The sequence below is a fragment of the Salvelinus namaycush genome, chromosome 19 (assembly GCF_016432855.1).
Source record: "Salvelinus namaycush isolate Seneca chromosome 19, SaNama_1.0, whole genome shotgun sequence".
NCBI classification, from domain to species: Eukaryota; Metazoa; Chordata; class Actinopteri; order Salmoniformes; family Salmonidae; genus Salvelinus; species Salvelinus namaycush.
The window spans coordinates 12593594-12701093 of record NC_052325.1 but is presented as its reverse complement, the minus strand read 5'-3'; the positions used below and the strand labels follow the sequence as shown (position 1 = coordinate 12701093).

The following is a 107500-nucleotide window of genomic DNA, read 5'->3' as shown; positions in this document are numbered from 1 at the left end:
CAACTAAACACATACAAAAACAAGGAAAACAGGTCAGGAACGTGACAGTGTGTCCAAACTTTTGACTGGTACTGTATATGGTACTGTATGAGTCCATATATTGTATACAACATTTACATATATATGTATATATTGATAGGAAAGCATAATTTTTAGCAGGTCCCCTCTCTTAACTCACTTAAGGCCTAGTCCCTCCTATCTGAAGGGGTTCAGCTGCACTGTGTGTTTTCTTCCCAGCATATTGTACCGGCGTCATAGCCAAGGCCACACTGCCCTCATAAACACAACCAGAAGGGAGTGATTATTTCTCAAGATGTGGAGATCTGGGACTTGCCAGTTCATGAGTGTTTTGGCACAATGGCCTGTTTTGCCTCACAATGCTTTTGTTTCGTATCACCGGGGAGAGTCTTGTCGCACGTATTCAGCAGCAGTGTGTCTTTGTCACCTCAAGCATGCGGAGAGGGGCAGGGGCCCTCACTGTGGGCAGCCCTGTTTGTCTCTAAGCTAATGAAATGCACCATATCTTCTTAGTGCCAGGCGGAAACCCTCGACAACATTCCGCTGAAAAGGCAGCGCGGGAAATTCAAAAATATTTTTGTGAAATAAGTAACTTTCACCCATTAACAAGTGCAATACACCAAATGAAAGATAAACTTCTTGTTAATCTACCTATCGTGTCCGATTTCAAAAAGGCTTTACAGTGAAAGCACAACATATGATTATGTTAGGTCAGAGCCAAGTCACAAAAACACACGCAGACATTTTTCCAGACAAAGATAGGAGTCACAAAAAGCAGAAATATAGATAAAATGAATCACTAACCTTTGATGATCTTCATCAGATGACACTCATAGGACATCATGTTACACAATACATGTACAGTATGTTTTGTTCGATAAAGTGCATATTTATATCCAAAAATCTCAGTTTACATTGTCGCGTTACGTTCAGTAATGTTTTGCTTCCAAAAGATCCGGTGATTTTGCAGAGAGCCACATCAATTCACAGAAATACTCATAATAAACATTGATAAAAGATACAAGTATTATACATGGAACTTTAGATAAACTTCTCCTTAATGCAACCGCTGTGTCAGATTTCAAAAAAAACTTTACGGAAAAAGCACACCATGCAATAATCTGAGTACAGAGCTCTGACGACAAAATCAGCCAAAGAAATATCCGCCATGTTGGAGTCAACATTAGTCAGAAATAGCATTATAAATATTCACTTACCTTTGATGATCTTCTTCAGAATGCACTCCCAGGAATCCAAGTTCCACAATAAATGTTTGATTTGTTCGATAAAGTTAATTTATGTCCAAATTCCTCCTTGTTGTTAGCGCGTTCAGCCCAGTAATCCATCTTCATGAGGCGCGAGCACTACGTCCAGACAAAGTCCAAAAGTTCAGTTACAGACCGTAGAAACATTTCAAACGATGTATAGAATCAATCTTTAGGATGTTTTTAACATAAATCTTCAATAATGTTACAACCGGAGAAATCCTTTGTCTGTAGAAAAGCCATGGAACAAGAGCTACCACTCACGTGAACGAGCGTCAGAGTTTGTGACACTCTGCCAGACCACTCACTCAAAGAGCACTTATGAGCCCCTCCTTTACAGTAGAAGCCTCAAGCAAGTTTCTAAAGACGGTTGACATCTAGTGGAAGCCTTAGGAACTGCAAAATGACCCCATAGACACTGTGTATTCGATAGGCGAAGCTTTCAAAAACTACAAACCTCAAATTTCCCACTTCCTGGTTGGATTTTTCTCAGGTTTTTGCCTGCCATATGAGTTCTGTTATACTCACAGACATCATTCAAACAGTTTTAGAAACTTCAGAGTGTTTTATATCCAATACTACTAATAATGTGCATATATTAGCATCTGGGACTGAGTAGGAGGCAGTTTACTCTGGGCACGCTTTTCATCCAAAAGTGAAAATGCTGCACCCTATCCCAAACAGGAAATCAAAGGAACAGTATTGCGGGTCATAATAAATGTAATCTAGCCTAATCTGAAATGGCACAGTGATGCCCACATTCCGACAGTCGGCAACATCATGAATTGATTTTCATCTAAAGCATTTTTGAGGAGGACAATTTGTCCCCAGATCATGAAACTTGAAGAAGTAATAAATCAGGACATTGTACAGCAGATTATGATCGGTTAGACCATTATTTTAGGGGGGGGGGGGGGGGGGGGGTCTTCAGTAACTGTCCCAAAGTGATCTTTTGCTGTGGAGTGCACTGATTATACAAACTACAGAGATGGTTCTATTCTGTCATTTCATATACAGTGCCTAGTGAAAATCTACACACCCCTTGCACAGTCTTCACATTTTGCAGCCTTAAAATAACATTTATATTTAAATGTAGTTTGACACCCCTGTTTTAGGGCAACATATTGTGAGAGCTCCGAAATATGTCTGAACCATCTGTGTGTCCCCTCCTGATGCTGTGTTTCCCTTTTAATTTCCCATTAAATTGCTAGCATCAGCTGCACAAATAGGGAAAGTATGCATTGTAGCCTTGTTGCAAGATCAACAAGAATCGGATCCACTCATTTCTATTGTTGGACCCGCCTATGCATCTCCGTTGGTTTCTGCTTTTCTCTGTGGCCTTTCTCTGCCGGAGACCTGTTGGCGGATTGGATTGACGACTGACTAACTGACTTAACAACTTTTCCTAAGCAGTATTTCATTTTTTTTTTGTGATCTACTCAGTGTTGGGTTGGTTTGTGTTAAATTGTTGGGGAAAAGCAATGTGAGTCCTGATAATCTTTATTTGTTGTGTGGAAAGGGAGATTTGAGTGATCTGAATGCATAATGAGACCGGTTTAACGCCTCCCTTCATGAACGAACATGAACATTGCGTAAGGTCACTTGAACCATTTACCGGGCCGGATTATTTTGTATAATACAAAAAATGCAAAACAACCATTGTTTTGAAGTGGTTTCTAATGTTTTGAAGGGTTTATGAAAAGTTTATTTTCTATTCTGAGTTTTTCATGAGTCATTTCTAGCCTATTGGTGTAGACTTGATGGGCCAGACGGGACTCATTCCTTCACAAATAAAAAGGAGAAAACATTTTTTGCCCGCGATGATTTTTCAGCACCCTCAGCACCCGTACTTCCTGCGTCTATGGGCCTAACCAGTCACTCTCTTATTGACATGGACCTGTGTGGAAGTTCTGAGCTAGCCCTCCCTCTGAGCTAGCTCTCTCTCCCCCAACCTTCCTTCATCTTCTGTCACCCAAGCCAAAGCATCAACCACAGCCAGAGCCTCCAGCCAAAACCCCTCAGATGTTCTATTGGAGATGTAGCAAAGAGGGACAATCTCCAGCCACATGTCCAAATCAGTATCAAGCAAACTACTCCAGAAAACCACAAGCCATACAACAATCCACAACAGGTCAACACACCTAACTCCCATCACAAGAACGACCATCCTACTCTGGGGGCTTTGACCAAAGCTGAAACCCCAAGAGTCACTGCCTACTACCCATCGACATCCCATTCCTTTCAGCCAATACCATACCAGCTGGTGTTACTTCTGTCCATAGGCCCTTGGACAGGAAGAGCCATCCTGGACACTGGGTCATCCTACACTCTGCTCAATGAGAAGCTATGGAAGGAGGTGAAAGGTCCACAAGACAACAAGAAACCTTGGACAGAAGGTCCATTGTATCTCGCTGACGGTAAGGCTAAATGATCACTTGGATGTAACCTCCTATATGATTCCTTCAGTTATTTTGCCTTCCAAAACCCTTGCTTTTTCTGTCATTCTGGGATTTCATTTTGTGTACTTCAGTGGTGTCAAGATTGACATCACAGACAATTGCTACTGGTTTACACACAATCAGAGCGAAAAGCATTACTTCCAAGCAGAAGCTACTAAGTTACATGATTGTGTTCCAAGTGAGGCAGTTTTCTCTGCCATTGGTCCGGTACAGCTAACCCCTGGTAATCCTGCTGATGATCTCCTTTTACAGGCTGTTAGAAGAGCTTAGCTGGAACAGCCAGAGGAGTTAAGACTGTTGGAACAGCTGCAGAATAACTCAAATGTCTGTACATCGAAGCTGGGACGCACCGGTCTCCTGAAGAACAAGATATTCCATACACAGGAAAGGCATATCAAGCAGAAGCCCTATCGGTTGTCACCAGCAAAGCTCATCATCCAAAAGGGACTCATTAATGATATGTTGACACAAGATATAATTGAACGTTCCTCCTCTCCCTGGGCTGCTCCTGTTGTCCTCATCCCCAAATAGACCGGAGGTATTAGATTTGTTGTAGACTACAGGAAGACCAGAAATGTCTCCCAGACTGATGTCTATCCTCTTCCCACCATCCAAGAGATCATGGAGTCATTGTCTGGCGCTGTGCTGTTCACCACCGACAACCTCAATAGTGGCTATTGGCAGGTTGAGATGGACCAGGACAGCAAGGACAATAATTATTTGGTCTGTGCTGAGGGACTGTTTTCCTTTAAGATGACGCCTTTTGGATTAAAGAACGAGCCTGCCACCTTCCAAAGACTCATGTGTTAGGTGAGCTCAAAGAGAAGATATGTTTAGTCTATCTGGACGATATAATAATTTCTCCCAGACGAGAGAACCACACTTTCAAGATCTTCAGGTAGTGTTGGACAAGCTAAGAGTAGCCGGTCTGACAGTAGACATGAAGAAGAGCATCTTCTTCCAAACCTCCCTGACGTTTATTGGTCATATTGTATCCTATTACGGCATTCCCTATTAAGACTTCCCTGTGCCAACCACCCTCATGGCCCTTCAACGGTTCCTTTGGACAAACCATCGGTTTGTGTCAAACTTCTACCTGGTGGCAGAACCACTCAATGCATTGGAGCGTAAAGGAGCGAAGTTCCAATGGACGATAGAGTGCCAGACCTCTTTTGAAACCTTGAAACGACACCTTGTCACACCTCCCATTTTGGGTCATCCCAACTTTGACTGTCCTTTTGTTGTTTACACTGATGCAAGTGAAGTTGGACTTGGTGCTGTCCTAGTCCAACGGACTGGGCTTGGTACTGAAGAAGTGCTGGTGTTGGCCAGTCAGACATTGAATGGGGCAGAACAGAACTACTCCACAATCGAGCAAAAGTGCCTTGCAGTTGTCTGGGCTTTGGAAAGGCTATTTCCTCAACTGCTACAACATTTCCATGAGGACCTGTTAGCTGGTCATTTGGGCAGGTTCAAACCTACAAGCACTACTGTACGGCCAAATCTGAGCCTCGATGTAAAGTCACACATCCGAAACTGTCAGGTTTGTCAAATGTAAAAACCAGAAGAACGGAAGACTGCTGGCAAGTTGCCGCAAACCGTGGTTACCCAATCTTGGTAAATGTTTGGAGTGGATTTGATGGTTCCATTTCCTAGAAGCTCAAATCAGAATGTATGGGAATTCCTGATCACATCCTGTCTGACCGAGGTTCCAAATTAATCTCTTTGAGGAGACCTGCCAAAGATGGAACCTGAGACAGAAGATGACCACGGCCTATCACCCACAGACCAACCTCACGAGAGGGTGAATCGAACCTTGAAGACGATGTTTGCTTCCTATGCAGGGACCCAGCACAAAGACTGGGACAAGCACCTTCACAAGTTGAATTTTCCCCTAAATTCTGCTCTGTAAGAGTCCACTGGAGTCAGCCCTACAGAGATTAACCTGAGTTGTCCTGATCAAGGCCCATCTCAATAAGAAGAGGAACTATCATAAGAAGAGACAAGACATGCAGTTCCAGGTCAGTGATCGGGTGTGGCTACGCTCCCATCTGTATTCAAAAGCTGAAAGATTTCTCGTCCAAGTTCGCTCCTAAATGGCAAGGACCATATAGGATTGTGGAGCAGATGGGCCCTCTGAACTACAGAGTGGTGAAAGAGGACATGGGTGAAGTTATGCACGTTGTCCATGTCTCACGCCATAAGGCCTCTTACCCCTCGTCTAAGGAATGGGAGGAGAGTGAGCACTGCAAAGTCCTGAATGTCTTTGAAGAGTAGGGTAGGAGACTTCTCTCAGTTTCCCAGAACAAGATTTGCCTTCCGTGGCAATGGTCGGCCTTTTTCAGGGGAAGGGGCGTGTGACATCCCCAAATTATGTCTGAACTGTCTCAGTGCGTCTCCTCCAGGTGCTGCGCTTCCTCTTTAATTTCCCATTATATAGCCAGCATCAGCTGCATAAACAGGGTGACATGATGCTCGAGAGTGGAAGTTCAATTGTTCAGTTCCAAAGCACCTTTACTCTATTTTGTTTTTGTTGTATTTAAAAGTGTGCACTGAAGCTGTGCCGCAAGATCAAAAAGGATTGGATCCACTAATTTCCATTGTTGGACTACACATCTCTGTTGGTCTCCGTTGTTCTCTGTGATGTTTCTATGCCAGAGATCTGTTGGCGGATTGGATTGACAACTAACCAACTGACTAACAACTTTTCCTAAGCGGTATTTCATTTATTTTCTTGTGATCTACGAGACCTTTCCCCCCTGCTCCAAAATCATTACCCCTCTGCTGTTTGTCCTCTGTTGCCCCGTATACTTCCTACTTTTCATGTGTCTAGATGTAAACCCATGTCTCACAGCCCCATGTCTCCACCCCCCTCCAGGTGTCACCCATCTTCCCCATTATTCCCTGGGTACTTATACCTGTGTTCTCTGTTTGTCTGTGCCAGTTCGTCTTGTTTGTCAAGTCAACCAGCGTTTTGTCTCAGCTCCTGCTTTTCCCCAGCCTCTCTTTTTCTCGCCCTCCTGGTTTTGACCCTTGCCTGTCCTGACTCTGAGCCTGTCTGCCTGACCACTCTGCCTGCCCCTGTCCCTGAACCTGCCTGCTCCTACTCTGGATTACCGACCTCTGTCTGACCTGACCCTGAGCCTGCCTGCTGTCCTCTACCTTTGCTCCACTACTCTGGTTTATCGACCCCAGCCTGCCTTGACCTGTCGTTTGCCTGCCCCTGTTACTGTAATAAACATGGTTACTTCAACACAATCTGCATTTGGGTCTTACCTGAAACGTGATAGTGTTAAATTTTTTAGGAAAAGCAATGTGAGTCCTGATAATCTTTATTTGTTGTGTGGAAAGGGAGATTTGAGTGATCTGAATGCATAATGAGACCGGTTTTACGCCTCCCTTCATGAACGAACAAGAACATTGCGTGACTGAGGTCACTTGAACCATTTACCGGGCCGGACTGTTTTTAGGCCCGAGGTACTGGACTTCCCCTGAGTAACTTATATTATTATTTAGTGATTATTGTTTGTGTGATAATTTTTTCTGTATAATACAACAAATGCAAAATAACAATAGTTTTAAAGTTGTTTCTAAGTGACCTTTCTAATTTCCATTGTTGGACTACACATCTCTGTTGGTCTTCTCTGTTCTCCGTGGTGTTTCTATGCCAGAGATCTGTTGGCGGATTGGATTGATTACTAACCGACTGACTAACAACTTTTCCTAAGTGGTATTTCATTTATTTTCTTGTAATCTACTCCGTGTTGTGTTGGTTTTGTAATTGTATTTATTATGGATCCCAATTAGTTGCTGCCAAGGCAGCAGATACTCTTCAGCAATATTAAGGCAGTTTGTGTTAAATTGTTGGGGAAGAATACTGTGAGTTCTTATCATCTTTATTTGTTGTGTGGAATGGGAGATTTGAGTGATTTGAATGTATAATGACACCAGTTTTACACCTCACTTTATGAACGAACATTATGTGACTGAGATCACTTGGGTTCACTTGAACCATTTACCGGGCCAGACTATTTTTAAGCCCGAGGTACGGGACTTTCCTGAGTAACATATTATTTTTGACTATTGTTTGTGTGATAATTTATTTTGTATAACACAAAAAATTTAAAAGAACCATTGTTTTGAAGTTAATGGGGTTTATGTTCCATTCAGACTTTTTAATGAGTCCTTTGTATTGGTATAGACTTGAAGGACCAGACGGGACTCATTCCCTTACAGACAAAAGGGATAAATCATGCCATTTCTCTGGTAGCCCGACCTACCTGGCACCCCTAATAACCTAAGTCAAAACCGTTACAGTATATCCATTGTTTTTTATCAAAATTGCTCAAGCTCAGTAAATTTGGTTTGGAATCATTGATGGACAGCCATTCTGGATGGCCCCTGCGGTGATTCAGGAGATTTGTTATAACTGTGAGGCAGACATTTGGTCCCTGGGCATCACAACCATAGAAATGGCAGAGGGAAAGCCTCCCTATGCAGACATCCACCATATGAGGGCCATATTGTATCTGATTTTCAAGCACATTTAGGTCAGGACTGAGACTGGACCACTCAGGCATACTCAACACTTATTCGAAAGCCATTAGGTGAGCCTTCAGCATAAAAATGTGTGTAACTGTCCCACTGAAAAATAAAATCTATCCCAGAGTTAGGTATTCAGAAGACTGAGGCTGGGTTTCCTCTACCTTTTTACCAGAGCTTTTCTTCTTCACATTTATTTTGATCCGAACAAACTCCCCAGTACCTGCTGGTGACAAGCATACCCATAACATGATGATGCCACCACAATGAATGAAAATACAGAGGATCAACAACATTGCATTCACTCCACATTACTAGCCTGAAAAGAAGAAAGCCTGAAAATCCACTCCAAATGATCTATTCTGTTTGCAACAAGGTGGTTAAGTAATAATGGCAAAGAAATACACTTTTTGGGCTAAGTAAAAAAACTACAGGTTTGGGTCAAATGCAATCCAACACAACACTGAGTGAAACCCTCTGTATTTTCAAGTATTGTAGTTGCAGCATCATGTTATGGGTATGCTTGATTGTCAAAGACTCCAGCCACCAAGTCACATACAGTTCTCTCTTCGACTGCACGGCAAGCGATACCAATGCACCAAATCTGGATCCAACAGAACCCTTAACAGCTTCTACCCACAAGCCATAAGACTACTAAATAGTTAACCAAATAGCTACCCGGAATATCTGCATTGACCCTCTTTGCACTAACTCTTTTGACTCATCACATACGCTGCTGTTACTGTTTATTATCTATCCTGTTGCCTAGTCACTTTATCTCTACCTATATGTACATATCTATCTCAATTTCCTCGTACCCCTGCATATCGACTCGCCACTGTGTATGTAGCCAAGTTATGGTTACTCATTGTGTATTTATTCCTCATGTTTTATTTTTTATATATTTTTCTCTCTGCATTGTTGGGAAGGGCCCGTAAGCATGTCACTGTTGTTTACGAAGCATGTCACAAGTACGTCACAAATAAATGTAATTACATTTGACATCGGCAGGATCTGGGGAGTTTGTCAGAATCAAAAGAAAGATCACAGGAGTAGTTGGTAAAATCTTATTTTAAATTATTCACAGCTGTAATGGCAGCCAAAGATGCCTCCACCAAGTAGCTCAGTTGGTAGAGCATGGTGCTTGCAACGCCAGGGTTTTGGGTGCGATTCTCACGGGGGACCAGTACGAAAATACATGCACTCACTACTGTAATTTGCTCTGGATAAGAGTGTCTGCTAAAATGAAAATATATTAACATGGGGTTTAACTATTCCTGAACAAAAATATAAATGCAACATGTAAGGTGTTGGTCCCATGTTTCATGAGCTGAAATAAGATTCCAGAAATGTCCCATATGCAAAAAAAGCTTATTAAATTTTGTGCACAAATTTGTTTACATCCCTGTTAGTGAGCATTTTATCCTTTGTCAAGATAATCCATCCACCTGACAGGTGTGGAATATCAAGAAGCTAATTAAACAGCATGATCATTACACAGGTACACCTTGTGCTGGGGACAATAAAAGGCCACTCTAAAATGTGCAGTTTTGTCACACAACACAGTTTTGAGAGAGCGTGGAATTGGCATGCTGACTGCAGGAATGTCCACCAGAGCTGTTACCAGAGAATTGAAGGACCTCCACATCTGGCTTCTTCACCTGCGGGATCATCAGAGGAAAAACGAATTCTGATTGACTGGGCCTGGCTCCCCAGTGGGTGGACCTATGCCCTCCCAGGCCCAACAATGGCTGCACCCCTATCCAGTCATGTGAAATCCATAGATTAGGGCCTAATGAATTAATTTCAATTGACCGATTTCCTTATATAAACTGTAACTTAGCAAAATCTTTGACATTGTTGCATGATGTATTCATATTTTTGTTCAGTATATTTTTAAGGCATCAAAATGTGAAGACTGTACAAGGGGTGTGTAGACTTTCACTTGGCACTGAAACTGAGCCAGACCATGTAATATGTCAATAATACAGTATTATGTATGTGATTTCCTCTTGGCATTCAAGCTTTCATCAAAACACAACATTCAGTGAGTGAGAAACTCTAAAAGATTTTGGAGTAGCTGCTTGAAGTGAAATGATCCATGTACATACAGTACACACTGTGCATCTTTTTGTACCCACCAGTATCTTTAACCTGATCCTCAGTGTACCCAGACTGGGTTACGCAATATGAATTACACCACTCCACAACGAGATCATCTCTAAATACCTAGCATTTTAATTATGTTGTAGAAATACCACTGACACTGTTCCCAGACTTCTATATTCACAATCAGTCACACAAGATCAGGCTTGGCTGACAACTGTTTATTTTCCCAAATACTAAATGGGAGCCTGAGGATATTATGATTCATCCCAATTTATCTCTGACTTCAAAGGCTCTGCTGGGAATCGATTGTGTAATATTTCCACCGTTCCTATTTAGAAATAGAGCCTTGCTTATCAGAGAGAGAAGCTATTCCTCACACAGAGAGACAAAGAGACACGTTGATGCATAACAATGGAACTTCTTTTCCCACTGGGCAAAAACTGATTAAATCAATGTTTTTTCCACAAAAAATCTATGTGATGACGTTGAATCAACGTGGAAAACTGAGTGGATTTGAAAAAAGTAATCAATGCAAGGGAATGTTGTCTTTTACACCCAACTTATAACCTAAATCAACATACATGGTCATTTGTTGTTGTTGATTTCACGTTGAATTCATGTTAGTTGACAACTCAACCAAATGTAAATCAAAACTAGACATTGAACTGGCATCTGTGCCCAGTGGGTTATCAGTTTGTCAGTCGCCTCATAAAGAAAAGAACCGCAAAATAGCCGGATATGTAATGCAATATGGTAGAGAGCAATGATTCAAACCATTTTGTGGTTTGAGGTTTCAGGAATTATTTCTAATCACATTGTGTCAAATGATCTTAAAGAAAGATGGCGCCGGAGGGGATGGCTACCGTCTTATTGGCTCTTAACCACCCATGCTATTTTGTTTGTTTTATTGCGTTGTTCTTAACTTGTTTTGTACATAATGTTGCTGCTACTGTCTCTTATGACCGTAAAGAGCTTCTGGACATTAGAACTGCGATTACTCACCTCAGATTAGACAAATAGTTTTTCTTCAATGAGCTGGATGGGATAGATATACTACAGACACCCGACCAGGCCTGGATACCCGTCATTCGCTGGAGAAGGAAACGGAGATATCGCAGAAAAAGATAAGGGTGCCTTGTGAGGATCAGGCGACGACCTGCTAATCTGCCTTTGCCTTCTGTCCTGCTAGCTAACGTTCAATCGCTGGAAAATAAATGGGACGAATTGAAAGCACGCATATCCCACCAACGGGACATTAAAAACTGTAATATTTTATGTTTCACAGAGTCGTGGCTGAACGACGACATTAAGAACGTACAGCTGGCAGGATACACTCTATCGACAGGACAGAACAGCAGCCTCTGGTAAGACATAGGGCGGGGGCCTATGCATATATGTAAACAACAGCTGGTGCACAATATCTAAGGAAGTCTCAAGGTTTTGCTCATCTGAGGTAGAGTATCTCATGATAAGCTGTAGACCACACTATCTACCTCGAGAGTTTTCATCTGTATTTTTTGTAGCTGTCTACATACCACCACACTCCGATGCTGGCACTTAAACCACAGTCAATGAGCTGTATACCACCATAAGCAAACAGGAAAATGTTCATCCAAAGGTGACGCTCCTAGTGGCCGGGGACTTTAATGCAGGGAAACTTAAATCAGTTTTTCCTCATTTCTATCAGCATGTTAAATGTGCAACCAGAGACCACCTTTACTCCACACACAGAGACGCGTACAAAGCTCTCCTTTGCCCTCCATTTGGCAAATCTGACCATAATTCTATCCTCCTGATTCCTGCTTGCAAGCAAAAAACCTCTCTGGGATAGGCGTCCCGCCAGCGGGACACCTGTCGACAACTTCCGGTGAAATTGGAGGGCGCGCAATTCAAATAAATAATCATACAAATTATGGATATTAAACATTTAGGTACATACTGTACAAGTGTCTTATATCAGGTAAAAGCTTAAAGTCTTGTTCATCTAACTGCATTGTTCGATTTACAATAGGCTTTACAGCGAAATGCATGCCATGCGATTGTTTGAGGACGGCTCCCCACATCAAAATATTTTTCAACCAGCACAGGCTTCGTAAAATCACAAATAGCGATTAAATATTCAATAACTTTTTGAAAATTTTTCTATGATTTGCAATCCCAAAGGTCCCAGCTACTACATGCATGGTAGTTTTGTTCGATAAAATCCTTCTTTATATCCCAAAAACTCTGTTTAGTTGGCACCATTGATTTGAGTAATCCACTCGTTCAACAGGCAGAGAAAGGAATCCAAAAATCTACCGCTAAACTTTGTTTAAGCAAGTCAAAATACATTTCTATTTAATCCTCAGGTACCCTAAAATGTAATTAAACTATAATATTTAATACAGAAAGAAGTATGTTCAATAGAAAAGCAAAATGAACAAGTGCCCATCCTCTTTGTCGCGCAGACTGATTTCCAACTCTGACTGTCACGTTCCTGACCTGTTGTCTGTTATTTTTGTATGTGTTTAGTTGGTCAGGGCGTGAGTTGGGGTGGGCATTCTATGTTTTGTGTTTCTATGTTTAGGTCGTTGGTAATTAGCCTTATATGGTTCTCAATCAGGGACAGGTGTTTGACGTTTCCTCTGATTGAGAACCATATAAAGGGAGGCTGTTCACACTGTTTGTTTGTGGGTGGTTGTCTTCCGTGTCTGTATGTCTGTTCGTACCACACGGGACTGTAGCGTTTTGTTTTTAGTCTGTACCTGTTCGTGCGTTCTTCGTGTTATTATGTAAGTTCTCTAGGTCTGGTCTGTTTACGTTCGTTTTGTTATTTTGTAATCTTTCCAAGTGTTGTTACGTGTTCGTCTTCTTCGTTTAATAAATCATTATGTTTTCAAAACCCGCTGCATTTTGGTCTGATCCCTACTCCTCCTCTTCAGACGAAGAGGAGGAGAGAAACCGTTACACTGACTCCCAGTACCAAAACTCTAAATACTTCCTCGTTTGGGAAGAAACAAGCCTGAAACCTTGAACAAAGACTGTTGACATCTAGTGGAAGCCATAGGAATTGCAATCTGGGAGCTGGAATTGCATATGACCCATAGATTTCCATTGAAAGAGCATTGGCTCTCTCTCTCAAAAGAATTCCAGTTGGTTTTTCTTTGGATTTTCTCCTACCATATCAATTGTGTTTTAGTCTCATACATTATTTTAACATTTCTACTAACTTAAAAGTGTTTTCCATCCAATGGTACCAATTATATGCATATCCTGACTTCTGGGCCTGAGTAACAGGCAGTTTACTTTGGGCACGTCAGTCAGACAGGAAGTGGAGAAAAATAGACCCTAGCCTGAAGAAGCCCAGTAACTCGGTCTTTAAAAAGTGGTCAGATGAAGCAGAAGCTAAACTACAGGACTGCTTTGCTAGCACAGACTGGAATATGTTCTGGGATTCTTCTGATGGCATTGAGGAGTACACCACATCAGTACGTACATACCCCAACCAGAAGCCATGGATTACAGGCAACATTCGCACTGAGCTAAAGGGTAGAGCTGCCGCTTTCAAGGAGCGGGACTCTAACTCGGAAGCTTATAAGAAATCCCTCTATGCCCTCCGACGAACCATCAAACAGGCAACGCGTCAATGCAGGACTAAAATCAAATCGTACTACACCGGCTCCAACGCTTGTCAGATGTGGCAGGGCTTGCAAACTATTATAGACTACAAAGGGAAGCACAGTCGAGAGCTGCCCAGTGACACGAGCCTACCATACGAGCTAAATAACTTCTATGCTCCCTTTGAGCAAGTAACACTGAGAACATGAGAGCATCAGCTGTTCCGGATGACTGTGTGATCACACTCTCCGCAGCCGATGTGAGTAAGACCTTTAAACAGGTCAACATTCACAAAGCCGCAGGGCCAGACGGATTAACAGGATGTGTACTCCAAGCATGCGCCCTGTGCCCAAGAACACTAAGGTAACCTGCCTAAATGACTACCGACCCGTATCACTTACGTCTGTAGCCATGAAAGGCTTTGAAAGGCTTGTCATGGATCACATTAACACCATTATCCCAGAAACCCTAGACCCACTCTAACTTGCATACCGCACCAAAAGATCCACAGATGATGCAATCTCTACTGCAATCTCTATTGCACTCCACACTGCCCTTTCACACCTGGACAAGAGGAACACCTATGTGAGAATGCTATTCATTGATTATAGCTCAGAGTTCAACACCATAGTGCCCTCAAAGCTCATCACCTAGCTAAGGACCCTGGGACTAAACATCTTCCTCTACAACTGGATCCTGGACTTCCTGACGGGCCGCCCCGAGGTGGTAAGGGTAGGTAACTACACAACCGCCACGCTAAATCTCAACACGGGGGCCCCTCAGGGGTACGTGCTCAGTCCCCTCCTGTACTCCCTGTTCACTCATGACTGCATGGCCAGGCACGACTCCAACACCCTCATTAAGTTTGCTGATGACACAACAATGAGACAGCCTATAGGGAGGAGGTCAGAGACCTGACCGTGTGGTGCCAGGACAACAACCTCTCCCTCAACGTGATCAAGACAAAAGAGATGATTGTGAACTACAGGAAAAGGAGGACAGAGCATGCCCCCATTCTCATCGACGGGTCTGTAGTGGAGCAGGTTGAGAGCTTCAAGTTCCTTGGCGTCCACATCACCAACAAACTAACATGGTCCAAGCACACCAAGACAAAACCTATTCCTCCTCAGGAAACTGAAAAGATTTGGCATTGGTCCTCGGATCCTCAAAAGGTTTTACAGCTGCACCATCGAGAGCATCCTGGCGGGTTGCATCACTGCCTGGTATGGCAACTGCTCGGCCTCCGACCGCAAGGCACTACAGAGGGTAGTGCGTACGGCCCAGTACATCACCAGGGCCAAGATTCCTGCCATCCAGGACCTCTATACCAGGGGGTGTCAGATGAAGGCCCTACATTTTTTTTAAAGACTTCAGCCACCCTAGTCATAGACTGTTCTCTCTGCTACCGCACGGCAAGCGGTACCGGAGCGCCAAGTCTAGGTCCAAGAGGCTTCTAAACAGCTTCTACCCCCAAGCCATAAGACTCCTTTACAGCTAATCAAATGGCTACCCAGACAATTTACATTGCCCCCCCTTCTACACTGCTGCTACTCTCTGTTATTATCTATGCATAGTCACTTTAATAACTCTACCTACATGGACATATTACCTCAATTACCTTGACACCGGTAGCCTCTGTATATAGCCCCGCTATTGTTATTTACTGCTGCTCTTTAATTATTTGTTACTCTTATCTCTTGCTTTTTTGCAGGTATTTTCTTAAAACTGCAGGGCTTGTAAGTAAGCATTTCACTGTTGTATTCGGCACATGTGACAAATACAATTTGATTTGATTTGATATTTTATGTATTTTCACAACGACCACAAAATACCACACCTAACGTAATTTCCAAGAATTTAAATATTCAAACCATGCACAAACGTTATGGTAATGGGAGCACAACTCTTGAATCTTGACGGTTTTTAAGTATAGGAAAAAGTATTGGATGATGATGTGTTTTTGTTTATGTTTTATATTAGAGTGATTCTTCCTGCTATTGGCCAAGCCTTGTTGCTTTGCATCAACATCAGAAAGGAATGCTCTGGCCACGTACCTACACACTTCATAAATAAAGATGTGTAGACAAATTATGCATGATGGCAAACATGACCGAAATGTGAGCTGTGTATTTAATAGCATGCTGTTTTGACTCTCTGGCAGGATAACAGAGGTAGTAATATCGTGCTGCCTGCCCAGTCTCCCCAAACAAACTCACACTCGCTTAATTAAATCCTCCATTCAAAACATGTTTATGGACATAAAGAAGATCTCAGGTCCTTTCAGACTGCTTTATCACTGCATCAGGGGATAAAAGAGGGGGGGGAAACATCACAAAACGAGTAATGAGTGTGTTTGCAACACTGCCTGTTGTGTCAAAAGCTGAGCGGAGTGCGTTTAGTACTATTTTACAGTTACAAGCTGACAGACAAATATAATTAATGTTTATTGTCCTAATAAAAATTGTTTGGCATTCAGTGTTGCACGTCCCAAATTTTGTGGTGGGATTTGGAGAAGCTGAGGAGAAGGAGGAAGCCTCCTTACTAACCGTGACACGTCAGGGATGAGGGTTATGGTGGTTGTCCTGTTGCTTGTTCTCACCACTCAATATTATTAATGGAGTCTTTGTTTTGGGTATCAGAATAAACATCCAATAAGCCTTTGGATTTTTCCATTGACTTTCCATTGTGTGAGTCAATGTATGAGATATATGGTATGAAGCATCTTGAAGGAATCTGCATTGTGTTGGATTTTGTCCTTGTATAAGAATTCAGTTCCTACCAATGACAAGATGTTGCATGTTACACCTTCCACACACTACCCTCTGGTAAACCTGTTTTGATTTTATCATACCAGTACATTGAGTGAGCCAGTTCCAAATGGTAGTTAACACTTACATTGTCAACTTACCACTTGCTGTTACTGTGGACCAAATAAGTGGAGGAAACTTCTAGTGTGCACTTGTAACACATCCATCACAGCATTATTCATATTTGGCATGAAGGGGCCTTCGTAAGTGTGAACAGCTATGGCATGCTGGCTAAATCCTGCCTAAATGCTATTCAGCTTTTTGTTTTATTCCACACCATTAATGATGTGATATATGGGCTATGCCAGAAGGGTGCCTGCACCAGAGAGGCTCTGTGTTGTAGTGAACTGACAGGCCTGCTTCAATGGACAACTTTAAAGTGGAGCTTGATGTGGAATAAGGACTCTGATTGGATGACGATTGGAGACATGCTGCCCTAGGCGACACCTGTAATATGTTTCAAATGCCATGCCATTACTACAGCAATCAATCTCAGTCTGTCTATAGGACTGGTTGTGGAACGAGCTGAATAAAACAAATGCATATTCTCTCTCGAAGAAGCATTTCCACTATCCACAGAAAGCATATTCAATACTGCAGCATCCGATTGTCAGTAGTTTCCCATGACAATAGGAAAACCAGCTATTACATCCACTTAGGTTTGGCTCCAGACACCACATATCTTCCCATTTAGTGGCGTCCATCTTGAAGGGGGAGAGGGGTAATGGAATGCAGGGAAGGATGGTAGCCCTGAGAATGTCTGTAATGAGAAGCAGACTATGGAGGGGGGGGGGTCTGCTGATATTGTTGTCCACAGGTTTGCTTTAACTTATCTCTTCTCGCGTCCCCCCCTGCAGGCCCAGAAGTCCATGAATATTTAAATAGGAAAGTAACTTCCTTAAAACATCAATCAGAATCCATCTATTAAATTACTGGATCTAGATGTGAGATCTGAGGTCCACCCATACGTCGTCAGCAGCTCCTGATGAGAAGAAAAACTAGCAGCGCCCATGGCAAAATCTTATGAATATTCCAACCATGTGGACAATGAGTCAATACAAAACAGGCTTTCTAAATGTTTGGCAGACCTTCAAGAGAACGATATTGGACATAATTGTGTGTAGGTCTATATTGAAAGAGAATCAGAATACCATTAAGGTATAACCTAAGACTCAAAAGAAAGACATTGGCAGAAAGTCAGAGTAATCCCTTTGATTGAGGAGAACCTCAGTATCCATGCATGAAAATGAGACTAAATTAAATCTTCTCCCATAACTCTGACTTGGCTGAATACAGAGGCCATCTTAAACTATTACCTTTTATTGAATGGATTCAATCTTTGACAGAATAATCCCTGAAGCAAGAATTTGTGTCCAGAAAAGTGGAGCACATAAATCGTAAGAGAACGGAATCTAGTGAAGATATGGTGTATCTCTGCTCAGAGTTTCCAGTAATATGAGGTCGCCAGAATCTTTTCTCTGGTGATGTAATCAGGTGGAAGATAGACAGTGAGAGTGTGAGAAAGATGAAGATAGATATATCGAGAAAAAAGAGAGGTGTGTGTGTGAGAGAGACATGAGATAAGCAACAAAGACTACTTTATGACACCTGTTCAAAAGCATTCTACGGGGACCCTCCAAATGAAATAAATAAATATGACTCACATTAACTCCCATTGGCAAGGCATCAGTTGATAGGAGGTGTGTTATTTAGTGGTTCTGACATCTGTCAGTGAGTGATCGCGCACAATAGGACGCGATCCACACAACCACAACAACACACACAGCCTGAGGAAAGTCTTCTTTTGAATAGTTGTTTCTGAGAGGAACCTATCTGCTGTTAACAAGAGCCAGACACATCAGCTAGAGTGCTATTCTTGGCGGCCAGGACTGGTTCCTCTATGAAAGACAGATCCTGCAGCAAGACTAGACGTCTACCATGACCACTGGAGTGGTTGGTTAATAAAATGTTTGGCTTTCCTATTATATATACGTATTATGGCACCTTGGTTCTGATTTGGCCTTGCTAATTAAGTGAATCAGTCTCTAGACAGATGTAGTGTATGGTGTATGTAGCGTGATGGGCTTGGGTAATGCAATCCTATGAAATACCATAACCACAGTGGGGATTGGAATAGGGACCCAGAGGAGGGAGTGCAGGGCTGAGGGAACGGCAACATTCAGCTATCCCATTGCTTTTATTATCTACATGGAATGATTTGTTTGTGTTGGATCTTTGGTCCTGCATGCTACCAAAAACTTCACCCATAAGCCCCTCAAACCAAACTGCTGTGTTCAGGAACTACTACTACTACTCCATTTCAAGAGCAGTGAGAGAAAGTTTAGACAGATTTAAGTAGTTTTAGGACTAATATCACTCATCTCCTTTAATTTCTGTCACGCCCTGGCCTTAGTATTCTTTGTTTTCTTTATGTTTTTTAGTTAGGTCAGGGTGTGACATGGGGAATGTATGTGTTTTGTAGTGTCTATGGGGTGTTGTATGTGTATGGGGCAGAGTAGAGTATAGTTGTCTAGTTATGTCTATGGCTGCCTAGATTGGTTCTCAATCAGAGACAGCTGTCATTCATTGTCTCTGATTGGGAGCCATATTTAAGGCAGCCATAGGCAGTAGGCTTTTGTGGGTAGTTGTCTATGTATGTTCTATGTTGCATGTGTGCACTTAGTTCTGTTTAGCTTCACGATCGTTTGTTTTGTTCATTTTGTAAGTGGTTGTTTTTTCCTTCATTGAAGATGTATTTTTCACGCGCTGCGCCTTGGTCCTCTCTTTCTCAAGAAGACGATCGTGACAATTTCGTGGAAAATATATAACAATTAATGTCACTGAAGATGTTCAGAAATGTAATGTGATGTAAGCTACATGACAGTAAAATCACCAAATTAAGATTAACCTGATCGACCACACCAGTTAGTTGTGGGTGCTCAACAGCTGTGGGAATGTCTCATGTATGACTACAGAGTCATATGTAAGCACTAAAGTACAGTGAACTTTACTTCTGATACTCTATGGCTAACTTGGATTTCAAAGGGTGTAGGAGGGTTGTAACAAAGTAGTGTACTGTATGTCTGACATTCTCTGCCAAAAACTAGACTGACTTTCATAGAAGTACAGAGAGTAGTGACTTTGCTTTAAAGTATCATTAAGATTAATAATATACAGCTCATTCCAAACAACCAGAAAGTGATGATGGTGAAATATTGTGAGAGTTGAAAAGGATCTGTGATGTATTAAGACTTGTGTTTCAAGTTAAAACAACTAGCTATCGGGAGGTGAAGGATTCCCCCTCAGGAGTAATCAAAAACATTATCTTTCCACTGCCAGCCATGCTGACATCAACTCAGTGTGTTGTCAATCCATTTTAATCCAATTACGGAGCTATTTTAAACAGTCTGTTTTGAAACGTGAAATGACATGTCTGAAAGACCTCAAGGTTCGCATCAGGGGAGCTGGTTTCAATCAGCTCCTCAAACCGTACAATATTTTAAGTTGTCTTTGGAGCGTTGCTGCTTTAAAAGCCTTTCCACCCAACGAGGTGGAGATGAGCTGAGGGGGGGGGGGGGGGGGGGCATGGCAACATCATAACAACATGATACACTCGTTAACGTGAGGGAAGCCAACATTGCCAATACACTATGAAATAGTTAATCAAATCTGAATCAAATGGGGAAAATATTCATTTGCTCGTCTCATGTGAATCTGAAGTCATAATGTGGATCAAACGCCTTGTATTGGTTGATATCTGATCCAACTCTATCCTCCCTGATGAACACACTAAGCTATGGGGACTCTACCTCCTTCCCTGATGACTCAGTGATTCATGAGCCATCCCTTGAAGCCTAGAATTGGCATGCTGTTTTAAAGTCAAGATATGAGAAATCTGACATGAAGCTCCCCCTAATATCAGCACATGGTATGAATTAGTCATCCATGTATTGTTACTTGTTTGATTGCGCCTGTATGAATCTCTTGATAAGATAACTCAGAAAGTAACCCAATGTAAAATGTGCTTACACATTGAAGTGATCAGTGTCCAGTGATTCTTACATAAGACCTGACAGATGATGTCATGACAATACAGAGATTAACAACCACTAAATGTTGACCTAGCATTATATCAATGTCATTGAGAGCCAGTTGGTCCTGAAAAGTATTAGCTAGGTTAGTAGTTAGTAATGACATCCATCCCAGGTGCATACGTGGCTAATGGTCACCTATCATCAAAGTGTGGAAACAGAGGGATCATTTCCCCTCCTAGCTGTGCAGTGTAAAGCTCCTTAACACATATCCCATATGTTCCGGTCCTGTGTGTGTCATAAACGTGTTACAAGCAGCGCAGCCACAGTCGCCCATCCTGACACACAATCACAGCGCTCCCACGACTCACCTAAATCTGGGGCGCTCTCAGCACCTCTACACAATCGGAACGGTTTATGTTGTTGTGAGCAGCCTCCAGGAAATGAAGCATTAAAAACAGTGATATATGTTCAAAATGTCCGTAGCTGTTATGCTTCTGATTTATTTCGAACCAAGGTTGAGAGTCATTGTCCAGGTATATTCACAATTGAAATGTCAAAAACAGTGTTCCTATGTTGCTAATGCTGCTTTGGCATGTTGGCCTAGTGCCAATGTTTTCTTATTAATCATTTACAGTAATATAGGTGAAATGAAATATTAAATGGTTGTGTGGTTTGGATCTTTGACTTTGCAATAACAGCTGGGATACAGATGATGATGGGAGATGAGGAGAGCAGCACACATGGGCTCCCCTTCTGAAGACTGTACTCTACTCACTGTGAGTTAAAGCAATGTGCTACTCTCTCCAAGCCTTCTGGGACAAACACAAGCCCTGTCTGCCTCATAGCACACCAAGAGCCACATGATACACTGCTTGATTTTACCACAGTGGACCCAAATTGACTGATATCATGAGGCAAAATCAAGTTGGAGAAATATCAGATTAGAAAACTCACACTGGGCGGCATTCCTTCGGTTTATTTTCTAACAACACTGGATTAGGAAAAGACCGAAATAGTAATCATCATCAGCGCTACTGACTTCTACTTAATCAATTGAATGTTTCTCTAAAAATGTATGTTAAATTGTGTATCTCAGGGACCAGTGGAGGCTCCTCAGAGGAGGACCATCCTCCTTGGTGAATTTCATAAAAATAAAAATATTGAAACATAAAATGTGTTATTTTTAGATAAAACTGTACTAAATATATTCACGTCACCGAATAATTTATTAAAACACACTGTTTTGTAATGAAGGTCTACAGTGGATTCAACAGCACACTGTAGGGTAGCATCATGGTGTAGCTGGAGGACAGCTAGCTTCCGTCCTCCTCTGGGTACATTGACTTCAATACTTTCATAGACTTACACAGTAATTATGACAATTTCTGGAGGACGTCCTCCAACCTATCAGAGCTCTTGCAGCATAAACTGACATGTTGTCCACCAAATCAAAGGATCAGAGAATGTATCTAGTACTGAAAGTATAAGCTACAGCTATCTAGCACTGCAGTGCATAAAATGTGGTGAGTAGTGGACTCAAAGAGAGAGAAAGACAATAGTTGAACAGTTTTGAACAAATACATTTCTTAAAAAATTAAAGAGAAGCAAGGGTGAAAGAGAAAGCTAGCTATATTTCTTCTTTTTTTCACGTTCACTTGCTTAGCTAGCTAATGCTGCTAGCTAGTTTAGCCTACTCAAACACCCGGCTCTAACAGAGAGGGATGTTACGCCAAGTCTAGGTCCAAAAGGCTCCTTAACAGCTTCTACCCCAAAGCCAAAAGACTGCAGAACAATTAATCAAATGTCCACCTGCACTATTTGCATTGACACCCTCCCCCCTGTTTTTACACTGCTGTTGCTCGCTGTTTATTATCTACGCATAGTCACTTTACCTCTACCTACATGTACAATTTACCTCGACTAACCTGTACCCCCGCACATACCCTCTGTATATAGCCTCATTATTGTTATTTTGTGTTACTTTTTAAATGTTTTATTTTTTACTTTAGTTGATTTAGTAAATCTTTTCTTAACTCTATTTTCTTAAAACTACATTGTTGGTTAAGGCTTGTAAGTAAGCATTTCACAGTAAGTTCTACACCTGTTGTATTCGGAGCAAGTGACAAATAAAATTTGATTTGATTTGATATTAGCTAGCTGGCTATAGCTATCCAATAATGGAATTCTTCCAAGTCAAGGTAAGCTTTTGGTTTTATTAGTTTATGTTTCTCTCGATCTGTGCACCTACTTTGTAAACTTTCATTCATAGGCTAGGTTGTAGCAACCTCATGACGTAGGGAAAAATGTAGTATCATGTAGTAGTCGTAACCTATCGATGTTACATTGAGCTGGGTGAATGGAATATTAATGACAGTCATCCACTATTTTGTAATAGAAAATAAGGCCACGCTCATTAAAAAAATGATCGCCCTCCCTCATCTAGAATGGCACCGACCGCCACTGTCAGGGACCCAATAAGGTTTTATTAAGCACATTGTGATGCATTAATGTGACAGTCTGAAAGTATGGCAGTTGGCAGGATAATGTCAGAGGCAATGCCAGATTCCAATAACTCACTTCAATTGGCTTCAGATCCTGCAGGGTCTGGATCAGTATCACTTACATGCTGTGATAGATTGTTATTACTGTCATTTGAATAATTTCCTTACCATTGTAGTCTAGGCAGAGAACCAGTAAAGACAGAAATCATTTGCATTAAACCCTGGAAAAACATGTTAATTGGCAGTAATGGGAACACATTAATTTACTATTACCAACAGCAGCTGTAAACAAACGGCAAGCAAAAAGACAAAATTCACTAAATGAAAATGAGAGTAGTGCAACAGAGAGACAACCAAACCCTAGGGATTAATAGTACCCAACGGTGTCCTGCAGTTTCTACCTTTTTATGTTCTCACCATCCAGCACAGAGAGGCTTATCATAGGCGTATGAAAGGCTTATCAAAGGCTTATCATACATGTATACAGTACAGAGAGTGGGGGTCTTCACTACTGGACCATAAAGAGAGAGCAGCTCTCATCCACTCTCCAGCCCGTCCCCTTGTTTGACATCATGTATTGTTAATGAGAGCCAGCTGCCGACAACATTATAACTTAACTTCATATAAGTATAAAAAAACATAAAAGTTAGTGCTTTAAACACGTCCAGATTCCTTTGTGTGCCACGGGGCAGAACAGCCTGCTCGTTGTGATTACAATCAATGGTGCCTGTGATCATCAGGGTGGAAATTAGCTCTCAGCCCAGGAGCACAAACACACACGTGCACACACACACACATGCTTGGATGTGCACCCCCTGGCCTAGGAACACACACACGATCATTCGCTATAGCATACATATACACACACGCAAATGGGGCAGGACTCAGACTGGGGATTCATTTTATAAACACTGTGGTTTTCCAGAGCCATGTGTTGGCTGCAGCCTGTCTTATATTTAGAAGCAGCAGCGTATGGGTACAATATAAAACACGTAAAATTACCCTGATGATGTTTTATTAGTGAAGTCAATCATTTCAGAGTGCCCCCTCCCTGTTTCCAATGACTTAATAGTTTAAGTGCGGAATAGTTTTGACATCCACGCTATTCTTTTACAGTGTAATCAATTTCATGCACCTTCTCTGTTCCTGCCTCCTGTTGGGTTCTCAGAAGGGAAAATGGCTTTAGCAGAGGTATAAAGCACAACAAAGGCTATAATTACAATATTATGAGTAATATCAACTTCTGTAGACCTCTTAATACACATAAACAAGTGACATTAATTTGTCTGGTTTTGAACCAGATGTGACCTGATCCTTAGCAGACCTTACATAAGGAACACCCAATTCCAAGCAGTGCAGACATGTGGATTGTATATTCTGATAGGCAGACTGTTCCTGACTGGAACAATCAGAACTAAATAGAACAGCTTTTCTTTCTCTCTGTTACTTAGCAGAAACACAATGCTCTTTGAACCAACTAGATGTTATCACGGTGTATTACCTGTTTCCAGTTGCATGAAACAGATGCCAGATAAACAGATGCCAGGTTGCCCAATTCATTAGTTTATCAAAAGAAAAACAGGGAAGAAAGAGATGAACAGATGTTGTTGAATTGTCAATCATCTTTCCAAGCATTTGAAAGTATTTTCCATACAATCTTAGGACCAAATCCCTCCTCTTACAAGACAACCTCTCACGTAACAACAATCTGTTTGATATGATCACTTTGTGATTCAGGTGGAACTAAGGAGGTTGATCTTCTATCCATTCTAACATCCTGTGAGTGGATTCCCAACTTCTGAAGTCGACGACTGACCCGGCTCCTTGTCCCCCAGCCCAGGTCCTGCCCTGCCCCTTGAGCCTCCCACGGGCCCCGGCTGCAGTGTCTGTCCTCTGGGGGGACGGTGACCTCTGACCTGCCTTTGAGGCTCCTCTACCGTCCAGCTCTGTGACCCGGGGTCCTGCCACTGACTTCAGAGGACAGAGAGGAAACACTAGATCTAAAGTTGACTCCCTGGCCACCGGTCACTCCTAAAGCTTTAGGCAACTGTGACATGATGACAAGGGGAAATTATTCCATGACTAGTGGCTGTAACATGAGTTCAAATCAAATCACAGTTCCCTTTATCTAAACTTTCACTTAGCTTTACGGTACACATAATCTTACCTTTCACCTAGTACTACAGTACACAGAATTGTGTATTGACATTTACAGTATGTATTTTACTATCAATATCTGAATGTAACTGTGCTGAATCTTTGAGGAAGTGAGCATGCAAAGATAGATGGAATAGGCCAATAGGGCCTATTCCTAACCTCCTAAAGTTCTAACCTTCTAACCTTCAACATCCTAACCTCCTAACCTCCTAACGTCCTAACCTTCTAACCTTCAACATCCTAACCTCCTAACCTCTTAATATCCTAACCTCCTAACCATCTAACCTACAACATCCTAACCTCTTAACCTCCTAACGTCCTAACCTTCTAACGTCCTAACCTTCAACATCCTAACCTCTTAACATCCTAACCTCCTAACGTCCTAACCTTCAACATCCTAACCTCCTAACATCCTAACCTCTTAACGTCCTAACCTTCAACATCCTAACCTCTTAACATCCTAACATCATTCATTATGAGCAGGTCACGTTGGTCAATATTTTTTCTTTCACAGGAAGGACCATTAAAAGTCCAAGTGCAATTCTGAGAAGATTATAAACCGCTATTATTCGTCTGGATGACTGATCTCAAACTGATCTCTCTCCACTATGTATGCCTGTTAGTTGAGAAGGATGGTTGGTTAGGAGAGAGGGATCTGGATAATGATTTCTCAGGGGAGGCTTTCTTAGTAAACACTTCTCAATGGACCTCTTGTTTACCTTTGACCCGAAGCTCGAGGAACTCAATGGCAGGTCCTCCTAACATTTCGTGTTTGTAATTCAACACATTAGGCTAGTGGGTGAAAAGTGAGAAGTGTTGCTCCCACAAAGAGGAGGATCACCTGTGTGATTAGAGAACAATATATAATTTATAAATGTAGAATTGATATAAGACCATAAACAGAGGGGTAAACAATGACTACTTTTTGTCATTTGAAATTTGTGTCAAATATAGGCTCAATAAAAACCTCTACCCTTCTCCACAAGTGTGCTGAGTTCTGAATATAGAGCTATCCAAATAAAGGGAATTCAGAAAGACATATATTAATATTATTTTTGTCTCTTTATGGGACCTTGAGGATCCATACACTATTATGTGTATAACAGAGTTATGTTCTGTGTGTGTCTGCAGTGAAAGTGTACCTTACAGAAATATAAACTCTTGAAATTGGAAGGTCATCGAATCCGGCATGACCACAATACATGTGTAAAGTTACTTCCTAAGCCCAAGTAGAACTCCTAGTATATGTGCTAATCCTCCCCTCAGAAATATGATTTTGTATGTGTCATATAGTTGTATAATGTGCGCCATGCAGGTCTACCTACATCCATACATGTTCTGGTCTTCATTAGATTATGGCTGAACATCCTCCCGGCCTGACAGAGGTCTTTCATCTGCACCTCCCCAGCCTGGTCCTGCTCAACCAGAGTATAACTAGTAACACCCCACAGCCCCAGGCAAGGTCAGAGTTTGCACCAGCACACAACATTACAGCAACATTGCCTGCTCTAATGGAAAAATAACATTCAAGTTACCTTGCATCAATCTCATAGACAATGTATTCCAGTCCAACCATTCATATAAGTCCCAATGGAAATGGAATAGTTCCAGGTGGTTGTGATCTAAAAAGAATTAACAACGTACTCCGTCAATGGCAATGGAACTGATCTGGAACTCACATGGGAATAAACGTGTGAGCATTCAAATCATTAAGGTTACCAATCATAACTGGTAACGTCACGAATGACAATGAATGGGAAATTACTGTTTAGTGAGATGTCCTTTTAAGTTTGCCTAATGAAATGTAAATACTATATTAGGAGGGCCCCAACCCCAATACAGCAGGGCATGAAAACCATCTGAAATCCATTGATTTCTTATGAGGTACGGCTGATATTGTTTGGGCAGTAGGGTGTGTGCATGCGTTAGGACGTGGCGAGTCCATTGTAAGTGAAAAGGGGAGACAGAACTAGCGTGCAAGGTTTGATAAATGGCGAAGCACGGCTCAGTGCTATTGCTAATCTGCAGAACGGGTGCTGAGGGGTCAGAGGAAATGTGTGGGAAACAGACTATCGTTGTTGCTGTCCACTGAAAGGAGTTAGTGTTTTACATACCCCATTTTAATCAAAAAGACAAATGTCATCGAACAGAAGGGTAAATATTTGACTGATCGTGATTATGAGGGCCTAAAGGACAATAATTGTTTACCAAAATATGTTTCAATTGGAAAACAATATCCCCTAGCCTGGAACAATGAGCTTGTAATGTCACGCAAAATGAATAAATGCTATCTGGGCTTGTAGAGTCTGAGACAAGCTTTGTGCCCAACAACGAGCCTTTTATTTAGTTGCAGTTTTTCTTTCATTTTATGTCCTCAGAGACTTGGACTTAGTGCAGCGTGGCTCAAAGGAGGATGGAGGCCTTTGTTTTTACATTTTCACACTTGAGGGCTGTGGTATTTGGTGTGTGTGTGTAGAGAGGACTGTGACAGGCTGAAAGGGAGAGGGGCTGGCTCACAGAGAAAGGAGGCCTTGGCTAAACACTGGCCATGGTCCTGGAGCACAGAGCAGCACAGGGAAGGATTAGTGTGCATGGACTGAGATGAACTAATCTCTTGTGACATAATAGAACTGTACATAAACAACATCCTGAGAGGAGAGTGGCCTGCCACTTCCATAGTCTCAGCCACATCCAAAGACAGCCTCTGACTGACTGGAGAGGAGAGGGCCTGAGTGGGTGAAAAGCAGGATTCTGAATAATTAGCTAGCTGCCGACTGGAAAGACCGGATTGGTTCTTGACCACTTGGAAATTTGGACGTCCTTAGAGGCCCAGCAGCCAATCGTCTACAGTCTAGACTTCTAGGGTCTCGGTTGTCACAGAGAAAGTTGTTCAAGCACAGTGCGCACACACACACACGGAAAAGCATACACGCGCACATGGCAACTGGGATTGAAGACTTGGCAATATACAGTACACTAATCCAATAATCTTGAACATGAATCTTGATATACCACAAAACAGTGCAATCATCATACTTTTCACAGATTCATGATATTGCACTAATAAACAGTAATAGATCCCATAATAGCTTGAGACCATACCATTGTATAAAACCCATATGCAGAGAACACTTAGCGGTCTGTGGGAGAGCTACAGTAAATCGGCTGTCTGTCAGTTGAGTATATGAAAAGCAAACCAGAATTTGAGGTCTAAAACAGCACTGTAGACATTACAAGGGACATAAGGGCTAACCAAGTGTAACATGCTGCGTCGTCCAAAACAAATGTCAGGATGTCCAGACTATGTAAAACTACATCAGTCAACAGACTTGGCCAGCGCTGATGGGTGTTGTATGGGTGTTACTGGCACAACAAGCGTAGAAGGTATGAGTCAGCCGCAGACAGCTGACTAACTCGTCACAGCCAACAAATAACCATTAAGTAGCGCTAGCATCTGTGAGGTATGATTAATATCAAAACTCAAGGAAAACACCTCAAACCTCTGGCCTATCCCAATTTTAGTCGATTTCACACAGTTTACTGTATTCTCTCTCATACCAGAATAATTTAAGTACTCACAAAAATGTCAACATTCCACAGCGTATTGAAAAAGTGAAGGGATTGAGACAAAAAGGATTTAAAGCTGTTCAAATACAAACAGCACACTTTACGCAACTGGCAGGGCACAATACTGTAGTCTAAAGGAGAGTATTATGTCCAGGGCACCCAACTCCAGCCATGGCTTGCTGGTAAGCTCTGAATGACCTGTTTATCTGGGGAGATCAGTGAATATGTTGTGTTGGAGTCTGGCGTTATGGACTACACAGCCAACATAAGCACCAGTATCTGCCAAATAGTCCAATGTTTAGACAATATACACTATTTGATATTGACTCCTCACAGCAATTTTAATTAAGCGGATAAAGCATAAGGAATAGGTTAAGGATTATTTTATTACTTACCAGTTTGTACAGTTTCTACCATGGAAAAATAACATGTAACATGAGACTATATTTACAATTCCATTTTTACAAAATGTCTTTACAAGATGTTTTGCCGGTTCAAAAACACTAGACTAAAACACAACACAAACACAAATCAAACTTTGTAATACACACACAAATAAATAGACATTCACTGACTGTTCCACAACAAATATTTCTACAGTCAAGAACATAAAATTCCATAATTTCCACATAAAAGTTATAATTTCATTAATAAACATGACATATTATTCCCCATATAATTATCTGTTAATGAAACATTGCTAACATATCCAAAAGAGGTAACAGACATGTTCATGCCTACAGAACACTAACGTTTGACATGCAAAACCATTACAAGCATTCAATTTGAAGCTTGTAATTTATTTACAGTTTAAATTCAAATGTACTTCTACATGCAACATACTATGAGAAATATTCTGGGTTAAACTACACTGGTTTTAGTTACATTATTCATCAGTACATAGCGTATGTCTAAGCGACATCTTTTTACTTGGTAAAACAAAATAAATAGGTGAACACGCGCCTTCCTCAATGAATACATGATTGTGTTTTACAATTGTATGCCGTTCTCTCCACTGTTATTAACGTGTCTTCAGTTTAGTTACCATGATATTCAAACAAAATGTGATTTACTTTTTTCTTGTCCTTTTATAATCTAACAATCTTTGAGTTCTAGATATACAAAGATATACAATTGGAATTGATAATATACTGTTGCTTTGTTATTGTTTCTATTGGAAGAAACAGTTTGAGAATTCCTAAACTCCTTAACCAACTTAGTCTTAGTGTCCCATAAATAACAGGAGAATGAACCAACCAGACCTAAAGAAAAGAGTCCTACATATCAGTATGCATCTAACCGTATGGTGCAGAGAGTCCAGTCAGTGGATGGAATCAGGAAGGACTGAGGGAAAGCATATGCTGTGCAGCCTGAAGATGAACCCATTTCACATAGGTTGGGGTCAGATTTCATGGTCTGCTGTGTTGCTGTTTGGTTCCACACTGTATTCCCTCCCTGGGTGAAGGTGCTGAGAGACATTGGTTCCTGTCCCACTGGGTCTGATGGGTCAGGGGTCTCAATGTCTCTCCGCTGAGGACTTCTGGTGATGTGGATGGTGCTGCCTGAGTCTGGGTCCTACAACACACAAAATACATGTCAATTTCAGTTCCTAATGGTACTACAGAATAATGATCAAAATAGAGTAATGTGTGGTCATGCAAGAAATATACTGGTCATTGATGACCTCAGAAGATGTCACTGGAGAGTCACAGATTTGCTCAAATGAGCTATGGTATCTCTGTTTAAATCTAGCTGGACACAGTCATGTGGCTCACTAGAGGAGAGCAACAGTTGTAGTCAGTGGTCAGTGAGTTGGTACTTACGGTGTTGAAGGACTGGTAACACACTTGGGGTCTGGAAGGTCTTAATGGTGGCAGGACCCTCACCTCCTGACGTTATCACCTGGACCTCCAGTCTGTAGTACGTGGCTGGCCGCAGGTTAGACACCACCAGCAGACTATGGTCCTGAAAGGGTTAACAGCACAAGAGAAGACCATTAACCCTCGTTGGTGCCACTGTAGAAAACATTATTTGACATACCAAATGTTGTATGTAAGAAGCATTCAGACAAGGATAAATCAAAGTTGATCTACTTTTTGGGGTCAAGAACTCACACTAATGACATTTTCTATCAGCTTCCATTTTCTTTTGTGAAACATATTCTACAACTGTAAAGGATTTGAGCAGCAATGTTGTATCAACTTTTAATTGTCCTCCAAGACTGGCTGAATACCTTTCTCACAGGCAGACAGTTGTTTAAAGCTTTAATCTTGGTTGGACTTCAGGGCTAGTATCACTTTCTGGTACCTGTATAACTTTTTTCACATAGAAGTCTAGAGTTTTTGTCCGTTCTGATGTTAACATGTTGAATTATCTGTTAGGTAAACCTGGGCTATATCCCATCCACCATCTGCTCTCTATTCAGCCACAGAGATAAATAAACACATCTTCTGTTTTCTCTCTTTCCCTGCCTGATAAACTGAGTGTAGTGATGAGTGTTTTTATTTTTAGAGCTGCGAGCGGCTCACTGGGTGGCGCAGACAGGCGGAACGTGTTGTTGATCGATTAGATTATGTAAAACAGTGGGTTTTTCAGCACGCTCATACAGGATGAAAGAGGAAGCAGGGAAGGTAGATGAAACACAGGAGGAGGAGAACTTCTAACGGGACCCCTCCCTCAGATCTCTGTGTATGATTGCACACCACTGCTTATCTAGTTCTTCATGTAAAGAGGGCAATGCAGTGTATCCTTAAAATACCTCCACTCCTGGCAAGCATTGTATAATGAAATGCTGAAGATCACACTTATTTTTTCAGCACACAGAGGGCAGTGTCCCTGGGAAAAGTACAATATATTCTTGATAACATTTTCCTTCAAATTCTTGCGAAGCTTTTGTGTCCTACAGCAAAAGCAAATACATTACAATAGCCACTTCCTGGTATAACCAATTCTAAAGTGAATGACTGCATGTACCTTTCCAAACAAGAATTATCGCTACAGGAATAATAGTTATTTGAATATAACGGAGTTGAATAGACTTACTGGAGGCAGGATCTGGGACTGGGAGATGATGCTGTTGGGCAGGCTGTTTTGTCGGCTCTCAGTGGTGACCTCGGCCCAGGTGACCTGGAAGCCTGTGATTCGTTGATGGGCCAGGATCTGTGACACCCGCCACAGAAAGTTGCCCGTGACGTTTCCCTCGTGGATGGAGAAGGACGCCGTCAGATTCTCCGACTTAGCCAACACTTTGGGAAGTGGGGCTGCAGAGAGAGATCGGAATAACTATGTTGAAAAACACTCGTCTGATGGACATGTATTCTTGGCATAATGTAAACTGTAAGTGCTAGGCTGGGAAGAAAGTCATAGTAAATAAATAAGGCAAAAATCTACTATAACATGAGAAGAAGCCTCTTTCAACAACCGTGTAGAGAGTCGGGCACATAATGCAACATGATAATAAGAGTTTGAACATAACATGACCTGGTTGTACTGGGCAGCTGACTCACCTTCCTCCCCAGGACAGGGGATGTGTTTGTGGCTCTTGCTCCTGATGGTGGTGCAGGACGGGGTGAGGAAGGTGGTGCTCTCGTCCTTGGCGCGCCTCTTGGACTTGAGCATGTGAACAGTGACTTTGTACTTGCAGGAGAAGAGCAGGCCTGGGAGGTTGATGTAGTTCTCCTGAGCCAAGAGACACATTAAACGTTCAGAGCCCTGACATGATATCGCCCAGGTCACGTCCCAGGAAACCACCACAGATAATTAAATACATGGAGCCAAGAGAGGATCAGGTTCCCTCCCTATGCCCTGGAACATGGCCCACATTACTGAACCACTTTGAACATTCACATGTTAGGTGTTAACCCACTAGTCCTCCATTCAAACTACAATGAAAAAAATATTAGATTATTTTGATGGGTTCCAAGTGTAACACAAATATAAAAGGAGGTATCTGATAAAGACGAGGGGACAAGAATGCATTTCGGGGTCATTTGAAACGAAAATGACATGTTAAATGAATTATTCCAGAATTTTTTTCCAGGAAACATGAAGATTTCCTGCTGAGTGGCTGATCTTTTTTATTATGATTTCTTCAAATTAAAACAACAATACAATATAATATGAATGGCCGCTCCCATCAGTCTGTTCATTGGGTGAGCTCGTCCCCAGACGCCAGCAGGGCAAAGCCCCCGCCCCGAAGGGATTTTCCAATGGCGGGAAGGACCAAGCCCCGCCCAACGCCCGGGAGGGCATGGAAGCGAGCATACCCAACGCCCGGGAGGGCATGGAAGCGAGCATACCCAACGCCCGGGAGGGCATGGAAGCGAGCATACCCAACCACCAGGACCAGCACACACACTGCTCACAGCGTGAAACCAAAACACAAAACAGAACTAAATGCAAAACATACAATAAATCACATCCCCACCCTCACACCTGATTGGAGGACCTCAAACATGATACTGTGCATGTGTGTATGTATTTATTCCCACACTCATTAATTACAACCTTCAGATAGCCACAGATCAACCCATCTTTCTCATTAAATCATCATTCTACCATTTCCTCTTGCAATACATAACTTCATTCTACCACGGTGTCTCACCAGGGACTTCAAACTCTCCATCTGCAACATTTCAGTCCAAATGTTCCCAAAAATAAACATTTTACCCAAGAGCACAATGATATTTCCTATTGACTGACTGTGGTCCAACCGGGCTCTGATAGTATGACTTAACAATCATTCCTGGACCCGACTCCAAATACAAGCCACCGATGGACAGTACCAAAAGATGTGTTCAATTGCTTCGGTTTCCTCGTGGCATAGTCTGCACAAGGCTGACTGAATCTTTTCATAGTCTGCACAAGGCTGACTGACTCTTTTCATAGTCTGCACAAGGCTGACTGACTCTTTTCATAGTCTGCACAAGGCTGACTGACTCTTTTCATAGTCTGCACAAGGCTGACTGACTCTTTTCATAGTCTGCACAAGGCTGACACTCTTTTTGTAGCAAGAATTTTATATAATAGCTTAAATTGAAAAGAAAGGATTGATGTGTCAATTGTTGTTTTGTATATCAGTTCATAAACCCGATGCCATGGTATTGGGACATCGTAAATCTGTTCCCAACCATCTTGAACTTTATGTGGCATAGTTGTTAACCCTCTTGACCGTAAGTGAAACTGACACATTTTACATTGGTCATTTTAAGCCATTTATGATTAAAACATTTTGGCAGACAAACTAATTATCTCTTTTCTATTTAAGTAATTGCCTCTTTCATTTTTGTGACAGAACTGCGAAGAGTTGTTATCATTTTGTATTGAGCATACATCTCCATACACCTTGATTAACTGCTTGTATGACAATTTTAACATAGTTGTTTCCAATGTACATTATAAACATGATACCTTATACTATACATTATCTTGAAAACATTGGTTTACCCTCTATCAGTACATTGAAGCCATATTATTTGCTGTAATAAATGTTCTGCCTCTTCTGGAGGATAACATTTGAATTGTAGCCAACTCTGTATGGCTTCATTTAAAAAGGAGGATACTTTAAACAGGGTTCTATTGTCAATCCACCGAAAATTGATGGTTTTAATCTGTATAACAGCAAAGAGACCACTTTTAAGGATTGGACGTGCCTCTCTTAGTGGCTCACTGGAATTAAATCTTCCATTTGTAATAATGACATTCTACACTAATAGTCGTGAACTCAGAGGGCGAGTGTTCTCTCTCTGATATGCAACAGCCCTGATTAAAAATGAACCAAGGCGCCATGTTCACACACAAGAGACAAGGACAGCGCTGTGCTGGAATCCTTCCCAGGGACCTATAGAAAAAGGATGTGTATTTCCTAGCAACCAGAGAAGGGCTCCCTGAAGAATGTGTTGCTTGCCAGGCCTATGCCATCCTGGAACAGCGCTGAGTTCAATCAGCCCCCCCCCCCCCCCCCCCCCCCCCCCCCCCACACACACACACACACACACCCAGCCCCTGCACCCAATGTGCTCATGCTGGGGGTGCATGGTCCATCATTCCCGAAAACATTGTTTTAGTACAGCGCACCATGTTTGGGCAGTGCACCATGTTTGACCACACCGACTGAGTCATAATCAAAACAACAGTCGCTGATTTACCCGCTGCAAAGCTGCACAGCAGGACTGAGGCGCTGAGTGGGGCCCTTTTCTTTACACGAGATGTCTTTTCTTAGTGCCAGACAAAAGGCTGGCGGGCACTTTGCATACCACTGAGTTGTAGGGCTGTGACGATACCAGCATCGCTATATTTTTTCCTTGACAAAAATGAAAACACAAAGCAGACCAAACTCTTTGGTCCTTTAAAAACCTACTGTACGTCAAATATATTGGAAAATAAATACATGTGACTCTCGGTGACAACATGATGTTTGGTTCCGACACTAGAGCTGCTTTCCTAAAGAAATTAAATCTGCTTCATGTTTTGAACAAGACACAGCCACACACACACACTTGGAGCAATGACTGTACTTTGATAGAAGGATGATTTGGGGTATGAGACAGACCTGTGTGACTGACTTCTCTGGTCCTCTGGTCTCGTTGTGACTGCAGTACTCAGGCATCCACTGGACATGGTAACGACTCACCAAAGGATCTGGGAGTAGAGGAGGAAGAGAGATGAGAGTAGTCAATGACCTGGTGCAAAAACAACAAAGAACCCGATGACAAAGACAATATCAGACATGATACTTGCTTGTTGGATAAAATGATCTTATCGTATAATACATTATCTTACAATAACACCCAGTCAGACTGTCTGAGTACTCTCTATTAGTGTCCCACCATCAGTCTGATCTTATCAGGCATTAACAGATGCTGCTGATACACTAGCTGGTGAAACGCATTAAAACCCGATTCTTACATTTCCTACTGTGACTCATCTCAACGTGACATTAATGTCAACATAATAAAATAAGAAATAAAAAACTAAATACGTACATTCAAATATTTCTCCTAAATGTTGTGTTGAATCATCTCATCAGCGGAACGTGGCCATGTTTAAAGGCCTACCCTCAGCAATGCTGAACCAGCGCCAGTCTCAAACCCCGGGTCCCAGCCCCAGTTCGCTTCATTACTAAACCGTAGACCCTCATTGGCTAATCAGCGCTGTTTATGCTCCCATTGCCCCCTGATATTTTACAGGAATTATTATTCATCTGGCTGTGTGCGTTCAGATGTGAAATTATACTTCTCCGATTAATAATTGAGTTACGCTGTGTTAGCCCTTGGCAGGGGCCTGGATTGCGGTCGGGAGATAAAAGGAGGCCTTTGAAGGTTTCGACACGGATTTGGCGTGCTCAGCCTCCCAGCAGTTTGGAAGCAGAAGAGAGGAATTAAGGGGAAGCGGGAAATTAGGGGAAAATAAACAAGATATGCGTAGCCGAGCTGACAGAGAAGAAGAGGTACGTAAAAAAATGGAAGGAACATTAAATCAGGTATAGAGCAGCGCGGCAGAGTTACATAAATCAAGGCTGAGAGCTCGCCTCAGAAGTCTACTGATCACCGTCGCTACTGTCTGTCTGTGTGTGTGTCTGTGTGTCAGGCAGTGATCCACTATCTCACCCTCTGAGACAGTCCTTTATAAACCTATGTCTCATGAAACAGTACAGATAGACATTCCTACTTGACCAGATGTGTCCCAATGTTGAGCTGCCTCAGAATGAGCGAGTGCAGTAATCAGCAGCGTTGAGTTAATCTGTCCCTCAGTCTGAAGTTCTGAACACAGTCTGATGAAGAGAAACCTGATCCTAGGCTATCAGGGACCAGGTTTCTCTCTCTCGCTCTCTTTCTTCCAGTATAACCCGGGTGGTCAGACGCAGACCGAGAGGCAGACCCAAAGGCAGGCATCCATCATCAGCCCAGTTAGAGGCTGAGTCTGAGCCCACCACACCATCACCCTGTCAGACTAGGACTGCTGCAGCGTAGTGTAGTGTAGTCATCCCGCCAGGCTAGTCCATGGAGCGAGCCCAGAACTAACTCCACAACACTGGGACTGAAAGCTTAGCCGACCCAGTCACAATCACTCAGCCTCCGGAGCCCGGGCCAGCCCTGCTAATCACTCTGGACCAGGAATACTTCCGTCTCTTCTCGGTCTCTTTCTCTCTCTGCGACTCAGCAGATGGCTTCTCCATCAGAAGCACCACTGGGCCTCTCCTCTCCTCAGCCAGGCCAGCCTGGGCATTCCTGCCTCCACTCTGTGGAGTTTGGCTTGGCGATGACATACACTACCGTTCAAAAGTTTGGGGTCACTTAGAAATGTCCTTGTTTTTGAAAGAAAAGCAAATTTTTTTGTCCATTAAAATAACATCAAATGAATCAGAAATACAGTGTAGACATTGTTAATGTTGTAAATGACTATTGTAGCTGGAAACGGTAGATTTGTTATGGAAAATCTACATCGGTATACAGAGGCCCATTATCAGCAACCATCACTCCTGTGTTCCAACGGCACATTATGTTAGCTAATCCAAGTTTAGCATTTTAAAAGGCTAATTGATCATTAGAAAACCCTTTTGTAACTATGTTAGCACAGCAGAAAACTGTTGTTCTGATTAAAGAAGCAATAAAACTGGCCTTCTTTAGACTAGTTGGGTATCTGGAGCATCAGCATTTGTGGGTTCGATTACAGGCTCAAAATGGCCAGAAACAAAGAACTTTCTTCTGAAACTCGTCAGTCTATTCTTAATTTGATAAATTAATGCTATTCCATGTGAGAAATTGCTAAGACACTGAAGATCTCGTACAACACTGTGTACTACTCCCTTCACAGAATAGCGCAAACTGTCTCTAACCAGAATAGAAAGAGGAGTGGGAGGCCCCGGTGCACAACTGAGCAAGAGGACAAGTACATTAGAGTGTCTAGTTTGAAAAAAAGACACCTCGCAAGTCCTCAACTAAAAGCTTCATTAAATAGTACCCTCAAAACACCAGTCTCAACGTCAACAGTGAAGAGGTGACTAGCCTTTTAAAATGAATAACTAACACAATGTGCCATTGGAACACAGGAGTGATGGTTGCTGATAATGGGCCTCTGTACGCCTATGTAGATATTCCATAAAAAAATCTACCGTTTCCAGGTACAATAGTCATTTACAACATTAACAATGTCTACACTGTATTTCTGATCAATTTGATGTTATTTTAATGGACACATTTTTTTGCTTTTCTTTCAAAAACAAGGACATTTCTAAGTGACCCCAAACTTTTGAACGGTAGTGTATATTAGCAACATAACATAGTCCAGTGAATGGGACTTGACTGGCTACCTTTGGAGCACGCCTTTCAAGGTTTCCATATTTTCGTAGGGGAACGTGGTCTAAGGAGTTTGTGGACAATGCTGTGCGGTGAATGTTTTAACTCTTTCATGTCGTCCGTGTGTTTCTGGAGGGTGACGTCAGGTCTTGTAAAACAAAATTGACGGTTTCAACACTAATATATGAGAGAGGGCTCATTTTAACTACAGCTGTCAATAAACCCCAGCATACAGAGCCCCTCTCGTTCCCTGTGTTTACTGTTCTTCAGCTAACAGAACATCCTAGGCCGCCGCTCCTCCTGGTCCACAGTAGATTTAAACTCACCCTGAGCTCTTATTGCCCTTGTCAAAGACAACCCGTTTCATTTAGTTGATCTACAATATCCAGTAGCTTTTCCTACAGATTTAACTAAATTGAGAACCAATCATTTCCCGACATTGATTAGCCAATAAAAGGATGCAGGATGCCTGATGAAGGGCAGAATGATGTGGTAATTACAGTAGGGTCGGTGCCAAGGCCCAAACACGCTACAATAATATGGTACGTACCCCCTCGGTTCTTCCAGTAGATGCGGACCTGTAGCTGGCCGTCCTGGTAGAAGGGTGTGCCCACCTCCAGAGGGCCGGCCGGGCGCTTGCCAAGGGTGGAGCCAACAGGCATCATAACCTCCTCCTTCTTGGACACTGGTTTCACTGGGTTGGAGAAGGAAAAGAGAAGTTATCAGATTTCTAGTCCAGCTAATCTCATAAAATCTCCAAATGCAGCTGAAAGCTCTAATATGGGAAGGTTACAGTATGCTTAAAGATCTATGATCATATCAATAGTTATGCTAATAAATACTGTAAAATGAATTCATAAAAACTATTAAACAGTGTCATTATTTATCACTAAGTCAGATGGGTGCAGCCTTGTTTAGACTCGATGTCCCATGATGTCTTACCAGAGTCATTGTTCTGGGCAGCGGTGCTGAAGTGGAGTGATGCCTTGGAGCTCTTCAGACGCACCTGACCCCAGTAGGTGACTGCCTGCAGCTCCACTGTATAGCTATTGTTAGTCAGCAGGCCCTCCAGATCCACCCAGCTCTGGGCCTGAAATCCCAGAGACAACACCACGTCAACCACAGCCAGAACACAATGTGGCCAGACCACAACCATATCACTCAAACCAGATGACTCAGATCCCTGTCCCAGTCTAGTCCATTTCAGTCCCAGCCCAGGCTAGCCCAGTCCCAGCCGAAGCCAGGTCTGTGGGAATAAGAACCATCCTTATTGGGAACACGTGTGCTGGTCTAAACCAACATGGAGAGAGAAGATAGTAATAGAGTCTTAGGCCTGAGGCTTTACGCTCTGTGTGAGGGAGCAGTGTTATTCCCATCCCCTGGGGCTTCGTTACGGTGTGTTTAGGTCTCAGCATTCCTCCAGCAGCATGAGCCTGATAGGCTCCAGTTATGGACCAGTGCTTGTTTTGATATTCCACCATCAGCAGGTAGCTTTCAAAGCCCTGAGGTGCCAAAGTATCAAAATATATCTGGTGTCTCCCAGCTTTCTCACCTCCATGCCACATCTGCATCTGGTTACCAACACTAATTCCGGATCCTAAGTCAGCACAAGTGGAATGACTGTCTAGACAATAGCGTTTTTGCTTTATTCTTCATAGCGATGCTAAGCTAAACAGACATTTGATACTATTGCACTTGTTAAACCACTTCATTTGACAGCTTGTTAATCGTTATTCAATTAATAAGAAACCACTGGGCTAAAAGACCTTGACTTATCCTCGGTTACCAGTAGTCAATCAAAATAACAGTAACCTTGACAAATATGGGTTAAGTTATCCAAGGAACACATCCCTGTGACACTATCTAGCCGTAAATGAGGAAACCATTAGATGTTATGTTTTCTTTCAAAGCTTAACCAAGCGTTTAAGGGGAATTTAATTTGTTTGAGGAAATAAAACAATAAAAAAGGCCTGCAGTGCGCCGTGCTGCATGAGCGATTACTTTAAGAGTTTATGTATTTAAATGCCTTACGTTTCTGATCTTTTTCCATTGTGGGGCCTGTGGTTCTTATTTACAGTGCAGAGACTAGGGGAGCGAGGCTGAGCTTGAGATGGGTCTGATCCAACCAGCCCATCCAGGCCCTCGGGTGTCTAGCCTCCCAACCTGCAGACACATCACCCAGACGGGAAGAGAAGAGCCGATGCTTACCCCGTTGGTGGTCTTCCTCCTCTTCTTCTTGGACGGCACCAGCGACTTGCCGGGAACTGTCCAGCTCCAGAAGACTTTGTAGTGATGGACGGGGATGTCGGGCTCCGAGGGCAGGGTCCAGTTAAGATGGGCTGTCACCGTCCCCTCAGCACCCAGCGTCATGTTAGTAACACGCAGGCTGGTTGGTCTGGGAGGGGCGGCGGGATCTGGAGAGAGACCAGGAACACAGTACTCTAATGTCATGTAATCCACAGCAGTTCTCCTTCTCTCTCCCCCCAGCTGTTAAGCTTTAATTCAGGGACTGACTGAGGAGGATAATGTTAGACACAGAAAGACTATTGTTTCATAATGGAAGACAGCAAGAGATCATGATAGAGCTGTTTTTGTTTGTACAATTTGGGAACGACCACAAATAACGGCGCCGGCAGAAAAGTGACAGCTGCGATGTGTTTTTGGTGCTAATAAGTGGCTGGAGGCTCACAGACCAATGAAAAAACACAAATCAACAAAATACTGAGATTCATTCAAATGGACGATCACTTAAACCACATTAATGTGTTTATCCTTGCTTAAAATCATATCAGACGTTTGGTTTAATGTGTCTAACCAGGATACATTTGCACCAGTTAAGACAGCTTTGCAGTGTAGCTGAGAGACCAGAATAAGGAGGGGCCCATATGAGAGGCCCAGCCAGTATGATGGTGTAAAGTCATTAGTCCACCACTGACAATCTGTCATGAAATGTTATGACAGGTGTCACGTCTACGACAGCGTTACACAGGACAGAGAGCTCGGCTCAATGGTCACCAAACACATGCTGCTCACTTTCACATTCCATCTTAACTTGAGTCTACCTAGCGTGCATGTGTGTGTGCATCCGAGTGTGTGTGTAAGATGATGTTTCAGAGCTTGTTTAGAGCCTGGTCAGATGGGGTCTGCCCCAGGATTGCTGCCGGCTGCCGCATAGTCAGTACTGATGTCAGGCCAGGGGTCCCAGGCAGGGCCAGGCAGAGGCAGAGGCAGGGCCAGGCAGAGGCAGAGGCAGGGCCAGGCAGAGCCAGGCAGGGCCAGGCAGAGGCAGGGCCAGGCAGAGGCAGGGCCAGGCAGAGGCAGGGCCAGACGCCAGACCAGAGGGAAAGGCCTATTAATGAGAAAATGGAGACTACAGCCCTGTTACTGTTAGCTCAACTCCCCTTTCTTCCTTCTCCCACCTGAAACACATTTGAGGTGGTTTCAAAGCGCAATTGGACGCATCGTTTGAGTGAACCAGCTAATGTTATCCATGCTATATAAATAAGCAGTGAGTTTTTTGCAAATTGCCCAAACAAAGTATGGTGGTGCGAAATTGCAATCAGATGATCAGGCTGAGCTATGTAAGTAACAATGGAATGACAGAATCAATCGCTCATCAAGTGACAGCTCTCATCCATCCATCAGCGTTGTGGGACTGATTGGAGGTCAGTTTCCAGGCCTGCAGTCCTGTTTCCACCTGGTGTCTGGTGATGTCACGCAACCTGTCAGAACACCCAGGGGACTTCATGTTAGAATATAAATGACAAGGAAGGTCATTCAGGCAAGGTACTTTGTTTTGGTTCCCTGGTGAATATTGCACCACAATCTTGTCATAGACTATGTAAAAAAAAATGCCTTCATTACTTCCTCAGCTATTCATATTGAAGATGAAGACAAAGGTGGTCCCTGCTAGACAAAATCTCTACCCAAAGCCATGTTGGTAAAGCAAACACACCACAAGAACTCAGACGAAGGGCCAAATCCGGAGCCAAATCAACTTGATCCCAGTGAACTGCAGAATGTTGCTCACAGCTCTGCCTCTACACCTCAAACCAAACTATCTGCTCTACCTCAGATGAAATCTAGACACAATATTACATTCATAAACCTGTAATCCAGACTAAAGGGTTGTTTAGAGTCATTCAACATAGAAGCACTCAGAGTAGTACAGGCATCAGCACAGTCTCAGCCCACTATCAAACACAATGCTAATCTGTAACACAGATCTGAAGCACTGAGCAGCCTACCTTACCTCATTCTCCCTGGAAGCCAGACAATAACTTACATGCAGTTGAAACCTGCAATATCCTGACTAATTTGGACATATTACATTTTATACGGCTGTAAAGAGGGAAAGCCCCACCTTTGAAGAGTTAAACGTACAAAGGTGTGGTTGCATCGCTATGGAGAAAAGCACATGTTCTGCACGCACAGTGGTTTCTGATGACTTTCTGTGCTCTGTTTGGCATCAGTGTGCATCAATTTCCATTTAGCTCAGAGGACAACTTTAGGGACGGAGGGGCGAGGAATGCTTAATAATCTGACTTAAGGTTCAGGTTTGTTAGGTAGGGGAAAGAAAAAGAAACAGATTACATATGGTTGTGATGGATATTTAAAGACACCGTGCCAAAACCTTTTTGTTATTTGCTTTTAATAAATGTGAGCATTACGGGTGTAATCTTGCAGAATATTCCAGCACAGGAACAATGTTACGTTGGTGGGTGTTTCCCCTCACTGCAGGATTGATTGAATTTCAGGCAAAAGTTAGACACACACACACACACAAACATGCAAAAAAACACAATTTGTCCATGAACAAAATGGGGAAATTGGCCATTACTGAGACAAATCAGGCTGTAATGGATTGTCCCAAAGTCTCCACCTGTTCATAGCCCTTGACTGTAGTAAATGGAAGGATAGGGTGTCACACAGGAACTGAGTAGGGGCCACACACACACAACCCCCACACTCTCCCAGACACAGCCTACCTCTGGAGGAGCGGAAGTGCTTGCTGGGGGCAGTAAACCCGCGGGTCCCGTGTACATTGACGGCAGCCACTCTGAACTGGTACCATCTGCTGGCTCTGATGTCGGCCAGTTGGATGCGCTCCTCTGTAGTCTGAGCGACAGATGGGAGAGAGCAGCCACACAGGGGTTAAAGGTCACACAGGGTCGCAGCTCATGTGAGTGTTGCTGCCACATCAGTCATCTGTCTGTTTCTCTTTGCCAAACTTTCAAAGACACTGCGACTAAGGAATGTGCAACAGTGTGCGACAGTGTGATTGAGTGCAGTGCTTCCACAGCTGTGGAGTACCACCCCGACATTGTTATGTCTCTCTTTTGTGGAGAACATATTATGGTTTAGTTTTAGGGTTGGTTTTTCCACCAAATAATGCATCACTAATTCTTCATCTTCCTAAAAAGCAACCGTGTAATTAATTTAGGATAACTAAACAGGAAATTATTTGATTATAATATACTGTATGTGAATGAAAGAGCAATCCTCCAGCAGCATTGAGGTAGTCAGAGAAGGAGCCTGGTGTGGTGCCCTACCTGTGCCACGGTCTCCCACTCTGTGGCGTCGTCCTCACTGGGGTGGATGCCATAGTTCCAGCGGCGCTGCACCACGTACAGGACAGGCTCCACAGAGATGTTGAACTTAGAGGACCAGCGGATCACCAGGCCTCCGGACGGCTGCTCCACAAACACCAGCTCCTTTCTGGGCTTCAGGGGTGCTCCTGAAAACATTCATTGACATCACTGTGAGACAGAGTTAGGGAGAGAATGGGGCATGACATCATCACTGTGAGTGACTTTAGGCAGAGAGGAAGAGGCGAAGCCAGATGATTTAGATAAGTCCTTTTTTGTATGGAGGTCTATGAGCGTGTCGAATTACGTGATGCTTATTTGAATGAATATAAGTCTCGTAATGTTTAGGCTGTTAATGTACTAACATCACATGGCATTATGGCAACTTTGAGAAAAAACACTTAGTTATGCCTGTTGTTCACACGCGTATCTGCCCTCATTGTCTAGAATTGTCCCACCTGATCTCGCCTGCCTTCAATCATTGAGGACATGTATTTCCATTGTCAGAGCGGTCACTTGGCTATCTTGTCAATATAATAGATCATCTTTGCTTGAGGACAGACATATAACATCATCACTGTGTGACTTTGGGAGAAACATTACAGATTTGAGATTGACAGACACTGTCCGAGACACTGTCCACTGGGTCAATATCATGGTCATTGTGCTGTGACGGACCGTGATATACTCTTGGATAGAGAGAATGTGGTTTACCAGCTGTCTCTTTGGGGAGGAGACAGATAGTTAGCCTCTGGGTATGTGAGGTAGTGGAAAGCCGAGGAGCTTAAATTATCTTCTCTCCATGTCAAAACACACTCAGATGCACACACACACACACACACACACACACACACACGTGTACAATCCATTTGCCTCATTGTCCCTCAGATTCAACCCATTTAAACTCTGTCAATGTGCCCATGTGCGATAAATCCGATTTATTAAGTGCACAGTGTAGGGAAAAGTGAGTGTCCATGACAGACTAACTCTCTCCTGGAGGATTTATTTCAGCTGAGATGTAGTGAGTTGTTGATTGAGCATCGGGCTAAGTGTTAATGAGATGGAGATTGGAAACGCAGCGTTCAGGAGTACAGAAGAACACTGAATAAATCCCACACCTCTCAATAAATCACCTGCCGTTCTCACACACTTACTTACCCAAGGACCTCTCCCCTCGATCTGAGGAGAGCGAGCGCCTAGCGCTGCTCTGTATTCATGAAATGCACACAGTATAAACACACATACTCAAGTCAAAGTAACTGCAAACAAGGTGCTCAAAATAGTGTTGAATTGCCTGTGCTGCATAAGCAGGCTGCTTCAACTTGTTACATCTCTATTGAGTATTTGTAACGTGATTGATTGATACTCATTGTATGCCGGGTGGGAGATGAAGGTGGGCCCATTTGCCAGACACATATAGAGTCAGTCTTGAGTCTCGTAGATAGATGCTCGACACAGAGGAACAGCTGTGTGCCATTGTGCTGAGGTTTCACAGCTCCAGTGTGTGTGTGTGTGTGTGTGTGTGTGTGTGTGTGTGTGTGTGTGTGTGTGTGTGTGTGTGTGAGAGACAAACACAATACCACAGCATTCCTACTCCCTCCGCCATGATTCATCTTCCCTCAGCTACACACACACACACACACATCCCGTCTCTTCATCCAACAACCATCCACACGCAGCAAAGTGACAAACCCTCTCTTAGCTCGCACCCCTACAAAGATGCGAGCTAGATCCCATCCAAGAATCGTACTAACAGGATTCATCTTCCAATGGCCACATGCTTGCTCTGCCCCATCCAAAAAAACATAACCATGAAGTTCGCCTTGATGAACAGTTATCAAGAGCTGAGCATTCATTCATGTATTGTGCATTCCAACAATAACGCTCCTGGATTATAATGCTGAGTGCTCACGCACACACTGTCAAAATGACCTGGCTAATTACAGGGGCCGTAGCAAACAAGCACCAATCAAGGTGGGAGGAACACATCCAACAATACATTCTTCAAAAGGTGATTGTAGTACAATGGCATCCCATAGTCTTCAAACACTGATGAGTGCTCAGTGTCATGCCATGGTTCCCAGAGTCATCAATATACATGGTTACATAGGTCTCTGACGGTTAACAATGAAGATATGCGTCATATTTTACGTGCATCAAATGACTGTCTTTGTTTTGGAGCACAGAGGCGGCAATACATCCATACCCCAGGATGGTCATGCACTGTTCAATCTTTTAAATACATTAGTGGTGTGGAGCTGTGAATGGCTGGGGAGGACGACGGCTGGCTGGCGAGTGTGAGGATCAAGCATCACAGCGTCTCAAGAGGGAGAGAGACCATAAGTAAAGACTGACAGATTTACATAAGGACACGGGCTGAGAACAAGACTGCCTTTCCACACTGGTCTCTCAGTGATCACTATTATGGTGACAGAATAACCATCTATCACAAATGACTGCCAACCCATCATGGCTGAGGGAAAAGGGGGAGAGACATATCTTATTCAAAACTCCACTTTGCTAGTACAGCTTTGAACAAAAAAGAAGACGTTACAGTCTAGTGAGTAGTATGTAATATCACTGGGTTCTATTGATGTCAAGAGAAAAGCTCTACATATGGGACCAAGGCCCTGTAGTCGTCTTCTGTGTATGTGTTCAAAAGACATAACACACACACAATGAGCTCTGCTTTCTACAGCGCACTCTTCCGCTGTCACACACTCGCTGGGGACCTTCACCTGCACACACACACAGGGCACACAAACACACATCTGAGAGCGATCTCCGCGGGGGAAACGCTCCATTTCACCCGGCTCTCGTCAGAATAATGGCTTCCAGCATTATGGATCATCCTGAACACACACTTGTGCACATACAGAAACAATTACTCTCTCCACACTGTGAGCACATAATTACACCTTCAACAATGGAGATCAGGATTGGAATTCAATCATGACTTAAAGCAGACTGCTAATTAAAACATGTGCAAATCTGATACCAATACAGATCAATCATAGGCTGTGTTTGGATTTACAGGACAGTCAACTGTTTGGCTCTATATACGTTTGTCTGTTCTCTATGGTGAATGTATCTAATTGTACAGTATATTCAACTCCTCAATGATACCTCTCCTTTTATCTTTCTCCATCCACACAGGCTGTGAATCTCCAGGCCATGACACTGCCTTTACTGTACATCCATTCTTTCAGAATATATTAATGCATGCTTCAACACACACACCCCCCACACACACACACGTGTGTGTGCACTTCAAAAATAGCCACAGCTCTGTCACTGCATTGCATCAAAGACTGAAAGAGGCAGGTTCCAGTCTTTCCACTGAGCCCAGTTCCACTTCTCCTGCCTTGTTATGGTCCAAGGCTGTCAGCAGCCAGACAGAGTCAGTGTGCTGCTGACAAACACAACTGAAGAAGATCCAGCTTCCATCTCCTGGCCCAGAGGCACTGAGAGAGTCTTCTCTCGCTCTTCCACAATGGGCTGTGCGCTCTCCTCTTGTCTCTGAACATCCAGACACCTCAGGCAGTGACATTAAAACAGTTTTACTGGAGGTCTCCCTCCCTCTCTCTCTCTCTGTGCATCTGTTCTTTTGTGAGCCTAAAGCTGATTTAGAACAATTTCACACACTGGATGTATCATAAAATACAGCATGTACAGAATGTGGGGATTGCGTGGAGACAAAGAAACTCAAGTGAAATATTGGTCTATTTTGAATAAAATTAAATGTATGGTTCACTGCATAGCTAAATGGATTTTGCAGCACTACTAGTGAAACTTGGTATATCGTGCACACACAAACACATACCGCTAAAAAGGCATAGCCTTGCTAAATAATAACCGAAGATGATTTACAATATTCAAGGATAAAAGTTAAAGCACAGAAAGCTACTACTGCATTTGAATAACCGAATATGACAGAGTTCTGTGTACAGTAACTAGCTTTAGTGTTGTACCCAATGATGTCACATACGGCGCCTGTACAGTACATGTCATATTATGATGTGTCATTGTACCTTTGTAGAGGTTCTTGGGGGTCTGACAGGTGTGTCCGCAGCCATTGGAGCAGCACTTCTTGACAGCGGAGCACTCTCCATCCTCCTCACAGCTCTCCACGCAGGCTGCAGCGAAGCCACTGGCCTTCTCAGGGGCCGAGCAGTCCCCCTGTTTCACCCCTTCTACAGACTTCAGGAACTCACAGCTAGTCAAACACTCATAGTGCTTCTTGGGAAAGAGGGGCTGGAGGGTAGAGGGGAACAAGGAGGTGGTAGGAGGAGGAGAAGAGGAGGAGGAGGACGAGGTAGGAGGGGGAGGAGGAAGAGGAAAGGGAAGAGGAGGAGGTGGACAGGAGGAAAGGCAAATGAAAAATGTGTGTCAGGTGACTTGTAGCGTTGAGTGTGCCAGTGCTTGAACTGGCAGGTCAGCGAGCTAACAGGGATTGTCCTGTTTACATTGAACCTGCTGACTAATTTGAGTGGTGAGTAAGTTAAACAGCTTTGATTCAATCTTACACAGAGTGCCATTACATTACAGTAGAGAGAAAAAAAGAGCCTCCACTTTACTTGACGCTCTTCGTTCCCTCAGACTTTCCCCTTATTGAATTTTCCCACTCCAGAGGGAGCACTCAAACTCCGAGGCGGTGGCAATAGTGACATACGTACCTCGCATAAGTCCTGGCACTGATTTTCCTTCAGGTCCCAGGATTCCTTGCAGGGCTCCAGGCACTGTGAAAGGGAGAAGGAAGGGTGTCAGTGCTTCAAAGAGCCAGCCACATTAAAGAGCTTAGTGTGAGCGAAGCCTGAGAGGGTGCTCTCTCTCGCTCTCCCTTGCTCTCTTTCTGTCTCACTCCCTCTCCTCTCTGACTGCCAAGCACCTCACACAGCCACTTCCACATCACAATCAGCATTCACACCTCTTTGTTACAGAATCCCCACATACTTTCAAAGAACATCAACAATTTTCTACAAAAGAAGGTAACAGGCCAAGGGCCAAAGCGGATTCGTTTCAGAATAGAGCAAAGAGCACAGTCGCTGTGACTCCCAAAATCCATTCAATAGCTATAATTTTTTGTCTGGCTCTTCTGCCCTTGACAAATTCCTTACGAAAATGCATCAGCATAACCCCCAACCCCCCCTCACCAGCTCTCTCCTCCACCTCATGTCTGGACCCGATACAGCCTCTCTCTCTACCGCTCTCTCTCCCTCCCAACCTCTTCCAGTTGTACACAGAGAGGACGGTTAATAGATAATACATCCAGTTAAAATGTTCTTGGGATTCCCTTTTCAAACATGTGGAACTTATTTACTGGATGTTTGGCGCGGGCATGGGATCAGAGGATCCTAGAAGAGACTGCAGCGCAAGTCGTTTAGCCCAACATATCGGATGAAGAATTTAAAATGAAAATACACCAATAATGGTCAAATTCCTCTCGCTGTAAATACAACAGCTTGCCCTCAACTAATCAAACTCAATAAGGCTAAATGTAATAAAACATGAAAGTTCATGCATGTCCAAGGGAATCAGGCATCAGATGCCACCGCAGAAAAAGGGGCATGTGTTCAGAACCTTCATAGGATAGAGTGGCTGGAGGCTGATGTGTTCCTGGTGCTGCTAGCTGGCTGCTACAGAACCAGTGGTACTGCTATAGCCAGTAGGAGAGTCTCCCAGAGAGGAATCACTGCTGGGCTGCTGCTTCTGGGCAGCCACTGGGACAGGCCCAAACCACAGTGACCATTCAGCCCCATTCAATTTAGACTCTCTGACCCAGCTAAAATACAGAGACCCAGCAGCTAACTGTCAGACTCCACCACCGCATTCCTCGTATGGGAAAGTCCAATATGTTGGTCAGCAGGGGGGAATCATCTTTAATGAACCAGAGATGGAGACCTTCCGTGAGAGGAGAAATGAGAGCTAGGGAGTGAACTTTTGGCCAGAGCATTCTGGATGTCTCACATCAATCTCAGAGAACATGACCTATTAGATATATATAGAGACAGTCATTCGATGAGCGTAAAACACAGTATGTGCCCATGTTTTACTGGTATGGTACAGAGACACTTGCATGAGAAAAAGATTGTCTTAAAAGGCAACAACATAAGAAATTACACCTGAGTCAGGGAGCTGTGTTAATGAGTCTTTAAATCAGCTCATTAGCAGCCTCTGTGTTTATTATGCCATTGCCAGTGAAAAGTTTACTTGCTTTTTATGGAGTGCGTAGGGCGGGCACATGTTGAAGCGTAAACCTGGCTTCTGGAAGGAACATGGAGCAATCAGGGCCCTACACTTGGGTTGCCTGACAGTTCTCAAACACATTGTGGTCTCTCAGTTAGCACTCGCTTTTACTCCACGGAGCAGGTTTGGGAGACCATCTGGACACTGAAGTGTTGAGGAGATACAGGGCTGGGAAAAGGGAGACAGGAGGCAGTGGGGAAGCAGTAGTTCATATTTCCCCTAAAAAAAGTATAGGCTATGGTATGTGATGAGCAGGAGTTCAGAATGAACCCCTGGAGATTCAAAAGAAACCATTGTGGGTTCCACAGAATTACACAGTGGGAAAAACTGAAATAAGTGTCTTGCAATGTCACTATCCCCACATACTGAATGGGAATATGATTTGATGAACACCTACAGTACATGAACGCTGAGTCAATTTCCACTGACAGTACAGTAGACTTTACCTGGCGGTAGTAGCACTAATGGGCAGCCAGTCTTCCATCCAGAGACACCATGCTGACACATTGAGGTGTTGAGGCAATGGCTTTTGCGCCAGCAGTCTCACTAGTCTAAAGGAACCTCTGCCAACAGACACAGCACATGCCAAAGGCCTAAAATCCCCTCTACAAATCACTGAGCAGACACATGTAAGCTGCGGAATCAAGCCAATTTTCCCAATGAAAGATCTTGTGAGCATGGCAATGAATGCATTCCAGTTGTTGAAGAAAGGCTTTTCTTTGTGATCAGGCCCCTTTATGCTTCATCAAAATTCTATAGGGAAAGTGAAAATGGATTGAAACTTGCATTTGAAATGCTCGAGCTCGCGTGTGAAGGCAACCGGAATTAAGATTACATACCACGTTAAAAGATCACAGATTCGACCTTGTATGGTTAGTGCATGAAGCCTACCCCTTCAATATGTTTCTCACACACAACCCCGTCGGATAAATTATTTAGTCCACAATAGATGTTTTCAATACAATAGAAAAAACGAAGGCGAATTACAAATAAAGGAAGTGCATTCCTATGGATTTTGCAAGTCTTTGCACTCTTTGAGGGAGTGGATATGAGGATCACAAATGAAGATAAGCATTTGAGTTCCTCACTGTGAGAGCTCTCCACAGGTGTGCTGATAACTGACAATCTGTCAGCGTTTTTCTCAGCCACACCCACATAACTGACATTTTAGTAGGAGGGGGCGTGAGCGACGACAGATGTCTTGCCAAAGCAAATAGGAGACGCTCCGTATAATTACAAAAAGGTGACTCAATCAAAAACCACAGTTGTATTGACACCGTTGTGCTGCTGAATCTAACAATATCTGCTTCTGTGAGTCTTTAACATCGGGTTTAACCATTACTGAACAAAAATATAAACGCAACATGTAAGGTGTGGTCCCATGTTTCATGACCTGAAATAAGATTCCAGAAATGTCCCATATGCACAAAAAGCTTATTTCTCTTAAATTTTGTGCATAAATTTGTTTACATCCCTGTTAGTGAGCATTTTATCCTTTGTCAAGATAATCCATCCACCTGAAAGGTGTGGAATATCAAGAAGCTGATAAAACAGCATGATCATTACACAGGTACACAAGTGCACCTTGTGCTGGGGACAATAAAAGGCCCCTCTAAAATGTGCAGTTGTGTCACACAACAGTTGAGAGAGCGTGCAATTGGCATGCTGACTGCAGGAATGTCCACCAGAGCTGTTGCCAGGGAATTTAACGTTAATTTCTCTCCCATTATCCGCCTCCAATGTTGTTTTAGAGAATTTGGCAGTACGTCCAACCGGCCTCACAACCACAGACTGTGTAACCACGCCAGCCCAGGACCTCCATTTCTGGCTTCTTCACCTGCAGGATGGTCTGAGACCAGCTAACCCAGGGATGGGCAACTCCAGTCCTCGAGGGCCTGATTGGTGTCACACTTTTCTCCATCCCTAGCAAGCACAGCTGATTTAACTAATTGCATTCTAAACTGAAGATCATGATTAGGAGATTATTGGAGTCAGGTGTGTTAGTTGGGGCAAAACTGTGACACCAAATCTAGCCATCGAGGACTGGAATTGCCCACCCCTGAGCTAACTGGACAGCTGATGAAACTGTGGGTTTGCACAACCAAAGAAAGTTTGTGCAGACAGTCAGAAATCACCTCAGGGTAGCTCATTTGCATGCTCGTCGTCCTCACCTGGGTCTTGACCTGACTGCAGTTCGGCGTCGTAACCAACTTCAGTGGGCAAATGCTCACCTTCGATGGCCACTGGCATGCCGGAGAAGTGTGCTCTTCACTGATGAATCCCTGTTTCAACTGTAATGGACAGATGGCAGACAGCGTCTATAGCTTCGTGTGGGCGAGCGGTTTACTGTCAACGTTGTGACAGAGGGCCCCATGATGAAGGTGGGGTTATGGTATGGGCAGCTATGGACATTGAACACAATTGCATTTTATCGATGGCAATTTGAATGCACAGAGATACCGTGACGCAATCATGTGCCCCATTGTTGTGCCATTCATCCGCCGCCATCACCTCATGTTTAAGCATGATAATGCGCGGCCCGATGTCGCGAGGATCTGTACACAATTCCTGGAGGCTGAAAATGTCCCAGTTCTTCCATGACCTGCATACTCAGACATGTCACCCATTGAGCATGTTCGGGATGCTCTGGATCAACATGTACGACAGCGTGTTTGAGTTCCCGCCAATATCCAGCAACTTCACACAGCCATTGAAGAAGAGTGGGACAATATTCCACAGGCCACAATCAACAGCCTGATCAACTCTATGCGAATGAGATGTCGCACTGCATGAGGAAAATGGTGGTCACACCAGATGCTGACTGGTTGTTTTCTGACCCACACCCCTACAGGCACTGTATCTGTGATCAACAGATGCATATCTGTATTCCCAGTCAAGTGAAATCCATAGATTAGGGTCTAATTCATTCATTTCAATTGACTGATCTCCTTATATGAACTGTAACGCTGTAAAATCTTTGAAATTGTTGCATGTTCCATTTATATTTTTGTTCAGTGTAGGAGATCTCAGCTGGGCAGAGACAACATGGAAGGGAAAGTGGGTAATTGGGATAGACATGCTGCATCTGTCTAGTTAACCTGGGTGCCAGCCTGAGATGGTGTTGAAGTTAAAGTCTAAGACTGGCATCCAGGCTAACATATGTTGGAATAACAACACCACATGAAAATGTTCTATGATGCGTAAACATGCAAGTTAGTACACTAAATGATGTTGAACTGTTCTCACTCCCAGATGTATACAAGGACTTTCGCTATTGGTTGAGGCCAGAGCTCCACCAAAGCAGTTGGCTCTAGCAGTTTCCCAACAAAAGCATTTGTGCTCCCGACTCTCCCTTTGTGTCCTTATCGTCCTTCCAAAAAAGTGACACATTCTGCATGGGTAAGTAGGGCCAGCCTTGGAGCCCTTTCACTCCCCATTTCACGCTGTAATAAAACACATCAGTTGTTGCACTGTGGAGCCCTGAAAGGCTTTCTGTGGGGCCGATGTGAGAGTCAGAGACTGAATGGCTGCCAATGCGACAGCACCGTCCTCACTTTGTCACGGCGAAGGGGGAGAGACAACTCGGCTATGTGTGTGTGTGTGTGTGTGTGTGTGTGTGTGTGTGTGTGTGTGTGTGTGTGTGTGTACGCGTGCTTGTACGCGTGCTTGTGCACATGCGTGAGTGCATCTTAGAACTTCCACTTCCCCAGGCGGCTGGGGTAGGGGCGCGCTGGTTCTCGGTCCATCGTAAAAAAGACTCACTTCCCAACAGGGACAGCTGAAAAAACAAACTCTGACAAAATGTATTGTATAAAATGTCACAAAGTGTTTTGCTTCAGTTAATGAAGTGTGAACCGCTACCAGTCGAGATTGCAGTGCATATTGTGAAGCCCGAGGCAGACATAACAAAAGGCATGAACATCATTCGTACTAATGTATTACGTATAGGAGACATTTTCCCATACCGCCTGAGCATATTTGTACAATCATAGGGCGGGTTTAGGAGAGATGAGTGGTTTTCCGACGACAAGCTTTGATTGATTCCTTCATTTCGTTACCATACTGCGATCCATCAAATAATTTGCTATTTTATTAGGATCCCCATTAGTTGTTGTGAAAGCCGCAGCTACTTTTCCTGGGGTCCACACAGAACATGAAACATGACAGAACATTAATAGACAAGAACAGCTCAAGGACAGATCTACAGTGCATTCTGAAAGTATTCAGACACCTTGACTTTTTCCACATTGTTATGTTACAGCCTAATTCTAAAATTGATTAAATAGTTTTTTTCCAATCAATCTACACACAATACCCCATAATGACAAAAAAATGGTTTCTAGAATTCTAGAAAATATATTAAAATGATGCTACAAGCTTGGCATACACGTATTCTCCCATTGTTCTCTGCAGATCCTCTCAAGCTCTGTCAGGTTGGATGGGAAATGTCGCTGCACAGCTATTTTCAGGTCTCTCCAGAGATGTTCGATCGGGTTCAAGTCCGGGCTCTGCCTGGGCCACTCAAGGATATTCAGATACTTGTCCCAAAGCCACTCCTGTGTTGTCTTGGCTGTGTGCTTAGGGTCGTTGTCCTGTTGGAAGGTCTGTGCCGCAGTCTGAGTTCCTGAGCACTCTGGAGCAGGTTTCATCAAGGATCTCTCTGTACTTTGCTCTGTTCATCTTTCCCTCAATCCTGACTAGTCTCCCAGTCTCTACCGCTGCAAACATCCCCACAGCATGATGTTGCCATAACCATGCTTCACAGTAGGGATGGTGCCAGGGTTCCTCCAGAATTGACGCTTGACATTCAGGCCAAAGAGTTCAATCTTGGTTTCATCAGACCAGAGCATCTTGTTTCTAATGGTCAGAGTCCTTTAGTTGCCTTTTGGCAAACTTCAAGCGGGCTGTCATATGCCGTTTACTGAGGAGTGGCTTCAGATTGGGCCTCCTTTTATAAAGGCCTGATTGGTGGAGTGCTGCAGAGATGGTTGTCCTTCTGGAAGGTTCTCCCATCTCCACAGAGGAACTCTGGAGCTCTGTCAGAGTGACCGTCGGGTTCTTGGTCACCTCCCCCGCTCTAGGAAGAGTCTTGGTGGTTCAAAACTTCTTCCATTTAAGAATGAAGGCCACTGTGTTTTTGGGGACTTTCAATGCTGCAGAAATGTTTTGGTACCCTTCCCCAGATCTAAGCCTCGACACAATCCCGTCTCAGAGCTCTATGGAGAATTCCGTCAACCTCATGGCTTGATTTTTGCTCTGACGTGCACTGTCAACTGTGGGACCTTATATAGACAAGTGTGTGCCTTCCCAAAAAATGTCCAATCAATAGAATTTACCACAGGTGGACTCCAATCAAGTTGTACAAACATCTCAAGGATGATCAATGGAAACAGGATTCGCCTGAGCTCAATTTCAAGTCTCATAACAAAGGGTCTGAATACCTTATTTACATAAGTATTTCTTTTTTTGTTTTGCAAAAATGTGTAAACCTGTTTTTGCTTTGTCATTATGGGCTATTGTGTATAGATTGAGGGAAAAAAGTATTTTATCCATTTTAGAATAAGGCTGTAACATACCAAAACGTGGAAAAAGTCAAGGGTCTGACTACTTTCTGAATACACTGTATATACACACACATTTAAAAGCAGCACACATAGCCTACATATCACACAAAATATCTAGGTCAGATACGGGAGTGGCGCTGTGCAGTGAGGTGTTGCTTTATCTGGGTTTTCTTTTTACCAGGTTTGCTGTTCATTTGAGCAATATGAGATGGAAGGGAGTTCCATGCAATAATGGCTCTATATAATATGGTACACTTTCTTGAATTTGTTCTGGATTTGGGAAATATGAAAAGACTCCTGGTGGCATGTCTGGTGGGGTAAGTGTGTGTGTCAGAGCTGTGCGTAAGTTGACTATGCAAACAATTTGGAATTTTCAACATAGTTTCTTATAAAAAAGAAGTGATGCAGTCAAGTCTCTCATCAACTCTTAGGCAAGAGAGACGGGCATGCCTAGTATTTAAATTAGCCTTCTGATTACAATGAAGAGCAAGATGTGCCTTTCTGTTCTAGACCAGCTGCAGCTTAACTAGGTATTTCTTAGCAGCACTTGACCACATGGCTGGACAATAATCAAGGTAAGACAAAACTAGAGCTTGCAAAACTTGCTTTGTGGAGTGTGGTGTCAAAAAGCTCTATTATGGACAGACCTCTCCCCATCTTTAAAACCACTGAATCTACATGTTTTGACCATGACAGTTTACAGTCTAAGGTAATGCCAAGTAATTTAGTCTCCTCAACTTGTTCAACAGCCACAGCATTCATTACCAGAGATTCAACTGAGGTCTAGAGCTTGGGGAATGATTTGTACCAAATACAATGCTCTTAGTTTTAGAGATGTTCAGGACCAGTTTATTACTGGCCACCTATTCCAAAACTGACTGCAACTCCTTGTTAAGGATTTCAAATTACTTCATTAGCTATGGTTGCTGACATGTACAGTATATCACAAAAGTGAGTACACCTCTCACATTTTTGTAAATTTGAGTATATCTTTTCATGTGACAACACTGAAGAAATGACACTTTGCTACAATGTAAAGTAGTGAGTGTACAGCTTGTATAACAGTGTAAATTTGCTGTCCCCTCAAAATAACTCACACAGCCATTAATGTCTAAACCGCTGGCAACAAAAGTGAGTACACCCCTAAGAGAAAATGTCCAAATTGGGCCCAAAGTGTCAATATTGTGTGTGGCCACCATCATTTTCCAGCACTGCCTTAACCCTCTTGAGCATGGAGTTCACCAGAGCTTCACAGGTTGCCACTGGAGTCCTCTTCCACTCCTCCATGACGACATCACAGAGCTAGTGGATGTTAAGAGACCTTGCACTCCTCCACCTTCCATTTGAGGATGCCCCACAGATGCTCAATAGGGTTTAGGTCTGGAGACATGCTTGGCCAGTCCATCACCTTTACCCTCAGCTTCTTTAGCAAGGCAGTGGTCGTCAGTGGAGGTGTGTTTGGGGTCGTTATCATGTTGGAATACTGCCCTGCGGGGGAGTATTCAGTATGTCACAGTACATGTTGGCATTCATGGTTCCCTTAATGAACTGTAGCTCCCCAGTGCCGGCAGCACTCCTGCAGCCCCAGACCATGACACTCCCACCACCATGCTTGACTGTAGGCAAGACACACTTGTCTTTGTACTCCTCACCTGGTTGCCACCACACACGCTTGACACCATCTGAACCAAAAAAGTTTCTTGGTCTCATCAGACCACAGGACATGGTTCCAGTAATCCATGTCATTAGTCTGCTTGTCTTCAGCAAACTGTTTGCGGGCTTTCTTGTGCATCATCTTTAGAAGAGGCTTCCTTCTGGGACGACAGCCATGCAGACCAATTTGATGCAGTGTACGGCGTATGGTCTGAGGACTGACAGGCTGACCCCCCACCCCTTCAGCAATGCTGGCAGCACTCATACGTCTATTTCCCAAAGACAACCTCTGGATATGACGCTGAGCACGTGCACTCAACTTCTTTGGTCGACCATGGCGAGGCCTGTTCTGAGTAGAACCTGTCCAGTTAAACCGCTGTATGGTCTTGGCCACCGTGCTGCAGCTCAGTTTCAGGGTCTTGGCAATCTTCTTATAGCCCAGGCCATCTTTATGTAGAGCAACAATTCTTTTTTTCAGATCCTCAGAGTTCTTTGGCATGAGGTGCCATGGTGAACTTCCAGTGACCAGTCAGTATGAGAGAGTGTGAGAGCGATGACACCAAATTTAACACACCTGCTCCCCATTCACACCTGAGACCTTGTAACACTAATGAGCCACATGACACCGGGGAGGGAAAACGGCTAATTGGGCTCAATTTGGACATTTTCACTTAGGGGTGTACTCACTTTTGTTGCCAGCGGTTTAGACATTAATGGCTGTGTGTTGAGTTATTTTGAGGGGACAGCAAATTTACACTGTTATACAAGCTGTACACTCACTACTTTACATTGTAGCAAAGTGTCATTTCTTCAGTGTTGTCACATGAAAAGATATACTCAAATATTTACAAAAATGTGAGGGGTGTACTCACTTTTGTGATATACTGTATATGGTTGAATCATCAGCATACATGGACACACAGGCTTTGTTTAATGCCAGTGGCATGTCATTGGTAAAAATAGAAAAAAAAGAAGAGGGCCTAGAGAACTTCTCTGCGGTACACCACACCCTACATGTTTGACAGAGATGCTTCCATTAAAGAAAGCTCTGAATCCACGATATAGCAGAAGTTGAAAAGCCATAACACAAGTTCTCAACAACAGGTTATGGTCAATAATATCAAAGGCTACACTGAAAACAGTACAGCTCCCACAATCTTCTTATCACTTTCAACCAATCATCAGTCGTTTGTGTAGTATATGTTGAGTGTCCTTCTCTATAAGCATGCTGAAAGTCTGTTGTCAATTTGTTTACAGAGAAATAGCATTGTATTTGGTCAAACACCATTTTTTCCCAACAGTTTGCTAAGAGCTGGCAGCAAGCTGATTGGTCTGCGGTTAGAACCAGCGAAGTCCGCTTTACCACTCTTGGGTAGCGGAATGACTTTGGCTTCCCTCCTGGCCTGAGGACAAAAACCTTCCTCTAGACTCAGATTAAAAGATATGACAGATAGATGGAAGTCTACTGTGGATGGCCACTCCTAAGTTGTCAATGCCAGGAGATTTGTCATTTGTAATCGATAACAATAATCTTTCCACCTGTCCCACACTAACTTTGCAAAATTCTAACTTAATGCTTTTCTTTCATTATTAGTTTTTTTTATGCATGAATACGATGGCTCACTGTTCGTTGTTGGCATTTCCCGCTCAAGTTTGCCCACTTTGCCAAATAATTGGCAACATCAAATGGTTTTGTGATGAGTAAGCTATCTGATTCATTGAAAGATGAAGTTGAATGTCTTTTTGCCCATAATATCATTTAAAATTTGCTAAAGTTTTTTTTATCATTGTTCTTGGCTTCATAAGTTTCTTATTATTATTGCTGAGTTTAGTCGCATCATTTCTCAATTTGCAGTAAATCAGGTGTGCATTCAGACTTATTAGCCACTCCTTTTGCCCCATCTCTTTCAACCATACAGTTTTTCAATTCCTCATCAATCCACGGAGCCATAACAGTACTAACAGTCAGTTTCTTAACATATGCATATTTATCAATAATTGAAAGCAGCAATTTCAATAATTCATCAAGTGCAGCGTCTGGATGCTCCTTATTAATCACATCAGACCAACAAATATGTTTTACACCATCCACATAAGAGTCACAGAAAAAACTTTTGATGATCTCTTATACACTATTTTTAGGCCCAGCTTTTGAACCTTGGTTCTCCTAGATATAGCCACTATATTGTGATCACTGCATCCAATGGGTACAGATACAACATAATATTTCTACACATGAATAACCAAATGTGAGAGCTTGCCATACATCCCTTCAAATATGAAGTTGACTATAAAGTCACGTAGCCACTATGCATACATAACAGGCCTCCCAATCCATTGTATAAGTTTTCCCCCCATCTATCCCATAAAGGAAAGATGGCTGGGGCCAGTAGAAACTGTCGATCATGGTCCTGAAGTTTAGTGTCAGCTTGGCGAGGCGGTGGGGATATTTACAAGGCATGTCTGGAGTCTCTGTGAGTGTGCAGAGCTGCAGCAGGAGTGACCAGACTCCTCTGGGATAGAGTGATAGGGAGGGGCTCTCTGTTGATCACACACTGTAAATATCACCTTCTATCTATTCTGCTGCCCTTGCGCTTTTCATGCACACCACCAGACTCAATTACTCCAGCGGCGCTTGCTAGACGCCCCGCTCATATTTATCGACCCACACAGAAGCTACCACTGGTCACCAGGACCTACTCTGGTGTTGTGGTTAAAGTGCTCTCTTTTTAATCTTTCTCGCTCTCTGTATATCTTTCACCCCCATGGTCTCTTTCTCTCTCCCTCCATCACTCCCTTGCTATGAGCACCATTACTCTTAATGGTTCCCTACATCCCTCCTCATTCTTATTCATGGCAGAAGGCCCACTTCAAACTGCATTAGATAATTCAAAGTCAGCTTGATTTACACTGAACAAAAAAATAAAAGCAACATGTAAAGTGTTGGTCCCATGTTTCATGAGCTGAAATTTAAAAAAATCCCTGATATTTTCCATACACACAAAAAGCTATTTTCTCTAAATGTTTGTGCACAAATATGTTTACATCCCTGTTAGTGAGCATTTCTCCTTTGCCAAGATAATCTATCCATGCCACAGATGTCTTAAATTTTGAGGGATCATGCAATTGGCATGCTGACTGCAGGATAGTCCAACTGAGCTGTTCCAGAGAATTGAATGTTCATTTCTCTACTATAAGTAGCCTCCAATATCTTTTTAGACAATTTGGCAGTACGTCCAACCGGCCTCACAACCGCAGACCACGTGTAACCATGTCGGCCCATGACCTCCACATCCGGCTTCTTCACCTGCAGGATCTTCTGAGGGGGGCTGGGGGGAGTGCTGAGGAGTTTCCCTGTCTGTAATAAAGCCCTTTTGTGGGGAATAACAAATTTAGCTTGACTGGGCCTGGCTCCCCAGTGGGTGGGCCCTATGCCCTCCCAGGCCAATCCCCTGCCCAGTCATGTGAAATCCATAGATTAGGGCCCACATCCATATTCAAGTCAAGTGTTTGTTTTCTACCATGTCCAAGAAAACATTCAAAAAGTGAATTCCGTGACATATTTGAAATTAAAGAATTAAAGTTGTACATCTGGTGAAGAGTTGCCTGTCGGCTGATGCACACTGGGAGTATCAAAACAAGCTGAGGTCAACAAATCAGAACAGTTTAAACATATTTCATTGAATGTTGGGTTGTGATGTGAATAAGTAGAACATTTTATTTCTAAAGGCTTTTCCAATATGTCATTGACTTTCGTAGTATTGTATAAATGTGGAGAATAAATCGTGTGGAGTGATTGTACAGTGATTAATAAACAATAAAGTTCAGTGTACCTTCAACATTGTTCTTTCAGTGGACTGTGAGTAAGATGAGGTGTGGTCGTGCATAGGACTCTCCGGTTGTCTCTCTCTCTCTCTCTCTGTGCTTACAGTAAACCAACACAGGTGCTGGTTTGGAAAAGCAGTTGAGGCATGCTGCCACACTAGAGTGTGTGAGTGGATTAGATATTTCAAGGTTAGAGAAGGAGACAGATGAACTGCTCAAACTTGAAACATAGTTTCATACATTCATACATCCCTCTCCCCAGCACACACACACAAACACACCTTTCATCTCAATTCATGTCCTGGTTGGACTCAAGAAAACTCAGACTTCAAAGGCCATCCCATGGGTTTGTGTTGGTTATGATGTTTACCATGGATGACATGACTCATGTCACCATACGCCCTCTCATTAGTTCACAGCACAGAGCAAGGATAACAGACATGCCTCTTCTCAATGTCTGTCATATAACAGACTAGGAGAGGAAAAACCGTCTGGTTTCCATCTCTCTCTTCCTATGGAGATCGTCAACTCCTTTCATAAGGCCCTTGGTCTTTCTCAAATCTTTTCCAAAACTCATTTATCAATCACTTGCTATCTGGGGAATTACATTTGAATTCAAATCACTTTTTGACAGCATCCCTTTTTATTTAAACAAAACTTTCCAAACATTGTCCCGTGTGGCTCAGTTGGTAGAGCATGGCACTTGCAACGCCAGGGTTGTGGGTTCATTCCCCACGGGGGGACCAGGATGAATATGTATGAACTTTCCAATTTGTAAGTCGCTCTGGATAAGAGCGTCTGCTAAATGACTTAAATGTAAATTGTTTGCCCATGGAAGAAGTGGTCAGAAAGTGACTTTTTGGACCTGAATGCCAAAACATTCAGGAGATAAAGGTGCTCAAAGTTGAGCCATTTAGCATACCATGAGACAGCCATGTCTTCTTCACTGGAAAATATAAAATGGTTGGGATTGATTTCATTTAAAAACTTAGACAGGGTTGTCCAATTCTTTTATTATTTCTTGAAAAAAATTATAATGTCAATTATCTAAAAACACAAACTCGGATTTCATATTCGCATATGGCGTATCTTAAACTCTACTTCACATCATCTGAGGTTGTGTCCGCCAACGATTGAGACACCATGCTTTTGAAGAGGGTGGGTGTCATTTCAATCATATTAATATAATTCATAGAACGGACCTATCCCTTCAGACCACTGCAATTTAGCTGGTACACCATTGAAATGTAAATGTAAAACTTCTAGTTAGTACCACAAAAATTGTACAGATATTTCCATTCAAGTAAACATTATCTGATGTGTGGACTTCCAACCGTCTTTGTTGTACCATTTGAAAGTTGACATTTAAAAATTGTATTCACATTTTAGTACATTTATCAGCCAAAACATGACACCCACCTTGTATTCAAGAGCATGTTGTGTCTCAACCAATAGCGTACACAACACAAAAACCTTAGATGATATAAAATAGGGTCTAAGCTACAACAAATGTTAATATCTAGGTCAGATAGGGGATTTACATTAAAAAAAGGTCAAATAAATAAAAAAAAATAGTAAAATATTTTTTTCCCCACCAGAAATGATAAAATAGTTTGACAACCCTGTCTGTAAGCTTTTAAATGATATCAATCCCAACCATTTATATTTTCCAGTGAAGAAGACATGGCTGTCTAATGCTATGGTGGGGTATGCAAAATGGATAAACTTTGAGCACCTTTATCTCTTAAAGGTTTTGGCATTCAGGTTTAAAAAGTCACTTTCTGGTCATTTCTACAATAAGCAAATATGGAAGATTTCAGTCAAATCAAAAGGTGAGCTGTCAAAAAGTGATTGAATTAAAATAGATGTACTCATCTACCATTTGTTGGGAGTCATAAGCTGTCAAGGCATAAAGCAATCAAATATTACCTGGAATATTTTTATATCTCATGCACCAATCGCAATTAACAGGGTAATAACAATGAAGACCTGCAGGTATGCATGCCAAGTAAGTCAACATTCCTTTAATGTTCTTTGACACAATTAGTGATTCATTACATGTCAACTCTAAATAGCATATGGCCTTGAAAGAGTAGTTTAAAAACGTTGTGAATATCATTATTTATCCAATGTTTTCAAACCAACAAAAATAGCGCTGTGCTGCCACTAATGGGCTGAAATCTATATGGTTGAAGACCTGCTATTATGTTCTTCAATAGGGAGCGGGAAACGATGAGCAACCTAGCAGGTGGTATCACAGACATTCTTTGAGTTTCACTTTAATTATTCATTGAAATGCAGTTGAAGGGAACAGAGCCTTGGATGAATATGTTGCCAGAAAGGGAGAAAAACAAGAGGAGGAGGAGTTCATGCATTATAAATGTACCCCACAATCAAAGTTGCCTGCGTTATTTATGAGCTAAAATAAACACCCAGCCCAGCTAGGATCGGGGCTTTGTCTTTCTGCTGTGGAATGCAATAGCAGTTCACACTAATTACTTCATGACTGAAGTTTCACCCATAACAGCCATTCAACCAACCACTGACATCCCACTCACTACTATATTTCTGAAACATGCCTACCAACACAACAACCAAAGCGGCAACGAAGCTGACGTGACTCATTAAGTTCTGGTCCTTTGGAACGGTTGTTACATTACGCCACCAGCCAGACAAGAGATGGATATTACAGTGGCCGGTAACGTGAGCCTCACTTATCACCCTTCTCAGGGCTCGGTTGACACGTCATGACAAATAGACTCAACAGGATGTCTCAATCAGACGGGGTCAGATGGGTTAAAAACATGTTTAGTTGTCCTTTTACTGTGCTGCGGTGGCCTGGGAAAGAGTTGGGCCCTCTGTGACTCTGTGTGCCCTGCGGCTGTCCCACGCCACTCTGCTTAACGTCCCATCTGATTTACTGTACTCTAGTCGCTCCCCCATACCAATGATGGGAACCACCACATCATCCTGCCTGATGGACGGATGAAAGCGTAGCGTAGAATGGGAGTACGAGCTAATGCACTTTCCCAGCATCATTGAGTCATTTGTTTAGGTTTTGTTCGCAATGCAAGATTTCAAGTTGTGATTATCAGATCATATTTTCCAGAGTAGAAGTGAGAGAAAATACAATTTCTGTTATGGGCAGTGTAGTCAGTGGTGAATTGGGGAGATAGTGGGCGATTAAATGAATTTAGGCTTCGTTAAAACATGCTCCTGCTGGGCCCATACACGCTATGCGGTGGAATTGTGTCTGGACTGGGACTCGAGGAATTAGAAATGAAATGTGAAGGATTTGGAGTCAGGAGACTTCAGACCACTCTCCCTATCTAGGTCAGAAATATCTGCAACATGAAAAGTCTTCAGAGGGAGTGAGACTGACCTGATAACATTCCACTGCCATCTCCTGTTGTTTGAGGTTAAAGAAACACTTCAAATCCACTAATCCCACTCAACCAGCCCCCACTAACATTCACAAATGGTAGTAGTCTTCCTCAAAAATAAAATGTGATCTGTATTATTTCTACCAATGAGAATATATTGAGGAACACAAATATCAATATTCAGAGAATGGGAGGCTTTACCCAGAGGGCCACAGGGCCAGGTCGAAGGTCACTGGATTTACACTGCTGCGTGTTTGTAGGGATCAAGCGAGAGCTTAGAACAGAATGGTCGATTTCTCGATTAGAGAGACATTTGGAGCCTTTGGAAATCCTAGCTGTGTAAATTACTCCTCTGCTGACATACTGACCACACTAACGCCCACATTATCAGAGCATTACTATGGACGTCATCATACCAGTGATGCCCAAATGAATGTCACAGAAGATCTGTGCAGTTTGATTTCAGGATTTGGCCATCTCGAACATGACGTGATTGACTCAATAAAAAAATATCCATAGTCAAAAACACCCTCCTGTTGATGACTGTGTAACAAACTAACAATCCAACCTTTCCTTCAGAGATCATTATAATCTAAGATCTCTCAAAGTAGAGATGGCAACATCAGGAGAGGAGAGTACTAAGCTATGGGCTGAGCTTGTGGGTGCTGATAAGCCACGCGGCCAATAGAAAACAGCACAGAGCTCCTCGTCCGCAGAATGGGAATAAACAACTTGGATTAGAGCAGATTGTCTCGGCTTGACAGGTCATTATTGCTTGAAAAGGATTTGACAAGCAGTTGGGATTACAATGATCCTTCTAGAAAAGCAAGAACATGAAGGAAAAAAGCCTGACATTTGACAAGGAGATGTGTCGTTGTAGCTGTATAAGCTTATTTCTGTTTAACAGTTTATTTAGGGCATTTGAAGATGCTTTCTGCACATTAAAAACATGAATTGATGCATGGTTGAACAGGAAGTGATCCAAATAGCTTCTTGAAATGAAAAAACAAATACCTGTTTATATTAGTGACTCGCATTTCCAAGCGATGCCTTAGAGGAGACACCCATGGTAATGCAACTTTTTCCTTCAGCTATTCACCATTGAGTCCTCACCTCCTCAGAATCATTGGAATGTTCAGAAGGGAACTATCACCACTAGAGAACGTCTAGGGGCTGTAACCTCAGTGAGGAGAGAATGCGCGTCTCCAGCGTCGATGGTCTGGTGTTTCTGTGGTGGGGGGGGGGGGGGGGGGTTCTCCCTGCCACCCACATTGTGAATAATGAGCTCCACAGATAGCAGGCAATGGAGCAACCCCCCTCAGTCAATGAAACTTAACAGCCATGTCCAGATCCTTCCTGCTAGAACTGACCAGCCTTGCTTCACACTCCACCTCCGCCACACACACAGGCCTCAGACTCAAACACCCTTCAATTATAAAAGTGCAGGCAGAGAGTGGAAGGATTAAAAACAGTAAGAGATGTACACAGAAATTAACCTAAATAAAAATTGTCCTCAAACAACTACCACCACTGTCCAATGAGAAAAATAAGCGGTGTGAAGGAATACCAGGGATAATAATTGTGCATTCGGAAAGTACTGATACACCTTGACTTTTTCCACATTTTGTTACGTTACAGCCTTATTCTAAAAATGAATTAAATATCACACAATACCCCATAATGACAAAGCAAAAACAGGTTTAGTCTATTTTACACATTTATAAAAATATAAAAAGTGGAATATCACATTTACATAAGTATTCAGACCCTTCGCCAAAGGTGCTTCAACAAAGTATTGAGTAGAGATTACAGCCTCGAGTCTTCTTGGGTATGACGCTACAAACTTGGCACACCTGTATTTGGGGAGTTTCTTTCATTCTTCTCTCCAGATCCTCTCAAGCTCTGTCAGGTTGGATGGGGAGCGTCACTGCACAGCTATTTTCAGGTCTGTCCAGAGATGTTCAAGTCCAGGCTCTGGCTGGGCCACTCAAGGACATTCAGAGACTTGTCCCAAGGTTGTGTGCTTAGGGTTGTTCTCCTGTTGGAAGGTGAACCTTCGCCCCAGTCCGAGGTCCTGAGCACTCTGGGGCAGGTTATCATCAAGGATCTCTTTGTACTTTGCTCCATTCATATTTCCCCTCGATCCTGACTAGTCTCCCAGTCTCTGCCGCTGAAAAACATCCCCACAACATGATGCTGCCACAACCACGCGTGACCGTAGGGATGGTTCCAGGTTCTCCGGACGTGAAGCTTGGCATTCAGGCCAAAGAGTTCAATCTTGGTGTCATCAGACCAGAGAATCTTGTTTCTCATGGTCAGAGTCCTTTAGGTGCCTTTTAGCAAACTCCAAGCGGACTGTGATGGGCCTTTTACTGAGGAGTGGCTTCCGTCTGGCAACTTTACCATAAAGGCCTGATTGGTGGAGTGCTGCAGAGATGGTTGTCCTTCTGGTAGGTTTTCCTATCTGCACAGAGGAACTCTGTAGCTCTGTCAGAGTGCCCATCGGGTTCTTGGTAATCTCCCTGTCCAAGGCCCTTCTCCCCCGATTGCTGAGTTTGGCCAGGCAGCCAGCTCTAGGGAGAGTCTTGGTAGTTCCAAACTTCTTCCATTTAAGAATGATGGAGGCCACTGTTTTCTTGGGGACCTTGAAGGCTGCAGAAATGTTTTGGTACCCTCGCCAAGATCTGTGCCCTGACAAAATCCTGTCTCGGAGCTCTACGGACAATTCCTTCGGCCTCATGGCTTGATTTTTGCTCTGACGTGCACTGTCAACTGAGGGACCTTATATAGACAGGGGTATGCACCTTTCCAAATCATGTCCATTCAATTGAATTTACCACAGGTGGACTCCAATCAAGTTGTAGAAACATCTCAAGGATGATCAGTGGAAACAGGATGCAACATAACTAACTCCTTTCGAGTCTCATAGCAAAGGGTCTGAATACTTATTTACATAAGGTATCTGTTCATTTGTAATAAATGAGTTTACTTTGTCATTATGGGGTATTGTGTGTAGATTGATGAGGAAAAAAAATAATTTAATCATTTTTATAATAAGGCTATAACGTAACAAAATGTGGAAAAAGTCAAGGGGTCTGAATACTTTCCAAATACACTGTTCATCTCAATATTTGGTCTGTTTTAGTCTTCAGTCAGACTAGACATGACAGCACACCTGGAGGCTCCTCAGAGGAGGAAGGGGAGAACAATCCTCCTTATTGAATTTCAGAAAAAATGTAATAGTGAAACAAAGACAAAACTACCCTATATATATTTACATGTCACTAATAATTGATTAAAACACTTTGTTTTTTGCAATGAAGGTCTACAGTAGCCTCAACAGCACTCTATAGGGTAGCACCATGGTGTAGCCGGAGGACAGCTAGTTTATCCTCTTCTGGGTACTTTGACTTCAATACAAAACCTAGGAGGCTCATGGTTCTCACCCCCTTCCATAGACTTATACAGTAATTATGTCAACTTCTGGAGGACGTCCTCCAACCTATCAGAGCTTTTACAGCATGAACTGACAGTTTATCAACTCAACTGAAAGGATCAGAGAATGAATCAAGTACTGAAAGCATAAGCTATAGCGAGCTAGCAGTGTAGTGCATAAAATGTGATGAGTAGTTGATTCAAAGAGAGAGAAAGACAAGTTGATCAGTTGATCAAATTAATTTATAAAAAAATGGAGAAGCAAGAGCGAGAGAGCGACCTAGTTATATTTTGTTGTATTTTCACTCTAACTTCCACTAACTTAGTGAATCTATCTAGTTTAGCCTACTCAAACACCCGGCTCAAACAGAGAGGGATGCTATGTTAGCTAGCCCGGCTATGGCTATCCAACACTGGAACTCGTCCAAGTCAAGGTAAGCTTGTGGATTTATTAATTGATTTCCACCGGGGCCTGCCTGTGTAACTACTAAACTGCTTGCTGACTGTACTGCATGATTGTAGCGGGTTTACAAACGTGTTAGTTCTAGTAGCTATGTTAACTACGACGTTAGCTAATATGGTGACAACGATGTAGCCTGTGTGTAGCAGTTATGATATGAAGGTTTGGCTTGGGAAAAAAATGTCAGACTGGTCACAGACAGCTGATGTGTTGTGCACTGAAGTCCACAAGTGAAGGGAAATAGTGAAAGGAGGAGAGCGCATAGATCCGAGAAGGAATGAGCAGATCATGCTGTTTGTATGTGGCTGCTATGAATGTGAACTGTGTTTGCGTGTGATCAGGGGTGTATTCAATCCACCAATTCTGTTGAAAAACCCTTACTTAAACAGAAGCAAACGGAATGAAAATGGGGATAAACATACCCACATTTGTCCAATAGAAACTCTTGTTTGCAACTTTTGGATGAATGATTACACTCTAGATCAGCTAGATGCAAGCAAGAGTGTGCAAGGCTGTAGAGAATGTGTCACTGTCTGTCACCTTGATTACTCACATTTTTCTCTCGACCTGTGCACCTACGTTGTAAACTTTTCATAGGCTAGGTTGTAGCAACCTCATGATAGCTATAGGGAACATTTTAGTATCATGTAGTAGCCTAAACCTATCGATGTTAAATTGAGCTGTATGAATGGAATAGGAATGACAATATGCTGTAATAGAAATATGGCCATGCTGATAAAAAAAAAAAAATCGTCCTCCCTCATCTTAAAACGACACCGACCGCCACTGCAGCACACACTTGACAGTAATTGTCACCAAAAGGTGCTTTGAAGTGCATCCAATCAGACAAAGTCCCAGCCATGCCACGACCATAAACCATCCACACAAAATCAGATCTTTTCACTGCGCCTCCAAAATATACTGCCTGCTGCCAAATGACCTTAGTAAATTGCCATGACACACTTCAAGTTTGTAGCCAATGAGGAATGCTATATTTTCCCAGAACGCATGCCATTATTTTATTTTTTAATGACGATTAATGCAGATTGAGGACCGAGCCAACACTACCAATAGACTGATTGACCTAGAAAAACACTACTGTTGGGGAAGTCAGATAAAAAAAATTGCTGTGAGAAAACTAGCGGGTAAGAAAGGGGGGTGACGGGTTTTGAAAGACACTTTTGAATGAGAGACATGCATAGCTCTTTAGTTCTTGCTATTCAGGCAAACTGCACTGAAGCATTCTTCACAAAATGTAAAGGTTCGGTTGAGACATGTGTTATCCAATAGAATAAACAGATGTTGTTTGTTCTTAATGCAGGGATGTCTAGCTCATTGGGTATGATGGGTAAGCAGAGTCAAAAGAAACACCTGGAGCATTACAGTTCCATGAAGGACATGCATTGACATTAAAAATCTGTCCAAACAATGTTGCTTCACAAAGCTTCTCTCTTGGCAAGCTCTGAAAACCTTGGTGGGTTGGTGATGTGGTGGGCCGGGAAAACAGAGAGGAGAAGTCGTCAGTTCACTGCTAAGGGATGTTAGACTAAAGATTAATGGATTACTTTTGTTCATCTTAGTGATGGGCTGAGCATTCTAGTTCACAGAGAAATCCATCTCCCTGGTCAACAAGTGCACATGGCAATACATCTTCATTTCAAAGCACGATTTTCTTCTTAAATCAAAAATACACTTTGGTCATACACCAAATAAAAAAAACTGGATATTGGAGAAACGGGTTGAAAACTGGTTATATTCCAACATCGCTCCAGACAAGTGTAACCGAGCGTAGCACACGTGTGGGTAATGAAGTGCATTGCTTATTTGCAAACTGGCATTTAACGGTCTCAAGTCAATCCTAGCATTTGATTTGGAGCATGGATCACACCCTTTGGGAAATCAGCCCCGTTAATGTCAGTCATACTCTGCATGTGGAAAGCTTTTTGGCTGACACACACATTCTTAGCACAAGGAGCAGGAAAAGAGAGAACGCCCTGTAGTTTGAAAACTTTCGATGAGTACCTTATCCAAATCTCTCAAGTGGGAAGCTATCAAAGCAGAGTAGACCAAATGACAATAGCTCATACAAATGCTGCCTGCACTCCGCTCTATCCTCCTGGTGTCCCCCAACTGAATAGGGGCTAGCCTGGTGTTACGGCATGCTAATGACTCCGCCACCTCTCCCTGCCCCGGCAAGCGGGAAGGCGGGTTAATCACCATGACAAAGGGGGCTGCTGGGAGTTGGGAGGCAATGGGAGTGACTCCGGACGTTCCCCCGTCTAAGATGTAAACTGGGAGGCTTTGATTTCCTAAACCGCTGACAGATGGAGAGTCATAGCATCTTTGTCTAAATAATTAACCAGTCTTTACCACACATTGTCCACAAAGGAACCCCCACTATGGACTTGGATGGATAGAACACCGGTCCAGGGAGGGGGAGGACATTTTATCCACTGCTTTTGTCCGTCTGTTTGACTGAGCTGTTCATGAAGTGAGGAGAAGCTAAATCAGAGTCCGTAGAGCCATCCAAACAGAGGCACTGTACAAAATGGGCCATTTGTAGTGATTGTTTGAGCTGACACAATGGCCCCTGTGCTTTGAGAGGCTCAGAGAGAGACTCTGTAAACACTCCACTCAATTATGTCGATATGAAGTGTGTGCGCATGTATGCTCATCAAACAAGACAGAGATGTAGGGTTCTAGTCCTTGTTTGAATACCTGAACTCTTATTTGCTCAGTTCTAAAATAAACCAGAGGGATACAGGGCTCTCATCAACAAATTGGAGTTCAGTATTATGATGGTGAACTTTGAATATTACTTTGTAAGATGCTACATCATGTTCACACTCCAATAAATCATGTCTGAAGGTACAGGCTAAACTGATATGTAACACCACACGCACACACACAAAGAGAGGGTAAATGAGTGCAAAGTCACATGCTTGTCAAGAGAACAAGATGTCCATTAAAGAATCTCTGGCATTTTCAGAGATTCAGCCATGTAGCCGGTTGATTATGAAAACAGTATGCTGTGCATGGACTTGCAGCCAGCAAAAGCCTTTTCAAACATAAAACTCATGATGAATGACAAGGGAACGGCTGGTGCCAAGAACCGATGTTGGCCATCACTATGGAAAGGAAAGAAACAAGTTGAGCTGCATTATAGTGAAAACAATGGAGGCTCTACTTTAAAAAAGGCATATCCTTTAAAACACCCCGACGAGGTCATTAAAAATTACCTCAAAACGTAATCTTCTGGAGCACAGAAATATTAACTTTGAATTTACATTTTAGTCATTTAGCAGATCCTACTTATAAGCACGTATACATGTCGTACTGTACAGTATAATGTACTGATACTATGCATATGATCACATAGATTGGTATCCACACACACTGTACCAGTCAAAAGTTTGGACATACCTACTCATTCAAGGGTTTTTCTTTATTTGTACCATTTTCTGCATTGTAGAATAATAGTGAAGACATCAAAACTATGAAATAACACATATGGAATCATGTAGTAACCAAAAAAGTGCTAAAATATATTGTATATTTGAGATTCTTCAATGTAGTCACCCTTTGCCTTGACAGCTTTGCATGCTCTTGGCATTCTCTCAACCAGCGGCATGAGGTAGTCACCTGGAATGCATTTCAATGTGTGCCTTGTAACAGTTAATTTGTGGAATTTCTTTCCTTCTTAATGTGTTTGAGCCAATCAGTTGTGTTGTGACAAGGTAGGGGTGGTATACGGAAAATAGCCATATTTGGTAAAAGACCAAGTTCATATTTTGGCAAGAACAGCTCAAATAAGCAAAGAGAAATGACAGTCCATCATTACTTTAAGACATGAAGGTCAGTCAATAAGGAAAATGTCAAGAACTTTGAAAGTTTCTTCAAGTGCAGTCGTAAAAACCATCAAGTGCTATGATGAAACTGGCTCTCATGAGGACCGCCTCAGGAAAGGAATAGCTAGAGTTACCTATGCTGCAGAGGATAAGTTCATTAGAGTTAACTGCACCTCAGATTGCAGCCCAAATAAATGCTTCACATAGTTCCAGTAACATACATATCTCATCATCAACTGTTCAGAGGAGACTGTGTGAATCAGGCCTTCATGGTCGAATTGCTGCAAAGATACCACTACTAAAGGACACCAATAAGAAGAAGAAATTTGCTTGGGCCAAGAAACACGAGCAATGGACATTAGACCGGTGGAAATCTGTCCTTTGGTCTGAGTCCAAATTTGCGATTTTTGGTTCCAACCGCCATGTCTTTGCGAGACGCAGAGTAGGTGAACGGATGATCTCCGCATGTGTGGTTCCCACTGTAAAGCATGGAGGAGGAGGTGCTTTGCTGGTGACACTAGGGTGATTTACTTAGAATTCAAGGCACACTTAACCAGCATGGCTACCACAGCGTTCAGCAGCAATACGCCATCCCATCTGGTTTATGCTTAGTGGGACTATCATTTGTTTTTCAACAGGACAATGACCCAACACACCGCCAGGCTGTGTAAGGGCTATTTGACCAAGGAGAGTGATGGAGTGCTGCATCAGATGACCTGGCCACAATTACCCGACCTCAACCCAAATGAGATGGTTTAGGATGAGTTGGACCGCAGAGTGAAGGAAAAGCTTCCAACAAGTGCTCAGCATGTGGGAACTCCAACACGGTTGGAAAAGCATTCCTCATGAAGCTGGTTGAGAGAACGAGTGTGCAAAGCTGTCAAGTCAAAGGGTGGCTACTTATAAATATATTTTGATTTGTTTAAACACTTTTTTGGTTACTATATGATTCCATATGTGTTATTTCATAGTTTTGATGTCTTCACTATTATTCTACAATGTAGAAAATATTTTAAAAAATAAAGAAAAACCCTGGAATGAGTAGGTGTGTTCAAAATTTTGACTGGTACTGTACTGACTGGTACCGATTTTGCAGGTTTTCCTACTTACAAAGCATGTAGAGGTCAAAAATCCAGAAAATCACATTGTATGATTTTTAAGTAATTAATTAGCATTTTATTGCATGACATAAGTATTTGATACATCAGAAAAGCAAAACTTAATATTTGGTACAGAAACCTTTGTTTGCAATTACAGAGATCATACGTTTCCTGTAGTTCTTGACCAGGTCTGCACACACTGCAGCAGGGATTTTGGCCCACTCCTCCATACAGACCTTCTCCAGATCCTTCAGGTTTCGGGGCTGTCGCTGGGCAATGCGGACTTTCAGCTCCCTCCAAAGATTTTCTATTGGGTTCAGGTCTGGAGACTGGCTAGGCCACTCCAGGACCTTGAGATGCTTCTTACGGAGCCACTCCTTAGTTGCCCTGGCTGTGTGTTTCGGGTCGTTGTCATGCTGGAAGACACAGCCACGACCAATCTTCAATGCTCTTACTGAGGGAAGGAGGTTGTTGGCCAAGATCTCGCAATACATGGCCCCATTCATCCTCCCCTCAATACGGTGCAGTCGTCCTGTCCCCTTTGCAGAAAAGCATCCCCAAAGAATGATGTTTCCACCTCCATGCTTCACGGTTGGGATGGTGTTCTTGGGGTTGTACTCATCCTTCTTCCTCCAAACGCGGCGAGTGGAGTTTAGACCAAAAAGCTCTATTTTTGTCTCATCAGACCACATGACCTTCTCCCATTCCTCCTCTGGATCATCCAGATGGTCATTGGCAAACTTCAGACGGGCCTGGACATGCGCTGGCTTGAGCAGGGGGACCTTGCTTGCGCTGCAGGATTTTAATCCATGACGGCGTAGTGTGTTACTAATGGTTTTCTTTGAGACTGTGGTCCCAGCTCTCTTCAGGTCATTGACCAGGTCCTGCCGTGTAGTTCTGGGCTGATCCCTCACCTTCCTCATGATCATTGATGCCCCACGAGGTGAGATCTTGCATGGAGCCCCAGACCGAGGGTGATTGACCGTCATCTTGAACTTCTTCCATTTTCTAATAACTGCGCCAACAGTTGTTGCCTTCTCACCAAGCTGCTTGCCTATTGTCCTGTAGCCCATACCAGCCTTGTGCAGGTCTACAATTTTTTCCCTGATGTCCTTACACAGCTCTCTGGTCTTGGCCATTGTGGAGAGGTTGGAATCTGTTTGATTGAGTGTGTGGACAGGTGTCTTTTATACAGGTAACGAGTTCAAACAGGTGCAGTTAATACAGGTAATGAGTGGAGAACAGGAGGGCTTCTTAAAGAAAAACTAACAGGTCTGTGAGAGCCGGAATTCTTACTGGTTGGTAGGTGATCAAATACTTAAGTCACGCAAAAAAATGCTAATTAATTACTTAAAAATCATACAATGTGATTTTCTGGATTTTTGTTTTAGATTCCGTCTCTCACAGTTGAAGTGTACCTATGATAAAAAATTAGACCTCTACATGCTTTGTAAGTAGGAAAACCTGCAAAATCGGCAGTGTATCAAATACTTGTTCTCCCCACTATATATATATATATATATATATATATATATATAAAACAAACACACACACACCAGCCTGTATTAAGACCTGAATAACTGACGTTCCCCAAACCTTTTTTCAATTAATCACAATCCACATGGATTTGATTTAAATAGCAAAGGAATATGGAAATATTTAGATCTCAAATAAAAGGGGATGGTTTGCATGTGGGTGTGAATACAAGACATTGATTGTAATGGATCTTCATAACAAACGCAATACTGCGAAGTCAGTAAAGAGTGTTCAGCAGCTCCACATTTCACTCTTTCATATTATCCATGTAGTCATTTATATTAAAAAAGGGAGCCCAAATTAGTGTTGGGCAATATTACGATAGTATCATCTATCGAGGATGATTGACAGCCATCGTTGATGGCGATGACGTCGTGATGTGACAGACGATACCTAACCTATTTCAACTTGACTGCTGGCGCACAGTAATGAGCCGAGTCAAGAAGCGCACAGCACGGCATGGATGACAATCTGAATAAACTGCCTATATTCCCATTTGCTATAGACTATTACAATAAATGTGTTATATTTACAGAATGCAAGAGAACAATGTAGACAGAGCTTAGAGTTTTACCAAAGCAGCACAGAATGTCCGGTCAGAAAATGTGTTTTCGTTTTTTCTCTCGAATGATCTGGGTCAAAGGCCGAAGTTCATTTTTACAGCAGACGCTCTGGTGTCTTATTGTTATAGAAACCAAATGTTCTGTTCTCTCAATATGACTTTTAAGACACTTTTTCAGTTTAACGCATACTGGATTTCTCCCGCCACACTATTTCATGATCAAACAATGAATGAATCTAATGGAGTTCTAGGCTATTTAAGGAAATATTATGAAGAAAAAAATTAAATTATGAAGAGTATTTCCCAAACATTCCAATAAAGTGTTTAATGTCCTAAAGTTGCAGCTTTTAAATGGGAACAATTATGAAAGTCACAGTCTATGCTATTCTCAATCACAGCTTTATTTTGAAAGACAAATATTTCAGGCCACAAGAAGTCAAATTGAGCAAACAATGTCAAGATGGAAAAATCTAATGAGAAGTCAAAAGAGCTGTGACCTAAGTTCTGAAAGAAACGATACGTATCCTATAGGCATATTATTCTAGCAATATGCTACCTACAACACATAGTACCCTAGGCCTAATAAGATATGAAACTGGTATTATCATTATCCAGTTCTGGGGACAGCAGAGTTGCTTGCTCTGCATCCTATGATGATTGACAGCATGTCACTCGCTCTGTGCTTTGGCACACACAGACAGGCCTAGGCTACCCATATATTTTTTTATTTTTTGGGGGATCTAATGTTGATATAGCCCAACCCTAGACACATCATCATTAATAAATCATTGAACACTGATTAGGCCCAAATGTTCAGTATACAGGCTCTAACAAATAAACTGGGTGTCCTTGGACATTTCCAAATATATGATTTATAATAAAACCTCAATAAAACAGTGTAAGAAATGTAAACAATGACTCAGGAGAGTAATTGTTTTCTCTACCTGTGCTGCATGAACAAGCCATACGAGTAAGTAGTCAGTACAGACAAGGATGAGATCCAATTTGTCATCGCCTCTGCAATAGCACACTTCCCATAAGCTATTAAGACAACGTTTTATAATGCAAAGGAAAACACGGGAGAGATGAAAAACAAACAGAGACACGCTCTCGCGAAAGAGAAAACTGTAGGCATCCGTAGAAGTGTGAATGACAACACTCGGCTAGACTATTTACATCCTGGGTGGAATTTAGTCCTCAGACTATGACATCAGGACCAACGTGTAGGCTGGTTGCTGCTGTCCTGGTTGATGTGAACAGAAGAGTCTGACAGAGATAGGGTATAAGTTACTGTCCCAAATAGCACCATATTTGCAGTACCCTAATCTTGGCCAGAGTTACATAGGGACAAGCTGAAAGGTAGTCCACTATTTAGTGAATAGGGTTCAAAGTTGCCCCATGTCTTTGATCCCCACTGTTGTGTCATCATCATCCTCCCTCCTGGTTGTCCTCCCAGAATGTCCTGGGCTGAGCCTGTCCTCAGTATACTGTCTGCTCAGTGGGCTCAGCACCACAGTGAGGGGCTTGTCAACAGCTCCCAGAGAAGCTGAGAGGACGTGTCAGCACCATCCTTTTAGAGACCTGTCAACACCATCTTTGTGCCAACTGTCTTTGGGACAGGGCACGAAAACCAAACAAGACCTTCAGGAAACACTGGATAAAATGGACTACTGTAATTCTAATGAACAGGGGTTTAGTGGTGTCAGAGACGGGTGGTGGAATCTCAATAACCCTAGAACAACTTGACTGATGAAAAGGTGAAGTGTGTTCACATAACTGCTATCATGGTTTCAAATTGCTCACCTAAAACTTCTATAAAAGTTTGGGTATAGACAGGTATCTCAAACTTGCTTTGTACGTTTGTTATTTCATTTAAAGCACATGTAGTCAATACTTGTTACATACCTTTGAGCACTGTTTGTGATTCTGACACCAAACCAAGGATCCATTATTCTGTAATGAAAATAGAGAGCAGATGAGTTACAATTTTCAATTAAAGAATGATCAATGAAATGCTAAACACATCAGAATTCAGTCCAGTACAGTAGCTATTCACACAATAATTCATAAGAACATCTGAAAAACAGAAAGAATGCTCTGAATCAGTTTCACCACAAAACTTTCTAATTTCTTTATTTAGAAGCCAATTACCATGGGAAATGTATCAAAACTCAGTTGAGTCTTTGAATGGAGCAATACACCCCTACGTGTACCCTAAGGAAGCAAGGTCAGAGAGGGGTGGGGGCAGATCTCTGGTCAGTTTCAGTGTCGTTCAGCAGAGCACTGTGACCTCAACTCTTATCAGCCTGCGTTTGATCTCACAACAGACATCCCAGAGGTCACTCACACAGGAACTGATGTCAGCACTCTTGTGTAGACTGCAGACACCTCCAATTCCCCCTAATTGCTGTGGAAGTGCCACCTTCTGGGTTCCATGAAGCCAAACATTTGGTCCTAATTGTGTCGGGTAAAGACAGAGTGTCTCCCTGTCATCTTGAGAAGTTCCAATGGGCTAAATGCCTGGCTCAAGTGTCCATTTCCTGAGCTCCAAAAAACCACAAGGCTATTATCTTCAATTATGGTTTCACTTGGACATTAAATGTAAGATAAATGATCACCCAGACAAATTGCCCATTTGATTAATTCGCTGGTGGGGGTAATTCCATGGTAACAGAATGATGCTGATTCTCAGATTTTTCACTTTAAAATGTATGCTAAAAAAAAATGATTTTGTTTGACATACATTTTAAAGTGAAAAATCTGAGTCTCAGCATCATTCTGTTACCATGGACTAAAATTGTGCTATGGTTCTAGGTATGAAGGCTTGGGTGCAAGTGTTTCATTGATTCGCTCAAATCCCCATTGAAGTTTGTCTGCCATTATGAATAGTTGGGAAATTCCAAATGTAGAGAAAGGAAACCTTCTCAATAAAGGCAATGAGTCTGAATTTCCATTACCAGACATATGTTAAAAATGAAAGGTCACCGATAAACATGAATCAGTGCTTTGTTCCTTACAATAAGACACTGCACCAGGAATGACTGACTAGCCAAACCTTAAGGGTCTGTGAACCAGAAAGTCTGCATAAGTTCAATGTCAAGTTCAAAGTATTCTCAAACAATGTAATCCAGTGGAAATTCCCAGTGAGACCTCGGGAAAGAACTTCTCATTAAAGGATTTAATTTGCCATCCAGTACCAGTGAGTGTTGTGTGTTCGGTGTCAAGGATAATGGTCAGCCAGTTTAAAAAACATCCATGGTGCATCGGGAAGTCTAGAGCAGAGACTTAACAGCAATTCCACGGTAACAGAGTGACAGTGAGACGCTGACTTTTCACTTTAAAATGTATATGTCAAATAAAAAGCAATGATTGCAAAGTTAGGCAAAACAATTTCCACTGATTTCCATTTGACAGAAATATATTTACTTGAAGAACAATGCAGATAGAAAGTTTGGTAACAAAGTACAACTGAAGGAGATTTGCCCTACTGCTAATTGTAATAACATCAGAAAGAAATCCATGTTACTAATGAATAGGATGCAAGCGTGACAAATCTCAATTTTACTAAACAAAGACCAAATTAATAGAAGGAAATGTAGGTAACAAATAGACATGTTTTACGTAAAGCTTACATTTCATAGTCAGCCCTAGTTTGGAACAGGAAAACTTGAAGAATTCACCTTAAAAGGCAGGCTGCAGCAGGGAATGAAACGTTTTCTTCTGTAGTACTATCAGTACTGTATTTTGATTGAAATGTTGTGCTCTATAACATGATGAAAGTACATGTGTAATAACATGATGTACATCTAAAACATGTACATTTTTTACATGTGTAATACAAATCTAATGGCACTAAATATACCCAAAAAGATCAATCAAACATGTCAAAATAATATATCAGTGCCACTGACCCTGTAAATAAAACCCTGGCAATCACTCAAGATCATTTATACACATTGGCATGACCCCAGCCTGCTCCTAAATCACAGGCCCGTTTTTTTTTTTTTTTTACACCTTTTCTTGCCCATCCGTCAGTGGCAACAGAAAGAGATCTGTGGAGGGGCTAATTTTGCTCAGTGACAGCATCTCTGCAGCACCGGCGGGGCTCTGTGGGATGTTGCCCCAGCTGTCCAGGCCTGACCTCAGCATGTCATGGACCAATGGGGAATAATTATAGGTCAGGACTTCATCCCAACGACTCAGTGGCATTCCTCAGCAGTTTCAATATTATGCAGTGCTGCCGAGAAACTGTTAAAGACTCCGGTCGATGAATGCTTTCCAGATCCGGATATTCACTAAAACGACTTGGAGAAAAAAATAAGCCAAATAGTTGCTCTGTGTGTCTGAACGCAGAGGTGAACTCACAGCTTTCTCTGTGTCACTGGTAGTCATGTAAACAGATTCACCTCAGAGATGTATTCTGGCTTGTGCCAGCTGAGAAGGCAGAGCAGGTGACCAGGGCCATGTTGTATTTCTAGACATCTGAGGAACATAGACAAAAAGCCTGCTCTGCTTTTGAGTACAGCATTCCTTCTTTTGAAAACAGCTATACATTTTGTTTCCCATTCATCTCTGATTTGTGGTGCCATCTCTGTTCAGTGTTCACTTTCTGAAACCATTTTATTCTTTATCAACTATGGTGTCGCTGTAGGCCTACATTACATCACGCAGTGCTGATGAGCAATGAATGTCCTGCTTATTTAAGTTTTCAGCACTTCTGCAAAGAAATTACAATAGGTCTCTTATACATCACTGACATTGGTAAATCCCTGACAAAAATCTATTTGGATCAAAACATTGTCAACCAATAAAACATGTGTAGCACATATGGATGTGTAGACCATGTTTTTTTATATTATGGATTTTAAAAAATGGCCAAGCACCCCATGCAAAGTAAAGTGTTTGATGTCATAGGCAATTGGAACCCCAGGTAGAGACAGTTCAAAGAGCTGGCAACCTCCTTATATGTCTATCAACAACCCAGAAGTCTCCCCGGACCAAAATAACTAAGCAACCCTTCAGGTTCCCCTATTGACTGTTCAAATAGCTGTGGGCTCGAAGCAAATAAAATCAGGGAATTGACATCCATGGATTGCGACAGCGAGGTTCCTCAGTCATATTCTTCAGCATCAAGGTTAATGTGAAAGTGAATGTTGTATCAAATTGAAATGGTGAAGATGTTGAGCCTGTATCCCGTTAGGAATGTGTAATGTTTGTCTGAGGAGGCACTAGAGGGTGTAGCAGGCAGTAGCACTCACTGGGAGCTGAGATTTACAGACACGACTGTCGTGGTTTAAAAGCTTTTACAGAGAGGTGAGGCCAAGCTACACAGAGCCCTATTCATCCCCTGTCTTCACTAATGAAAAAGTCCACACATGAGACGAGCAGTGGCTGTGGTTTGATTCCACCCCAACTTATTTAATATCAAAAGACAAAAACAAGGGGATACGGAAAAACTACTTTCCCATGTTTTTCTTTCCTTCACTATGAACACAGGTCTCACAAGTGCAATACTTTAACTTTCAGCACCCCCACTCACTGGGTATGAACGACCGAATTTAAAATGTTCTATTTTTATGACTTAAAATGTAATAACAAGACCACACCTTGTTTTTTGGCTTCATCGGTAGTCATAAATAATCCACTACAAGACTGATGATTTCAGAATGCATTAGTGAACAGAGGCCCCAGTTCACTCCTAATATTTTAAATGTCCAGTGACCATATTTATAACTGGGTTTTCCCCTTTCTCTGTCTATTGTACCATGGTGACAAGTCCCCCAAATATGAAGTAAAATGTCAATAAATACATCTGTATTTTGGAAGTACTTCTACATTTATAAATCCTAAATTGCCATAAATCCAAAGACCAAAAGGTCATGCCTTTTTCCAACTCTGTATCTGTTCCTGCTGAGCTCAGTAACTCATCACTGACAATTATTCCTTGGATCCTGATTCGGGCCAAGTTCAAAGGAGGACTTGTGTGGGAGTTTACAGCTTCAACTGCTAAAATGTTTTATTTCAATATGCAAAAAAATGTATGTATAACTTCTACAAAAGACAATATAAAAAACATACACCCCCTTGAACTTTTTTCACATTAAGCTTCCTTAATTTTTTCTAAAAAGGGATTCAATTCGATTTTTTCATACAGATCTACTTAACCTAACCCTGAGATTGGTTCCCCCAGAACAAATAGAACCCTATCTAAAACCAATCTATTCATCTCAGCCTTCTCCATAAGATCCTAGACCTAGGGAAACGTTATGGGGAGGAAAATAGCTTGATGAAAAGAGTCACTTCTATTAATAATTTTTCTGTTGATGTTGTGCAGAATTGTAACCACCCATTAAACACATTTTTATGCAAAATACACCAGAGTTGCTTTCCAAGAGGTGTTGAATGTTCCTGACCAGTCAAGTCTCAGACTTAAATCTGCTTTAAAAAAATTAAATTAAATTAAAAGAATCAAACACACAGTTTAAATATCACTGTCCATCGATGATCGCCATACAAATGTACTGCGTCTAAGCAATTGTGACAAAAAAGATGGATATATGATGCCCTAAGAGTTGTGCAAAGTTGGTAAAATATTTATAAAAATGATTCACAGCTGTAATGGCTACCAAAGGTGCTTCCACCAAGTATTAACTCAGGGGGGTGGAGACTTATCCAATTATTATATTTCAGGGGAGGTGTTTCTTAATTTGTAACATTTTCAAAAAACTTTCTTTCACTTTGAAAATTTGTTGTAGGTTGTGTAGAAAAAAAATGTATAATTAAGTCAGTAAACTTTAAAAAAAAAAAAGTTTCTATAGGCGTATTGCTGAAAGGGTCTATTTCCATGAAACTGGAAACGTTGTGTGTCTTGGAGTTTAAATTAAATTAATCCTAAGCATGAATGCTTTCTGAGTTGAATTAAGAGGTCTGCAGTCTCAATCATGTTAGAGGTTGGAGGCAAGCCCCCGCCCAGCTGGGCCTTCTCTGTAATAAGATCTGTCAGAGGAAGCAGATCCACCTGTAGGTCGCAGCACGTTGAGCGCTGACTGGGCAGGCTCCAGTGTAATGGCAACAGTACATTAGAGCTTATCACATTTAGCCAAAGTGGGCCTCTGCGTTTAGCAGGAAGGTGACCTCACTGGGGATAGCATCAGTCGGCCAGTGTCCCCGCTATGAGGTGTGATGCTGGCATTTGGTGGCAAGGGTTAGGGCCATGGGCTAGAGCAGGGGGAAGCATGTTTTTCCAGCTGACCAGACCTCCCATTGCCACATGAAAGAGCCTGCTGAGAACACAATGCATATAACAGTACTCAGCGTATCAACAACAATTGGCTTCTATTCTTGGAGCTCCAAGCATGCTCAACCAGTCCCTTATCACTGAGCAAAAATGCATCTCTCTTTTATAAACACATCCTCCTCATTTCCTGCCTTCTGAACACAACAGAGGTTGAATGCAACTTCTGGGGCTCAGCAGTCAATTATCAGACAATTAACCCATTATAATTGCAGGGGAGTTAATACATTTAATCTCAATCTCTAAGACGTTTCAGTCAAATAGTTATTGATTTATAGGCCTTCGTATTAAGAACATGGGCAGTGCCGAGAAGTTGTTGAAATTATCTTCAAATTGATTTCGGTGAACTTTACTAGATTAAATGGTCTAATAAAGAATCTGAAATAAAATATATCAATGCTTCCTAACATAAAACCAACTAATATAAAGAGAGAAGACAGGAGAGGGAGACAAAGCACTCAATGAGAGTTAATAACAGTTGGCGAGCTCTCCCAACATTGATTGCAAAACACACAGCAATCAGTAATTAAATAGAATAGAGAGTATAAGCCCAGACTTCATCCTGCAAATGTTCTTAAGTAAAAACTAAAAACTGAGTACAGATAGGTGGTGAAAGACAGTTGGGGGAAGAGAAGGATCTTTTTACTGTGTCCTGGGAGAGAACAATGTGTCTAGTGGAGGGTGAAAAACAACTTCTGCCACCACATACCAAATCACTGAATTAAAAGGCTAATTCCACAGCAAATCACTTCTTCCAACTCAAATTCTAGAAGATCATCGAAACATGCTTGGTGGTCATCTTCGGTATGCATAATCATATTGTGATCTATTTTCTGGGTTATTGTGGGTGCTAATTGTGAGGTAATTGAATATATGGGGTGAAAAATAAAACTGGCCCATTTTGATAGAGGGCTATAAACAAATCAGATCAAACATCTAACCACAACATTCTTAAAAAGCCTCAAAATCAAGAGCAGCCCTCATATTTCTTACTATGGAGAATTAATGAACCAGTTTGACAAAAAAGGGCATCACATGCACAAAATAGCAAGGCTATAATGTCCTTCCACTATAATAATAATAAGTGTCCACAATACAGTATGTACACAATATGCATCAAATTTGCAGCTGTGGAAAGCAAAACTAATAGACTCCTAGTCCTATAGGGTCATCAGCTGCCACTGTTTTAGTCACTCTGTGTGACAAGTTAAGTCCAACAAAACTATCAGTAGACTATTCTGTCAGAGAAGAGGCCAAATTGTTTACATTGCCATTTCAGAACCACTTCATTTATGCCTTGTCTCATTTGTAATGTGACAGACTCATTCATGTCCAATAGCCTCACTCAACTCACCCATATGGGGTGTGACTGACACACACACACACACACACACACACACACACACACACACACACACACACACACACACACACACACACACACACACACACACACACACACACACAGTTTATTTTGAGGGGGACACATGAAGCGTAAAAGTTGGACAGACTGTGAGCAACACGCTCCTACCTGGGAGTGCTTGAAAAAAGCAGAGATGCGAGTGATATGCAGGCTGAGACATCTCGAGGCGCATCTTGCTCGGTAAATGCTAGCAGTGAAGAACGAGTCATCCTGCCTGGTCCTCGCAGCGAAGGTTCCATGGGTCGACAACACTGTAATCCATAGACACAGGGTCACACATACAGTTACGCTCCTGGGCAACATTGTCCGACAACGGGTGCTGCTTTTTATCCGTTCACTGATCGGGCTACACTGCGTGTTGACTCCGCTGTAGAAACTAAAGAAACTTCAATTATACACTGGGGAGGAGTCAGAACCGCGTGCGCTTTGTGATTGGCGGATACCGTGGTGATTGGCAAATACTGCGAGTGCCTTGTAGCAGGTAGAGGTTATGGACTCGATATCAAGGATTTAGAAATTATGAATTCTATTTGAGTAGATGGTTTGAATGATTTTGTGCTGAAAATCAATTAGGACAATTGCTATGAATAACATTTTTATTCAATGTCACCTCAAATGTATTGAAATATATAGGTTCTATTTTGCTGCATGTACCAGTGGGTAACCTGTCAGGTGTGAAATGGGAAATGTGTTTTTTGCGTATCCCAACTCCCCCTGAAACACTCTCAGAGAGTGGCCTCACAGTCAGGTACTCTATAAGAATGATTGACAGTGACCCTGGAGCAATTAGGGTTAAGTGCCTTGTTCAAGGGCAGATCAACAGATTTTTCATCTTGTCAGCTCAGGGATTCAAGCTAGCAACCTTTTGGTGACTGGGCCAACGCTCTAACCACTAGGCTACCTGCCACCTCATGACATTGTAATACTGCATGATAAACAGGGTAGCCTAGTTTATCAGGTCCACTTGGAAAACCTCTATCCTAGTGTGTGCAATGAGACGTTCAGCAGATCTTAATTATAGACAATCTCTCCAAAACATAAATGGCTCATACATAAGCAACACCATTTATAAGAAGCTCCACATTTCATGTGTGCAGCGGATTGCAGGAAGTATTCGACCTACTGCCACCTACTGATGACACAATACATCAGAAATGCAGAATAGACAGGTTGTCTAAACCAAGCCCCCCACATATGGCCCCTGGAAAGCCTGCCAACATATCAGGGAAACCCTTTCCACCAGTCTGTGCCTCACCGTTAAACAGTAGCTTGGAAAAACTCTTCTACCTGGAAAAAATGTAAACCTCCCTAAAACAAATTCCTCAACACGGTCTCCCAAAATTTGGCATTGTTTCATAGCCCAGGGAATGGAGCAAATATGACATGTAGGAAAAGGTTGAAATCTTTGAAGAAGAAGAAAAACAACTTCCATCTTTAAGAAGAAAGTTCCCTAAGGGGTCTACTAGACATTCTTTCTCTGCTGTTCTCAGCTTATGGAGTACTTTCCTGTACACCATTACAGAAGTACTGTAATGAGCTTTTATAAGTGTTGCTCTTAAACAGTCTGCAGAATGGGATCCAAACGGAGACTTACACAATCATTAGATTTTGGCTCAGGTAGCCATGCAGCTTGCCCTAGGCCAGCGATGCTCTGTGCCAAGTACTTCAGCCCTTACCTCGCTCTCTCTAATGAAATGGGTCTGTTAATACGGCCATACAAATACATCCTGGAAAGCATGAGGCTGCCAGTGCCAAGGATGGGGATCACCCCCAAAATACTAGTTTCTGTTTCCAATAACAATGCAGTTTTTATCATTTACATATTCTATAGCCTCCTGTAGGTTATTAACCCTCTGGAGATGTATGCTAGTGTATGATTTGTGATTATAGAAGAGATAAGGCTACCACTTTTCTGATACTGCTGCATGGTGTGTAAACACATCCCCGTGGCTGCAGAACCCCTATCTGAATGGGTGTTCATTTCCCTGGTGGTCCCAGAGCACAATGTAACTTGTGGTGAGAGATCCCTTGCCACTCTTAAAATATTTAAACACGGATGTCTGTGTACCTTAAAAATGGTGTAATGGCTTAATTTTCTGGCTTATTACAGCCATGTGTGGTAGGGGTTTTATGGTGTGTGGTGAAGGAAACACAGTGCCTGTGTGCGGTCCTAATGTCTCCTACAGCCTGTAGGACACGCATGCATCCCTCCTCCGACCGTTTCCAGTGTTTCATTGACTGGGAAAAATCTGCCAATACTGAACTCAGGTCATAAAGCCAGAGTAGGAGCGGAGGTGTTTGTCTGGGCAGAGGTGGAACCTGATTTTTCAGCTACCCACGTCACTGTGTTAATTCGCTCCATTAATTACTGTGGGGGTCTCTACTGGCAACTGATGTTTACACACATAAATAAACCAGTGTGTACTTGGCTCAGAAGTCTGAATTCTCTATAATGAGCCATCTATAAGGTAACTACCTAGAAAGTATAAAGACACTGTTTTGTATTGTTGGATATAGAATTTGTATGATTGCCCTGTTGGCATTCTTCTCTAAAAGGAGATGGGTGAGAGCATAATGCTATCATTGCAATCATTGGTTAGAATCTTTGTGTGTTGATATATTCCAGGACAATGTCAACTGAAGCCCATTAACCAGAACTTCCTTTCTAAAATCCTCTAATCCCTGCATCACCTCTGAATGGCCTGACCCTAACCACCACACCCCATGACCTCTGTTCTGACCTCAACCTTTGACCTCAAGCTGTAGACCCATACACAAAATGGTGCCTTAACACAAACAAAATATCAATGGTAAACCAAACACTGAGAATTGATGTGAAGTACCCTAATTGTCTAGTATCTTGGAGATGATTGAGTGTGACATGCCAGGTTGTTATGGGTACACTTCCTTGCCTGCAAAATATGTGGAAATAGTGGTGTTTCATCCAGTTGAGGGCTTCTATATAGGAAACACTCTGTCAAACTGTCAATCTCACTGAGCATGACTTCCAAGCTGCCGTAGTCTGGTATATTCCACTGGTTGCATTGTCTGCTTTTTTCCCCCAGGTTACACAAATATGGGCTTTGACACATGATATGGAAAAAAAACGTTTTTGAATTGATAACAAACCAGCATCCGTTTTCACCCAGTATTGATGTTGTTGAGCGAAGAAGTGCTCAGCACCTATCTTTGATCCCAAAGGCTGCAGGTGTAGTCATTGTTACACACACCTGTGACTGCAGTGGTATGAAGATCAGAAGGGACAAGCATGTACAGGATACTGACTGATGATCAAGAACAAGATAGCTTGTGTTATTTTAGTGAGGTATGGGCAGACTAAGTACATAAGCTGTAAAATACTCTAGTGTTCAAGCAGTAGCCTATACAATGCATGAAACAAAAGCACACAGATTGAAAGTTGCCTGCCTCTATGTGTGTACCAATGACATTATCTATCAAATTAAATGAGGTCATTTCGTTTGTATAGGTTCTGATAGTGATTGTGATCATGTTGATCGTTGCTCTTGTAACTTATCCTGTAAAGTTCACATTTGATTATTTTATAACTAGCGTCTTTGGTTATGATTAACTGAAATACATCAAGGTATTAACAGTCCTATGGACCTCCTCACTTTGCCATCTGCCAGTATTCTTCATTGAAGCCCATGTTCAGGTCATACAGACACTGTCAGTCAGTAGCCTAGTCAACACCAACAGTGGTATTATAGATGAGTATCTCTGAACCATAATGGCCTCTGCTACAACCATCACAAACACAATATATAGAGGTCGATGTGGAATGAGTCACACATATCTTATAAACCCAGTGCAATCAAAATTCAAAATGTATGTCCTATGGTACAACAGCTTATAAAACTAACACTGTAAAAGTGTTAAAAACTGTGATCAGTGTTATTTCCTTATAGTTGCTGGGTGATAATACAATCTACACGGGATCTTCTAATCAGTAGGTTTGCATGGTCGGGAATTTCGGCTTTCCATGGTGACATCACCTTGCGGTAAATTGGTTAATAGACTCCCCACTCAGACCAATTCCAGACATTCTTATTAAAATACTTGCTTGAGAAATAGTTTTTTGCTAGAAAGCTATTTTTGCCCATTTTAATGGAAATCTATTACAGTAAGGTACTTAATTGTTACCCAGAAACTGTTTGATATTGATATAAAAACAGCTGTATTGGGCCTTTAACCTTAACCCCTCCAATAAATCCAACACTTTCTGTTGTGGAATGAATACAGAACACCTTTACATAGCTGGCTCACCTTTCATTTTCCCTTCTTCCCCCCCAACACTTTCTATATGGTCTCAGAGCAGACAATACTATCTATAGCCATTGCATGATATTCTTCAGCCTACTGCACAGAAAACAGACCATTGGCAAAAGAAAGGGACCATTCCCATACCTCCCATACAAACTATAGGTCTTTCATCGCTACAGATGATCCCTTATTCATCTAAAAGCACGAGATGATTGCACATTGCTGAGGTCTCTGGGATGATATTGAGATACTGTATAAGCTGCTCAAAAGCCAAAAATAACAACAAACATGATGAAGTCTCATGGCATCATGAGTGCTAACACCTGGGATGACATCATTACAACAGATGCACGTATATCTTCCAAGTGGAGGCAAGTAGGGCTGAAATGGTGCCATTGAAAACACAAACACTACAGTATCTTAAATTATATAACGGTTAGATCTAGACTCTAGATTCTAGTCTAGTCACGAAATGTATTTAATTCTTGACATGGCAGTTTTATTTCCTACAACCAGGGGGAATCATTTGAGAGAATGTATTTTGGCTTCTTTTGGACCATTTCAATATGCATTGATGACTCTGTTATCAAGTCCTTGCCAATACTACAGACTTTAATCTTGGTTTATTTTACAGATTTAAAACCCATTACTTAAATTAGTGTCTTTTTTTCCATTGGCCAGATATTCAACTGTGAGAGCTGGCTTCATTTCACGGGGTTCTAATAAATAAACTGAGTATGTCACAATTCCAGTCTTAGGAAATGATTACACTCTCCTCAGACTTACAATGGCCCCTCTCAATTTGGTACAGTAGTCTTTGTTTGTAACTCTAGAGTTTAAACTGGACTTAATAGGCAGTATCTATTCACAAGACTTTCCCATATTCCCTGTGACAATATTTATCCTCTATATGAGGTCGGAAAAACTGTTCAGTGTGAAAGAGTTCTAAACATAGACGCCCTTGGAACATTGTTCTGACAATCACCAGCAGCTCCCTAAACAACACTGCATTGTGCAGCACTGTAGGCACTCAGATCAGCGTGCTGCTATTCTCATCTCGACCAAAGTGGACAGCTTCCCAAAGTGCTTCCCAAAGTGCACAGCTTCATTTAGTTATATCCAATAACTGTAGAATTTAAATATATACTTTAATGTGCTCAATGTATTTTGATTGATGTGTGAGTGTCCCTCAGCGGCAGTCAGCCGGGTAGACAGAGAAACTCAATGTTTATTATTTTGCTGGGTGGGCTAACCTTGACTTGTCCACTCTAGCGTTAGCGCATTTATTGTCCACTAGATGGCAATGCTGCCACACACAACTTTTGGATGCTGAGCCCTCTACTTTGTTTCGTACTTTTTATTTGGAAATAATTATTTCCAGGAGAATATTCAGCATTAATAGTAAACAATGGATAATTACTTTTGTTTTTCTTGTCTGGGGATCATAATGACCAAAATAAGATATATAATGGAAAATAAAACAGGTCTTGGATTCTAAATGTGTTTTGTTTTCTCTCTCCTTCTCTCTTACACACACACACACACACACACACACACACACACACACACACAACATTTGTATAATGATTTTATGACCTATTTTGCTAGATGATATAATGATAGAACAATGCCAATCACTCTCGTCTCACCTGGTAAAAGATCATCAGGAAGGGCTTGTCAACCTCATATGAATGACCTTTATCATGACGAGATAAATACTGCTTGTCTTTTACTCCAGTCCACCTTACACAACACCTTTCCTCTGCCACATGCAAAATCCCTGGCCCATACCGCATACACCCAGTGTCATTGATATGTGTCTTTGTAGGGACTAGGACATGCAGCTCAGTAATTAAGTAGACCCAATGCATACAAACAATCCTGTAAGTAAAGCCAGGTGATAGTGTGGGTTGACAGCTCACTTAGCTGCATTACAACTGTCATTGGCTGCCTGGACTGAGTGGATGGCCCCATTACACTCAATATGCTGACATGACAAAACTGGGCTGAATCCACTGACTACACAGCAGTAACTAGCTATAGCATACATCCCCATCCCCAAGCAAACAATACATTGTCAGTATCAGATCTCCAGTGAGATTTACATTTACTAATTTCTCTCTGTATAAATCATAAATTGTTTAAGAATTATCCAGGCTGTTAGGTGAAAATCATTAACCATATCCGAAGCATTTAGTTGCCCATAGGGGGCATTGTGGAAGGTAAAAACCAGACACTATTGGTTGAAATATGTCATGTTAGTACTGTTTGAGGCTTGCTTTTCTCTTTTATGAAATGGAATCCTGTTTTATGATGTATAAATATCATCAAGGTCTAATAGCATACTAAAACAGGTTTTGTCCTTCACAATGTTGTTATTGGATAGCATTGCGGTGGTGGTACACATTGGTTTGAATTAAAGTTAGGGCAAACTATGGTTTTGAGTGAGCTGTGTCACCTCCGTGGACAGTGAATAAGAACAGAACATTTACATTTCTATTTAGCTACTGAGTGTGAAGGGTGTATCTCCATGGAAACCTGGAATTGCTGACATTTCAACTAGCAGTACCATTAAAGTAATCTGCATTGCACATGCTGGGGCTCACTTCATGCTATAGCAAACACATATATACCCTATGACGCCAGTGCTCTTTTCAGACATATTCTATTTTGGCTGTTGAAATCAGAGACAACGTCACCAAATATCATGTCTGGCTGTGGAAAAGGACCTTTAATATTCATTTAGCCTATATTACAATCTAAAAGCGTTTTTATGTTTACTTTCCAACAAGACTATGTATACATGAAATGAATGTCGATATCATTGCAAATATTGGGCTTCATTTAGCCTTTCTGACATTTTCTTGACCCAAGGCATCTTGAGCAGTATTAGATTAGTATTATGCACAGATTATGAGTAAACAGACTGCAGTTTGGATACTGATTGTTGTTGTAATAGAGCCAAATAAAGATAGATTTTCTATAAGAGACAACTTCTCAATCATGAAGGGAATCAAGTTGCTTCTCATCCACAGCTATTACCTGTTTTCCACATTCTTTTCTACAATCACAGTACATTAGAATACATAACCTCCTAGAGACATAAACTGTAATGCCATTCTGTAGCACTTACTGCTTGAGTGCCTGGTGAGGGAGGGGAAGGAGGAGGGAGGAGATGGAGGGAGGAGAGGAGGGGAAGCAGCAGGATCCACAGGTCATCAACCCTTGACCCCTGACCTCAGCCCTTCAATCTCTGACATCTGTCTGCTTTTCCCGCCTTTTCTCTCCCTCTCTCCTTCCCTTTGGTCTGTAAGGAATTTGACTATAGCCGAGAAAGAATGCACTGGAGTAACCCTTTGCATTCCTCAGTGTGTGAACATATGTACAGTACCAGTCAAACGTTTGGATAATCATTCAAGGGTTTTTCTTTATTTTTACTATTTTCTACAATGTAGAATAATAGTGAAGACATCAAAACTATGAAATAACACATATGGAATCATATAGTAACCAAAACATTTTGATTATATTTGATATTATTCAAAGTAGCCACACTTTGCCTTGACAGCTTTGCACACTCTTGGCATTCTCTCAACCAGCTTCATGAGGAATGCTTTTCCAACAGTCTTGAAGGAGTTCCCACATATGCTGAGCACTTGGTAGCTGCTTTTACTTCACTCTGTGGTCCATCTAATCCCTAACCATCTCAATTGGGTTGAGGTTGGGGGATTGTAGTGGCCAGGTCATCTGATGCAGCACTCCATCCCTCTCCTTCTTGGTCAAGTAGCCCTTACACAGCCTGGAGGTGTGTTGGGTAATTGTCCTGATTAAAAACAAATGATAATCCCACTAAGCCCAAACCAGATGGGATGGTGTATAACTGCAGAATGCTGTGGTAGCCATGCTGGTTAAGTGTGCCTTGAATTCTAAATAAATAACCGACAGTGTCACCAGCAAAGCACCATCACACCTCCTCAATGTTTCAAGGTGGGAACCACACATGAGAAGATCCGTTCACCTACATGTCTCACAAAGACACGGCGGTTGGAACCAAAAATCTCAAATTTGGACTCATCAGAGCAAAGGACGTTGATGTTGAGATGTGAAATATATTTTGATTTGTTTAACAATTTTTTGGTTACTACATGATTCCATATGTGATATTTCATAGTTTTGATGTATTTACTATTATTCTACAATGTAGAAAATAGTCAAAATAAAGATAAATCCTTGAATGACTAGGTGTGTCCAAACTTTTGACTGGTACTGTATATTTTTATTTTTATTTATCCGTTATTTTACCAGGTAAGTTGATTGAGAACACGTTCTCATTTACAGCAACGACCTGGGGAATAGTTACAGGGGAGAGGAGGGGGATGAATGAGCCAATTGTAAACTGGGGATTCTTAGCTGACCGTGATGGTTTGAGGGCCAGATTGGGAATTTAGCCAGGCCACCGGGGTTAACACCCCTACTCTTACGATAAGTGCCATGGGATCTTTAATGACCTCAGAGAGTCAGGACACCCGTTTAACGTCCCATCCGAAAGACGGCACCCTACACAGGGCAGTGTCCCCAATCACTGCCCTGGGGCATTGGGATTTTTAAAATATATTTCCTCCAGATAAACATCTTAGCAGAGATTTATTGTAGAGCGGCAGGTAGCCTAGTGGTTAAGCGTGTTGAGCCAATAACCCAAAGGTCGCTGGTTTGAATCCCTGAGCCACCCCCATTCTCATCGACAGGGCTGTAGTGGAGCAGGTTGAGAGGTTCAAGTTCCTTGGTGTCCACATCACCAACAAACTATCATGGTCCAAACACACCAAGACAGTCGTGAAGAGGACACGCCTATTCCCCCTCAAGAGACTGGAAAGATTTGGCATCAAAAAGTTCTACAGCTGCACCATCGAGAGCATCTTGACTGGTTGCATCACCGCCTGGTATGGCAACTGCTCTGCCTCTGACCGCAAAGGGAGTGGGGGAGGGGTGGTACAGTGTTACTGAGTACACAAAGCCTTCCATCAGTGGAGTAATATCTAACAAATTACAGAACATATCCCCAATACACACAAATCTAAGTAGGAATGACTTAAGACTATATACATATGGACGAGCGATGTCAGAGCGGAACGGACTAAGATACAGTAGAATAGTACAGAAAAACAGTATATACATATGAGATGAGTAATGCAAGCTATGTATTCATTATTAAGTGAATGAGATACCATAGAATAGTTTAGAAAACAGTATATACACATGAGAGGAGTAATGCCAGATATGTAAACATTAAGTGACTAAGATACCGTAGAATAGTATAGATGTCTGCTCCTGCTCCTCCCCTCCGGCGTACGACGTCGCCAGAGTACTAACCACCGGTCCTGGCACTCATCATTACGCACACCTGGCACTCATCATTAATGCGCACCTGTGATGAATCCCAGGACCGGTGGTTAGTACTCTGGCGAAGTCGTACGCCGGAGGGGAGGAGCAGGAGCAGACGTGACAATAGAATACAGTATATACATATGAGATGAGTAATGCCAGATATGTAAATATTATTAAAGTGACTAGTTTTCCATTCCTTAAAGTGGCCAGGGATTCCTAGTCTATGCCTATAGGCAGCAGCCTCTAATGTGCTAGTGATGGCTGTTTAAGAGTCTGATGGCCTTGAGATAGAAGCTGTTTTTCAGTCTCTCGGTCTCAGCTTTGACGCACCTGTACTGACCTCGCCTTCTGGATGATAGTGGGGTGAACAGGCAGTGGCTCGGGTGATTGATATCCTTGATGATCTTTTTGGCCTTCCTGTGACATCGGGTGCTGTAGGTGTCCTGTACACCTGTTGTATTCAGCGCATGTGACAAATAAAATGTGATTTTGAGTAGGTGAGACATATCCTGTAAGTCGCTCCGGATAAGGGCATTTGCTAAATGACTAAAATAAATGTAATATGTAAGTATAGATCTATGTAAGAAGAAGGTTGTATACATTTGCAGGGAATTGTGTAGTCATATAAAAAGTATATTCCCTCTGTGAAGTTAAATTTCACATGAAGGTAAACATACTCAAATTCTGTGGCTGAAAATAGCTTTGTTTTTCTTGTACGATGTGTTGCTGTGACTGGAAAATGGGTCTGTATGACATAACAGCACCAAAGAAACCCTAATGCGTCTCCCGCCTGTGTGGCTGCTTGCAGTGGGGGATGGGAGGGATGGGAGTGGGGGATGGGTGGTTCAGTGTTACTGAGTACACAAAGCCTTTCCTCACACACACACACACACAGACGCACGTGCATGCACTCACAGAGGCATACACATGTGCTGACTCGCGCACACACACTCTAACACACACACACACAGTAGGCTTTTGTGTTGGTGGGTGGATGGTCTTGGCCCTGCCAGACTGACTCACACCCTGCCTGTGCTCGTAATCTCTTTATGGTATGAATAAAGCAGGAGGGCTTGGGAGCTAAATCCAATATGTTGATGGTACTGCAGCACTGTGAGAAACAGAGACACAGCTGGATAATCCCAGCTAGAGGCTGTGCTTTGCCTGAGCTTCCCAGGCCTAATAACAAGCAAACAAGAGTGGTGTGACTATCAGCACCATTCCCCCAAATCAACATATTACCATCCCCCGCTCTGTGCCGTCTAGAAAGGTCATGTGACCCTCATCAGTCTCCCGGTTGGGGGAGGGGAAGCAGATTGAACCTGTTCTTTGTTAGGAGGTCAGCCCCAGCTCCATGGCAGGAAGTGCTCTTTACCACACATACACTAATAGCTGTGCACACAGGCTACAAATAAAGCCCAGCTCTAAGAATTGGTGTACTTCAGGGCAGAAAACTATAGCCCACTGGACATGTATCTCAGAACACAACATCACCAGAGGCCTGGAGAGTGTGGCTACATGTGCAGATATGAAAAGTCCATGTTTTTGCTAGTTTGACCCATAAATAAGGTAGGCAGGTAGCCTAGTGGTTAGAGCGTTGGGCCAGTAACCGAAAGGTCACTGGTTTGAATACCGAGCTGACAGGGTGAAAAATCTGTTGATGTGCCCTTGAGTAAGGAACTTAACACTAATTTGCTCCAAGGGCGCCATTCTACTATAGCTGACCCTGTAAAACAACACATTTCATTGCACCTATCCGGTGTATGTAAAAATAAATAAGGGGGTTATAATGTAATAAGACAATGTTTAGTTGAATATGATCAAACACTTTTTTTAAATCAAATATCAACATAGGCGTACAGAGGCCCATTATCAGCAACCATCACTCCTGTGTTCCAATGGCACATTGTGTTATCTAATCCAAGTTTATCATTTTTAAAGGCTAATTGATCATTAGAAAATCCTTTTGCAATTATGTTAGCACAGCTGAAAACTGTTGTTCTGATTAAAGAAGCAATAAAACTGGCCTTCTTTGGACTAGTTGAGTATCTGGAGCATCAGCGTTTGTGGGTTCGATTACAGGCTCAGAACAACAGTTTTCAGCTGTGCTAACATAATTGCAAAAGGGTTTTCTAATGATCAATTAGCCTTTTTAAAATGATAAACTGGATTAGCTAACACAACGTGTCATTGGAGCACAGGAGTGATGGTGGCTGATAATGGGCCTCTGTAGGCCTATGTAGATATTCCCTAAAAAATCTGCCGTTTCCAGCTACAATAGTCATTTACAACATTAACAATGTCTACACTGTATTTCTGAGCAATTTTATGTTATTTAAATGGACAAAAAATGTACTTTTCTTTCAAAAACAATGACATTTCTAAGTGGCCCCAAACTTTTGAACAGTAGTGTATACTGAACAAAAATGTAAACGCAACATGTAAAGTGTTGGGCCTATGTTCCATGAGCTGAAATAAATGATTCCCGAAATGTTCCATACACACAAAAAGCTTTTTTATCTCCAATTTTGTGCACAAATTTGTTTACATCCCTGTTAGTGAGCATTTCTCCTTCGCCAAAATAATCCATCCAACTGACAAGTGTGCCATATCAAGAAGCTGATTAAACAACATGATCATTACACAGGTGCACCTTGTGCTGGGAACAATAAAAGGCCAATCTAAAATGTTCAGTTGTGTCCCACAACACAATGCCACAGATGTCTCACGTTTTGAGGGAGTGTGCAATTGGCATGCTGACTGCAGGAATATCCACCTGAGCTGTTACCAGAGAATGTAATGTTGTTTTAGGGAATTTGGCAGTACGTCCAACCAGCCTCGCAACCGCAGACCACGTATAACCACGCCAGCCCATGACATTCCCTCCCGGATTCTTCACCTGCGGGATCATCTGAGACTAGCCACCCAGACAGCTGATGAAACTGAGGAGTATTTATGTCTGTAATAAAGCCCTTTTGTGGGGAAAAACTCATTCTGATTGGCTGGGCCTGGCTCCCCAGTGGGTGGGCCTATGCCTTCCCAGGTCCACCCATGGCTGTGCCCCTTCCCAGTCATGTGAAATCCATAAATTAGGGCCTAAGGAATTCATTTCAATTAATTGTTGCATGTAGCGTTTATATTTTTGTTCAGTATACATAGTCATTGAACACTGGTCATAGTAATAATGTTTGCATACTGTTTTACCCACTTCATATGTATATACTGTATTGTAGTCAAGGCCTATCCTATATAATTACTACAATGTTATATTCAAATACTACCAATAATGTCTATACACACAATAATATACATATATATTTATATCCCGGACTCTGACATTGCCTGTTCTAATATTTCAATATTTCTTAATTCCCTTCTTTTTATTTTTGGGATTTACGCGTAATGGTTTGTATTGTCAGGTATTACTGCACGGTTGGAGCTAGGAACATAAGCATTTCGCTACACCTGCGATAACATCTGCTAAATATGTGTACGCGACCAATTACATTTTATTTTATGATTAAATTACATAATTCTGTAGTCTTTGTGCGCAAATATTCAAGCTCGTACGGTAACCAAAGGAATGTGTCACACCAATGTAGAGCTGTAATGATGTCAACTTGTTATTTACTTTCCAAATCTGAATGACTGAGCAAGGCGAAAAGAGAATTAATCAACCACTATGTGACTCGGCAGGCGAAAAATACAGAACTGTGGGGGAGGGGTATTGACCGCTAAGGCCACATACAATGTCGGGTTGCACCATGAAAAGACTTCAGCTGCTGTAGCTCTTTTGTTTGACTAGATCCAACCAACCCAGGGTTTTTGGCCTTCGTGCATTTTAGTAATTTTTAACAAAACTAAGATTATAATGACTGCAATTCTTCAATCTTGGAATTCTGACTAATTTAAAATATATATTTTGGGATTACCGTTTAGCATATTCTTGATTGATGTCTAATCAAACAATATAATTTGAGCATCTAAAGTAATACATAGGCCTAGTTTGAAATTATATCACAAAATACGTTTTATATTGGGTTGCAATGAAATTAATCAATAATTTATATTAGACTTTTAAAATGTTCAAATGCAATATAAAAAAGACAAGTAGGCTACCAAAGACAATACATTAATCTAGCCACAATGCTCTTTGATTGTAGTTTTGCAGTGACCATGTTCTGAGACCACATGAAGGCCTACATTATGTACAAGGCAATATAATACAAATTACTTTTTTAAACCATAACAAATTGCACAATAAAGGTCAAACAAAGCCATTCGCTAGCACTAGTTGCTCTAGCTGTAAAGGAAATTACTTGTGGTCAACATGATAATAACCACATGGTCATTTAGTTACATTTTACTGGAAGGAATTTCATGTTTTAAATAAGCAGGTTTAAGGTCAGGTGCTAGATAGATAGATAGACGGGTGGGTATAATTTGTGGAACGTTCCAACAGGAATCCGTTCCAAAAACTCCGTAAATATCAAGGTTGCCAACAAAAAACGCATACAGTCGTATAACAGTAGAATGACATACCGGGTAGGGAGTGAGCTATGTAATTACGTTTTTCACTCACCACGTTTATTCGGAAAAATGTCTCTTCGTTCTGCTAGCCTCCACCATTTCTCGTTCGTTGGTTTAGTTATTATTTCCGGTGTTCCTGCATTTGCCGGTGAACTCTGTTGCGCCTCAATTAGGGAATCGCTGTGGTTGAAATGTAACTAATGACCGCTAGTCCCAGTATTTTTGTAGCTAGGTGGCTTGTACACAATTGTTACCGATGATACTGTATATACCTACTCTTACTACAGAAACATGCATTTTGCCAAGTTCTCTCTGTGTTAATCCTGTTTCCCAAATATAGCAGGTAACTTGTGTCTGTCGATGTTGTTGAGTTCATCTTGCCTAGTTAAATAAAGATTAAATAAATTAGAACATTTAAAATATATACTTTGACCTATTTCAGGTAACCCCAAGATGCTTGATTCACTACAGCTGCTTTTGAAGAACTTTCCAGTCGTTTTTGCTTTACATTGCGACTTTTGAACGTCTGTTTATTGGACATATATATTAGTGTCTAATAAAAAAGAGCAACGTATGTAAAACATCCTATCTGTTTTAAGGTTATAGTGTGTGTGTATATGTGTGTGTAGTGTAGGTCCTCTTGATGTCCACTAGGTGTCAGCACGGCTTCAATAATGTCACACCAGGTTCACAACATGTTTTCATGTGTCACAAATCAAATTGTATTTGTCACATGCGCCGAATACTACATGTGTAGACCTTGCAGTGAAATGCTGAAATTAAGCCCTTAACCAACAATTTAGTTGTAAGAAAAATAAGAAATAAAAGTAACAAATAATTAAAGATCAGCAGTAAAATAAAAACAGCGAGCCTATATACATGGGGTACCGGTACAGAGTCAATGTGTCGGGGCACCTGTTAGTCGAGGTAATTGAGGTGTTCCTTTCAAGTCCAGTGGTGTAAATTACTTAACAAAAATGTATTTAAACTACTCCACTACATTCCGTTTATATCTTTTTTTTTTTGTATCTGTACTTTTACTCTTTCTGTTTCTTTAGAACATTATATTTTACTTCACCACATTTCTAAAGAAAATAATATTTTTTTTACTCCATACAGTTTCCCTGGCACCCAAAAGTACTTTTTGCATTTTGAATGCTAAGCCGGACAGGAAAATGGTCCAATTCACACACTTATCAAGAGAACATCCCTACTGCCTCTGATCTAGCAGACTCACTAAACACATGCTTCGTTTGTAAATTATGAGTGTTCCCATGGCTATTTCTTAAATAAAAATACAAGAGAATTGTGCTGTCTGGTTGGCTTAATATATGGAAGGTCAAATCATTTATACTTTTACCACTGATACTTAAGTATCTTTTAGCAATGACATTTACTTAGTATTTTACTGGGTGACTTTTACTTGAGACATTTTCTATTAACATATCTTTACTTTTACTCAAGTATGACAATTGGGTACTTTTTCAACCACTGTTCAAGACGTTTAGCACCCAATATCCAACATTCACTTGGTGGCTTGAAGTAGGAGTGCTGAACTAGGATCTGTTTAGCATTTGTGAGTAGAATGAATAACATTACTTTGACGGGGGGAGGGGGGTAGTGATTCCAGTTCAGCACTCTTAGCCTGAGACATTTCATAAATGCGTACAGAGGAGCACTTTTTTACAATCAGCTTTGCCTAGATCATTCTGACTCAGTTGTCTCTGGAATGAGATTATATGGACAGGGGTGGGTTTGATCATAGATCAGCACTCCTACTCAACACCAGTTGCTGTACCCTAACATTTTATAATCCAATTTCCCTTGCTGTCTATGTCCTTCCGGAACCCCACCTCAACATTGTTCTGTCAAGGCAACAAAAGCAAGTTGGCATGCTCTTGAAAGGAATTTAACTCACAACCTCTCCTTTGGGAATTCACCACCATAACTACTACTACAACTATTTTTAAACTATCTTAACATGTGGCTTTCTTCAGGGGGACCAAGACTAGGAACACCTTTGAATGGTCTACAAAGAATGGCCCCAGGTAAAAGTTGGCTTTTGCAGAGTATGGTTGTATTGTTACTCCACAGCATAGTATGTTATCACAACTCTATTGAAATTACATTTGAAACAAGGTGTCACTTCATTCTTGCTATTTGATGGGAACTAGCCCCTTTTCCCCTACATACCTCTTGTTTGCTCTTTCAGGCCCACAAAGGCAACACGAAAGAAGTTGCTACATTAACTGTTTCTCTGGGATTTGAACTCTCAAACTCTGGCTTGGGGAGCATCCACCATGGTTCGGGAAGCAGACGTCATAACCACTACTCTAGCAGACAGACATAGACTAAATATTAAGGGGTACATGAAAATGCACACATCAAAGACAACATTTCAGAGGTTGGAGAATGGCGTGGGGGCTTGTACTTCTTGGGTCCACCAACCGTTCCTCAATCTTCTTCTGATGATTACAAACATAGATTACGAATCTTCAAAACCTACACTATAGGATGGATGTGTTTAGGAACGGGGGACGAAATTCAAAAGGGACGTATTTCCAATTACCAGCAAATAGACCCTAGAAATGTTATTCCAAAATCTTAATATTGGAACTTTGTCCCTTCATTTGCCTACTACTGTCTATAAGCTATCATGACATGTGGGTTTTTTCTTGGGGACAAGGTATCGGAACGCTTTTGAATGGTCTACAAAGCATGCCCCCAGGTCAAAGTTGGCTTTTTGCAGACACTGTTACTCCACGACATAGTATGTTATCACAACTCTATTAAAAGGACATTCTATACAAGGTGTCACTTCAGTCCTTCTATTTGATGGGAAATAGCCCCTACCCCCCTACACACCTCAAGTTAGCTCTTTCATGCCAACAAAAGGCAACATCAGAAATGTCTCTCTAAAAATTGCTCTCCTCAGATTTGAACTCTCAATCTCTGGTTTGGGGAGCAAACACCATAACCACTACTCTACCAGACAGACAGAGAATAATTGTTAAGGGCTACTTCAAAATGCACACATCAAAGACAACATTTCAGAGGTTGGAGAATGGCGTGGGGGCTTGTACTTCTTGGGTCCACCAACCGTTCCTCAATCTTCTTCTGATGATTACAAACATAGATTACGAATCTTCAAAACCTACACTATAGGATGGATGTGTTTAGGAACGGGGGACGAAATTCAAAAGGGACGTATTTCCAATTACCAGCAAATAGACCCTAGAAATGTTATTCCAAAATCTTAATATTGGAACTTTGTCCCTTCATTTGCCTACTACTGTCTATAAGCTATCATGACATGTGGGTTTTTTCTTGGGGACAAGGTATCGGAACGCTTTTGAATGGTCTACAAAGCATGCCCCCAGGTCAAAGTTGGCTTTTTGCAGACATTGTTACTCCACGACATAGTATGTTATCACAACTCTATTAAAAGGACATTCTATACAAGGTGTCACTTCAGTCCTTCTATTTGATGGGAAATAGCCCCTACCCCCCTACACACCTCAAGTTAGCTCTTTCATGCCAACAAAAGGCAACATCAGAAATGTCTCTCTAAAAATTGCTCTCCTCAGATTTGAACTCTCAATCTCTGGTTTGGGGAGCAAACACCATAACCACTACTCTACCAGACAGACAGAGAATAATTGTTAAGGGCTACTTCAAAATGCACACATCAAAGACAACATTTCAGAGGTTGGAGAATGGCGTGGGGGCTTGTACTTCTTGGGTCCACCAACCGTTCCTCAATCTTCTTCTGATGATTACAAACATAGATTATGAATCTTCAAAACCTACACTATAGGATGGATGTGTTTAGGAACGGGGGACGAAATTCAAAAGGGACGTGTTTCCAATTACCAGCAAATAAACCCTAGAAATGTTATTTAAAAATCTTAATATTGGAACTTTGTCACTTCATTTGCCTACTACTGTCTATAAGCTATCATGACATGTGGGTTTTTTCTTGGGGACAAGGTATCGGAACGCTTTTGAATGGTCTACAAAGCATGCCCCCAGGTCAAAGTTGGCTTTTTGCAGACATTGTTACTCCACGACATAGTATGTTATCACAACTCTATTAAAAGGACATTCTATACAAGGTGTCACTTCAGTCCTTCTATTTGATGGGAAATAGCCCCTACCCCCCTACACACCTCAAGTTAGCTCTTTCATGCCAACAAAAGGCAACATCAGAAATGTCTCTCTAAAAATTGCTCTCCTCAGATTTGAACTCTCAATCTCTGGTTTGGGGAGCAAACACCATAACCACTACTCTACCAGACAGACAGAGAATAATTGTTAAGGTCTACTTCAAAATGCACACATCAAAGACAACATTTCAGAGGTTGGAGAATGGCGTGGGGGCTTGTACTTCTTGGGTCCACCAACCGTTCCTCAATCTTCTTCTGATGACTCCAAACATAGATTATGAATCTTCAAAACCTACACTATAGGATGGATGTGTTTAGGAACGGGGGACGAAATTCAAAAGGGACGTGTTTCCAATTACCAGCAAATAAACCCTAGAAATGTTATTTAAAAATCTTAATATTGGAACTTTGTCACTTCATTTGCCTACTACTGTCTATAAGCTATCATGACATGTGGGTTTTTTCTTGGGGACAAGGTATCGGAACGCTTTTGAATGGTCTACAAAGCATGCCCCCAGGTCAAAGTTGGCTTTTTGCAGACATTGTTACTCCACGACATAGTATGTTATCACAACTCTATTAAAAGGACATTCTATACAAGGTGTCACTTCAGTCCTTCTATTTGATGGGAAATAGCCCCTACCCCCCTACACACCTCAAGTTAGCTCTTTCATGCCAACAAAAGGCAACATCAGAAATGTCTCTCTAAAAATTGCTCTCCTCAGATTTGAACTCTCAATCTCTGGTATGGGGAGCAAACACCATAACCACTACTCTACCAGACAGACAGAGAATAATTGTTAAGGTCTACTTCAAAATGCACACATCAAAGACAACATTTCAGAGGTTGGAGAATGGCGTGGGGGCTTGTACTTCTTGGGTCCACCAACCGTTCCTCAATCTTCTTCTGATGACTCCAAACATAGATTATGAATCTTCAAAACCTACACTATAGGATGGATGTGTTTAGGAACGGGGGACGAAATTCAAAAGGGACGTGTTTCCAATTACCAGCAAATAAACCCTAGAAATGTTATTTAAAAATCTTAATATTGGAACTTTGTCACTTCATTTGCCTACTACTGTCTATAAGCTATCATGACATGTGGGTTTTTTCTTGGGGACAAGGTATCGGAACGCTTTTGAATGGTCTACAAAGCATGCCCCCAGGTCAAAGTTGGCTTTTTGCAGACAAGGTTTGTATCAAATGCAAATGAAGGTTTATTGTTACTCCATGACATAATCTGATACCACAACACTATTGAAATGACATTCTTTACAATGTGACTTGAGTCTTTCACTATTTTTTAGCCCTTCCTCTGACACCGCCTAGTATATACAGTAGGTCCTGGATGGCAGGAAGCTTCTACCCAGTGATGTACTCGGACATAAGCAATCAAATTTTATTCATAAATCCCTTACAACATCAGCCTATGTCACAAAGTGATATACAGAAACCCAGCCTAAAACCCCAAAACAGCAAGCAATGCAGATGCACGGTGGCTAGGTAAAACTCCCTAGAAAGGCAGGAACCTAGGAAGTAACCTTGAGAGGAACCAGACTCTGAGGGGTGGCCAGTCCTCTTCTGGCTGTGCCGGGTGGAGATTATAACAGAACATGGCCAGTCCTCTTCTGGCTGTGCCGGGTGGAGATTATAACAGAACATGGCCAAACGTTAATAGATTACCAGCAGGCTCAAATGATAATATTCACAGTGGTTCTAGAGGGTGAAACAGGTCAGCGCCTCAAGAGTAAATGTCAGGTCCGGGATAAGGTAGCACGTCCGGTGAACACGTCAGGGTTCCATAGCCGCAGGCAGAACAGTTTAAACTGGAGCAGCAGCACGACCAGGTGGACTGGGGACAGTGTGATCAGGCCAGGTAGTCCTGAGGCATGGTCCCAGGGCTCAGGTCCTCCGGGATAGAAGGGAGAGGGAGAGAGTGAATTAGAGGGAGCATACTTAAATTCACACAGGACACCAGATAAGACAGGATAAATACTCCAGGTATAACTGACTGACCCTAACCCCCCTACACAAACTATTGCAACGTAAATACTGGGGCCTGAGACAGAAGTGATCGGGAGACACTGTGGCCCCGTCCGACGATACACCCTCAGTAGCGCCTTACGGTCCGATGCCGGGTAGTTTCCATACCAGGCGGTGATGCAACCGGTCAGGATGCTCTTGATGGTGCAGGGGTATATTTGAGGATCTGGGGACCCATGTTTTCAGTTTCCTGAGGGGGGAAAGGTGTTTTCATGCCCTCTTCACAACTGTGTTGGTTTGTTTTGACTATGATAGTTCGTTGGGGATGTGGACACCAAGGAACCTGAAATTCTCAACTTCAGGCCTGTCCATGTTAATGGGGTCATATTCTGCCCTCCTTTTCCTATAGTCCACTATCAGCTCCTTTTGTCTTGCTCACGTTGAGGGAGAGGTTGTTGTCCTTGCACCACACTGCCAGGTCTCTTACCTCCTCCCTATAGGCTGTCTCATCGTTTTCGGTGATCATGCCTAACACTGTTGTCATCTGCAAACGTAATGGTGTTGGAGTTGTGCTTTGCCATGCAGTCATGGGTGAACAGGGAGTACAGGAGGGGACTAAGCACTCACCCCTGAGTGGCCCTAGTGTTGACGATCAGCGTGCCAGATGTGTTGTTGCCTACCCTTACCAACTGGGGGCTGCCCGTCAGGAAGTCCAGGATCCAGTTGCAGAGAGAGGTGTTGAGTACCAGGGTCCTTTGCTTAGTGATCAGCATTGTTGGCACTATGGTGTTGAATGTTGAGCTGTAGTCAATCAACAGCATTCTCAGAGGTTATCCTTTTGTCCAGATGTGAAAGGGTAGTGTGGAGTACAATAGAGATTGCATCATCTGTGGATCTGTTGGGGTAGTATGGCAATTGGAGTGGGTCTAGGGTTTCCGGCATGATTGCTTTATGTTAGCCATTACTAGCCTTTCAAAGGACTTCATGGCTACCAATGTGAGTGCTACGATGCGGTAGTTATTTAGGCAAGTTACCTTTGCTTTCTTCGGCACAGGGACTATGGTGGTCTGTTTGAAACATGCAGGTATTACAGACTCGGTCAGGGAGAGGTGGAAAATGTCAGTGAAGACACTTGCCTGGTAATCAGTCTGGCCCCGCCTCTTTGGGAATGTTTACTTGTTTTAAGGTCTTGCGCACATCGCCTACGGAGAGCGTGATCAGACATTCTTCCGGAGCAGCTGGTGCTCACATGCATGCTTCAGTGTTGCTTTGCTCGAAGCGAGCATAAAAGGCTTTTAGCTCATCTGGTAGGCTCTCATCACTGAGCAGCTTGTGGCTGGATTTCCCTTTGTAGTCATGAATATTTTTCAAGCCCTTCCACATCCAACAAGCATCACAGCCGGTGTAGTAGGATTCAATCTTAGTCCTGTATTTACGCTTCAGGAGGTGTCTCTGACTTTTCTTGAATGGGCCAGCCAAAACCCTGACTTGAACCCAATCTAACATCTCTGGAGAGACCTGAAAATAGCTGTGCAGCAACGTTCTCCATCGAAATTGACAGAGCTTGAGGATCTACAGAGAAGAATGGGAGAAATTCCCCAAATACAGGTGTGGCAAGCTTGTAGCATCAGACACAAGGCTGTAATCACTGCCAAAGCTGTTTCAACAAAGTATTGAGTAAAGGGTCTGAATACCTATGTAAATTTAATCACATTTTGATTTAATAAATTTGAAATAATTTCTTAATGTCACACCCTGATCTGTTTCACCTTTCTTGTGATTGTCTCCACCCCCTCCAGGTGTCACTTATTATCCCTAGTGTATATATATATTGTCTTGTATGCATTTCAAGGCAACCAGCATTTTCCCTTACTCCTGCTTCTATTCTCTTTTGCTAGTCCTCACGTTTTCTGGACTCCGTACCCGCCTGCCTGCCCTTACCTCAAGCCTGCCTGCCACTCTGTACCTCCTGGACTCTGAACTGGTTGACATTTTGCCTTTCCACGACCATTCTCTTGCCTAGCGCTTTTGGATTGTTTAATAAATATCAAGACTCAAACCATCTCTCTCCCATGTCTGCATCTAGGTCTCGCCTTGCTCTTATACTAAACCTGCTTTTGCTTTTACATTGTTTGCTATTGTGTGTATATTGGTGAGAAAACCAATGTCATCAATTGTAGAAGGCTGTAACGTAAATAAATGTCAAACAAGTCAAGGGGTCTGAATACTTCCCGAAGCACAGTAAAAATATATAAGTCACCTTGTACCAAATATTTTTTTTACCATATAGTTAAATTCAGAAATGGTAGGTTGAGACTAATACAGTCAGGATAGTATAACTTATCCCATCATCCAACACAGTCTCACATTCAATTTGTGCATATATGTACAAAATGTATTTCAGCAGATTTCGTGCGTTTTTGTGCGTTTTCGTCTGGCTTAATTCGTGAGAAAAGACACGAATTGATGTGCTTCTTAATTCGTGCGAAAAGACACAAATTTAACCAGTAGGCTACACAAGCCTTTACAACAACCATATAGACGCGATAATTAGTATTTCATTTTTGTTTTTCTTAATGGCTGATTCAACGTCATGAATATACAGAAATGTTGTCTTTGTTTAACCATGTTTTAAAATGTGTCGTTGTATGCCTATATGTACTGTTTTAGACTTGCTGAACAGAATTTGAGAAAAGAGGCACATTTACGTGCGACTTAATTCGTGGGAAATATTGTTTTATTAATGCCAATGCTGTTTTCTGTGCTTGAATTCGCTTAATACTTTGGATATCGGTGCACTTGTAATCAGAACGCCTTTTCGTCATGTAGGCAAACCATACACGATTTTCTTCATAAACCCATTTAATATTTCGTGGAGCCTA

At 42.2% G+C, this 107500-nt stretch overlaps 1 protein-coding gene across 1 annotated transcript; it reads right to left on the bottom strand.

Moving 5' to 3' along the window:
* Positions 1-29441: 29441 nt before the first annotated feature.
* Positions 29442-84572, bottom strand: LOC120064149 (anosmin-1-like). The gene is made up of 14 exons (XM_039014522.1): positions 84378-84572; positions 77458-77505; positions 48617-48679; positions 47972-48194; positions 43905-44089; positions 43341-43470; positions 40561-40766; positions 39295-39442; positions 38903-39046; positions 35607-35695; positions 32563-32734; positions 32099-32316; positions 30880-31021; positions 29442-30631 (listed from the first exon to the last, which is right to left on the bottom strand). Exons 1-14 carry the CDS (start codon positions 84570-84572, stop codon positions 30573-30575), a joined length of 2022 nt encoding a protein of 673 aa, XP_038870450.1. The 3' UTR covers positions 29442-30572.
* Positions 84573-107500: the final 22928 nt, after the last annotated feature.

What these genes read in the sequence shown, in the direction of transcription:
- LOC120064149 (XM_039014522.1), bottom strand. Translation starts at nt 84,572, where the DNA reads ATGTTGCCCAGGAGCGTAACTGTATGTGTGACCCTGTGTCTATGGATT. An exon ending in AGTGGGAGACCGTGGCACAG is followed by an intron (nt 43,471 to 43,904) that starts GTAGGGCACCAC and finishes TCTGTCGCTCAG; the next exon opens with ACTACAGAGGAGCGCATCCA. An exon ending in CAGAGAAGTCAGTCACACAG is followed by an intron (nt 32,735 to 35,606) that starts GTCTGTCTCATA and finishes CTCTTGGCTCAG; the next exon opens with GAGAACTACATCAACCTCCC.